This window comes from Maylandia zebra, linkage group LG18 (assembly GCF_041146795.1).
Source record: "Maylandia zebra isolate NMK-2024a linkage group LG18, Mzebra_GT3a, whole genome shotgun sequence".
In the NCBI taxonomy this organism is placed as follows: domain Eukaryota; kingdom Metazoa; phylum Chordata; class Actinopteri; order Cichliformes; family Cichlidae; genus Maylandia; species Maylandia zebra.
In genome coordinates, this window is record NC_135184.1 from 22,702,495 (window position 1) to 22,819,376 (window position 116,882).

The following is a 116,882-nucleotide window of genomic DNA, read 5'->3' on the forward strand; positions in this document are numbered from 1 at the left end:
AATCAAATGCTGACTGACATTATCCAGCAGGACAGCAACACAGTCACTATTTTTTTTACCTCTATTATTATGCAACGTCTTTAGTGCAGGCATTTTGTAGCATTCATTCAGTCAAGTGGAAAACAGCGGTGTAAATAAGCATATAATGAAAAACAAGTTGGCCATGCAGCCCCTTAAGGGTCGGGCCTTTCCTTCTGCTGAGTTTTAAGCCTTTGTTTTAAGCGTATTGTCTGCTGCAGTTCCCCAGCAGCCACTTTCCTCCACCTCCATGAAAGACTGACACGGTAGAAACTGCCTGAGTTGCACAAAATCTCTGGGGTTGCTGAGATCAGTGGGTTCCTTTGAGCTTTCCTCCATTTCGAGAAGCACAACAACCAGACAGGGAGGGGATCCCAGATTACCATAGCATTAATAAAACAAACTGTAATCTGAAACAAGAGCAAAAACAAAAGGCTGTATCCTTGTTTTCCCCCAGGAAGACTCTCTGCGACTGTGTGTGCGCCGTTTGTCATGTACACACAAGCTTACCCAACGACACGCGTTTGCAGACGCACATACACATGCATAGTGGGATGCACCCATGCTTGTAATGGCATTGTTCCTCAGAAAGGTTAATTCATCACAGTTCAGCATGCTGTGATGGAGAGAGGGAGGAAAAGAGGTGAAGGAAAGGGCAGAAAAAATGCCCCAAGGAAGTACAGGAATATATACGTTGGGAAGGAAATATATACAGTGCACTATTTGGAAATAAGGTGAAAATAAGGGATAAAGAACACGGAAAGGCAAAACAATACATATAATACAATATATATCACTGGATCACTGCTACACGCCATACAAGCAGGGGTACAAAGCTGTCTCACTCCCGGCTTTTGGGAAGTCTGACCACAATGCCATCTTCCTCATCCCCCAGTATAAACAAAGCATACGGAGGGAAGACGTGACCACGAGAGAGGTAAAACGGTGGACTGCCCAATCAGAAGCTACGCTACACACACATTTCGAGGAGCGTGTCAGGCTACATTTCACTGTGTGTTATACTTGTATAACTATGCATGTGACAAATAAAGAACCTTGAACCTATAGAATGGGATTAGACACATTTTTTATATTCAAGACAACAAAGAACAGAGCACACAAGATGTGATCAGAATCAAGTTATGTTTTCTGGTACTCAAATATCCATTATTAAGAATAGATATAGGAATGCATTGCCATGGTGAAACAGCACTGTTTGAGTGAAGACTTTCTGAAGAACTGAAGAGTCGCCCACCTCCACCCCCACGCCAGCGTACCTTGTACAATCACGGATCTGCAAGTGCACCCACTAAAAAAAAAAAAAATCTCATTTTTAAGTTTTAGTCCATTTTTCCCTTCCAGATAATCTCTTTGGGCACTTCTGCAATGGTTCCAGCAAAGCTGCTATTTTTAGATCGCTCCCTGGATGTCTCATTCGGACCACTTGTGCTTTTGCGACTATGACGCCTCCTGGATTTCATACAGAGTCGAAACAGTGACCTTTCAAAGGTCGCTGAGAGAGAAATCTGGTGAGCAGGGCAGAGTGGGGCTGATGAGAGAAAACTGTGTTGGTGTGTCTAAAAAACATGTGCAATGTGGCCACCACCACGGGGTTAGGTGGTGCGTGCCACCTCTTCACCAGTGATGATCCTTGACGTACACTCAACAAAAATATAAACGCAACACCTTTGTTACTGCTCCCATTCCCCATGGGATGGACGTAGAGACCTAAAATTCATTCCAGATACACAATATAACCATCCCTCCCAAACAGTGGTCACAAATCAGTCCAAATGTGTGGTAGTGGGCACATCTGCTATATTGAGATAATCCATCCCACCTCACAGGTGTGCCACATCAGGATGCTGATCTGACATCATGAGTAGTGCACAGGTGTACCTCAGACTGCCCACAACAAAAGGCCACCCTGGAATGTGCAGTTTTGTCTCACAGCAAAATGCCACAGATGCCACAAGCAATGAGGGAGCGTGCAATTGGCATGCTGACAGCAGGAATGTCAACCAGATCTGTCGCCCGTGCATTGAATGTTCATTTCTCAACCATAAGCCGTCTCCACAGGCGTTTCAGAGAATATGGCAGCACATTCAACCGGCCTCACAACCGCAGACCTCGTGTAACCACACCAGCCCAGGACCTCCACATCCAGCAGGTTCACCTCCAAGATCGTCTGAGACCAGCCACCCAGACAGCTGCTGGAACAATTGGTTTGCACAACCAAACAATTTCTGCACAAACTGTCAGAAACCGTCTCAGGGACGCTCAACTGCATGCCCGTCGTCGTCATCGGGGTCTTGACCTGACTCCAGCTCGTCGCCGTAACAGACTTGTGTGGGCAAATGCTCACATTCGATGGCGTCTGGCACGTTGGAGAGGTGTGCGCTTCACGGATGAATCATGGTTCACATTGTTCAGGGCAGATGGCAGCTGAGAATGTCCCAGTTCTTGCATGGCCAGCATACTCACCGGACATGTCACCCATTGAGCATGTTCGGGATGTGCTTGACCGGCGTATACGACAGCGTGTACCAGTTCCCATGAATATCCAACAACCTCGCACAGCCATTGAAGTGGAGTGGACCAACATTCCACAGGCCACAATTGACAATCTGATAGACTCCATGCGACGATGTGTTGCACTGCATGAGGCAAATGGTGGTCACACCAGATACTGACCGGTTCTGGGTCCCCAGACCCCCAATAACGCAAAAAACTGCACATTCCAGGGTGGCCTTTTGTTGTGGGCAGTCTGAGGTACACCTGTGCACTACTCATGATGTCAGATCAGCATCCTGATGTGGCACACCTGTGAGGTGGGATGGATTATCTCAATATAGCAGATGTGCCCACTACCACACATTTGGACTGATTTGTGACCACTGTTTGGGAGGGATGGTTATATTGTGTATCTGGAATGAATTTTAGGTCTCTACGTCCATCCCATGGGGAATTGGAGCAGTAACAAAGGTGTTGCGTTTATATTTTTGTTGAGTGTATAATAAGGTCACTATGATGCAGTGAAATCGGAGATGACTATGCACTAAGAGGACTTCCAAGGAGTAATCCAAAAAATAGTGTGGGGGGGGCTGGAAGAGGTCAAGAGGGAAATTATCCATATTTGCATCATTAGGAAAGGTTTTTGGTTTTCTATGGGCTGTGTAACAGAACGTTATTATCCTACTTTGTGCCTGCCTTCTTTTGAATCATATCATAGTAGGTGGCTTTTTTGTAAGCAGTGCATAATGACTCGAAATATAGTGATTTGCAAAAATCGCTTGCGTCATTCTTGGCTGGTTTTAATAAGGTTTATTATCTCTCACAAAATCTGACAACAATAGTTTGAATTAATTTGGTTTCGTAATAAAATTCCTCTCACGTTATACGATCCCACACTTCAGCGATACCTTCCATAAACAAATCGACATATTCATTAAAACATTACTCAAGTTCGTGGCACAACACGTAACATAATTGCACTTGATCAGCCTTGTTGACCTCCTTGCTGATCAGCACAAGCCCTGATCTACCTTGACAATGACACTGCAGAGGGACTCTCCGCAAACAGCTTCTTCCAATTTGCTGTTCAACAGTGAGTCACTAAAATATGAAAAGAGCACAAATAAAGGCATGTATTGCCTTGCCTCAGGAAAATACTTACTTTTCTGTCATAAAGCTGCATCTTAAGCTACACGCCAGAACGCAAAGTGCCTACGGAGACAGAAGGCAACAAATCTTGTGTGGTCCTGTGCATCCTATGTGAGCAGAAGGCAAATGAGTGCGTCTTCATTGTGATTCAGGGCTGTTGTTGTTTTGTGTAGTTTTCTGGGTTCTTCGCTGTGACTGAAGCATATGTCCCAGCTTAATCAAGCTAACAATTTACCTCTGCCCTTCTCGGTAAACATCACAGATAGAGGCCTCCCATACATCAACATACTAGACAATACAACCGTATTAATAATCGCCCATCCATTCTAAACACAGAAGCAGAGGGTCGGTGGCATTTATTTAACAAACTTGGCAGATATTTACTTCGATCACATAGGGGACTGGTGGAAGGCGAGACAGATGGCGTGTCTAATTGTCTGAGCTGGATTCCTTTTCTTAGTTGACTGTGACTTAATTTTATTTAAGATTTGCATGTGTAACAGTCATAAGTGGGTTTTCCAGAGGAACAGGCATGTGACAGAAATGAAAAAATATTCCAAAGAGACCCTGAAAACATGTAAATTACAGAAGCTCAAACCACTGCGTAGCCACCATCTAAGTCTTTGTCTTCCGCTTTAAAATGGAAATGATGTGCAAATGGGTTTCTGCAAAGTGAATACAACCAATTGGTTTCCAAACAATTGCAGCCTCCTTTCCATTTTTTCTCTCAATTTCTGCTTTTTCTTTTTCTCTTTCTTTCCCTTCTCCGTTTGTCTTTGTGGGTGAGGCGTATGTCCAGCAGACGTTAGATACTCAATGTAGACACATCTCAGTAAGGCATAGCAACCTCTTAGGAGGTATAAATGAATAAAACGGCGTGGAAAACTGGCTTTTCCTTGCGTTGTAAGACACAGAGGAAAAGGGAGAACGAAAAAAAAAGAAAGTGGATGAGCGCAAATGCCAGAAAAATGCGTTGGTCAGGGTGGTGATGGCAGACGGAGAGAGATTTGAGCAGGGGGGATGAGCGCTTGGAAAGGAGGGGGAAATTAATTTAGTCAGGAGTGGGCTGTCAGAAGTGGTAATAATAGCAGGAGGTGAGATGATGATAGCCTGGATGTGGGAGTGCTCACTGTGGCCTGCTATGGCATGCTCCCATGCACAAACACTCCCTGGGACACACACACACGCCCACATATACACGTAGACGAGGTATCTTTGGCTTGAAATATTATAGAACTTACCCAGACAGACTCACACAAGCACACAAATGCACACCTTCAAACGCATTCGCTATATCAGTCCTCACAGATAAGTGAGCCCTGCTGTGATGTCTTTTAGAAAATAGGCTTTTCCACCATTTTACCCATTTCCCAGATGTTATATCTAGTGGCAGATCTAGCAGGCAGCCAGTTTACTTCCAGATGCAGAGGAGCTCACAAAGCCACCGTGGAAGGCTACCTGTGTGTGATGTGCTATGATTAGGAAAGAAGGAGAAGACTGTTACATATGGGTTTTTGCAAAAAATACACCTGAAAGGCTGAAGACAATATGGGTTTTCTTTATTTTCTTCTATTTTCATATGCACTTTACACACGTTTAAACACACAAATAAAGACATAAACCCAAGACTTATGTCGAAGGCACATCTCTCTCTCTCTTCTGCCTACAGTTTTCCACTTCTTTCTTTTTTTTGGTTCAAAAGGATTCGGTGAGTGAAGGATGGCAAGTGAAGATATGGTATCTAGTTTTCCACATCATTAGCACCAGGCATGGTGTGGTGTAATGTTGCGTCTCTAATGCCCACAGCCAGTCGTGTTCACTAATGATGTTGAATCACCACCTCGGGGTGCCTGCTACTCACCCTGGTGATGGCAGTGTCAGTGGTCTGTCATGATGTTTGTCATGGGCACATTTAAGGAGAAACACTTAGGTGGTAATTATTGCACTGTCATTGAAGAGTTATACCATCCATGGACAACACAACTGTCACCAGGCACTCTGTGAACATTTCTCTCCCATTCAGCTATTTAGTTTCATTTTTTTCTATATATTTTTTACTTTTAGGGCTAGTGGATGTTTTCTTTTCTGCTGTATATGTTTTTTGTCAGCCTTTGCAACTCTTGCACTTCTTTTTGTCGTGTCTGTTCTGTTCACCGAAGCTTAACAAGTTTGCTATTATCTTATCTGCCTCTCTCTATGTCTCATTTGACCTCACTCCATTTTCTTTGATGCCTGATGTCTGTATGTTTCTCTGTGTTGTCTGTTTCCTCTATGACTCAGTGCTCTTTAAGAGTTCAGGTGCCTTAAAGCTCTCTGACTAATTCCATTAATTCCTCTATCTATCCTGTCCTGCACTTCAGGTTTCAGGCCATCACCATCCCTGGTTCCAGTCTCATATCACTCTATTTTTATTCCTCTTTTACGAGTAACCATTTCTAAGGCTTGTGAGCACAAGAGGCTTTGAAGTGACAATGGTCCGGGTACTGAGAGTAATCTATATTCCAAAACGCCGCTGTTCAAAGTTGGACTTTCATGCTAGCTGAATAGAGGGCACCTTTTAACTCAGAGCCAGTAAAAGTGTCATAAGTTTTTTTACTTAAATCTCTCATTCCCTTTTTAGCACTCTGAAAAAGTGGATATTAAGCTTTGAAGAAACAGCCTTTTAACAACCTGAGACCTTTCAAGGGTTAACTTTTACAAAATGCAGCAACCTCTGCTATTAATAAGAACATTGCACATTACAACGTACAGGAGGAAGACTTTATATGATTGAAATATTTAAGAGCTAAAGGTGAGGGGACAGAGAAAGAAATAAAAAAGCTGCAGTTTTCACTTTGATTTCCTTTAAGAGCCATTCCCCCAATAACTTGTCCCATGTTTTTATGGAGAAACATACATTTATTGTTTGGGGTTATTGTTTCCTGTAAAATGGGTTTGCTTCCTTTCAGCCTCACAGAATCTTTATTAGTTTTTAAAAGTGGCAATTACCCTTTAAAGGTCAAACAACCAATCAGGCCACTTCCTTTCACTGGCACTTTTTAATGACCTTGCTGTGGCACACATTAATGCCCCAGGAATCTGTAGAACCCCTGTGAGAGATACTTAATGCTGCATTTACATTCAACCTTTGTACTTCCACGTGAACTACACCCTGCACATTTCTTCTTCCATTTCTTTAGTAATAAATCACATATGCGCAGGTGTGGCATAGCTGGTCTACAACATACTACCTGAGACAACATTACTCGACAGTACGGCAAATGAATTTTCTAAATTATAATTGGTGGTAATCTGTTATTATCTTTAATTAGCTGCACAAAAGAACACATTTACCAATTAAACACGAATTTTTTATCATTTAAACACTGAATACTGATACGAAAGACCTGGAACATAAAACCTGACCACACGGTGCAAGTTTTCAGTTTGCTTTTAGAACAAAAGATTGACTTCCTCCTCTTTCCCCTTCTCTTGCTGAGCACCACCTCACACTCACACTGCAATCATAATCAGAGTAAGGGATAGTTGCACACATATACCCATCACAGGTGCCCACACAGATGGGTGAAGGCACATGCATAGACTGAGGAAAGTGTGCTCGCACAAAGGGCATTACACACGGGTAGATGCAAGGCACACGAGTGAGCACACACGCCCACACTCATTCCAATCAGCAAGCTTGTCAGGAATGACAGCTCTGTAATCAGCAGGTAATGATGGGACGCCCATGGTGAGGAGAGGAGAGGAGAGGAGAGGAGAGGAGAGGAGAGGAGAGGAGAGGAGAGGAGAGGAGAGGAGAGGAAATGAGCTGTCACAAGGCCCTTCAAAGCTGCATCAGGGGCTGAACCTGAATCGGATCGCAGAGTCTCAATAGAGCCTGTCAGCACCAGGTGCTTGCTGAATGCCACCCCCACTCCACCTCATACACACTCACGGACGCACGCACAGTTTTGACTCATCTCCCTTAGCACTCACTCACACCACCTGGCCCATGCCATCTAAAGACTGTGGGGTCTCTCCCTCTTCATTTCTCTCTTCCTGAGGATGAGGCAGATTTACAGTTCATCAGGCTCTTTTTCACTTGCATGTGTTCAAGATCTGTCTACAGTGAAATCTCACACTGATTGGAGCGAGGGCCCACGCTGAGCGCACTCGCAGACCAATATAGATATGCAAACACATAGTCTACAATTATGGGCAGGAAACACGAAATGTGGTAATCATAAAATCAGAGGGCCGATGCTGCAGCTGCCTCACTGTACTCTCACGAACTCAGATGAACAAACACTAGAATCAAATGCTAACTGTGGTGCTGGATCGTAACTGTGTATCTAATCCCATTTCTAACTTTCATGCATACTTGTAAGGTATACTTTTAAGTATTCAAATAGTCAGATTACAGATTTGCTAAAATGACACTGATACGTAAAATAAATTTAAAGTCTTTGAGACTGACCTGCCAAAGTATGACATATTTTTCCTGATCGCCATAAAACTTTGGACACATTTTCAGTTCCACACTACATACTTGGACTACCAAAATTCTTTAAATGCATAAGAGTTGATTTTTTTGCTTTGGGACATCTTCACTTAAAGATCTGTTTTCTCATGCACTGTGGGACCTTCAGAAATATCACACATTAGTCATCGATAGGAGCCGTACCTGAAAAGTAACTACTTGACAAAAACTTTTTTTTATCAAACTAGATCAAACAACAGCATTAATGCCGCCATGTCAGCATTAAATGATTCACTATGAACAAAGTTAATAATTTGATTCCTAGCAGCTCATCCCTACAGGTGTAATTCACATTATATCCTGATACTCTAATGGAAATGCTTCAGAAATACATTCATAGAATTGGGTGACAGTAGTTTTAATGCTGTTGCACTGATAGAATATGTCCACAGAGAGACATTTAAACACCTGCTCTTTTTGGTAGTTTGTGCTCTAGCAGGTCTTACCAGGACCAGATTCTGCCATGACACACCCACAGAGACATTCACATATAAGATTTAAACAATCAGCCTCGCTGTTATATCTGGTAATATTGTTATCTGATAGCACTGATCAAATCAGGCCATTTTGTTACATTTTAACAGTGTTTTGCTCCGGTGTTTTATATACTCGTATAAAACACAAAATTTGTCCTTAAAACTGTTTCATTAAAACTGCTCTCTATTTATGTGTGTGTGTGTGTGTGTGTGTGTGCGTGCGTGCGTGCGTGCGTGCGTGCGTGCGTGCGTGCGTGTGTGTGTGTGTATCTTCGAGTGTGCACACGCGCTTGGGATTGTGAAATTGATTGTGGCTAGATAGGAGGCAGGCAGGCAGGCGTGTGGTAGTGCCCAAGGGGCAGGACAGTGCTGAGTGAGCAATACTTTACCTGCACTAGACACGCACACAGACACACACAGACAAAACATCTAAACTTTGTCACATATACCAGACCACTGATCTGAGGTAGGACAGTGAGATAGAGAAAGACAGACAGCCTGAGAGACAATTAGAAAAGCAGAGACAGAAAGGTGTTGACATAAAGTCTAACCTTGAAGAAAGAGTTCAAATGGGAGACAGCGAGGTTGAAGTCACCTCAGGGTTTATATTTCCTGCTCAGAAACTGCTCAGAAAATGTCCAGTGTAGGTGATAAGGAATTCTTTCATTCAGAACCCTGATGGTCTACTTTAGCCTATGCTAAATGAGATAAGACATGAAGCACTTAAGTCTCCTTCCTTACCATTTAGAGAATTAAACAGCTCTGATACGGTTAGATACAGTTCATTTCACTTACTAAGAAACATTTCTTGGGAAAATAGTCTACAACTGTAACTACCGTGTGGGGGACTCAGAGTGTAACTGCTACTATGACTCACGAAGGCGCAGAAAGAGGAACACAGCCATGTAAAGTACAAAGTACTGTAAATGTATTGTAAAGAATTCTCTCTCTATCTGTTGTGACAACACATGAAACAAGAGCTCATCAAATGGAAAGAGGCTTCTGTAAATGATATTGCTGTTTGAATGGTAAAGAGCTGCATAAACACACTACACTAGTTTAGAAGTTGCTTGCTTCAGAGATAAAAAGCTTTTTTTTTTCTTGTGGTTTTGGATGTGCTTTATCCAAATGTGAAGAAAATTAAGCTGATTGGCTCCATTTCCATAATAAAAGACATCTATATGGTGAGTATTAATAATAGATTGCAAGCTTATGGCTTCTCAGCTGTATACTGTATACGGTCACTTCTCCTTTGTGACCATATACAGCTTTTCTTCTTTATGCACTTGAAACTGGAGAACTACAGAAGGCTTACTATGACAGAATACTGTATATAAGGAAGCATAGCAGGTTCTTCCACCACACTTCATAACAAAAGACCCGTGATGAATTTAGAGCCCCTTCTGCCAGGTCAGGATGTCTAGGTGGGATGTTGTGACATGGAGAAATATCCGTTTCAACAATTACCCAGGATATCATGGCATGTAGATATATTGGTTTCATCACTTTGGGTTTTTCCACAGCCAAACATATTTAAGTATTTAACAATGTAGACACAGGAAATGCAGTTGTTCATATCACTAGTGGAAGTTCCGTGAGTTCGAGCATGTTCAATGGCACGCTGTGAAAGAAAATGTAAAATCTTAACTGTGGCGTATTTTAACATGTTTAAAAACTGTCATTTGTAGCATTAAAGGTCAAATCCAATGTCAGATTAGAGGTCAAGGGGTCAAATAGAAATAAGACTAACTAACTGCAAAATTAGTGCCTGTCCCCATCTGGGCATTTTTGACAAAATTCAGGGTTTAAATTTTGTATTTTGAGCTTCGAGTAACAACCTTTGGTCTTCATTCATGAAAACTAGAGCCAACCAACAATTTAAAGCATCAGTTTCAGTCCCACTGACTGCATTTATTCCAGAAGCATTCTGGCTGTAGATCAGTGCCAGTTAAATCTTCAGCCAAAGGTGTGGGTTTTTTCTTCTTCGGTGATTGGCCTCATCAGTGACAACGATGAGGCCGCCTACAGGGAGGAGGTGGATCGTCTGGCTGAGTGGTGCGACAGAAACAACCTGCTGCTTAACACCGAGAAGACCAAGGAGCTCATCGTGGACTACAGGAGGAATGCTGACCCACATCCACCCATCCACATTAAGGGGACGGCTGTGGAGCGTGTGAGCAGCTTCAAGTTCCTGGGAGTCCACATCTCCGAGGATCTCACCTGGACGACCAACTGCTCCAAGCTGGTCAAGAAGGCTCACCAGCGCCTCTTCTTCTTGAGGACTCTGAGGAAGAACCACCTGTCCTCAGACATCCTGGTGAACTTCTATCGTTGCACCATCGAGAGCATCCTGACCAACTGTATAACAGTCTGGTACGGGAACTGCTCTGCCTCGGACCGGAAGGCGTTGCAGAGGGTCGTGAAAACTGCCCAGCGCATCGCCGGAGCACCACTTCCTGCCATAAAAGACATCTACAGGAAGCGGTGTCTGAAAAGGGCTGGGAAAATCATCAAAGACCCCAGTCACCCATCACATGGACTCTTCACCCTCCTGCCCTCTGGGAGGCGCCACAGGAGCCTCCGGACTAAGACCACCAGGTACCGGAACAGCTTCTTCCCCACAGCTGTCAGACTCCTGAACTCTGCCTCCTGACATCTGACCCACGTTAACTCATGGACTGAACATACACACACCCACAATGGACAACTGTACCCTCAAACACAATAATAACATGGACTGAACCACCACTCACAACCACTAGCACTTTATATAGCCTCTGTAGAAACTATCTACACCCTCACTTATCTTAACTGCACTACTGTATAGCTCTGTGTAAATAATCATTCTGTACATTCGATAATCTTTAATCCTACAACTGTTTACAACTTGCATAGTTCCCATTTCTGTATAGCTGTATATCCCAGATTCTGTAAAGTTATTTATTTCATATTCTGTATAGTTTTTCATATTTATATCCTGTTCATATCCTGTACATAGCTTGTACTCACTACAGCCTGTACATACTTATAGTTATAGAATATTCACAACATACTTCATACCGTGTACATTATAACATACCATAATAGACCCATTTCTGTAATATACTCACATATCTATATTATTGCTAATATATATTGTAATATATCTATATCACTAAAGCACTTCTGGATGGATGCAAACTGCATTTCGTTGCCCTGTACCTGTGCATGTGCAATGACAATAAAGTTGAATTCTATTCTATTCTATTCTATTCTTGTTCGGTGATTACAAAAATAAGCCTTCCACCTCCACTTTCTGCTTTTCCTCCTACCTGTGCAATGTTCTCTGCACCAAAACAGCAGACAGATGAGCAAAGCGAATGCCAAGATTAGGGAAGGACCACTGCTTGTGCAGATTGTTGAGGTGACATGAAAACAGCATGACTTTGTTTTCCCGAATTGAACAAGTAGGGGATGTGAGCCCGCATTTTCAGACAAGCTTTTCTTGACACAAAAGTAGTTTCATGTGTAGAAAGAAAAAACCCTACGCATCTAGTCAATCACTGCATGAAGTGTGCACGTCAGGTTTTTCTTTCCTGAAAGCTGAAAAAATGAAAAATCGTCATCTGACACAGTGTGGGGTGCAGTTCTGCTGTCAGGAAGGTGTAGCGGGAGGAGGTATCAGCTGCTGTTAGACAATCAAACATGCACCGCAACCCTTTCATTTAGGAAGAGTTTTAATATTCTGCAGTCTTTTGGTTAGTTTGAATAGTTACCAAGCTGGCCAAATCAGAAATCAGATATATTTGGAATCAATAACATACAGATAACATAGTGTTAATGAGTTTAATAAATTTAAAGACCAAATATACACAAAAGCAACTTGTAGTACCCGAAGCATTATTAGCACTTTTATGGTACTAAGAGCTCTTGGTCAAGGTTAGAGAAAGGCTGTGGTTTAATTCAGAAAAACTCCACAGTGTCTGGAGTGATTGAACCCACAAACAGAAATGTGATGCCTGTGCAGCACTGCTATCCACCACCACCATACTGTTTTGACTCTGATGCAGTTCAAAAATACAACGCCTCACTCATTTAAATAAAATTTCAAACACCTTTGAGCATAATCCTACCAGGGATTATGCTGCACCCGTGTGTCTGGGAAAATAATTTGGATGTGTAGAAACATGATTTCCGGGAGACAGGGTTGCCCAGCACTATTGCAATGTCACACTGAATCGTATCTAAAGATGCATGTCCTTCACGTAAAATGTACAAGGAGGAGGAAAATATGTTTCTATCCCTTTATGTCAATTAAATATGCATTTTCATATTAGGACTTTGCACTTTTTTTTCAATCTCAGGAGACAAGGCTGTAAAACAGAGTGACAGATTGCCCCTTTTTGCCTCGTAGATGGGTTTTGGCAAAAGGAGCCCTCTAACAGAAAAGCTCATAGTAATAATAATAACCACAATGAAGAGAAGTATTGATAGTTATTTATGGGACAGCTGTCGCATTAAACACTCTCATAGATTAGGTGTAAATGTATCAGGCCTAAATGGTGTAATACTGCATTTCCGCTGTATTGCCTTTTCACAGACTCACTTCGGCCTATAAGGGACAGTAACTCACAGGGAGGGAGGGCTTGTGGGTACAGCTCCTTGTTAAGTAGTTGAGCTCTTTATAAATGTCATATGCATCCTCTTTTAATTAACAACAGGGGTTAAATCCAGTGCACGTGCAACAAACAGTGTGATCCATCGATATTCTATACTGTTACAATAAATATGCATAGAAATAGAGCACCGTGCCGCTTTATGTAACTCTGTGTTGGTAATTTCAGTGAGGAAGAGACTCAACAAGTGTTCTATTGTTGCTCTTGTTTGTTCCCGGAAGGCTTAACAAGAGAGTCTAATACTCGCTTATTGTTCTCTCCAAACGCCACACAGCATGATGAACTTCAAAGCACTTAGCTCCTGACAGTTATGTACACAGTCACACTGCAGCCCACACAGCCACACGCACACACTCACAGTGCCTGACGCAGCCACAAAGGGAACTGCCAACATGTTTAAATCTACTGGTAAAAAAAAGGGGGACAGACTTTGTGTGTAAAAATCCAACTAATGAATCAATATTCTAAGTGAACAGTGGTTCTCCAATACAGCTCAAGGAGAGACTTTTAATGTGATGCTGCCGGGGCATATTTAAAATAAAGTAATATGTTCCTCTCACAAACACACGTTACGGGGGCAGAATGAGGAACTGAGTTAATTATGAAGATGAAAGCTTCTGAGGCCTCTGTCACACCTTGTGAATATTGACTGATCCGCAATAACAGTCTCACAAAGGACGCGGGGGGGGGGAAAGAACACAAGAAGAAGGCAGGGGAAGAGCGAGAAAGGGAAAAATGATGAAATTAGGTAATAAAGAAGAAAATCCGAGGTTTCACGATGCCAACGAACCTGAGAGAGGAGTCAAAAGAAACAAATGGGAAACGAACGGATGCAGATGAGATGCAGAGAAGCATGACATCAGAGAAGGCGATGCAATGGGGAGACAAAGGCATCAAAGGATGAATAATGCTAAATTTATTCCCATCCTTCATCTAGTCCATCTTACCTCTACCCATTCTGCCAGAGTGCAAACAGCACTCCATCAACATGAGATAAGGTATTTGCATTTTCCCCAGGTCACTTAAAACAGATATACTGTTATAGCTTTGTCAATAGAAAAAAGGTGTTTAGATCAAACAAAGCCAAGGCTTGAGTGAGCTTACTCTACCTGAAACTCTCACTAGCTGCTTTATACAAGAACTCATGCATCTGTCTTTCTTCCTTCAATCCTTAATACCAGAGTATCCTTGTTCAGCTCGTAGTGATTGACAAAGATAGGAGTTATTTATTTTACACAAGCCCAAGCCTCCCAGTTAGTCTATCCAGAATAACAACAATAAAGCCATCCATTCTCCCAGCCCTCCCATACAGATGTAAGGATACAATACAGCAGCTTTATGTGCCTAATGATAATGTGACACAACAGTCTTTTCTGTTCCTTGCCATTACATATCCATTCCTATTGCATAGATCCTGATGCATACTTTTTTTCATCCCATATCCAGACATCACAGTCAAAACTATTGTAAATCTTTGTGCATGAAAGAGTTTTGCACTACTCTGAGCTCAAGCCCGATCCTTCTCATTAACGGCACAATGACGCATGGGTTTTGCGTCACAGGGGTGTGGTGGCGGTCAGACCAGCTCACACTTTGCAAATGAAACTATTACAATGAAATAAGAGCTCGGTTTGGGGGGAAAAAAAGCTCGAATTGAAATTCCGCCTCTTTCTGCCTCTGCTTTAGACTGTACCAATCATTCTTCTAGTTGAATAACGTTTTGAAAGAAAGAAGACAATGTTCCCGTCTTTTTCCAGAAGAAGATCTGCACATGGAAGAATGGAAGAAAATGTACAAAAGAAAGAACAGGGCTAAATAGCGGGAACAACAAATAACCTACAAGATGAAATGAGCGCAGCACAAAGAAACTTTGAGGAGATGAAGGTAACGAAGAGAAAAAAATAATAGTTCACAGGAAGATCTATCCATATGGTGAAGTATTGGTTTTTTGGATGCCATATAAGTAAATGTTATTAAAAAAATGAACATAATGGAAAATCCCAAAAATGGTGACATGAATGAACAGAGCAAAGCCATGCATGCAGCAATGCAACATGTTTATTAAATCTGCGCTGCGTTCATGTGATGATTTTTTTCTCTACTTTTTTGTAGGGAGAATAGCTTCTTCACAGTTGATTCTAGCATAGTGAATTCACAGAGTATTTACAGCGTGTATACACTGCATATACAGAGATAGACTAACATAAACGGAGGGGGGTAGTAAGTGAGAGAGAAGAAGCGAGAGTACCATGCTTCTACAGTAAATCAAGACTGACGGAGTGACCTTTGATAGCCCTAGGCAGAAAAGGTTACATGAGCGGAGGAGAAAATGGGTCTATCTGTCACTTACCTGCTACAGTAGCCGTAAATGATTGTGTATCTCTGGGTGTGTCTGGGTGAATGTGTGTGAAAATCAGGTGGTATGTTTCTTTATTTCTTTCATATTAACAAACGGTTCTTAGCAACAAAAGAAAGGCAGAAAAAGAAGAATTTATTATACCTTTTTAATGCTTTTTGGGTTGGTGCCCATTAGAATAGCTAGCTCTATTACAAAGCTTGTTACCGTATATATTAAAACATTTTTATGCCAGGAGCCCTGGGAGTGGGCGAGGTAATATCTTAGGAACACCTGGAGGGGATTTCTGTAGCATTGGTTTAAATGTTCACTTAGACTCAACGATGAACTGATTTCAATGGTCAAAGTTCAAGGTCGCTGTGACCTCACATCCATTGAAATTCTTGTGAAGAAGCTATAACAGGAATACCTCGAGTGGCTTAAATTACATTAAAAGTTGATAGTGTAACAGAAACAATATTTCACGCATCTATTTAAAAGGATACAACAATAAATGTGACATTTTGAATCAGGGTCTTTATCTCAGAGTATAAAGCACATTGAGTCGACTTGTTGTGATTTGGCGCTGTACAGATAAAACTGAACTGAATTGAGCTAAAGGTCTAAAGATCAAGGCTGCATTAGGCACAGATTTAAGCTGGGGCTTGCAAAACTGTAGTTTTGCGATGTTAAATTGACATATGATCTGCTTTGGAATCTGTCAGACTGCGTCATTAAATAAACAAATGAATCGCACTGCTACCCAGACTTCCCTACACCACACATGAACTACGCAAAAGCAGGATTCATTGTGCCAAAATTAGCCTCTCGCCCTTTGACAGCTGGGATAGGCGCGAGCCACCCCACCCACCTCCACCGCCCCGGGGCCTTGAATTTGATAAGCTGCTGCGAAAATGGATGGCTGGATGGCAATTATAGAGCATTGCTCACTGGACACAGCATGCATTATGGAGGTGTAACTTTTGGTAAACAAGACAGTGTTGCAGCAAGTGAGCCAACTTATAAGAAGCATCAGTGCCCTGGAGATATAAATAAATAAAATATAAATAAATATATATAATTAATCACGTCTGTTTGGATGCTTCAGAATAAAATCAGAGTAAAAAACATTATTCGGAGCTGTATTTGTTGTGCCTAGCCTTGTATTACATGTATTACATTTAAAAAATTCATTGTATAACATTTCGGCCACATGTGCCAAAAACTGTGTGCAAAAAACATACATTGCATTGTGTAAGCATGTTATATGCTAATTAAATGGCAAGATATAGTGCACTGTATGTTACTTACAAATATATAACCACCCACCTTGCCTTTGTGCCTCTCTAAAACATCACTCTGAAAAGAACTACAACCTTTAACCAAATCATCAAAGCCTCTGCAGCATTTTCTGTTTAAACATCCAGTGTCAGGTAGGTCCTTTCCTGAGAGCAGTATACCGAGAAGGTGAATAATTCAACACATTAGCAACGGCAGCAACAGCTGTTTGTTTAGAATAAAAGACTACCATCTGCACAAAGTCTGCTCCCTTAATAGAATAAGTAAGCAAAAAAACTAAAAAAATGTCAGCATTGGTGAGTCTCTTTGATTGCAGTGTGACCTCTGGGAGGTTCAGCACGACCACAGTAGCCACTGACAAGAATTAAAAATAACACAGATCAGCAGCTTTTAAAGCAGTAACAAAAATATGTAGCATTCACAGGGTGGTTCGAGTCGTGGTTACACAATTATATTCACAGTCATCAGCACCTCTCAGGCAGTTTAAAAAGTAAATGCTTATCTGAAGGACAGGATGGCTATGGTCAACTAATTTACATCCCAAGCTATGTCAGTTATTCATGGCCCTGATACTTCCTTAAGTCCCCTATGCCCCTCTAGTGCCAAATGTGCTAAATTAAGCTTACTGTATTTTACAAACCTCAGCGACCCATGCTATCTAATAAACTACTAATGGAGGGAAACATAGGCATCTCATTAGCTGGCTGCCAAAAGGCATGCATGCACACACACACACACAACTTGAGGTAACTTTCCTCTGGCACAGAGCCGGACATTAATGATGTTCCAGCTGGTTTTAACAACTATTTATTTATTGAGGGAGTAATTTTGCAGTGTAGGGAACCTAATGAAGGTGTTTGGGGAATTCTTATGTATTAATCAACCTGCAGTGTTTGTCTTTTTCCAGAGAAAGTGAGAGAGAGAAGATGAGGGGAGAGTCTGGGAAAGCAGAGGAGATCACAGCACGGGAGGGAAAGGGGAGTACTATTCACTTTTGTATGCATGCATGCATGTGCGGACACCTCGCACATTTAGTTGAGTAAATAGAGGAGAAAAGGGCTATTTAAATGGTGACTTGGTGACAATATACTGTGACTGACAGAAGAAGGAGGGAGTAGATGGGAGGATGCTGTCAGCGCCTGATAACAGCTGTCTGCTCCACTTACAGGAGGGTAGACAGAAAGTGAGAGACAGAGAGAGGGAGAGCAGGAGAGACCCATACACACATAAACAGATGCACAGTAATGCACTCTTGCATATATTTCCATTAAAGTTGTTGGTAGCGTCATTCATAAGTTACGTAATGCATATGGGAAAAAGCAGATTACAGAGTCCAACATGTAAATTTCCATGGGCACAAACAATCCACTGGCACTCTAGATGTCAACTGAGATGCAAAGTCACAAATCCACAACTCATACACACACACAGACACACACTCTTATTAAACATTCACTGGAGTGGGGTAATGAATGGGAGTCAACAATGAATTATGGATCATATTCTAATGGTTGACTTACCCCTCTCATTACTGGCATGCTAATGTGATTGGGAAACAAATGATTATCAGCTTTATTAGAATGGGGAAAAGAGCAGAAGCGCAGGAACTCCCAATACAACCCCGAGTCTTTCACCTGGAGAAAGGTGATGAGGAGGAAAACTGAGAAAACAAGAGAGCAGTGATCATTTCAGTTTGGAAACTGTCCAATGTCCTGGAATAATTCTTTTAATTATCATTTGCATCATTAACATTATTCTCACATCATTAAATCCAGCTAGGACACAAGGACAACAACACATCACTTAACAATATCACTCCTAATTACCATATTTTAATCATTTCTTCGTGGATTGAGTTCGCTTTAAAGGAAGACGTGTCTTTCTTTGTTGAAACAAAAATTATCGCATAATGAATTCCTCTCTGTACAGAGCCTAAACTTCCAAATGTGATACATTGAAGTGCATGCGTATTCACCTTCGGGCATTTATCATAGCGCTGGTCAAGGTGGAGACATCGCCTACAATTCATCTCTCGGCGTATTGGCACCAAAATACCTGCTTTTATGCTTTGCCCAGAGATTTATGAGCAACTAAAGGCATGAGTGGGTGCGTGTGAGTGTGTTAGGGTATGAATGCATACATTAGCAGTATATGCACACCTCACAGTCTGAAAGGGATCACGCTGATGTGCTTATTGACACATCACCTCCCGCTCACTTTTTCCTGTCCGCATGTCCCTTCTCCCCTCCCTCCATCCATCTATCCCTCAATCCATCACCTTCCTTTAAAAGCCTGTTAGGAAACCCAATACCTTTCATTAGCACAAAAAGATTAGCTTTTTAGCAGGAGGTGTGTGTGTGATTGTGTAGGTGGGGGTGTGTGTGAGCAGAGGAACAGTTGGTGGGAGAATAAATAAATAAAGATAATCAAGGGATGCCTGTGCCAGACAGCCACTTAGTTTAACCTAGGCTGGGATGGTGCAAGTTCAAACACAAGCACATAGTTATAGGCACAGATACAAGACATTAAAAACTTCACAACAGTGATATTGAAAGAATTGGAGCTATCTGAAAAGTTTCATAAAGAAGCTGAGAGAATACAGACTACTCCGAAAGAGAAGCACTTTATGCAATATAATTAAATTTATGACTCACTGTAATCTGTTTGCGAGTCATTTTAATGATACAATCATTTGAAATGTTAACTGATGAAGCTTAAATAGTATGAAATTGTGACAGAGCAGCATGTAAAAGATTTTTAAAGCCAGTGGTTTAGAAAGAAATCATGTTGCAACCTCCCCCCCCCCAAAAAAAAAATTGGATCTTTATAAAATGTAAATGAAAGGGAAATGAAGTGGAAATCACCTGAACATTGTATCTAAACAAAGGCAAGACCTCAAATGCTGAAACTTTTTCATACATATGCTAATCTGAAATTTCTAAATTTTCACATTTCAAAACAACAATAAAAAAAAACACCTCGTGGAACATTTCACAGCTAATAAGTGGCAACTTCACAATGACAGAAATGGTTTTGTAAAGAGCCTTTTATAAATAAAAATAGGAAGTGTTTACTGGGCCATGACAACTGGGCCATGACAACTACATCCTTTCATCCATCCTTTAATTTTTTTAAACACTTTTTAAATTCAGGCTCATGGGGGGAACTTGGGCTTATCTCAGCTGTCATAGGGTCAGAAGTGAGCTATACTCTGGACAGGTCTCCAGTCCATCACATGGCTAACACAGAGAGATAGACAAACATTCACACTCATATTCAGACCTACAGCCAGTTTAGGATAAGTAATTAACCTAACATGAGTTGGCATGTTGTCAGTGAATGCCTTGGTTGTTTTACAGTGGGCTACAAGCAGCCTGCCTGTACATCAGGAGATCTTGCTTTTTGCTGAATTACTGGTTGTTTAAAGTAAAATTTAATGCATTGTTTTTCCATTTTGTTGTAAGATGCTCATCAAAGTTATCTGAGTAATCAAAGCTGGCTTTTTGTATGTACAAAAACAGCATATACAGTATGTCAGTATATAATATGTCTGATTCAGTTTGTGTACAAAATGTTTAAAAGGCCACTGTAAGAAATTCAATTCTGCTGGAGGCACACTTTTTTTTTCATGCATAATAAAGTACTAAGCACACAAGAACAAATGCTGTATACACAGATATCCTCTCATTAGGAAGATTTTGAATAATCTTAGGGTCCTTGCAATCAGTAAAAAATGTCCATGTATTTCCCATAGGATAATATAACAGTCCTATTATTCTATAAGACAAACACACACACAGGCAGAAAAAAAATCAGTTATTTAGCCAACTGTTCCCTGGAGAGAGGGTCTTTAACAGTAACAAAGCAGCATCCAATCACTTACATGCTTTTCCCTCGTGCCTCCTTTTTCCATACAACACAATCTGAAGAACAAGATTACACACGAGTGAACGTACACACACAAACCTTCAGCTAATACCCATCAGCTTTTGGGACAGGAGAAAATCTATATTTCATCTGAGGAGCTGAAGTGTTTGTGCACACGCTGAGTTTGTTTGTCATTAGGCCTAACCCCTGCAGGTCACCTAATCAGGCTGATGTGTATGTGTGTTTAATTCTGTAAGGGTTGAGAAAAGCAAGAATACAACTGTGTGTCTGCATGCATGCAAATAGTCATGCTACAGTGAGAGATGTGGGAGACAGAATCATGCAAACACACACTTGAGGCTGAATTAAAGTTATCGATTGGACGTGGCATGCTCTCACACAGAGATCAAAGCTTAACCCTGATCAATGCCTAATCTATTTGCTTGTTTGTGTGCGCACATGTTTTCATGCATCATCTCAATTTCTATCTTTCTGGAAAGACACATTCAACATTGTGAGACTTTCAGTGTTTTGTAACCAGGCTTCATCATCCCCACTGATGTAAGGCTAAGTCCACTAGAATGGTAATGGAATAATTTAAACATTATGTGGCTGGTAGAACTGTCAGATTTTTCCCATAAACCAGAATAATGGACCTTTTTTACTTGGCACTGTAGAAAAAGTGAAGAAATCACCCAAATTAAGTTCAGGACACTCATTTATATACCGAAAAACACTGAAAATATCAGAATCAGAATCAGAATCAGAATCAGAAAGGGTTTTATTGCCAAATGTTGAGCAGGTTTACAACATTAGGAAATTGCTGCGGTGCTTCAGTGCAAACATACTGTCATAAATTGCGCTTAAATAGACATGAAAAAATAAAAGTAAGAATAAGAATTAAAAGTGCTACGTAGAAAGATATATACATGAGTGCAGGTGGTGATCAGTGCCAAAACATGGAATGATGCAGTGAACACAGCGTAGGGTCATGTGTTAGTGGTGGGAACAGTCGTACGTTTATATCAGATAATACTCAACATATTATTTCACTGCAAGTCTTCTCACACTTACCAAGCTGCTGGACTGTATAGCCGACCCCCCCAGTTTCCAGTTCCCCACTCCGAATAAAAGTGAGATACCCGGAAAGGTCTCTTGAGTGGAGAAAGAAACTTCCACTCAGAAGGGATGTTACAAAATCCATCATGCAGATTTGTCCTTGAGTAAAATTTGCTTTATTGTCAAACGAGTCCCTCTCAGGTAGTTCAACACAAAAAAATCTTTTTAAAAATGTAATCGAGCAGCAAACCAAACACACCGCAAGCTAGCTGCTGAAGCCCTGGTCTTCTGGCTCTAAGAATAAATCAGTTTCCCGAAGCATTTCAGCACAATGACATCCACTTTGCATACGATAACACTGGAAGAACAAGGTCTGTTTGATAATAATGACAATGGATACCACCACAGTTAACTTACATGCAACATTAAACTGGCCACTGTAACAATTATGAATGAATGGCACCAAAATGACAGACAATCAGACTTGATGGCCCACGATTTTATTCATCAGAGTGAGACCTCACTCTATCATTTCCTCTCCATCTACCGTCATTAGTACATCTACACATGCAACAGCCAAGTACTGTGGCAGCCAATCACACAAAGTAGTATAGTCATTTGGAAGGAGGATAGCTGCAGTTAGTGCATCAGTATGTTCAACTCCCTGCTTTGTCCTCAGATATATTTTAATGGAACCATGGAAACGCTCTTCTCCTTTCACCTCATTTGGCTAAACCACTGAGCATGAAAAAGATATAGGCTACATTATGCCATTACTCTTTATTTAATCGCACAGCAGGACAGTTTTTTAAATAAAGCACATGTCTTAACGTAGAACAACTGCGCTTAAAAGCTTTACTATTGTCATCCTGGTAAACATTAAAGTAACTGTAAGAAATAGAAATTTTACTTCTCCTTCTTTCATCATCTTTCCAGAATTTGTACTCTTAAATGTAATTCTACTGCAGTCTGGAGTCTTGTCATTTGTATTTGCCGAGAGGTTACCCAGGTGTATTTCATTCTTCTTTTATTGTTTTATGGTCTTAATATCTCTGAGGTGAGCAGATGATGATAAATCAATACAAACAATACTTTTTCTCCAAGGCAAATACCAAGGGAACGGTCAGTGTGTGTGTCATAGCTCGAATCTGTGCTGGATATAGGCATGCAGTGCACTTGCCAAATGTAAATCAGCTATTGATATGAAGCATAGGATTATATGCTTCGTATCAATAGCATTATATGAGTAGCCACAAGCAACAAGAAGATAAGACATGGTGGATATTTAGCTTAGACAATCCCGGGGAATTTCTGCCGCACCTCATAGGGAAACAGCCCCATCTGCAGGATTTTAGCATGCGTGGAACCCAACGCCATCCCCTCCCACTTGGCGAAGTTACCATAACTTTAAATTCAAGTGCATCTCTTTGTTTCAGCAAAGCTTAATGAGTCTCCTGAGAGTACCCCCAGGTGAAATCGCTCTAAAATAAAACTCCCCTTCTCTAACACAGAACAATGCTGTTTGGGTTTTGCTGTTTTGTTTTTTTAAATACAGAAAATACTGTATGTGCAGATTTTAGATGGGACACTGCAGCACTTTGCCAGCAAAATAAAGGTGTTCTCTTTCATAGTGTTGACTTGGTGAACAATATCCTGGAAGTGGTCAGCATGGACTCAGCGTTTCTGGACACAAGGTGCTGGGTTCCCCCAGAACTAAAAGCAAAAAAAACACGAGCATCTGCACATGCTCACACTTGATATACTCAGAGGAGCGCAAGCTCAGGGCTTAAATACACACACACACACACACACACAATGGGAGATTGGCCATGCTCTCTAACCCCTTTCTGTGTACACGGACCTGCCTCTCAAATATCACTGAGTCCAGACAGAGGAGAAAGACCTTTGCAGAACAAAGAAAGGTTCTGATAAGGAAGCGCTTGCTGGTGACACTCTGCCTTTTCTTCTAACTACAAAGAGACCATCTGCCCCTGCTGGCTCGTCCGAATTGTCCTCTTCTCTTGACTCATTTCAGATATGACGAAAACACCAAAGACATTTGGAAAAAAAAACACAGGCGCGAAAGAGGGGGCAGTTTTTGAAGTGGGTTGCATTGGAGTGATGAAAGGGACAATATTGAAGTTGCAGAGTTGAGCGAGCTTGTAACATAGGGTTAGGCTGAAGAGCTCAGAAGGAGTAAGCAAAGTAACCTTGACAAGAGCAGCTACATTTCACCCAGACTTACTCTCTTTTTAGGGTCCCTGAGGTGTCAAAAGGCTGCTTAAATTAATAAAAGAAAAGGAAAAACAAAACTCTACAGTATAACAGTATACATCATTATAGAGTTTGCTGATTCTCGTAAGTAGTGCTTTTGTGTGTCTTCGCTTGTGCGTGCATGTGTGTGTGTCGAAAAGAGCTGGAAGCCATGCAGAGGTATGAGACAGATGTGTGTGCCGGTCATTACTGTAATAGCTCCATTTACTTCATCTACCCTGGGAGGGACATCTGGTCAGCACCATCTGGACACACACAAACCATACATGGCAACCGCCATCCGTGATGGGGTTTCATGGGTAGCCAGCCAGCAACAGGAGGAAAGCTTCAAAATGGTCATTACATATGTGTGTATGTCTGACAGTGCACGCATTAGCCATCTCTGTCACTCTCTCAGTTTCTCTCCCAGTGACTTCCTTCTCACTGAGTTCACGTCTTCCTTTTTTCTCATCTCGAGCCTCCTCTTTCATACATTTCTCAGCCTCCCCTGAGTCCGACTGCTTCTGAAATGAATCCGTCGATTTTGCCCAGAGACTAAAATGCAAAATGAAAAAAGCCACGGTGAGTAGTACCAAAGTGCAATTGTCTGAGACTCCTACAGTGCCGAGGAGATGATGGTCATCATTTTCTAAGTGCGTGTGTTTGTGTGTATGCGCACGTGTGTGTGTGTGTGTGTGTGTGTGTGTGTGTGTGTGTGCGTGTGCGTGTATGCGCGTGACTGAAAGATACACAAACCTCGAGCTCATCTACGTGTAATTTCCTCCTGGGTGAGGACAGGGAAAAGCGTGATGAGGACAGGAGTAGAAGGAGCGGTTGAGAAGCGAGGCAGAGAGTGAGCCCAGCTGAAGCTCAAGAACGGCAGCCTGATTGTCAAGCAACACGTAGCCATGGCAACGACAAATGGGGAGAGCAATGAAAAGAGGTACAGAAACAGTGGAGGGGAAAAAAGAAATGGGGGAGATGCTTCAGGTTAAAACTACATTGCTCAGAGATTTAAAAAGAAAAGAATTTAGCTGCTTTCTTACGCTACACTGGAGACTAATGTTACATCCACTCACAGGTGATATTTCAGTTACAGTCAAGAGCACGGAGATTAAATATTGCCTGGGGATACTTCTTCCATGTGGTCTCACCCTTCCAGTTTAGATTGCTCAGCAGTGTTCAGTAGTACACTTTAATATTTATCCCTAAGTGCGTATCTCTTTTCTGCTGTTGTGCTCTTCTACTTCTTCATCACTCCATTCTCGCTTTCATTTGTATTCTGTGTGCATACTGCCTCTCCTCATTCTCCAGCCCGCCATACACTCTTTTTTCCTCCTTTGTCTCTCCGTTGGTTCCCTCTCCCTTATTGCCCAAAGATCTCTTTTTCTGGCCTCCATCCCCTCCAACCCTGCAGAGAAGAGCTGACATTGGGCATGAGGTCAGAGAGATGGGCAGTCATGCTCCTGCTGTCAGCCAGCTCAAATGGGCTTAGATACAGTGTGTGGAGAGACCTAAGGGACACCCTCACTAGCCTTCGGCGCTGGCTTGGCATATACAGACACACACACACACACAAAACCCCTACACATTCAATCACACATACATACGTTAAAACCAACAAAAATGTCACCTTCACTTGTAACAAGGACATTCATTCAAGCTGCACATATAAAATGAGCGTGTGAAAGCCCATACATGAAAGCACACACATGGTTTTACTCACACAAACACAGTGAGACGTGGAATAACAGATTACAGAAAGGACAAATTCCTTTGGAGAGCAGTGGATTATTGGCTGTTAAAAACAGACTTTTGAAAAATAGAGATATAAACCTCCATGTGTCATATGCATGGACTGGATATATGGAATAGGCATATACCAGGAAAAAAATAAAGTAATTAAAGTAAAATATTAATTAAACTTCATTAGATCTTTTCAACTAGCCTTCTGTTCAAAGAACGCTTGTGTCATCTATTGGTGGATATTACATTGCCATAAGTAACTATAAGGTTAGCACCGCACTGAAATGTCAGACTCTCCAGTCAGCTCATTTGAAATTGGGATATGATTACATCTTTGTATTAATGTTAAACTCAGAAATTGCAGGATCTTTAAAAGGGTAATCATTGCTGTGGTATTTTAAGTAACACAGTTAGAGAAATGTCCCATTTTTCCACATTTTTACACAAATGGCATAACATATATAATAGGATGTCATGGCTAGGGTCACTTTGGATTACAGAAAGAAGGATGCTGTCAGAAGCACTGTACCAAACTGCCCCCAGGTGGCAATGATACACATTGCAAAGGTTAGATAAAGAGGACGTAAACAAAGCTGTGTACTTTGATAAATTAGTCGAATGGATATTTTTTCTCTGTATTTTGCTTTATTATTAGAATAAGAAACTCTTTAGGGAAACCTGTACAGTATGTTTTGTTTCCCTAAGACACACCTATAATATAAATTACATCATTTGAGTTTCTTAATAATATTAAGCTCATCACACATCAATATATATGCATATTTAAGGTGAAACATTACCTGCACTGGAGTAGTTGTTGCAGTTGGGCCTCCTCTGAAGGCTCAGGTTACAGGATAGGATTGCAGGGCACACAGGCTACATAAATGGCCACCTCCATTCAGGGTAATGAAGGCAGTCCGTAGTGCTTCGTCACCTGCCCATCAAGAAGTGTATCACTTTTCATACCTGGAGAAGAGAGAAGGAAAAGTTTGTTGAGTAGAAAGAGCTCATCCATGTTATGTGCTGGGAAATACCAGTTTATAGCTTCATAGGTTGTTATAGATATTTGACAAGAAGGACTGGTAAGTACATACCTGTTAGCTCACTGTTGGTGATACTCTTTTCTTATTTCACATTCCTCTACACATTGTTGTGTCCTTCCTGCCCGCTAAGAGCTTCATGGCTGAAGCCACCAGCATGAGAAGCAGCAGTGGAGGTTTAGGCAGCGGAGGGGCTGGGGGAGTGCGTGCCTCCCAGGAGCCCACTCTCAAAGCCGGGGTGGTTTTGTCAGATGAGAGAGTGGACTTCCTCCGGGAGCAGGCCTTCTATGTGCTGAGAGTGAAGACAGATAAGTGGAACCGCTTCATTGGTGCTGATGAGAACCAGAAGATTATACTGGATTTTCTGGACCACATCTGGACTAACAGGCTGCTGCTTTTCACCGGACCTGGAGGGACACTGCATGCAGGGGATGCTCAAGTAAGATAAATGCACAGAAGGACAATGATAAATGTATATGTATACAGATAAAAGTGATGAAAAATTCAGGCAACTGCTTTTATAAATGTTGTTTTCATCTCCCCACCCAGTCTTGAATAAATATTTAATAGAGCATAAACTGTTTATACTAACATCTCTGAGGTAAACATAAGAGGAACAGTTATGATACACATATTTAGTGAATTTAGTTCCTATAAGTGACAAAAGCTGGCATACAGGTACACAGGTGTTTAACAGAAACTCCTGGGTTTGTAATCTGCACTCCATCTAATATACACATTTTTCTGAAATAAGTCGCTACTTATTTCTAGTGCTTTCAATGTTCTTGAAAGCATTCCCACTGTTTTTTCATCTGTGAAGACATCCCCGCCATGGAAGACCAAGCTGCTGTGTGTCCTAAAGAAGGGCGTGAAGAGAATTTCCCGAGAAGGATTCAGACACCAGTTCAGGCTGGGAGAAGTACCTGGATACCCAATGGAGCACCTGCCTGTTGTCATATCTGAGGTTGGGTAGTGTGTTCAGGTGTAGGATGTCTACAAGTGCACATTTTCATATATGTTGACTGTGGATGCAAAATTTTCTGGTTTACAGTTTTTCTGGTAAGTTCTGTGTACGTGTCCTTGTGTAATTTGTGTGCGTGTATAGCTACCTTATGAACACCTCTTCATACAGGTGCTGGTGTGTGTGCTATCCAACGGTCTCAACCACGAGTCCTGGCCGAGGGTGGTGTCTGATGACATCCACAGGCACCTGGAGAAGCTGAGGAGCAAGGTGGTCACTCTGAGAGGCCGAGCCGAGGGGCGAACACTGCTGCCCCTACCCCTGTACGTGGAGAGGGCACGACCTCAGGACATTGTGCTAAGGTCGGTGGTGTCACAATACACAGACAGCCAAATTATAGCTGAGAATGTTGGGAATTTTTAAAGTGTTGCGATGGCTTTGAATGGTGTCTCCGAATTAATCGGTTATTTTTAATTATAATTTATAATTGTAAAAGTTTCATTTGCCGCCCTTTTTTCAGGATGGAAAGGGGCAGGGCATGGGGAGCATTTACCTGGTAAACAGGCTGTTTTCTGGTCAAGTTTGTCGATGAAAATGTTCCGTTTGTCAGACATATTACAAGAAAAGTGGGCGTCCTTGTGTTTTACAAGAAACAAGACAAAAGACGGGATTCAGAAAGTGAAAAAGCAGGGTCAGCTGTCATATTTGTTTTCTCCTTGAGTCAAGTTTAGACAAATTGCTGCACAGTGGCGGAATGTTTTTCTTTCATGTTAGCTAAAGTTTACCTTGAGACCTTGAGGAACTTGGAAAACGCCTTCAACACAGCATCGTCAGTTAAACAGCTAAGTCTGACAAAGTTTAAGCAGTGGAGTTAAGTCATTAGCGCAAAAGTCCTACAGTAACTCGTTTTATTTCTGATATTAGCTTAATAGTGAAGAGTGAGGGTTTACATACTTGGCTATTGTCAGACTTTTGAAGAATGTATGGAGTAAGAGGTAATTGAATAATGTAACAAGAAGTTACATTAGTACTACGCACTAGTTCTTTAAAAAGAACTAGTGCGTAAAGGCACTGGTAAACGCTGGTTGGCATTAACAATGTCCTAGAGAAATAATATACAGTACCTCATTTGTAGCGTTCGTATTGTACGTATAGCTTCAGTAGCTCACTTCTATTTTTATCCAGACTGATTGCTCTCACTCTGTCCCTCTCAGCCACACTGGATGGCCACTGGACCGTGGCTTGTTATACTCTATAGAAACTCTGATTGTGCAGTGGTCCGGACAGATATGGAGTGTGCTGAAGAAAGACTCTGGTATGATGCTGCTTCAGGGAAACCACCCAGGCCCCAGCGTGGAGCTTCAGTTCTGGGCAGCTCAAAGGGAAAACCTGCTGGGCATCCAGTCACAAGTATGACGTTATAAAATAAGTATAAGACTCGTGTTATTCATTAGTTTAAAAAGAACAAAAAAAATGTATGTAATGTATGTTAAATGTATGTTAAATGTTTATTAAATGCGTCCAAAGTTAAATAACAGTAGAGGTATATAAAAGTCGTCCCCGTGAGCCAAAGCTCAGCCTCCAGATTGCTCTGAATAGTGAGTTTCCACTTGTTATTTTCTATTGCTGCAAGGAGCTGACATCAGCTCCTCCTGGATTTCTTTATATAGTCATCTGCTACAGGTACAGCCACCTTTAAAGTACTGACAGCACAGCTCACAAGCAATGGCAGACTTCTGGAGAATGATCATCCAGAAGGGACGTTTAAAGGGAAGGTTAAAGAGTCAGCTTGTTTCAGTCCATTTAAAGAGCTGTGAATGCTGGGGTGCTCTAGTGGAATCACAATATACAGGAAGGAAACCTGACAACTAATGAAATTTTACTTTATATTCATTGTATGCGATGCTTAATGTTGAGATGTGTCCCTGTGTCAAATGGTAAATGGCCTGTATTTATGTAGCGCTTTACTAGTCCCTAAGGACCCCAAAGCGCTTTACATATCCAGTCATCCACCCATTCACACACACATTCACACACTGGTGATGGCAAGCTACATTGTAGCCACAGCCACCCTGGGGCGCACTGACACCAATACAGATGAACAGAGAGGGCAGCAATGACGAAAGTTGTCAGTGTAGTACAAAACCTGTACATTTATTATACTCTTGAAATAATAAGTCAGTGCATGTTAATATGAGATCCTTGGTTCCAGATCCGCAGCTCCAAAGTGGAGCAGATCGTGGAGATCCTGAGAAGAGTCAAGAGCAGTTACTACTCCGCCTTCAAGGACGTCTGCGTCAAAGTCAATGAGGGTAGATCAGCATTACTTCTCATTCATCAAGGCTTTAATTTGTTTTGTCATCATGACATGAGTATGACAGCTCCAGCTCCCATTTAGTTTAATTTAAGAAACAGATCAAGCATTAATTTTTCTTTATGCTTACTGAACCCAGAATTTTACAGCATTGTTACCCTAACAGAACCTTTTTTTTCTATACTTTGCCTTTTCATTGCATTTTCTGTGTCATCATGCTCACTTAACAATCATGGGAAGTGCAGATATCATGTTTACACTGGTGCTAAATAAATGTAATCAGAGATCACACCTTTTAGAGCACCATAAATGCCCCATTATGTTCACGTTATCGACTGATACTTGTGGATGTAATTATCACAGCCGTGCTGGAAGCAGAAGACATAGATCTGTATCTACGCCCTCTAAGGAGACTGATTACAAACTTGGAGGAGAAGAGTTTTCCACAGGTGGATGCGCTATTACCTCCTCTTTTTCACACGCTCTGCCTCATCTGGAGTCATTCCCAGTATTACTGCACTCCTCAGCGAATGGTGGTGCTTCTGCAGGAGTTCTGCAACCTGATCATTGAAAAGGTACAGGTGATGCATGTCTGTGCACATGTGATGAAAAGGAGACGAAGGAAGAGGAATTAAAAATTTATCTCTGTAACGACTTTGTGTCTGAATACAGGCCTTTGCCTATTTAATCCCTGAAGAGTTGTTTAAGATGGAGCTTGAGGAAGGGATGGAGAGAGTACAGATAAGCATCTCAGTTCTGCGCACCTTCAAGAAATTGTTTCACACTTACCGCGAGCAGATCCCGAAGTATTACAAACACTCACAGAGCATCAAGCTCTGGGACTTTCCAGCGAAACTTGTGTTTCAACGCTCAGATTGCATCATGGAAAGGCTTCTTATGATCGAGGTCTGTATCTTGGTTTTCCAGGAAAATTGAAAAATCAACATCTCTCACTCCTATAAAGGAGGGAGTATTTTTTTAATCAAGTAAATCTGCATGAAAATGCATATTTTTGAACTTCAGCTCCACGATATTATGCTGATCCATCACTGTCTTTTCTCATTTCACTCGTAGGAACTTTTTGCAACAGCACTGGACTTTCTGAAGCTGGAGAAAATTGAATTAGGTGGATCCAGAGGGAAAATCTTAAGTGAGATGGTCTTCAGCATGAGTGAGGAGTTTCATGACCGCTGGCGGACCCTTAGAGAGAGCAAATATGACCCCTTGGACTGCACTAATGACGTGAGAGCTACTGAGAGAGTTGCCGTTGTTTTTAATATCACGCTGCTCTTTAATTGTGGCATTGGCTGGCACAGGCAAATAATAAAAAATAACAATTATATTTTATTTTTCTGCCCAGCAGTACAATAATTGAAAGGTAGAAAAGCAGAGTAGTTGCTAAGCAACACACAAGAACAAGTGGCAGGAGTCATTATTAGTCAGCGCATCAATATTTAATTTACTGGATATTTTACAATAGTTTTCAGCGTGGCTCAGAACAGGAACTCGATCAGAAATTGATCTGTGTTATAATATATTTCTCTCAAGTATGTGTTAATCCAGTCAATACTGATTAAATGAGCTAAGGAGGAATTTTATGGAATGAAATTGTCTAATAATTTAAATTGAATCAAAGCTTTTTAATCACAAAGGCTTCTCAAAATACCCATCATTTCCCCTCTAATGCCTTCTCAGGATTTTGTGAACCACTATAGGTGTTTCTTGGAGCAGAACAAAGATTTTGACCAAAGGCTGGGAACTGTCCTCAATTTGGCCTTTCAGCACTCCAAAAACCTGAAGTCAGCCTTTAAGGTAGGCCGGTTACTCCTTTAAAAATCATTTAGTAGTTTACTTAAAGTAGCAAGTGTACGACATTTAGCAAGTTAACATAATAGCATCATTTGGTTGTTTTGGGGGATTTCAACTAGTGGTGTGTACATGTTTTGTGCCTTGAATGTACAAAATGTCACAAAGCTGCTGTTGTTCCATCTAGCTGTTGAAGATTTTTGGCACCCTGCTTGAGAGACCCAGAATCCACCAGCTGTTTTCACCTAATTACAGTGTGCTGTTGGACATGTTTAGCCAGGAAGTAGGCCACTGCCAGTTTATACTTGATCAACACAAAGATGGGGTGAGACAGATTGAAATTATGTTCCTAATTACTCGCACACATTTGCTTCACAATACGCCACGATTCAGCTGCCGTATTTTACGCGTGTGTCTGTGTGTGTTGTGAGTGTTTTATGTGTGTATTAATTAACGGTTTGATCAAGTTTAGCAATTTAAAACACTTCATTTTTGTCTTAGCAGTGAGTTTTATAATGTCTCTGGGTACCTGGGTTTTTCCTGCATACATAATTTGATTTTCAGTTGCCCCAAAGAGATTTTAGACTGAATTTCTTTTTAAAAAAATTACAAGGGTTGTAATTAAGATTACAATGCTTGGCTATTATTTTTAATTACTGAAGCACATTAGGCATTTTTTTTAATCAAATAACCAGACATCTTTGTTTAAGCACATGTGCACTTATTACATGTTTTCATTTACAGTTATTGTATGTTTATATGTTTACAATGTAGGTTGTCTGACACACAGGAAAAACAAAATGATGAGATTTCATTTGGGATTGTTCTGTGTCTTCAGTTTTTGGACCCAGCACAGTGCTGTGACACACAGGACACTGTGAGAGACATAAAGTTAACACCAGCTGGTATTCACAAAATAAATGGCACTGCTAAGAAATACATTGTGTGTGAGTGTGAGAGTGAATGAATAGTGGCATTGTAAAGCGCTTTGGGTGCCTTGAAAAGCGCTATATAAATCCAATCCATTATTATTATTATTTCCTGTATACTGGGAGCTTAATTTAAATAATATGAATATTATTAAAAATATGTAAACAGAGCCTTTGCACACTTGCATAGAAATGTAAACATCCACAGCTCACTGCTCTTACACCCAGCGAGAACAGTGTCGTTAATTACAGCGGAAACATAGTGCTGTAACAGCTGCTTCATAAATAGTTTGCATGCATTACATGTTAATTGTAGCCACAGCAGAAGATTTGAGATGACACAAATGGCACTGAGGTCCACATACTTCCGCGTGAGAGTGTTAACTCAAAGTGATTTGAAAGATTAAGCTGTCAGCCAAATGGCATGAAACCTTGTGTTTCAGCTGCAGTCAGGTTTTGCGATCCTGGGAAAGAATATGCCTCAAGTGGCCGGTAACCTCAAATGGTCGCAGGAGCTCCGAAGCCGGATTCTGACTCACAGGAGTAACCTCTGCCAGCTGCCCCACATGTAAGAACCTACCTAATAAACACAATAAGGATGATTTTAGAGTATTTTTTGGTGCAAAGCACTTGGTTATTAATCACTAAGGGTATTAAATCAATAAAATGTTACCTTCCTCAGTTGACATACATGGGTTTTGAAACCCAGCAGATCCATTGATGTTATTATTATAATTTGCAGTAACTGAAAAAAGTTTAAAAAATATATATCTTGTGTCCATTGATTATTTAAAGATTTAAAAAGAACATCAAACATTCAAGGCTTTAAGCAGTCAGCTGTAACTAATATTTCAGATTCATGTACCCTGTATTTAATCATCTGACCAACAATGTGCACCTAAAATATGTATTTTGGTTATAAACACTTTTTTTTTTGCATTTAGCATATTCATTACAAGAATTTATTTATTTTACTGTTTCTGCCAAATGTTTACAGTATACACATGACTTATACTTCACTTGCTATATAATTCTTTTCCTGCATTATCTCTTTCTTTCTCCGTCTCTCTTTCAGGCCCCTGGATTGTGCAGAGGCACAAGATGTCCTCCAGAGGTGTGAACGCGTTCTTGAGGTTTTGGACCAGCATGATGAGGAGATGTTCTTAGAGTGGACCGAGGGGCTTGAAGAAATCTGTGAAACACACCTCAAGGAGCCACTGTTGGCACTGGATAGTGAAACTGGCTTCTTCCAGGTCAACTTCAGTCCTGGTGTAAGCCCAAAGACGATTGATTTTTGAACAGACTTTAAAAACAGATAAAAGATATTCCATAGAGGCAAGTAAAGGTGAAAATCTAAAAGTCACAGTCATTTTGACTGTATGAGTTCAGAACTGAAATGACTTGTCAGACTGCTTCTTTAAGCTCTGCAGGAGAGAGATCGAGAGAAATTCAAGGTTTTGTGAAGAAAACCTGCTAGTATCAAATTGAGCTCATAGAGTGTTTTTCTCTGCTAAGTCATTATTCAAACTAGTGCCTCTGTCTGCATTTCTTTCAACTCAAGGTTAATAAAGCCACATTTTTGTCCACTAAACTCACTTTGTGAAACATTCCCCAGAAGTAGCAACAGCAGTTTGATACACAGATGAAGCATATTTTACTAGTATAATTAATCACCATGGGAGGAAACAATGGATACACATAAATATAAAATATGAGAAGGTGTTTGGTAACTGATATCTATTCCAAAATCATGTACTATAATCTATGGAAATCAGATTGTACTTTCTTTTGTTGTTACTCTCCACAGTTAGCATCTGTGCTAAGAGAAGTGAAATATCTGGGCATGCTGAAGACCCAAAACATTCCCCAAGCAGCTCTTCATCTCTATTCTAAACGAGAGAGACTACACATGGTAGGTCATTAACCCTCAAGCAGTTTTCTGGACTTGACAGCTTTCTTTAGAAAGCGTGTTTTTTAGAAATATGTTGGGGGTTTTAATGCTGCATTTTATTATGCAGTACACACAAACACTGACTTTGGTGACCCAGTGGTACAACCAGCTCCACAGCACCATCCTAGCTGTAGAGCTGGGACTGGTCAAAGATGAGATGGATGGGATGAGACGACAGCTGAATCCGGCCCTCCGGGAAGTGACATGGGCTCAGGATGACCTATGGGACTACATTCAGAGTACACGAGACCTGGCACAGGTACTGTAAATATGCAGGAAATGTTGTACTGAACTTAAAGCAAACAAAAAGATGCAAGGCAGTGCCTGCATTAATGGGTGAGTTTCCTGTACATGTGTTGGTTGACACTATTTTGCAGCATATTTAAATGATTTTGCTTTTTTAAGTAGAATAAACACTGTCTCTATCAACATTTGGGCTGATTTATTTTAAAAAAGCCAGCGGTCGCCTGTCTGCATGAAACCCCAGAATCCTCTGTGTGTGGGCCAAGCTAGTTTTCTTAATTATAGCCCTATCTCAGAGCGCTTCAACTCTACAGCAAGCACTTGAAAAACAAAAAGCAACATGATGCCGGAAACATAATTATTGCCTGTAATTGTTGCTCCTTTTTTTTTTTTTTGCCATCGCCAGAGCATTTCTAGTCGTGTCCAGAAGAGCAAAGCTAATGTGGAAGCAATCCAGGCCTTGATGGGTAAATTCAGCAGCCGGGCTTTCATTACCAGAAAGAGTCGTGATTCTACTCTCCTCGTTTTCGCTGACATTGAAGAGAGTGTTTCCAAACAGCATGCTCTCATTACTAGTACAGGGGAGCAGATACACAAACTACTGCAGGTATATTCATCGTATAATCTCCATGCTGGAGAGATGCTGTGCACACATTGCAAATGTTAACACAACCGATATTCATGTGTATGTTTATTTGGTGTTTAAACTTTTCATTCAACACATAATTTTCAGGAGAACCAGTCTCTCCTCAGTGTGACGGATCTTGACAGCAGTGAGTGGCATGCCTATACTGAGTATGTTGACAGGATGATCCTGGCAGGCTTCACCAGCGCAGTACGCTGCTCTCTGCAGTACCTCATGGACAATACAGATGCAGCTCAGCGTATTACACCTCTGTTTGAAGTCCAGTTGGTTCTCAACAGCAATGAGATGACCTTTGACCCTTCATTAGACTTGAGCCACACTGGTAACTTCTATGATATTGTGGATAAGATGGTGGGCAACATTACAAGCATGGCTTCCCTCATTCCTAGAGTGGCAAGTCACAAACAGCTGAGTAACTACCAGGTACCACACAGATTAGATTATAAATGCATATACATATACATACATATATTTCCATGTAAACAGACCCTTATCATAAGCAATCTTGATTTTCCATCTTGCAGGGTGACATTAATGAAATGGAGGATTTGTCAGACATGTGCCACATAATCCGCTCACGGGCACGTGCATCTGTCGCTAAGGTTAGTGACATTTTTTTATGGTCACATGTGGAAGATTATTTTATGAAGTTTACAGGCGAATAGTTGTGAAAGTGTTTATTTACAGGTCAGGGAGTACCAGGCATCATTTTCTAGCTACCGCTACCTCTGGACTGATGACAGGTCAGCTGTGTGTGGCTGTTTCTGATTTGTTTTGATTGTTAGCAAGTACAGAAATAATTTGTCTCATATGTTCACAGGTCTGAATTTATGAGACAGTTCCTACTTTATGGACATGCATTAAGTACAGAGGAAGCTGAGCTGTATGCCGACTACGAACTAAAGAAGAACCCACCCACCCTGGACAACTTTAAAGAACAAGTGTGTTCAACATTTGTGATCCATTTATGCTGTAACCTTGGTTTATTTCACTCACATTTGGAAAGCAATGCAACAATAATAACTGAATTATTCATTATTTCAGATCAATCTGTTTGAGTCACTGTATGTGCGAGTGAGCAAAATGGAGGACCGAAGGGTGTTTTGTGGTTGGCTACAGCTAGATATCAGACCCTTCAAGCACACACTGATGAATGTCATTAAAAAGTGGAGCTGGATGTTCAAAGAGCACCTTCTTAACCACGTGAACCAGAGGTCAGACACATAAAAGTCAAAATAAATAAAACTTTTTTATCATTTAAAAGACATTTTTTAAAGCCAGTCCTCTGAAACCTCACTTCATCTCCCTTCTTCTCTATTTAACAGTGTGAGGGAATTGTCCCAGTTTGTCCAGGACACAGCATGTGGCCTTTCCACCAAGGTGTCAGATGGCGATTATGCAGGCCTTGTGAAAATCATGGGGCACCTCATGGCCATACGAGACAGACAGATCAGCGACGAACAGCACTTCAAACCGCTCAAGTCTACCGCTGAACTTCTAAAGACCTACGGACAGCAGCTTCCAGAGAGTGTCTGCACACAGCTAGACGTGTGAACCAATTCAAAAACACACATTTTTTCATTTATCATAGGCGATATGTACAGTTATCAGTGCTTCTTTCCCACACAACACAGGAGCTGCCGGAAAAGTGGAAAAGTGTCCGAAAAATTGCCTTCACGGTCAAACATGAGGTGGCACCACTACAGTCAAATGAGGTTTCAGTTATCCGCAGGAAATGTGTTCGGTTTGAGGTGAGGCTTTGTGTGATTGGGGTAGGATGTCAGTCTGGCAAAGAGCTCAATATCTGACACATAAAACCTCTTTCCTGCATTATATATATGAAACCCACACAGTGTCTGCAAAATGATAGACAGAAAGGTAGAGGCAGATATGCATTAATCCTTAATTTGCTATGATTTCATACTTTAGGTCAAACAGCATGAGTTCAGAGAACAATTTCGTTCAGAGTCAATCTTTAAAATCAGTGTGGAGGAGCCATATAAGCTTATTGATAAGGTGAGCAGGGGGCACATTTCTTTTAGTGTCTGTTAAAAGAGAAATCTTAACAGTACTTCTTTCAAATGTAGTACACAGTGTGTGATTAAAGAAAATTTAAATAACATATCAAAATTGCCTGCAGTGTAATCGAGGCGTAGCTACGATGGAGATGGAAATGAAGAAGTTGCAGGACACAGCTGATCTGTTTGAGGTCAGCTTCCCAGAATACAAGCAGCTGCGGCAGTGTCGCTCTGACATCATACTTGTCAAAGCAGTATGGGATATGGTCGTCTTTGTAAAGGTACGGTTGAACTCCAGAAAGTTGGGATGGTGTGTAATATGTAAATAAAAACAGGCAGTGATTTACAAATTTACAAATATCATTTTATTCTCTGTTGGACACAGAAAACATTTCATGTCATGAACTGAGGTGTGTGGCAGGCAGAGAGTGGACAGCTTTCTTAAATATCACAGCTTTTATTGTGCTGGCAAAAAAACAGAAATCAAAAGCTAAATAATGTGGACAGTGATGGGGTTGTAACAAACTAACTAAAGCGACTGACAGAGACTACACACACCATGAGGGTAGACACGACAAAGAACAGAGAGAGATGCAGAGAGTATATAGACAGAAGGGAATTAAGGCAGATTGAACACACCTGTGAACACAGCTGAACAGAATCTAAATAAAGAGACACAAGAAGCAAAACTGAGACAGAGACAGGAGCTCGATGCAGGGACCAGCGCTAAACATACATGGAAACATAACTGACTGGGGAGACAAAAGGATAAAACAGAAGATTATGGGCAGAGGAAAGCATAAACATGAGGAATAGGAAGGAAGACATATTAACTTGGAACGGAGATTGGGAAACCAGGTAGAACCCAGGAAGACCAGAGAGACATGACCAGGGAGACGGAAAGCGTTGAAAACACTGAGATACTGATGACACGACATGTAGATGAGACTAGGGCAGACCAGGCACAGAAAAGGGTACTCACGTAATCAAGAACCACGAAGTAGAAATATAAATAATGACAACTCATAGGCACTAGGAAATACTGAAGTCAGGACTAATACAGAACTAAAACCCTGAAAATCTTTTAATTCAAAAAGAATGAATCGCAAAACAAAACTCAAAATAGATCACAGCAGCATTTCTGGATCATGCTCACATGTGGCCTCTTCTTTGCATGACAGAGCTTTAACCTGTGTTGGTAGATGGCACAGTGAACTACACTCACAGAAAGGGATTTCCGTGTAATAAACATTATTTCAAGTTGAGGAACATTATTCTGAAAGTGTTGCATAATTTCTAAACACTTTATTTACATTTTACACACCATCCTGCCTTTTTGGAATTGAGGCTGTAAATACAAATATGCTATTTTTTTTAATACAAGGCAGGGTCTCCATAGTGAGTCACTGCATGCAAAATAATCAAATGATGCACTTAATCTCCTGCAAATCCTAGACCAGTATAGAGGATTGGACAAAGACTCCATGGAAAGAGATCAACGTTGAGCAGATGGACATGGAACTCCGGCGGTTTGCTAAAGTACAGTACAGCACTCTTCTCTGGATAGATACTTGAACTTTGATTCAGTTTAACTGTTTCATGTTTGAAACAAGAGTACCTTTTCAATAACTGTGAGTATGTCTGTTGTCTGTTGAAGGAGATGAAAATGCTGGATAAGGAGGTGCGTGTGTGGGATGTCTATATGGGTCTGGAATCAACAGTGAAAAACCTATTGACCTCTCTGAGAGCTGTCAACGAGCTGCAAAACTCAGCTGTCAGGGAGAGACACTGGCAACAGCTTATGAACACCACTGGGGTAGGGTATCTGTGCTGCTGCTGCTACACAGTCTCTCATACCATCCGCTGTGCCATTTTTCATTTTGTTTGTTTGTCTGTGTGTCAATGAGATTATCCAAAAGTTACAAGTCCAAATTTCATTAAACTTGGTGGCGGAGTGGAGAATGTGTATGAGAACAGCCCATTAAATTTTGGTCCTCATACAGTTTTTTTCTTTAAATTTGTTAGCGCTTTGGTCTTGGCAGAGGACTGCCCCAAGTGCTCTTCTTGTTCAGTAACTTTTCATCAGTTTTACTCATGGTATATTATACTTGCCACTCTGTGGGGGTTAATCCATTCGTTTGGCTGTAGTTTTCATGCAGTGAATTGTTCATTGTTCTGCAGACACTTCTCTGGATTTGATGAACCCAGTTATCTGAAATTTGATCACACCCATAGTCTGCTTTTGTTTTTAAATCTTCAGGTTAGGTTTGTGATGGGTGAGGGCACCACCTTGGGGGACCTGCTGGAATTGCAACTTCATCGTGTGGAGGATGAGGTTAAAAACATAGTAGACAAGGCCGTGAAAGAAATGGCCATTGAGAAGGTAAGACACCAGACCAACCAGTTACTGTGTGATATATCTTGTAGTGGTGGATTATTGATGGATGGAATATTTAATTACTTAAGCACTCACTAGACTTTCATCATATTCTTAGAACAGATATTTATGAGCAGATTCAGAAAGCTGAACTCACAAATAATGACACACAAATAGGAATGAGCCAATGTTAACGAACGCGTTAGCTTGTTTTTTGGTTGTCTTTAAATGACAGGCGTCTTTGTGAAGTATCTGTCTTTGGGGTTTTTTAGGTTTTGGCAGAGATAACCCAGACATGGAGCATTATGTCGCTGTCCTATGAGACTCATGCCAGCACAGGAACCCCTCTGCTCAAAGCAGATGAGAATCTGATAGAGACGCTGGAGGACAACCAGGTGTGCCTGCCTGCTGCAGAATGTGATATGCAGTTTGCTTTATTCTTTCAAATTGCAATATTAACACCCCAGCGATCCATAATATAGTTTTAGTATGAACGGCTCGGGTTTATTACTGACTCCTCAAAGACTAGTTATATAAATGCATAGGCAATGGGGAAAATGTTCATGCAATTTCAAGAGCAGCTCATCAGGGCTTCTTTGTACAAATTGCCATTTAAAGTTACTGCTTCATTTCTTTTCAGGTGCAGCTGCAGAATATCCTGATGAGTAAGTACATAGAGTATTTCCAGGCAGAAGTAAGTGGATGGCAGAGGAAGCTGATGGTGGCAGACCTTGTCATCTCATCTTGGATGTCTGTCCAGAGGACCTGGGCCCATCTTAACAGCATCTTCACCAACAGCCATGATATCCGCTGCCAGCTGGCCAATGATGCTGAACGCTTTCAGGGAATACACACTGACTTTCAGGTAAATCATACCTCTGCCTACATATAGTGCCATGCTTGGCTACATATTTTTAGCATGTCTTTTTGCATTTCTCCCTTTATTTCCTTTGATTTGTTTGTTTGTTTGTTTTAATCAGAGTTTAATGACTGAGGTGGTCCAGAACAGTAATGTAGTAGATGTGACCAACAAGCCTGGCTTCCTGGAGAGCCTTGAGACCTTACAGCAGAGGCTGTCTCTGTGTGAGAAGGCCCTTGCTGAGTACCTGGAGACCAAGAGACTGACATTCCCCAGATTTTATTTTGTCTCTGCCTCCGATCTACTGGAGATTGTGTCTAAGGGAACACAGCCCAGACAGGTGATAGATTACATTTTAATCATGTTTTTCTAGAAAGAATCTATAAAGAGATTGTTAGCACGTTGTGGTTATCTGTACTTTATATACCAACTATATTTCAGTGTTATGGAGTGGAAAAAGTGAAAATGGAAAAACACAATAATGAAAGGCAAAAGAAATCTTTTTTTCCTTTTGATTTGTTATCAGAGATCAGGGTCTGTTAACGTCAGAGCTTTGTTAACATCATAGCCTATAAAACCAAACTCAAAAATAGTCTGTGTGTCTTTTGAATACACATATATATTTTTTTCCAGGTGACCCGACACTTGCTGAAGCTGTTTGACAATATAGCAGATCTTCGCTTCAAGGACTCAGACCGGGCCGAAGGACGGGGGGAGGAGGGGGAGGCAGTTGCGATAGGGATGTACAGTCGAGAGGGAGAATATGTTTCGTTCTCTGAGCCCTGTGTCTGCGAAGGACAGGTACTGTGAAAACAAAATGCGGTTTCTGTTTGTGGAAGTACATCAGCACCGTTTTATTTGAAAAATATGATATTGCATGCAATTCATTTTAGAGTTTTTTTCAAACATTTTTATTTTTTTTAATCAGGCAGAGTGTTGGTTAAGTGCTTTAGAAACCACCATGCGCTGTACAGTTCGAAAGGAGATACAGGAAGCTGTAGCTGCCTATGAGGACAAACCCCGAGACCAGTGGCTGTTTGACTACCCAGCCCAGGTCTGTTCATGCAAAGTCTGTAGATTTACAATTTTAACTTTATAAACATGCAAGCTATCTGCTGTACACCTCTGTTTCCCTTCCATCAACAGGTGGGGTTGACTGGTAGTCAGGTGTGGTGGGCGACAGATGTGGGCATTGCTTTTGAGAGGGTGGAGGAAGGATTTGAGACAGCTCTCAAGGACTACAACAAGAAACAGGTACTTCCATAATGTAAGATTTTATTAGGCTGGTAAGTGATCGTAGCATCATTGTATTTGTCAGTGATGTCTGCTGAATTCTGGTTTTCTAGATCACACAGCTCAACTTGCTAATCCACATGCTGCTTGGCGATTTAACCCCTGGAGACAGACAGAAAATTATGACTGTCTGCACTATTGATGTCCATGCTCGAGATGTGGTCGCCAATCTCATTACTCAAAAGGTACTGCGACTATTAGATATTATTTCAAATGAGTTTTGCATTAGTTAGCAGACCATCCTGATGCTGTTGTATGTCTCTAAGGTGACATCAGGACAGGCATTTGCGTGGCTGTCCCAGTTACGGCATCGCTGGGATGAAGAAATGAGACACTGTTACATTAATATCTGTGACGCTCAGTTCCAGTTTAGCTATGAATACCTGGGGAATACAAACAGACTGGTTATCACTCCACTCACTGACAGGTATGTGCACATACATGTTCTCCCATAAGCCAAACCTTTGCAAAAGTATACAGAATGCATACATTAGTAATGATTTGTATTCTAAAGGGAGAGACTTACAGTAAGGGCACGCATAATTACTAGACTTGCTTTGCAACTAAAAACAAGGCCGCTTTACTTTAGCACTAAACATCTTAATGCTACAGTCAAGCTGTGCAGAACGTGATAGTAGGCACCCATGCAAAATGTAAGTGCAAAGATTGAGATAGTTGTTATTTTAGAATAAAGCACAAATACTAAAATCTTGCATATTTGCTTTTTCTATTCACAATATCCACTATACTCAAATACATTACATTGTTGCTTTAAATCTACATTATTTTCAAATGCACAACTTCATTGAATCGAAATTATCTATTACTTTCTTTCTCCTGTGATTTAAATCTCAACCGTACCATGACAGGTGTTACATAACCCTGACCCAGTCCCTCCATCTGACTATGAGTGGTGCTCCATCAGGCCCAGCTGGCACTGGCAAAACAGAGACTACTAAGGACCTTGGACGCTCCCTGGGTATCATGGTATATGTGTTCAACTGCTCTGAACAGATGGACTACAAGGTAACCTGGACTGCACAGATGTTTCTTCTAGTGCCCGTTAATGTCACATTTATTCTTTTTTTTTTATGTCGTTATTGATATTTATTCCACCATTCAGCCATAGCATCTCATCCTCCAGTCTATAGGTAACATCTATAAGGGCCTGGCTCAGACAGGAGTGTGGGGTTGCTTTGATGAATTCAACCGGATCTCGGTGGACGTTCTGTCTGTGGTAGCTGTGCAAGTCAAGACTATACAGGATGCTGTACGCAACAAAAAACAGAGGTATTATGAGGAAATAATGACATGTATGTTGTAGCATCTATACATTTGTCTACTAATCCATTCTATATATTTTCTAAGCATCCATTTAGCAGCATGCATTTGTTGCTGTGTATGTAGGTTTCATTTTCTGGGGGAGGAGATTGAGCTGAAGCCAACAGTAGGAATCTTCATCACTTTGAACCCAGGTTATGCTGGAAGAGCAGAGCTCCCAGAGAACCTCAAGGCTCTATTCAGGTCTGATATGAGACAAAGAGGAGACTTTAGCGTGCAATGAATAGCAGCTATTATATGATTATTTATTGGTTAATTTTCTAAATGCTCAGGCCCTGTGCGATGGTGATCCCCGATTTTGAACTGATCTGTGAGATCATGTTGGTGGCCGAAGGATTCATAGATGCACGGCTACTGGCACGCAAATTCATCAGTCTCTACACTCTTTGTAAAGAGCTGCTATCCAAACAAGTGCGTACATACAAACAATTTGTCTGACTATTTCTTCAGGGGGTTTTCTGATGAGCGGAGGGAAGAAGAGGAATTTAATTTCGCTGTCAATGTTCTTATACGCATCAGAAGTGTGGTCCAGCTTTTATTAAAATGCAAAGTAGTGGTGGTGCTATTCATCAGATTATGGTTTTGTGTTTAGGTGTGAAGATTAGTCACCATAATCTTCCTATTTATATTCCAGTTCCTCTGTGTGTGATGTAGTGAATATAGTAAATAATAAAAATATCAACTATTTTTGCTTATACTGTGTAGAGTACTAGCTCTCAGCTGAAACTGGCTGTTTGTGTCCTTCTATTATAACATCAACAAACACTTAAATGCTTATTTTGTCAGGATCATTATGATTGGGGTTTGCGGGCTATCAAATCAGTGCTGGTTGTGGCTGGATCTCTGAAGAGAGAGGAGCGTAGCAGACCTGAAGAACAGGTGTGTATCTCTTCGCGATCACTAATGAGGGCTGTTCTTTACACTGAAGTGTTTCAGCTCTCATGGTTGTTTCCAGAAATTTGAGGTTGTCAGAAATTGCCTCATCAAAACTGTGCGTCCAATATTGTCTCACCAGGTGTTGATGCGGGCTCTTAGAGACTTCAACCTTCCTAAGATCGTGACGAGTGATGTTCCCATCTTCCTTGGGTTGATCAGTGACCTCTTTCCACAGCTGGATGTGCCCAGGAAGAGAGACCCAAAGCTAGAAAATGCTGTTCGCCAGTCAGTCAGTGAGCTGCGTCTGCAACCAGAGGAAAATTTCATACTTAAGGTTCATCTGTGTTTTTATTATATAGTATAGTTTATTTGGCAACACCTTTCGTTAGTGGTGGTAACGGTGAACAAACGTTAATTTTAGATTTCTCAGAATTGTGGGAAAAAGAAAAACAGTTGTTATGATAAAAATGTCAAAGGATTATTTTCCTTTTTTCCATCATTCTGTGAGCAACCGTGATGTGGTTTTCATACCGTGCATGGCCTGAGTCTGCAGACAGAGCACAGTGAAGGGATCTGTTACCCCGCTGTGAAGCTGGAGGTGTGGAGTCTGTCACCTGCAGCTCTTCATCTGACAGTTCACTGTGGCTGCTCCTCGTTCCATTTTTCCCTGCAGTATTTCCGTTTTTTGCAGGGAATAAGGAAATACAGACACACAGTTCATAAAGCTTCCAATATATAAACACTAATCAGTTGCCTCCTATTGTGTTCATTCAATTAGTGATTTAATAGACAAAAATCTGTAAAATCTAATAGAAGTATTAAATTAAGTGTTAAACTGCTTCTTTTTCAGTGGCATATGAGCAATGATAGTTAAGGATGATCTGAAATCAACATGCCAGATCACTTTACAAACACATTCATAAAGTTCTGAGCTAATTTTAACTTGGGGGAAATGCATAATTCCCACAGGTCAATAGAGGAACAATATATAAAGCTTTGTGGTTTGTAACATAAACTAATTGTTAATCATTTTGGTTGTATTTTTTTATTGTAAGGTGAGACAGCTCTCTGATTGAACTTGCAGTATTTTAGAGTATTTTTTTTTCAGAAATCCCACTATTAATGTGATTCCATGTTTGCAGGTGACCCAGCTGGAGGAGCTGCTGGCTGTTAGACATTCTGTATTTGTAGTTGGTGGCCCGGGTACTGGAAAAAGTCAGGTTAACTTAACTAATGAACATTTTTAAAACTGTTTATGTGTTTTTGTTTTTTTTTAAATATCTGTGTGATCCAACTTCTTATACCCAAAATATGCCCAAACATATTAACTAAAACTACTTATATAAATGATCTTGTTTACTTATCAGATCTTGAAGACCCTTCATAGGACTTATGCAAACATGAAGATGAAGCCCTTATGGAATGATATTAACCCTAAAGCTGTTACCACAGATGAGCTGTTTGGATACCTGCACCCTGCTACCAGAGAGTGGAAGGATGGTGAGAAGCAGGAGGATTATACAAAGGATTTAATGTGCAATAAATGATGATCAAGAGAACCAGTTTTTCCTCCAGAATTTGGGTCGCTGTCAAGTCTGATTTATTTTGGTGCCAAGACCATAATTTATTCCAAAGCCTCCTCTCAGAAATAATTAGAAAGTTAATGTACTTTTTCTATTTCACAGCCCACTCCTGTTTAAATAGGTTTCGTGTGCAATATTTTCATTACCAGTTCATTTCACAATTTTGCATTCAATACCTTTTTTGCTGCAGTGATGGTTTAGTATGTAAAAATGGATTTACCATATGTCACTGTTTCCTTTTACAGGTCTGTTCTCCTCTACCATGAGAGAGCTGGCCTCGGTGGGCCATGATGGACCCAAATGGATTGTTCTGGATGGGGATATTGACCCTATGTGGATTGAGTCACTCAACACAGTTATGGATGACAACAAGGTAAAAGATCATCACATGTTTTTTTGTCTTTCATCCAGGAGTTTGAATATGTCTCCAAATAAGTAATCAATTTCTGCCAATGCCAGTCATTAAGTTAGTGCATACTTTATATTTTTGAACCAGTGCTTGAGCTCCACTCCTTCTGCTTTTCCCTCCACATCCAGGTTCTGACACTTGCCAGTAACGAGAGGATCGGCTTGTCCTCGTCCATGCGTCTTCTCTTTGAGATCTCTCATCTGAAGGCTGCTACTCCAGCTACAGTGTCAAGGGCAGGAATACTCTATGTCAACCCACAGGACTTGGGTTGGAGCTCGTAAGACACACACAATGCTTAAATGCACGCATAAAATCACAGTCTTCTGTTTCTTTGATTTTCTTAAGGTTATCTTGGTTAGCAGAGCTGCCTTTACTGTGTTTTCAGTTATGTGACAAGTTGGATCGACACACGGCAAGCCCAGTCAGAGCGAGCCAACCTCACTATTTTGTTTGATAAGTACGTGCCATACTGTCTGGAACAAGTTCGCTGCAACCTGAAAACCATCACACCCATTCCAGAAAACAGCATGGTGCAGGTACATGTAGGGTTTTATGGATATCAAATGCAGCCTGCAGAGCCATAATATTATATTTTTCTGTTGTTATTATTCAGTCACATGCAGCATTTCTGTGTTTTGCTCAATCAGACATTGTGCTCGTTGTTGGACTGCTTGCTGATTGAGGACAACACTCCAGCCGATTCTCCCAGAGAACTCTATGAGATCTACTTTGTCTTTGCCTGCGTCTGGGCTTTTGGAGGCGCTCTCTTTCAAGATCATGTGTGCAGTGACTAACTGTTCCTTCTAATCGTATCAGATAATTCACATTATTATACCATATAATGACAGTGTTTTTACCTTTATAGCTCAATGACTACCGTGCTGAATTTAGCCGCTGGTGGTCCAAAGAGATGAGAGCCGTAAAGTTTCCCTCACAAGGGACAGTCTTTGACTATTTCATTGACCCTGAGACTAAAAAGTTTACTCCGTGGAGTGAGAAGATGGTGCCATTTGAGCTGGAGCCTGATATTCCGTTACAGGTATGTTATTAGACTAATGAATGCGTGTGGTTGTCTACAGCAGGCCAGAGTGTCCTGTATAATTATAACATGTTGATTTAGATCTCTCAGCACGCTCATCCACTGTCTGTTTCAGACGGTGCTTGTCCACACTCCAGAGACCATCTGTCTCACCTACTTCATGGACCTTCTGCTTCAGAGAGGCAAACCTATCATGTTAGTGGGCAATGCAGGAGTGGGAAAAACTATTCTGGTGTCTGATAAAGTCGCTAAGCTGAAGGAGGATTACATAGTAGCAAAAGTTCCCTTCAATTACTACACTACATCTGCTATGCTGCAGCGTAAGAGTCTCTGAAATGAGCATACACAAACAGATTTTTTCACATGTGTATTTTTTATTAATTTAACAAATTGTATAATACATATAATAATCTAATAATTAGGGAAATATAATAAGACAAATTGAATAATCTGAAAAAAGGCTTCTAATGAGATATGTGTGCTTCCTGTCTATGCATTATGTTATTGTGGTAGTACTGTATCTAATTGTGTTTGCCTATTCATACTGATTGAATGGCACAGGCTTCATTAAAAAAAAATTCTGAGTTTCCCTGTATCTTCAATTCTTTTTTCCTTCAAATTTCAGTTCAGATTTTCAGTCAGTGAGTTTCTGTGAAGACTGTTGTCACTTTGTCATTTTCCTAAACTTGTGTATTAAATGTACTCCAGGCATCTTGGAGAAACCTCTAGAGAAGAAAGCTGGTCGTAAATTTGGCCCTCCCACCGCCAAGAGACTTATCTACTTCATAGATGACCTCAACATGCCTGAGGTGGATGTTTATGGGACTGTCCAGCCACACACCCTCATCCGCCAGCACCTTGATTACAGCCACTGGTAGGATAAGACGCACGTGATGGACTCGCATATTTATACTGCTTTCATACTGCCAAAGTGTACAAATACACATATATACCCTGTACACAACTGTTACACAGAGTTTAGTGCTTAGTGTGAATTTTAACCAACAGGTCTTTGTACTGTAGGTATGACAGACAGCGGCTGGTTTTGAAAGAAATCCATAACTGCCAGTATATCACCTGTATGAACCCAACAGCTGGAAGCTTCTCTATCAACCCCAGACTGCAGGTACTGCCACACATTTGCAAGTTCTTTATGCGTAAATTTTATTTGTTCATAAATGTTATTATCAAAATTCTCCTATCTACTGAAACTATACTCGATCACTATGGCTTTGTACATAATTTCATTGAATACTTATTTAGAAAAATTTGTTTCAAAGAAAAACAGCCAAAGACAGGCAGAAACCTTTTTTTGGCTAATAAGAAAAATTTAAAGGTAGTTCAGAATGCAGCTTTCTGTCAGGGTCTGCGGAGGCAGACCGTGCGGAAACGTGTGTGGTGGACCCAGGTGCGAACACAGGCGAGGATGCAGGAGTGGATTTAAACAAAAGCGAGCCGTTTATTATGGCTGATGAAAAGGAACAGAACAGAGTGAAGGCAGCATAAGAGTAACCGTTCAAACGAAAACCTAAACTGGAAATAAACTAAGGAAAAGCTATGGCTTGGAATACGGAACACAGAGGTGGTAACACAGACGACGCGACACAGACTGTATGAAACACAGAGACTAAATACACATGAGGGATGATCAGGGGAAGTGGATGCACACGGGGAACACAGGTGACACTGATAATCATAACAAGACACGGCAGGAGTGAACGTAACACTGATGGGAGATGGGCAAAGTAAAACAGGAAGTACACAGAGGTTCAAACAGGAGGGGAGAGAGCACGGGGAGAACGCAGACATAACGGGCTGGGGAAAACATAGAATAAAACAAAGAGAGACGAGGGCTCATAAATACACAGAGGGGCACACAGGGGGTGAGAGTCACGAAGGGAAAACACATAAGGAACAACGTAACAGATCAACCCAGGAAGCATAGCCTAAATAAAGAACAAAATACAAAAATACATGAAAACTAAGAATACTGGGCCCACATGGCCCAGGACCATGACACTTTCTCAGTTTAAGTGGGTCCAGCCACAGATTACTGTTGGTAAAATCTTTACTGCCTCCATTTCAGAGGCATTTCTCAGTGTTTGCAGTGCATTTCCCCGGTGCTGATGCATTAGCTACCATCTTCTCCAGCATCTTGTCAGCTCACTTTCTTCAGGGAGGGTTTAGCTACGGGGTCTCTCGCTCAGTTGGAACTCTCATTCAGGTACTGTACACTTACACTGCCAGTGCAGCATTCATTTCTATTAAAACTTGACTTGAGACAACATTTATCTGTTTCTGTGTCACTATCTTTTGATTCTCCTCAAACAGGCAGCTATCTGCCTGCACCAGAAAATTAGCCAGAACTTTCTTCCTACAGCCATACGCTTCCACTATATCTTCAATCTGCGAGACCTTTCCAACATATTTCAGGTAACACACTTTGCTCAGTCATCCAGAAAAAAATAAAAACATAAAAATATAACTGAAATAATACTTACTTCTGTTGAAGATCTTTTCCTTGAACTGCTTAAAAGGATGCTGTTGACTCCTTTTTTTCACTCATGGTAGCAAATACGAAAACGTCATATGAATCCATTTGCAAAACTGTCATTGGTGGCAACTTGCTTTAGATTTGACTTTTGTAGGAATGTTAATCCTGAAAAACTGAAAATTCTGGTGTCAAAAGTTCTCTCGTGGAATAGTTATGTGTTTATTAATACGATTTCTGTATAGGGCATCCTGTTTGCCTTGCCAGAAAGCATCCGTTACCCCATGGACCTGGTCCACCTGTGGCTGCATGAGAGCTCCAGGGTCTACTCAGACAAACTGATGGAAGAAAAAGATGTAGAACTCTTTGATAAAATCCTGTTGGACACTGGAAAGAGATATTTTGAAGTAAGACATGGGCGATTCAAATTGCAACCTTAATCTTAAAAATCTTTCAAAATGTAAGAGGTATCGCAGAAGTGATGCTTTTGGTATTTAGTATTAAAGCCAGCTATGGCATGTTCAGTATTTTCTTGTTTGTTTGTCCTGCCAAACTCTCCAGGGAATAGATGAGTCCATCTTTATCCACCAGCCTTTGGTGTACTGCCACTTTGCCCAGGGAGTGGGAGAGCCTCGCTATCACCAGGTCTGACACATTCACACACACACAAGCTAGTCTGCACTCCAAGTTCTTTATGGAGATTAAAATAAGAATTAAGAGTGTAGTCAAATACGTTATGGGAGTTTAATTGTTTATTACTTGAATCTGTACTGTAGCATACTTATTTAGTGGCCTCCAGATGTGTCGTATCTGCTCTGACAGAAACCAGAAATGAGGATAACTGTATTGTCGCTAGCAAAAAGATTGCCTGTCTTTGATATGTGTGTGGCAACTTAGTTTCATTGTATATGGAATTTACCACGTAGACACGGGTTAGTGCTGGCTTTCCTCAAGAGAGACAAGTTTATTTGTTTTATTTCTCCTTTCTTGTCAGGCTTCAGACTGGGAGAAGCTCCAGAAGACATTGGCTGATGCTCTAGAGCACTATAATGAGTTGCACGCTGTCATGGACTTGGTACTGTTTGAAGAAGCGATCCAGCATGTGTAAGAGACACACACAGACACAAACTAACATGCACAAAGAAGAATTTACAAAGCAAATGTAAACCACAGGCAAGAAACACACCATCAGTTCTGTGTTTGTACCCAGGTGTCGCATCAGTCGTATACTGGAGGCCCCCTATGGTAATGCCCTGCTGGTTGGAGTTGGTGGGAGTGGGAAGCAGAGCCTGTGTCGACTGGCTGCTTTCCTCAGCATGCTGGAGGTTTTCCAGATCACGCTGCGTAAAGGTTATGGAATCAATGACCTCAAAGTAAATATGCACTTCCACATGCAAAACACGGTTGTATATCATAACACATCTGTTTTGAATGATTTGGGATGTTTTTTTTCCCTGCTTTGTGTTTGCTGCAACCCTTGTCTGCAGAGTGACATAGCTGCATTGTATATAAAGGTGGGGGTGAAGAATATTGGGACAGTGTTTCTTCACACAGATGCCCAGATTCCAGATGAGCGCTTCCTGGTGCTGATCAACGACATGCTGGCCTCAGGTTTGGATACACAGACCGGAACTGAGATAACTGAGATTTCTGCTTTAATAGCTGTCAGATCTAAGAAATGAATGTCATTTCTGCAAAAACTATTTTTGGATGGTGTCAGTGGCTTTGAGAGCATAGAGTTGTGCATTTGAATAGATAGCAAAGAAGGCTCATTTGGTCACATAGACCTGCTCCAAGTAAGAGTGACTATATAAGAAAGAACAAATACACAGTGAGCTCGCATTCTTTGCATTTGTAGGGGATATTCCTGACCTTTTTAGTGATGAAGAAGCAGATATGATTGTTTCATCAATCCGTATGGAGCTGAGGGGATTAGGACTCATAGATACCAGAGACAACTGCTGGAGCTTTTTCATCGAAAGGATACGAAGACAGCTCAAGGTCTATAATGCAAACCATGTAGAAACCATGATGTAATGATTAGTGTTGATAGTCATCTCACCTTCTCCTTTTGTCACCCTTTCTGCCCTCCAGGTCGTCTTATGTTTCTCTCCAGTTGGATTCACGTTAAGGACACGTGCACGGAAGTTTCCAGCCCTAGTAAACTGCACAGCCATAAACTGGTTCCACTCTTGGCCTCAGCTTGCTCTGCAGTCCGTCAGCTCTACTTTCATAGAGAAAATACCTGGACTGGAGGTGCTTCTTGTTTAAATTCTGTGATACAATCTAAAGCTGCTTTTAAAAGTACTAACTCTGATGCTGATTATGCAAGTGTTTCAAATAGTAGATACCTAATAAGCATAAATAGGAACTAAAATAACTATTAACGTAGACACATGTCTATAGCTACTTTTATGTGAATTAATCAAATAAGAAGGTTCTTCTTACTCTCTCAGTGAAGTGAGTCAATGTGTGTGTTCATACTGTGCAGCCAAATGTGAGAGCATCTATCAGTGAGTTCATCTCCTACGCTCACACGAGTGTCAATGAGGTAAGAGCTGCTGCACAGCACTGCGAGCGATGACCTCTCTTGATGTCTTCTTTGATACGATTTCTTGGTTTCCTTGTTGTGAATTCACCTCACAGGTGAGTGTCAAATACCAGCAGAATGAGAAGCACTTCAACTATACCACGCCAAAGAGTTTCCTAGAGTTTATGAAGTTGTACGACAACCTGTTGAGAAAGAAACGCACAGAGCTGACTCAGAAGATGGAAAGATTAGAGAATGGACTTCAAAAACTGCTGACTACCGCGTCACAGGTCAGGGGGGGAAAAACACCACATTGCACCAGTGTATACAAAAGTTTGTGTTTCTTGTTCTTACTTATTTTTTCTTTAGGTGGAGGACCTCAAAGCCAAGTTAGCAGTGCAGGAGGTAGAGCTGTGGCAGAGAAACACAGATATCGAAGCCCTCATTGCTAAAATAGGACAACAGACAGACAAGCTCAACCAAGAGAGAGCTGTAGCTGATGCTGAGGAGCAGAGGGTAAGAGTGTGATTCTAGGGCCTCTCGAGCAGCAAAATGACAGACTTAACGCCATGTATTTTCAGAATTACTGCACATTTTGAGGTTCATTTTAAACCACTTTGTCAATGAGAGGGCCATTAGAGAAGAGAGGGCAGAGAAGTAATAACATAGGTCTGAAACAAGCCAAACTTTCAGCAATCCATTCACAGCATACACACACACGCGTGTTGTATTTTTGTGATTCAGGTGGCAGCAATCCAAGCTAAAGTGACCAAACAGCAACAGGAGACTGAAGAGGACTTGGCGAAGGCTGAACCTGCCCTACAGGCAGCCAACACAGCTCTCAATACACTCAACAGAGTAAAACACTTGCACACACATAAAGTTTTACTTCATTTCATTCGATTTATTTTATGAGTCCATTGCAAGCATAAAAGAAATCTAATAAAGTTGTCCTGAGCTCAGGCCCCTGATTAAAAATGTGGGCGTTTGTGCATTCGTGTGCATCTGTTTGATCTAGTTAAACCTGACAGAGCTCAGGACGTTTCCCAACCCTCCAGCCATTGTCACCAACGTCTCAGCAGCTGTTCTAGTGCTACTGGCTCCTCAAGGCCGAATCCCCAAAGATCGCAGCTGGAAAGCTTCCAAGGTGGTCATGAGCAAGGTGATACGATTTTTAGGTTTTAGTTTTCCTTCATTTAATGGCTTGAGACCGCCAAAGTAAATCCATTTTAGGTTAATGTTATGGTAGATCTGGCGACCTTTCCGTGTACTGTATGTAACCTTTCATATGAAAGTTAGGATAGGCTCCAGTCCCCCTGCAAACCCGAACTGGATACACTATTAGAAAAATAAATGGATGAATGAAAACCAAAAAACGAATACAGAACCAAAAAAAAATCTCTCTAATCATCTGAGATAAAAAATATTTAACATTTAAAACACGACCTTCTCTTTTAGTCTTCATCCTTGCACAACTCTAATTTAATATTGATTGCGACTGCAGTTATTTTGTTGTGTGACTGTTGGCACTTTTCAATCTGATATACTTTATACTTTGATGAACCCATTCATATTTAATTTTTGTAATATAGGTTCTTTCATATTGTTAATATCTCCTGTGTTGTTGATACCGCCTTGCCTCAAAAACTCTTTTTTTTAAAGAGAGGTTTAACCTGTGAGGAACTATGCTGGTTGAAAAAAGTAACAACTAAAGCAATGTTCACACTCTGTAGATCAGATATGGTTTTTTTTAGTTAATTCTACTTTTTGACTCAGGATTTAGAATTCAAAAATGTTGAAAAATATTTTGTTAATTTGAAACCCTTTGATCTAACGCGCACCCGTTTGCACACAAATGCTTGTGCAGGTGGATGACTTCCTGCAGGCTCTGGTAAACTTTGACAAAGAGAACATCCCTGAGGCCACGGTGAGGTGTGTGAGAGATGAGTACCTCAGTGACCCAGAGTTCAACCCTGACTTTGTAAAACAGAAATCCTCTGCTGCTGCGGGCCTTTGTGCATGGGTGATCAACATCATCCGCTTCCACGAGGTACACATCTAAACCATCTGCCACATATATTTAGTGTCATCCAAGCTAATCCATTTGCTATATTTTTTTCTGTGTAAAACACTTTGAGTTTGTTGTTTGATTTGTTTTTTTGCCTTTTTCCCCAAAACTTGTGCTGCCTTGGATAGATTTTTGTAAGTTCATCTCTTCTCTTATTTCTTTATTATAGGATGTTCCTTATAACAAAGGTTATACTGTACTTTAGTTTCAGCTGTAAGGATGTTCTTGTTTCCAGGTGCTCTGCGAGGTAGAGATGAAGAGAATGTGTCTGACTCAGGCTAACGCTGATTTGGCTGAGGCTGCTGAGAAGCTAGACGCCCTGCGGAAAAAACTAGCTGTACGTCTGTTTAAATTGGACAGATTGGATTATTTGGTGCTTGACAACAAAATTAATTAGTTATTTGCAAATGCCAGCATTCATAATATTTTCATCTGTTCCTTTTTCTCCTTTCTCAGGAGCTGGATAGCAGTCTGGAAACTCTGAAAATAGCTTTTGAGAAGGCAACATCAGAGAAACTTCGCTTTCAGGAAGAGGTCAACCGCACAAACAAGACAATAGAGCTAGCTAATCGGCTGGTCAAAGGACTAGAGGTAAGTATACAATGCTGTGCAAAAGACTTAACCCACCTCTCATTTCTTTATATTCTGCTGGGGAAAAAGGGAAATGGATTCAGTGATTTACTTAAAAATGTTCTGACCTACATGGAAATACAGTATAGGCAAAAACAGACTTTGCCTGCTATGACTACCTTTATTGTGCAACACAGCCTAAACTCTCTCAAGAAGCTCCAGTAGTCTTCAGGAAAAGCTCTCCAGGCAGCTTGAAGGACATTGAAAGCTCTTCTTTGGATGTTGGCTGACTATTGTTCTGTTGTGTCCAGATGATCCCACACTGCTTCAATAATGTTGATGTCCAGGCTCTGATAGTGTTAATTGTGCGTTTTTCTATCCATTTATGCTTTTACTGCATATGAAGTGCATTGAGGATTCTTGTCACGCTGAGGAATTAAGTAATCATTTGAACCACAAATGTGACATTTGTATTCATGACTCCATCAGACCTGTTGTCACTGATTTTCAGTCCAGTTCTTGTGTATTTGTCATACAAATACACAAGTATTTGTATGTCTTTTCAGTCTTTTCCCCCAGTTTCCCCTCTTTAATAAGGGGAACCTCTTAGTCTCAGCGACCCCTCCACTGAGACTATTTCTGAATACGCTTCAAGGAACAGTTCATTTAAGGGCTAGATGCATCTCTCGGATCCTGTGTCATTGTTTCTGTGTTTTGTGTCTTTATTAAATTTTTTCTTATTTCTTGAGGACACTGTTCAGATACTGTTCATGTGCTTTAGATTGTTTTTTTTAATGCCTGCCACTTCTTTTGCCCTCCACTTGCCAGGTTTCCCTCAATTTTTTTAGGGACACACTACACACCATGCTGCTGCCAGTTTTTGGGGCTAATAGCTCTAATACTATTTTATTCCTGTCAAACTGTGTTATCTTTGCATTTTTGGTAGATTTAACTGAAGAGATAAAAACAAATTATGTGTTTTTGTAGGCTGCTAGTAACAATAAACCTAAGGATTCAAAAGCAGCCAATATCCAAAGAAAAAATATGAAAGACCTTCAGAAATCTTGGGTTACTATTGCTCAAGACCATTTTAAAAAGCTGTCTGAGTGTTACACAGAGCAGCTGTGTCTGTGTGTGTTTTTCAGAGTGAGAACGTGCGCTGGGCTCACTCAGTGGCTCAGTACCATGAGCAGGAGGAAACACTTTGTGGGGACGTCCTTCTAACCGCAGCCTTCATCTCTTATGCCGGATCCTTCTCAAAGAAGTACAGGAAAGAGCTGCTGGACAACCTCTGGATGCCGTTCCTACACAGCCAGAAGGTTTAAAATCTTAAAACACTGAGATATTTCTTTTAGTTTTCTTCTGCAAATGCAGTTATTCCCTCCAGTATCTTTGCCGTTCCACAACAGATTGTGTCTTATTTCTCTATGAACACACACCACTGTTTCTATCAGATGTCCATTCCCATGACGGAGGGCTTAGATCCAGTGTTGATGTTGACTGATGATGCAATGGTTGCCCAGTGGAACAATGAAGGCTTACCAGGAGACAAAATGTCTACCCAGAATGCCACCATACTTACTAACTGTGAGTGGAGTTTTTCACTTAGTGTAACTGGCTTTTTATAACAAACATTACAAACGCTACGGTACTAGGTTTTCTTCTTAGCACATCTCTGTGTATAAATAAGGAGTTTATTGTTGCAGGTGAGCGCTGGCCTCTCCTTATCGACCCTCAGCTGCAGGGCATCAAATGGATTAAGAGTCGCTATGGTAACAGCCTCAAGGTTGTCAGTCTGGGGCAGAGAGGGTGAGCGTTTCCTTTGTTGATGCTTGCTTGAGGCCTCGAGGATGTGTAAATTTGTTTAGTAGCAATTCAGAAATAATAACAGTGCTACAATTTCTACAGTTTTTATAAATTAATCTTAAATGTTGTTCCAGATATGTAGATGTTATTGAACAGGCTGTAGTGGCAGGGGACACTGTCCTCATCGAGAACCTCGAGGAGACCATTGACCCCGTTATTGACCCACTTCTGGGTCGACACACAATCAAGAAGGGCAGGTAACACACAGAATTGCTGTGATCGAGTTTTTCTCCTTTCTGCAGATGCTTTAAGAACTGGACTAAATTTGTAGATGCAGTTATTTTGGGTTCAGGGTAACAACATTTCCACACAGATATTAGTGAATGAAGCCCAATTTAAGGGAAAGCTTTTTCCTTGAAGAATTACTGCATTACTTGGTTAAGTACTCACCTAGCCATCAGGGCAGATAGTAGCAGATAAGGACACAGAAAAACAAAAGCCCCGTAAAAACAAAATCTGCCAGTAAAGTACAAAAAAAGATGTTATTATAGATTAAACGTGACCTAGAAAAGAAACTGTAAGACTCCAGGAGAATTCAATCAATTTTCACATATTTATTAAAAAATGAACACATGAACAGAGCTGATGTGTTTCATCAGAAATATATTGATCTATGTTCAGTCCTGTCTGTAGGGTTTTCTGAACCTTTCAATACATGTTTACACGTTGAAAGCAGACAAGGTGGTATAAGGGTTATGGATCAGAAGGAAGAAGTGGTGGGTAAATTCAGAAGGAGAAAATGGTTAGGAGGCTGGTGGGGGTGGGATGGTAGAGAGTGGGTAAAGAGAGAGGATAATTGGAAGGGTGGGTGGGGGGGTCTAAGGAGGTATGGGGAAAAGTGGGTAAGGTAGAAAGGAGGGAAAGGGGTAGGGGTGGGGTATAAGGAAGTAAGGATCTTATCACTTATCCACAACTTGCTCATCAATGCCACTTTTCCATGTATCGAAGATCATTCATATTACACTGGGTTCATTCATTTTATCATGCTCTACTCTCTTCTTCTTCCTTGCTACTACGCTGCTACAGTTGTATAAAGGTTGGAGACAAAGAGTGTTTCTTCCACCCAGCCTTCAGACTGATTCTCCACACTAAGCTGGCTAGTCCTCACTATAAGCCTGAGATTCAAGCCCAGACCACCCTCATTAATTTCACAGTGACCAGAGATGGATTGGAGGACCAGCTCCTGGCCCAGGTGGTGAATCAAGAGAGGCCAGACCTTGAGCAGCTTAAGGTAGAGTGGAACAGTTGATGGAGTTCTCTGTTGATCAGTCTGTCCTTTTTGTACTGCCTGTCCGGGTCCGGCAGTCTAAGAGTTTAAGAAACGTTAAGGCCTTCCTCTCGCCAACCACTGCCTTTTGCTTCACATGGGGGCAGCATGCAATCTCCCACTTAATGCCTTCCTCTCTTGTGTACAAGACCCGGGTTACCTGAACTCGATTTGCTGTTTGGTATTTAGCTGTCCCAGTGCATGTTGGAGTTCATCGTTTAATGAGGCCAGCTGGCATTATTTCATCTCTGTTGCAGGTTTTGGTTTTCATCATTCTGGTTCCATTTATGCTTCTTTTTATATATTTGCATCGTCTTCCTACAGAGTGAACTGACAAAGCAGCAGAACATGTTTAAGATTGAGCTGAAGCTTCTGGAGGACGAGCTGCTAACCCGGCTGTCTGCTGCAGAGAGTAACTTCCTTGGTGACAATGTGCTGGTGGAGAAGCTTGAGACGACAAAGCACACTGCTGCTGAGATTGAGATGAAGGTATCAGGTTACATGTCTGCGTTGTTGCAGTAAAATGAATGGTTAACCTACTTTTTACTCCCTTTCATATTTTTTCTTTTTTCTGTCATCTCTCATTCGCAGGTTCTGGAAGCAAAAGTTAACGAAGTAAAGATAAACGAGGCCAGAGAGCACTATCGCCCTGTTGCTGTCAGAGCTTCTCTGCTCTACTTTATCATGAATGATCTTAACAAGATCAACCCCATGTACCAGTTCAGCCTCAAGGTAACCAGAAGCAAATATAGGACCTGACCACAACCTAGGAACCAACAACTGAATTTAACATAAGATGTAAAATATCCAAATTTATGTGAAATTATGCAGCAAACAAATACATCCTACGAATTGATTTGTCCTTTTGTTCTCAGGCCTTTAACGTTGTTTTCCACAAAGCAGTGGAGCTGGCAGAAGCCTGTGACGACGTAAACAGCAGAGTAAACACTCTCATAGACTGTGTTACATACTCCACCTTCAACTACATCAGCAGGGGACTATTTGAGAGAGACAAGCTCACCTTTACGGCACAGCTGGCCTTCCAGGTGTGTGTGTGTTTGTGGAAGGGTTAGACAAAGACTGTGTTTGTCCCTGACTGTGTTCTCCCTATTTCAGTTGCTCCTGATGAGTAAGGAGATAGTTGTGAGAGAGTTGGACTTCTTGCTGCGTTTTAACATTGACCACAGCTACATCAGCCCCCTTGACTTTCTTTCCAACTCGGCCTGGAGCGCCATCAAGGTTCACAGGCACATACACGCAGCATTTATTTTTGTTGGCATTTGAATTGCAATGCAAATCAAAAACTGCTCTCTCTCTTGTATCGGTCCAGGTTATGAGTTTCACTGATGAGTTTCGTGGTCTGGATCGGGATATTGAAGGTTCACCCAAGCGCTGGAAGAAGCTGGTGGAGTCAGAGTGTCCTGAGAAGGAGAAGTTTCCTCAGGAGTGGAAGGGAAAAAGCTCGCTGCAGAAACTGATCATGATGAGAGCCCTGAGGCCTGACCGAATGACCTATGCTCTAAGGTGATGAGGATTTGTTTTCCTGCTTGTTTAACTGTGTTTTTGTCTTTTCTATTTTTTAAGTGTATTTCCATATAAGGACTATTAAAAGCAGTGTTTGTTCATTCGTTTATGTCAATATAACCCGACTCTAGGAACTTTGTTGAAGAGAAGCTCGGTGTGAAGTATACAGAGGGACGAAAGACTGAATTTGCAAAGTCCTTTAGAGAAAGTGGTCCTTCCTCCCCTATTTTCTTCATCCTCTCCCCAGGAGTGGACCCACTTAAAGATGTCGAATCGCTGGGTACTGTTCAGAAAGCTGCATGCATCCAAACACAACTGCCTGATCGCACACTGTAATGTGTTGATTTATTAATAATTTAAGTGTCCAGCCATTTCTTTACAATTCAGTGACAACCTAAAAGAGTGTTAAGGTTAGCACATAAAAAATCAGTCCTTTGTTTTCCCAGGAAGGAAGCTGGGTTTCACTATTGACCTTGGGAAGCTTCACAATGTCTCCCTGGGTCAAGGACAGGAAACTGTGGCTGAACTCGCCATGGAAAAGGCCGCTAAGGAGGGTCACTGGGTTATATTGCAGGTCCAGTTAAAAGAAACACATTTTCTTATGTTAGAATGGGGAGAATCTGAAAAAGAAATCAGCATGACAGTGCCTGTGGAGTATGCTACAGTTATTGAGCTTTGATTATGTGTTTCCATTTCCCTGCAGAACATCCATCTGGTTGCTCGCTGGCTGGGTGCGCTTGAGAAGCTCCTGGAGCGCTGCTGTGAAGACAGCCATCCGGACTACAGAGTGTTTATGAGCGCTGAGCCGGCATCTACGGCCCAAGAACACATTATCCCACAGGTAAAGATTCAGCAAGCATGCAAGAAAAGTCACACTTTGTCTCACTTTAACACTTTAATGTAACATCTACATAAGGAATTTATTCTCCCAGCTGTCTTAACCTATACCAGCATTGCATTCATTGAATTACAGTTGAACACTTTAATAGTGACATGAAATTTTTATTTTTTTATTTTTTTTACTCAGGGAATTCTGGAAAATGCTATAAAGATCACCAATGAACCTCCTACAGGCATGCATGCTAATCTACATGCTGCTCTGGATAACTTTGACCAGGTGATTTTTTTTTTTCTTTCCTTGTGTTCTTTGTGCATTTGTTTTGATTTATTTGTCAATTCACTTATTGCTTTGCCCTCTCTCCAGGACATCCTGGATCAGTGCAGCCGTGAGCAGGAGTTTAAGACCATCCTGTTTTCTCTCTGTTACTTTCACGCCTGTGTGGCGGAGAGGAGGAAGTTTGGGCCCCAGGGTTGGAACAGAAAGTATCCATTCAGCACTGGAGATCTGACTATATCAGTTAATGTCCTTTACAATTACCTGGAGGCTAATGCACAGGTGGGTTTTGTTGTTGTTGTGGATAGGAAGCATGGTGTATAACTGGATGACCGAAACACTGATGTATGAGGTTGTCAGTGGTGCTGCGAGTGACGGTGCCACAGGCGAATTAGGGTTGTGATTGCCTTGGCAGTGATTTTTATAATTATGATGACACAGGTGCCATGGGAGGACCTGAGGTATTTGTTTGGGGAAATCATGTATGGAGGACACATCACTGATGACTGGGACAGACGCCTCTGCAGAACTTATCTGGAAGAATACATGCAGCCCAATCAGGTTTGTGTGTGTGACAGTAAAAGAAAACATGGACGTAGTGTGCCAGCAAACCTGGCTGTGTTCTGCAGAAAAAGAACAGGCTTCTCCGCAGGCATTATATGGTAGCCAAATGTAACTGCTCTTCTTGTGCAGACTTGGGCCATTTTGGGTTGAAAATCAGCTCCAGTTAGAGCAGATTGACTACTTTTTTACTATAGACTGTCCATAAAAGCTAAAAAAAATACTGGCATGAGTTCCTGGCAACCAGTTGCACCAGACCGAGGGAATTTTGCCGTCTGGGTTTGGAATAATTTTATGTTTTGTACAGTATGTGAGTCCCACAGCTAACAATACTTCTCTCTGTTTTGTGTCTCCTAGTTTGACCGGAAGCTTGCATTGGCACCGGGATTTGTCATTCCCTCCAACCTGGATTATCAGGTAAATTAAATCCAGTAGTTTTTTATTAAAGTTTACTTTACACTATTGTACCTTAAACCCTGAAAAAATATTGTCATGTAAATGAATATTAAAGGCCAGTTTTCATACTAAATAATTCTGACTGTACAGCTCATTAAATGAAAATGTTACTCTGCATCTCCAGGGCTACCATGATTTCATAGATGAGATGCTGCCCCATGAGAGCCCAGTGCACTATGGGTTGCATCCCAATGCAGAAATTGAGTTCCTGACAGTGACATCAGATAACCTTTTTCACACTCTGCTGGAGCTGCAGTCCCCTGATGTTGTGATTGGAGAGGGAGCCTCACAAACACTAGAAGAGAAGGTACAGTAGATGTACAGGTTTTTTTTTTTCTTGGAAGGTATAAAAAGACAATTATAGATCAAAACCAGTGACCAGTGAAGTCATAAAACAGATAAAAAGTACAGAAACAGATACATTCACTCCTCTAATGTTTAAATTATTCACAGTAGGAACACAGTTAGCCCGCTTCTCTAATTCTAGGAGAACCAAGATAGAAATGAGCAAACCAGTAAATCCAACATCTTGGACTGACTATATACTTGCTCTACACACATCCAGGTGAAATCAATTTTAGATGAAGTTCTGGAAAAGCTGCCAGAGGTGTACAACATGACCGACATCACTTCCAAGACAGCTGAACGATCGCCATACATCCTGGTGTGCTTCCAGGAATGTGAGCGCATGAACACACTCATTTATGAGATACGCCGCTCGCTGAAGGAGCTTGACCTTGGACTCAAGGTATGCTTGACACCTTTGTGTGTTTGAATGGGTATTTACAGTAGAAGTAGAAAACTAGTCTGGATAATATATAAACACAGAAGCCATCACAGCACAGACTGTCATCACAGCAGAGTGTGTGTCAAACAAATGATGTAAGGATGAAAAGAAGCCTGCATCAGGAGAAATCAGAGAAGCTTTTGCTCTTTATGCAAAAATGTGTTCAGCTGAGTTTCTGACAGTATTTACACTGCTGCTTTAGAGGTCACGTGTTAATGTCTCACTGATGTTAAATTACTACATGCATAAATTCTGATCTGTGCGGTTATACTGTTGCTCTCTCAAAGGGTGAACTGGCCATGTCCTCTGAGATGGAGAAGCTACAGGCAGCCTTGTTCTTTGACAACGTCCCAGATAGCTGGACCAAGCTTGCCTACCCCTCAACTTACAGCCTGGCAATATGGTGTGTTTTTCTTTCTCCAGGGGATGGATTTCCCAAATCTTATATAAGACTCTGCATTTAATTTCAGCTGATGCAATTTTGCATAATGTGCAAGGGAATCAAATAAGCCAAAGTATTGTACTGTTATACATTTCATATAGTGAAGAGTTGAGTTACAGTGCCCTATATAGTTTCCACATGACTGACATCATCCAAACAGCTGTCTCGGTCTATTTCCTTTCATTTGATGTCAGGTATAACGACGTGATGCAGCGTTGCAAAGAACTTGACAGCTGGACTCAGGACCTGTCTCTGCCCAGTGTTGTCTGGCTGTCTGGGCTGTTCAACCCACAGTCCTTTCTCACTGGTAAAATTCATTTACAGCATATAGAAAATTTGTACTAATACATTGACTTCTAACCAATTCTTAGTTATTTCATCGTGTCCTTGCATTCCAGCTGTGATGCAGTCTCTGGCACGTAAGAATGAGTGGCCTCTTGATAAAGTGAATCTGACAGTGGATGTGACCAAGAAGTTTAAAGAAGAGTTCAACCAACCGGCCAGGGAGGGTGCATATGTGTATGGACTTTATATGGAAGGTAGAAACACTGCCACTTATTTTCTGCTTATTGTGGTGCAGCTTGCAGAACCACAGGCCACTTCTTTGTGCATAATTCTCCTTGTCTGTGTTTTAGTTCAAATAAAATCATACATTTAACTGTGTATATGTACCTTTGCACTGGGGACAGTTTTCCAGTTGTCTGTCTGTCCTGTTGTCACAATATCTCAAAGTAGCTTGAGGGAATTTCATTAAGTTTAGCGTAAACCTATGAGGTGCCGTAAGGGACATTATTACTGAAACGCTCTCACACACACTACTGAAACGCTCTCACACACACTACTGAAATTTTAGCTCTCACACACACTACTGAAACGCTCTCACACACACTACTGAAACGCTCTCACACACACTACTGAAATTTTAGCTCTCACACACACAACTGAAACGCTCTCACACACACTACTGAAACGCTCTCACACACACTACTGAAACGCTCTCTCACACACTACTGAAATTTTAGCTCTCACACACACTACTGAAACGCTCTCACACACACTACTGAAACGCTCTCACACACACTACTGAAACGCTCTCACACACACTACTGAAATTTTAGTTCTCACACACACAACTGAAACGCTCTCACACACACAACTGAAACGCTCTCACACACACTACTGAAACGCTCTCACACACACCACTGAAACGCTCTCACACACACTACTGAAATTTTAGTTCTCTCACACACAACTGAAACGCTCTCACACACACTACTGAAATTTTAGCTCTCACACACACTACTGAAACGCTCTCACACACACTACTGAAAAACCAAGGCATTTCAGTTGAACAGGAAGGCATTTCAGTTGAACAGGAAGGCATTTCAGTTAAACAGGAAGGCATTTCAGTTAAACAGGAAGGTGTTTCAGTCGAACAGGAAGGCGTTTCAGTCGAACAGGAAGGCGTTTCAGTCGAACAGGAAGGCATTTCAGTTGAACAGGAAGGTGTTTCAGTTAAACAGGAAGGCATTTCAGTTAAACAGGAAGGTGTTTCAGTCGAACAGGAAGGCGTTTCAGTTGAACAGGAAGGCATTTCAGTTGAACAGGAAGGTGTTTCAGTTGAACAGGAAGGCATTTCAGTTAAACAGGAAGGTGTTTCAGTCGAACAGGAAGGCGTTTCAGTTGAACAGGAAGGCATTTTAGTTAAACAGGACGTTAATTCTTGACAAGGAAACTGAAGGAAAAAGTGTTAGATTTCAAACAAACCACTACACAGATGTCTAATCAGCAACCTGTTAGTTAGGGGTGGGTTTTTATAATCGATTTATTGATTAAAATCGATTCTGGCTTGGATAACGTGAAATCGATTCATTAAAATCCTGAATCGATTTTTTAATATAAATTTATTTTACCCGAAATCCCAGAATCTCTGGTGAAACCTCACAAAATTTCAACAACCACCAAACAGCTAAGACAGTAAATGAGAGCAGGTACACGCTTCTGCACAAAGACGTAAACACACAGCGCGGACCCGCGGATCAGAATCAGTGAGATGTCGCCTTTCTCACCCGACAGCATGGACACGGTCGGGGCTGAAAGCCGACAGCTCGCTGACTCTGATCTGTCGGCAGGTCCGCGCTTTGTTTTCACCCCGTTTTTGCGCCGATTCTAAAGCTGTTAGTTTTATCTCTCTCCAAACAATATTGACTGAACCAGCAGCAAAAGATCCAAACTGCGCTTCACATAAACATCGTCATGAATTCCCTCACTGTTTTGCTTCCACCACGATAAAATCGCACGTCATGCACAGCCCTCTCTCTCTCTTTCTCTCTCTCTGTACTTCAAGAACAGTTTTCTATGGAAGCCCGTTTCCGCCACTAAAAAAAAAAAAAAAAGGATCCATAACTCAAAATTTCGAGTTATTTTCTCGAAATTTTGAGTTTTTTTTCTCGAAATTTCGAGTTATTTTCTCGAAATTTCGACATATTAACTCAAAATTTTGAGAAAAGCAACTCGAAATTTCGAGTTAGCGCTGCCAATCAGTAATCTACGTGAATGACGTCATTTCCATGTTACCCGGAAGCTGAAGCCCTCAGCTACAAATGCTACAGCTAAGCTACCGGTATTACATCCAGTCGTGAATGCACAGATTGCTGAGTGTTTTCAGCCTGGCTTCACAAATGATGAAATCCCTGTGTTATTAGCTGAATCACATGGTGTTACTATCAGCAAACATACTTTAATTTGTTGGGATCCGTTTTTGAGTGCGCGGTCCTGCGCCATATGCTTCCGGGTAACAAGAAAGCGACCTCATTCACGTATATTTTTGATTGGCAGAGCTAACTCGAAATTTCGAGTTATATTTCTCGAAATTTCGAGATAATAACTCGAAATTTCGAGAAAATAACTCGAAATTTCGAGAAAATAACTCGAAATTTCGAGTTATGGATACTAGCTTTTTTTTTTTTTTTAGTGGCGGAAACGGGCTTCCATAGTTTCCCGTCTAAAAATCTGTTTTCTGTATTATTCGCTTGCTTGTTATGCACAAGTCTACTGTTGTTTACAGCGCAGTCGGCCGCTGTTTTTGTTTTTTTTTTCATTTTACATACTTCCGAAAAGAAAACCTAATTTCTGCCGTTCAATACTGAATAAATTTAAACTTTTTAAAATTATGCAAAATGCAAAACGTTAGCCGTGTCTCTAATAAAACCGCTGTAACGTCAGAGGTAACGTTCATATGTTAATGGTTTTCTTTCGTTTTTGATGTACTGCAGAATATTTTTATAAAATCCCAGGCCAGGAAAACCACCTTCATGTTTTTATGTGTTTTATCTTCAGCTACTTTGACACAAAGGCATCTGCTGTGATGCTCACACCTTTGATAAAGTCTTGCGTGTGTCAGCTTCCTTTTTTTAAATACAAAAATATGTAAATGTACTGATCTGAATTATAATATTTCTGACTGTCAAAATTCCCCATAATCAAATCGAATTGAATTGAATCGAATCGTGGAACAAATCGATTCTGGACCTTAGTGAGACAGCTGCATTACTTAACAATATATTAGCCTCAGCATAAGTCAAAATTTAGAATAGCGGGGGACGTGCATTATCCTGGTTATTTTTTTGGCATATGTGCTTTTTGTCTTTTTTTAGCAAAGAAAAATATCTTAAAATCATCAATAAAACCAGGGAGAGAAGGCTTAGCGTTCCTCCATTTAGCACAATGGATATGATATTTACTCAAAAGTATTGTTAAGATATTCATTGTGTGTACTCATGTTGTACAGTGTTTAACTGCATTATGGTTACTGTGGTTTAACAGAGACAGTATTTTAGTTGCCACCACAAGGAGGCACTGTTTCATTGTAAGAGCACGGATGCTGCGTCATCACGCCCCTAAGGAAAAAAAAAAGTATACCACAACGAAAATGGCACCCATGAGAAAAGTTTTGCCGCATGTTGATGAGGAATAAAGTTCCCAAAAATATTAAGGACATTTTTGCCTCCGTCATCATTTTCCTTCGAGTTGATCGCTGTCGATGCTGCAATACTCAACAAGTATGATGATGTTAATAATGTCTGAGACATCCAATGCTAGATGATCCATATAAAAAAAATTATGATGTAATTCAAACAGTGGCACATCATTAATATTTAGGGAAATCCAATTTTTTAAGTTGCACCAAATACATTGTGTGATAGGGCATAGGAAAAAAAAAAGATGTTCTAGGGTTTCATTTTCATCAGTACAAAAAGAACACTGATCCACCTCAAAGCCAAATCTCTTTTTTTAGAAATTCTGCCACAGTATTAGTTTTGTTTAAAGTGTGTTTCTTTAACTTTAGGTAGAATAGGCTATTTCATAAATTTTTAGTATGCTTTATCCAGTGTATATGAAATAACTAAATTAGAACCATGCCATGTAACCATTCTGTTGTAACTATGAAATATTTTGTCTTTGAAGAAACTACTAACAAATTTCTTATTGCATTTTTATCAAACAGCTGACATTGCCCTAGCAATAAATTTGGGAGCACTGATGAGAAATTATTGTATATCATAAAAATTTTAATCAAATGAAGCAGAGGCAGTGGGACCAGTTCACAAAATTTGTTATATTCTCTTTGAGAACAGTTTAGACAATATTTTTCTGAAAAGTCTGTGTAACTTAGAATGACACCGTTATCATCCAACAAATCTGTTATGAATATAATATTTTTGTTCAAACCAGTCACTCTTGAAAATTGATTTTTGATTAAGTGTTATTACCCTATTATTCCATAAGGTTGAATTATGGGGAGAAGTTGTGGGTAAATCTCATTTTCCCAAAAATGCAACGTCTGTTTTGGAAAGTTTGATATCTTTATGGGGATTTTATTTACCGCAAAATCACATTTCAAAATAAAGTCTAATCCTGTATACTATTTTATTAAACAAGAATCATGGGATGTGGAGCTAAGTAGAGTCTGGCTGTGACAGACAAGATTTTAACCATTTAATTCTAAGGGTGCCAACCATAAATTCCAATTCTGGAGTTTTGATACCACCTTTATTGTATCCCTTCACAAGCTGAGATCTTTCTATGTAATGGGTTTTATTCCTCCACAAAAATTCGAACACATTTCTATTTATGGTTTTCATGGTATTTATCGTTTTTTTATTTTTATATCATTTACGTGGCGCAAAAAAGGTTGGGGACTGCTGTACTAGCAGGTTGCTGAGTAGAAATCCTTGTAGTGTTTTGAAATATACCACTTTTTCCATCAGTTTCCTTGTCAGGAAACAACTTCCTGTTCAGCAGAAATGCCTCTGGTTTCAGTGGTGTGTGTGAGAGCGTTTCAGTAGTGTGTGTGAGAGCGTTTCGGTAGTGTGTGTGAGAGCTAAAATTTCAGTAGTGTGTGTGAGAGCGTTTCAGTAGTGTGTGTGAGAGCGTTTCAGTAGTGTGTGTGAGAGCTAAAATTTCAGTAGTGTGTGTGAGAGCGTTTCAGTAGTGTGTGTGAGAGCGTTTCAGTAGTGTGTGTGAGAGCGTTTCAGTTGTGTGTGTGAGAGCGTTTCAGTAGTGTGTGTGAGAGCGTTTCGGTAGTGTGTGTGAGAGCTAAAATTTCAGTAGTGTGTGTGAGAGCGTTTCAGTAGTGTGTGTGAGAGCGTTTCAGTAGTGTGTGTGAGAGCTAAAATTTCAGTAGTGTGTGTGAGAGCGTTTCAGTAGTGTGTGTGAGAGCGTTTCAGTTGTGTGTGTGAGAGCGTTTCAGTAGTGTGTGTGAGAGCGTTTCAGTTGTGTGTGTGAGAGCGTTTCAGCAGTGTGTGTGAGAGCGTTTCAGTAGTGTGTGTGAGAGCTAAAATTTCAGTAGTGTGTGTGAGAGCGTTTCAGTAGTGTGTGTGAGAGCTAAAATTTCAGTTGTGTGTGTGAGAGCTAAAATTTCAGTAGTGTGTGTGAGAGCGTTTCAGTAGTGTGTGTGAGAGCGTTTCAGTAGTGTGTGTGAGAGCGTTTCAGCAGTGTGTGTGAGAGCGTTTCAGTAGTGTGTGTGAGAGCTAAAATTTCAGTAGTGTGTGTGAGAGCGTTTCAGTAGTGTGTGTGAGAGCGTTTCAGTAGTGTGTGTGAGAGCGTTTCAGTAGTGTGTGTGAGAGCTAAAATTTCAGTAGTGTGTGTGAGAGCGTTTCAGTAGTGTGTGTGAGAGCTAAAATTTCAGTAGTGTGTGTGAGAGCGTTTCAGTTGTGTGTGTGTGAGAGCTAAAATTTCAGTAGTGTGTGTGAGAGCGTTTCAGTAGTGTGTGTGAGAGCGTTTCAGTGGTGTGTGTGAGAGCTAAAATTTCAGTAGTGTGTGTGAGAGCGTTTCAGTGGTGTGTGTGAGAGCTAAAATTTCAGTAGTGTGTGTGAGAGCGTTTCAGTGGTGTGTGTGAGAGCTAAAATTTCAGTAGTGTGTGTGTGAGAGCGTTTCAGTTGTGTGTGTGAGAGCTAAAATTTCAGTAGTGTGTGTGAGAGCGTTTCAGTTGTGTGTGTGAGAGCGTTTCAGTAATAATGTCCCTTACGGCACCTCATATAAACCGTTCACTTGGGCTCAAGATTTAATGATTGGAATTTGATGATCAGAGATCACTGGGACTCTATAAAGCAATTTTGTGCTTATAACTTCTAGATAGAATAAGCATATAATGATTAATTGACACATTTAAGTGAAAACTTCACTGCAACATCATGATACTCTGCAAAAAACAGACTTACTTCTCAGGATGAGCAGCAGATATGGCCTTGAACAGCAGCTAGGAGAGTTAATGGGGCATAAAAATCCCCAAAAGTGCTTTAAGTCTTCTCTCTTCTTCACCTACGCCCGACTACAGGTGCAAGATGGGACACTCAGACCGGAGTGATAACTGAGGCTCGTTTAAAGGAACTGACCCCAACCATGCCTGTTATCTCAGTTCGAGCTGTACCCAGTGACCGTCAGGAAACCAGGAATATCTACGAGTGTCCCCTCTACAAGACCAAGATCAGAGGACCCACGTATGTTTGGACTTTCAGTCTAAAAACCAGGGAGCGACCTGCCAAATGGGTCCTGGCCGGAGTGGCTCTTCTACTCAGTGTGTGAAAAGTGTAAGAGTTCTCAGTGAAGATGCAGTGTGTCCTCAGTGCTCCTGATGTCCCTTTTGAACTTATTAGTAGCGCAAAGTGACTGGAATATAATAAGATTTCTTTTCTTTTTATTGAAAAATGATAAAATGTACAGAGAAAAATGCCAATACTTCACACACTAGATCACAGTTAGAACTGAAAGTCAAAGCATGTTTGGAACAAATCAAATCTATAAACTACAAGATATAAGCAGGAGAAGAAAAAAAAAAAGAAAACAAAGACAGTGCTGCCTCGTTAGAGCGGCGTTCAAGTGTCTTATTTTGTTACACTTGTACCTCTTACAGTATGTTATGCATCAGTTTTAATAGCACATTAAATTACACAGGTGAAGCCAATCTGACAACATGACAGTACAACCTCAAACTGCCTTTTCCTTCCTTCCCTCTTCACAGTACACATGGGTGTAGTATTCGTCCATTTAATTAAAAAACAAATTAACAAAAAATGTGTGTATACCAGCTCTTTTTTTTAACAGGAGATCGCACATACTGTAGCTCAGATACTGCATGTGCTTACAAGTCAAAATCTTTCTAGTTTGGCCTCGGTGTGTATTTCTGTGTGTGTATTTCTGTGCATGTTTCTGCTAAGGTGTCATCTAATCACTGTCAGACCAGTCGAGCTCCATCATGTCCATGGCTGCTGTTGCCATGTTGATCTTGGTTCCGTGCCGCATGCTGCAGCTCTTAACAGAGTTCTGATTAGACGATGCCCGCATGCTCACCTGCACCCCAGAGTGACCGACGACACCCACTTCACCCCTGATCTTTTGGCTGATGGCCTCGCTGACGTCTCCTCTAACATCCTGGACTACAACTCCCATGTCACTCCTGCGACCCCTGACCCCCAGCTCACTTCTGACGCCGTGACCAATGACTTTCATCACTCCCAGGTCGCCCATGTTCATGTCCATGTCACCCAGTCTCTCCATCTCCCCCATCTCATCCATATCTAAAGACAGCATGTCCCCAAAGCCCCCCATGCTCCCATGGAGACCTTTGAACATCGTTGGGAGCCTCCCTCCTTCGAGACCACCCTCCATCCCTCTCTCTTCCAGCGTGTCGCCGAGTTTTTCTATCTCCCATCCTCCCTCTCTATCCCTCTCTCCTTCCGCCTCCCCAAATCCCCCCGAGTACCCTCGGACAATAGTAGTCACCCTGCTTCTTTGCATTCCTCCTCTCTCCCTGTCCCCTTCCTCCCATGTCCTCTCCTCCCTTTCCACTACGCCACCGGGGAAACTCCTGAGTGTCACCTGCACCCTTCCTCCCTCCAGACTCCCACTGTCATCTCTGTCTCTCTGTCCCCAGCTTTTCTCCTCTAGGGTACCCTCCTCTTCCTCGTCCTCCTCCCCTAACCTCCCCTGCAACCCTCGGAACATGGCGTGCAGCCTCGTGCTGTCGAGCGAGCCCATCCCTCTCTCCAGCACCACACTGCTCCCCCTCTCTGTGTCTCCGTTGCTTAGTGTGCGAAGGAGAGAGCTGACACCAGCACTGCTGACCCCAGCGCTATTGGAGTCCTGAGAGTGTGAGCGGAAGAACGAGCCCGAGGAGCTGATGGACATCGGTGTGAAGAACTGGTAGAGACAAGGGCAAGATTAAGAAAAAGGTATCAGTTAATTTTGTTTATGGCAGTTTGAGATAAATTATATACAGGCAAGTTTTGCGTACCGGTGAGATGTTTGAGCGCTCCATGAGTAGGGAGGTGGGGCTAGGAGTCATGTTGGACCTCTCCATTAGCCTCTCTTCCCACAGTCTGAGCCTCCTCTCTCTCTCCTCTAGCTCCTTCTCCTTGGAGTAAAGTTCCCTCTCTAGCTTCCGGAGGCGCTCTAATGTTGACTCAATTTCACACCTAAAGTATTTGTACACATGAAAACATTAGTGGTCAGTGATTAACTCCAGGTTTTAAAGGAGAAATGACTATATTCAGAATGAGAATATAATAATTAATATGTAGTCTGCTAAAAACAGCTACCAGTGCATCTAAAAAAACTGTATATAATGAAAAGGTTTTATTTTTAATTTATGTCATATATCATATATTCAATACACATAATGTGAATTATTTGAAATCTTTTTGTTTTAACATTGATGCTAATGACCAGGGGTCCCCAATTGCAGTCCACGAGGGCCGGTGTCCCTGCAGGTTTTAGATCTCACCCTGGGTCAACACACCTGAATCACATGATTAGTTCATTACCAGGCCTCTGTTGAACTTCAAGACACGTTGAGAAGGTAATTTATCCATTTACATCAGCTGTGGTGGATCAAGGACATATCTAAAACCTGCAGGGACACCGGCCCTCGTGGACTGGGATTGGGGACCCCTGCTAATGATTTACAGGTCATGAAAATCAGAAATCCAGTACCCCAGATTATTTGAAAGCTTTCATTTTAAGTAAATTGCTATGCCAACTCTCGATCTAGTTCAGTACACACAACTACAATCATGGAGATGACTGCTGACTTGGCAGTCATTTCTATGATGGTCACTGACACTTTCCACAAAGAGGGTAAGAAGGCGTTTGATGAAAAGCCTGGCCTTTCAGAGTGTTGTATCAAAGCTTATTAATGGGATTAACTGAAAGGGAACACTGTAGTAGGAAAAGGTGCACATGCAACACGAATGATCGCACCCTTTAAAAAATTGTCAAAAACTTAAGAAAGATTCAGAGTGGACTGATCCTGGTTTCTGTGCATCCAAAGCCACCACAGAGGTCTCCAGGAAAGGAGAGACAACACCAAAAGAGTCTTAACTGGGCTAAGAACAAAAAGAACTCAGTGAAAGTCCTCTTTTCAGATGAAACTCAATTTTGCATTTTAGTTGGACATCATGTTCCTAGAGTCTGTCAGAAGAGTGGAGAGGAGCCAAGAATCCAAGGTGTTTGAAGTAGTCTGTGACGATTTGGGGCGCCATGTCATCTGCTGGTGTCGGTGACATTGTTTGGTCCACCATGTTAATCCAAAGTCAACATGAGACAATCAGAAAGAGATTTTAGAGCACTTCATGCGTCCACCTGCTGACAAACTTTATGGAGAGAGCGGTTCGTTTCCAGAAGGACCTCTAGCAGCACCCAGCCATAGTGCCAAAACTACGACTGAATGGTATGCTGACCGTGTTATTACAGTGTTATTATTACTGTTATTGTTTGTAACCGGCCAACTTGTCTGGCCTGAACCTCATCAAGCACCTGGAATATTGAAAAAAGGAAGTCAAGAAACACCAGACCCAAAAATACAAACAGCAACCTGGGCCTCAATAACACCACAGCAGAGCCAACACTTGATTGAATCCGTGCTAAGACACTGATGCAAAATATTGAGGGCCTAAATAAGCATATTATTCAAAAGCTGGTCATTTCTGTATCGTAAACGTCATTATAATTAATATTTTAATGATTTAAGATACTGGATTTGTGATTTTCATAAGCTGCAAGACATTTTTCACTTTATGTATATTGAATATGCAAAATGTGAAAGTTTACATTTTTTGAATTTTGCAGTGACCTCTGAGGCATACTCACTGGAAACTACAATTCATTTTCATTTCTTTCATGAATTTTATTTCACATTCACTTGATACTTTCATTTTTTATAACATTAAAATATTTTATGTTCATGAGGAAGTAGTTTGCAGTTGTGAGTAGTTAACTTTTTACAGCAGAACACAACATTGTTTTATAGTCGTCTTTTGATGCAGTACTCTCCTTTGCCACAAGAGGTCACTATTGGATTGGCTGTCGATGAGCCTGCATTCACAAACACAATCATCTCTCACGGCAACTAAATATAGACATGTGCAGAGTCATACCTCCTCCTGTATTCCTTCCATACTTCCCCTTTCATTCATCCCACCCCTTCACCTCTCCTCCCAGCTTGTCCAAGTTTTTCCACCCATACCTAAAACGTCACTCAGAATTGATTGCCTTCCTGTACTCATGTTAAATATGCACAGAATTTTGCACCTTCTCTCCTCCTGCTGTTCCATTGGCCACCTCTCTCTCCCTTTTTCCCTGCACCCCCCAACCTCCCCTCATCTGTCCACTCTTGTTTTTCTCTATCCTTGCTGTTTGTGTCTCGCTCAGTGTTTTAGATTTCACACTCACACAATACATTTCTGTTCCTCCCTGAACCTCTCCTCCTCCTCCTCCTCCTCTTCAACTCTTCAGTTTGATTTCTCCTCAACCACCCCACACCACCTCCAACCCCACCCCTTGTCTCTTTCTCCCCATGTCGGAGTGAGGGCAGAGTGGAGGAGTAGAGGAATCTCTTCCATGGCTACTTTCCAGTGAGCTTAATATAGACTGAAGTAGAGTACAGGGTCACACATTCAGCTTCTCCCTTGAGCTTCAGTGTCCACAGAGTTGTGTATGTATACATGTATGTGAGCGAGGGTACATGCTGATGCGTGTGTGGATTTGTGATCTACCGTGTGCACACGCATTCAAGAGGGTGGATTTGTCAGCCTCATAAGAGAACAACACTTTATAGCATGCACTTAAAAACGTCAGGAGATCCCTCTGACACAGTGCAGTTACACTCTTATTTTGGATGTCTACAAGACTGTGTTTTTTGTGTGTGTACCTCCACTGGTCCTTGTTGTGTAGGAAGGAGTTACACTGGTCCGGTAGCCTGCTATCGTTAGCCATGGTCTCCAGGGTTGCCAGCACCTGCTTAAACTGTGGACGCTCCTGTAAATACATTTGTACACACAGGATATGATCGTGTATCTTTGAAAGCATTCGGTGCGCTATATGAAACTTTTTTCCGCACATTAATCACTGTGTCCTGAGTCAGTTTAGCTTACCTTTGGGTCTGCTTGCCAACATTTTCTCATCAGCTCTGCAAAACTTGCTGGACAGCTGGTGGGAATGGTCAGCCTCTGGATAGCCAAACACAATAACACAGACACATATAAAAATAATTACTATACAAATGAAACCACCCCGTTTTTTTTTTTCTTAACTCACCAGAGTGTTTTCATTTAGTCAACCATCCATTCATGCAAATAGCTATCTGGTGATCAGGTCAAAGTGACCGCAAAACACACACTTTTGGCCCAAACTCAAGATTTTTTACACTAATTAACATGAAACTTTACACAGTTGTATAATAGAGGAAAATAATGAAGTGATCACATTTTTTATCATAATGTTGTGCAAAAACACTTTTTGGATATAAACTGCACCTTGAATTTTTTAAAACTAGGCAAACAAAATTGAATAAGTTTCCTGCGCAGCCAACCCGTTTGACTACTTCAGCGTCAACAACTTCAGAATGAGAGTCTGCAGTCTTATATTTGGCTCTGTGAGCATGTACAAAAGGATGGAGCTTTGCAATTTGATGCCTTCCCCATAATGACAATGCATGGTAATAACAGCATGTTAGGATGCTTCCATTTGCTAAGTAGAAATGCACAGCATTTAACCAAAAGCTGATCTGATCTGAGGTGATATCAGAATTGGCATTACATTTCATTCTAAATCAAGTCAGAAAAATAGCTTTCAAACACCAGAGACTTTGCAGATCTTGTCTCGGTTCCAAATTCTTTTTACTCCAACACTCTGCGAAAACTTTACTGTATTATTCCTCTTTAAAGACCTCCACCTGCTCCTTTGACATAGTAAAGTAAACTCTGGGGACCATTAGCCCTCACCTTTAACCAGCATTGTTCACCCTTCCTTCAAATGTGCAATAGTCCTGCCTCTTCTGAAAACCAGAAAACGGCATTTTAGAAAAATCTAACTAGGTAACAGATTAAAGTGTAACCTTTTCCACTTTAGCTCTCTTTATACATTTGTCCAGCTCTTCATCATCCTCAACCTCTTATATACTTTTACTGCTCCAGTGTTCTGCAGTTTCCTGTTGAGTAGCATTATTCAGAAAACGCAGAAAATGTTTCCTTTAACTTTTATGTGGATGACACAGATTTGGAGTAACTTTAACAAACTTGGCTCTGGTGGCTGTAGAATTAAATTTAGAATCCTGTCATTTGGCTACTATGTGTTAAAATGTGTCGCTCGTTTCTCCATATTATACGCTGAGAGATTAGAAATCGTTTAAATAAAGAATATACCAAGATCCAGGACTAAGTGCTCGGGGGAAGAGACTGTGCCAAAACCTTCACCCTTATACTGAAATTTTTAACACAGCTGAAATGAGTAATGAGTGAACAGAGATGTCTTAACTTTAGCAGAAATCTGTGTGTATTATGTTGAAAAAGCTAAAAAGCTGACCAAGGAAAAACATGTTCATGTCCTTTGAAATTAGGACTAATCTCAGAAGAAACTAGTTTATAGGTTCACAATATTAGGTTTATAATTCCAAGTTTCAGCAAATTACAATCCATCACAGTGTTTATGAGCTAAATGGTGGGGAGGGGGGTTCATGTATATCTTTCTTTTGTACTGTGTAAACTGCAGTTACAAAACCAATCCCTTTGAACATCATAGGCCCAGACATCTCCATAGTACAATGCGGTAAATGGAAACGGTTTCCCTGGGGATTAATCCTAAAATATCACCAACTCAGAGTGGAGAGAGGGCGAACTGAAGGGTCAGGAAGAGAGGTGTAGCAATGGAAAGGGAAAATCAGACGGAGACTGGGAAAGAGGAAGAGAGAGAGAGTTATTTAGGGAGAGTATTTGGAGACGAGCCAGCAGCTCCGAAGGAATCATGTTCTCTGTGTTGTTTTGTTGTGTGTGTGTGTGTGTGTGTGTGTGTGTGTGCGCGCGTGCGTGCGTGCGTGCGTGCGTGCGTGTGTGTGTGTGTGTGTGTTTCTCTTACAGGGGCTTCGGTCACTTTAGTAACTGAAACACAGATGCAGCATAACCATCATCCCCTACCACTCATAAACCCAAAGAATCGACCCTCCCACCGCTGCAATCTTCTCTTCTTTCCCCCCCTCTCTCTCTTTTACTCTGTCTGCCTCTCTCACTCGTAAAGGCTTTAACCAGGGGGAGTCTGGCCAAGCTCCACTGCTGTGTATCCAGGCCTTACAAGAGCAGAGAACTGACATCAGGCCTAAAAATACTCTGCCTTAGCCTCACCAGCTCACAGTGGAAACCATGAGAGCATCACATTGTGCCTCCAGTTGCTTCAAACTCTGGTGGGTCTAAATGCTTTCAGTATGTTCAAAAAAGTGCACATGTATGTACGTGTAGGTTACCTCTTGCTTTTCCACCACCAGCCATGCGACCTGCAGCCCTTCGAAACCTTTGAATGGAACCTCCCGAGTCAGCATCTCCCATAGCACCTGGCCACAGAACAGACGGTGTTGGTTCGCTTAATGCAGTGAAACAGCGTACAGTTACTAGTGACAACTACATGGCCTCAGTACTGTTGATACGTGAGGTGAGAAACTATTGGAATGAGTATAAAAACTGTTAGCGTTCAGGCCAGTATGCTCTACTTAAGTTTTACAGTTTTTTCTGCATTATTTTAATCTGACCTTTGCATTTGCCAGAAATTTTTATGTTATCACCGGATTACTTGCAACTTTATCATGTTACCATTTACCCAAACTTCTTAGCTACTCCATTTAGCCGTGACTCATTGTTTAAGAGGAGATCCCAATCTTTTATCCATACTACTAGCTACAGCTGCAAATGGTATAACTTAATAACCATGCTTTAAGTTAGTACTGTGCAAAAGTCTCGAAAGTCCATAAAGTCAGGCTTTCATGTAATTTTGGAGCAGTAGTTTTTCAGGCTGTCTAAAGAGTTTTTCTTTGGCTACTTTTCCCTTTTCATTAATTTTCAGTCCATTCCTTGTACCTGATCGTTCTCAGATACATTTTTTTTTTGGTTGGTTGGTTAAGCCTCTTAATGCTGACCTATGAATCATTCGTAAAAAAGGTATCAAACTCAAGGGATGAACCAGTACACATAACAACAGGGCAAAGAACCAATTTTAAATAGTATCTTCAGCGTCTTTGTTACTAGCGCCCTGTCACAAAAAAACACATAACTAAAGAAATTAGAAGAAATTGAGTCTATCAAAAATAGCAAAGAAAATACAGTTTGACAGACATGAAATGTTTGACTCCCAGAGAGCTATTAGCCAAAAACTTGCCACGTCTCGGTATAGTGTACATGTATCCTTTAAAAAAAACAAAAAAACATGTTGCAATACTGGACAAGTGGTGGACAAAGGAAGTAGTAGGCCTAAAAACTATCTACAGCAGATGAACAGTAACTAAAAGTCATGTCCTTAAAAAAAAAAAAAGTTAAATCCAGCAAAGCCCTAAAACAGGATTTGAGAGGTATATCTGGCCCCTTCAATTGATCCATCTGCTGTTCCTCCTCAGAAATGGACTCCGTGGAAGAGTGGCTGTCAAAAAGACATTGTAAAGGAAAGGAAGCAGTGAAAAAAGGCCAAGGTATGCCAAATTACACAAGAACTGGGATAAAAAACATGGGAATTGGGTCTTATGGACTGATTAATCCACATTTGATATTTTGGGTTCCAACTGTATGTAGAGATTCGGTCAGCATAGAGGTACAACAGTGAGCATAAACATGTTTAACACACAGTGAAGTCTCTGTCATGGTTTGGGCATTTTAGCCAGTGGGATCTTGTAAAAACTGATGGAATTATAACTGCAGAAAAGCACAGTCAGATTTTCACCCACCACACAATACCATCTGGAAAGTGTCTGCTTAGCAACGGTTTCATTTTTCAGTATGACAATGATCCCAAATATACTGCCAATGCAATAAAAGCATACCTGGTGGATAGAAAAACACAGTGAAACACTATCAGTCATGGTTTGTCCTCCCAAGAGCCCGGACCTCAACATTATTCAAGCTTTGTGGGATCATGTTGACAGGGAACAGAACAAAAGGCAGAAACAACCAAAGAAGAGCTTTGAATGTCCTTGAAGAAGCCTGGAGAACTATTCCTGAAGACTACTTAAAGAAATGACAAAAGAGCTGCCTAACAGAGTTCAGGCTGTGTTGAAGAATAAATGTGGCCATACCAAACATTGACTTTCAAGCTCATCATAACTCAGTTTCTGCCGGTACATACTCTATCAATAAATCACTGCACCCATTTCTCATTTTCCAAGAAAAAACAAAGAAAGAAAGAAATGAACTGGTTTGAGGCTTTTGCACAGTACTGCATTTCAGTTATTTATTCTCTTATTTATACTTATTTAACCACTTATCTAGTTTAATCATTTATGAGTCCCTCTCGGTGGTTTATTACTATCAATTAACTATTAACTTTACTGCTTAAACCTGCTCTGGTCTGCACATTTCTTTAATTAAATTGTAATTTCTGTTTCTTAGGATTAGTAGCACTCATCCGTCAATATGCCCCGTGACTACCGCAAAAGTACCCCCTGGGGTACTTCTACTCCTACTTGTAATTCACTAAATTACAGCACTAGCACTGACTGCTACTTCTTAGACTTATTCCTGATCTTAAAATACTGATATTCCTACAGTACTGCCAACTCACCACACCATAGGAGTAGGTGTCACAGGTCTCAGAGACAGGCAGGCTCTGAATGACCTCTGGAGCCATCCAGGGAAAAGTGCCCACTACTGTCATATGGGTGGTATGGGAAAGAAACTTAGACGCTCCAAAGTCACAAATCTGAAATATCAAAGGAAAAACGCTATTAAAAAGATGCGCAAAAATGCACAAGATGTATGTCTTTTTTGTTTTGTTTATAAATACATTATAGGTACAAACCTTAAGCACTTTATCTGCTGTCATTACCACTGAAAAAGAGACCACATTATACAGTCCAGTTAATGGTGCACAACACTGAAAATACCTGACATTCAGGACTCGTGATTGGGCACATCTACCAAAAGCAAGTTAGAAAAACTAATCAGAATGGGGTTTAAATTATGTGTTACCATTTCGGGACTTGAGGTCTCTGTGAATCACTTTGACTGGAGCTTCTGCATGCAGGTAATGCATCCCTATGAGGAAACCAATCATTAATAACGTTGTATCAAAAACAAACAACCAACTACAGCACTTTGATTGGTTTTTGTGGAATTATCTAACAATACTCAATGTTTGGCTTTCAATTCCATTTGTTTTTGATCAGTTTCAGTTAATGCAGAAATCTATTATGAACTGACGTTAAAACGTTAAGTGAGACAAGAACTTCAGCAAAAAATCAGCTAAAATAAGGGCAAAATACTAAAATGGTTTATAAAATTAAATAAAAATTAATGTTTAAAGTTTTTTTTCTCTAAAAATGTGTGACAGACTTTATTACATCATTGGGTGTGTTAGAGACTGTAGATTCTCTCTTATATAACCTGTTATATCCATATCCAGTTTTTAATCATCTTTATTTTTCCTTATTACCCTTGGCTATCTGGATGGCCCATGTCATGATCTGGTTCATGTCCATCTCTTCACTCTGCTCACTGGCGAGGTACTCATACAGAGACCCTGCGCTAGCATATTCTGCAAGTACAGCACAGACAGACACAAACAATTTTCATTATGACAAACAAGAAAAATCATGCGCACCAATGCATCGTGTAAAATGAGTCAACAAGTATACTGATTAACAGGAAAAATTATATAAAAAAGGACCGTTTTTATATTAGTCTGTCACTCTGAGTTTGACCTTTGACCTGAAAAACAATTATATAACACACATGTATACTTTTTTTTTTTCATAAAGCAATAAAAAATCCTATTTTATTATTGGATGAATTAGTTTCTCTTTTTGTCACCCTAATAAAGCCAAACATTCAATCTAATAGTTACATTGCCAGTACCACGTTGGATCTCAGAGCTGCCTTGCATAAAACATATAAAAATTCCTTAGAGATTCTGGGCCATATTGACATGATGGCTTCATGCAGCTGCTAAGGATTAGCCGCAGAGTTATTCTGTGTTAAATCTATGCCGTAGGTACTTTGTAACTACAAATCCCTCTGAAACCCAACAATGTAACCTATGCTGTAAACTGATGTGCGCCTCTGTAGAAGTGTAGCTACACATCACATCGAGAGCCCGCAACCTTCCGCCTCTTAAGTCAGAAGTCATTAACTATTTCCAGATCCAAACACTTCTTCACTTCCCAAACTCAAACAAACACCGTGGTATCACTGAGAGTTCAAAATGACCCAGATTATCTCATCTTCAATAAAATGAAACTTCAGATCAAACACAACACAAAAGCATGAATGTTGGTAACGGCAACATTTATTTATCTTCGTTATATTTGTAGACTGGACAAAGATTCACCACAGAAATATAAATCCAGTTCATCCTATAACCGTGTGCCTCATTCACAGTGTGTCGTGGAGTTTAACTCAAATGTCTAATATAATAATATTAATATATAAATGTATTTAAAAATTAATTAATACCTAAATACCTACCACACACTATGCTTGGCTTATATTTACTGAGGTCTTTATTTGTTAAATAATCAATTATTTCCTTATTTTTGTTAAAGTATCTTGAAAAGAGCCACAAGAGTTATTAGTAAGAAAGATTATAGCTCTGCACCAGTGTAAAACAGAGCCTCCATTAATCTCATCAGCAACAACCACTATTTTAAATAATAAAGTCTACAGTAGTGTATATTACAGCATCTTCAAAACCATCCACTGCTATTTAAACAAGTGAAACAAACTTGGTACTTGAAGTTTTACGTTACAATGTGTGAGAGCTACAGCCCACTGTTAAGCAGTGCACAAATCATACACAGTGAGAAGCTGCCTCAAATCATCGGTAACGCCTTCAACCTTCACATCCTGCCCTGACTTTTAAATCCAAAATATGTGAGAATTTTTCCATTTTGCTACTTAATGTCAGATCAAAGACAGAAAGTAGAGCACAAGCCTTTGTAGCCTTGTGAAAATAGAAATGAATGCCTGAATGTTTTCATCTGCACACAGAGACCAAAATGTGCTGATACCTGCTTTACTTTTGATATATCAGTAAGCATTAGGCATCAAGAAACATTGCTGGTGGTGTTTCAGTGCTTTATCTATACCATATAAACCCAGCCGGGATTACAACCACATCCAAACATGCTGGTCTCAGTTACAAATGTCCTGCCAGGAATCACCGCAAGAACCAGTGTTCAAAGTATGTTCTGATATTTCACCATACACACATAAACACTTGCCGGCCATCAGAGCATGTGTTAACGCGCGTGTAACTTTCTCCGCCTCGGATCAAATACGCACCAATTAAACCAATATACACACACACGCATACACGTGCAGGTTTAGATGGCACCACAGTGTGCCCTGACTGTATTCTGTAGCTTTTACGACTTACCTCAGACCTTGACCTGATAATGACTTCATACTTATATTACACCTGAACCCCAAGGATAGTCACACACATTTCATTTTGTGCATCTCGTCTAAATTTAAGCATTAAACTACACTGACAAAAACATCTGAAAGTGTATATTTCAAAAACACACTCATACACACACTCCGAGTCTGACCTGTGACAATGCCATAGTTGGGAGATTCCAGCACGGCTCCATAAAACTGAATGATGTTCTTATGACTCAGTACACTGAGAATCTCAGCCTGGATGAGGGGTCAAGAAAAAGAGAAGCAGAGAAGTATGATCACCTTCATTAACTTAAGTTTTACAGTAGAGGACTCTTTTAATCTTTTAATAACTCTTTTAATAATCATTAATCACAGAATGTTAGGCTAACTTAAATGTTAAAACCAATTTTAAAGTTAATCCTGATTGCGTCTCCGGGATTCCTGAGCTTATTCCATTCCACAAGTTATCCAAACAAAAACTCTCCACCCTGCAGCAGTAAACAGGCCATAAATCTGAAATAACATCTCAATCATCATCTTTGCATGTGTGGAATATGTAACTTTTGCCAAGCAACATAATAAACTAACAGTGAAATGGATTTACACATAAACTCCAATCGAGCATTGAGCAAAATATTTTCTCTCTAAATATTTTTTTTTCCAAAGAGAAATTCATCATTCTGGGTTTACTCTCATCTATTGTTGTAAGGCTATCAGTTTGTGCAGGAAAACGATGCATGAAGGCTCCACATGAAGCTGCACTTCTCACATTATCCATCAACTTGTATTTACACATGAACTATGCAGACAGCTTTATGCATGCATGCCCACCCTCTGTGTATTTTTGTGTGTCAGAGAAGTCGCTCAACCGACAAAATTTCTTCCCTGTGTAATCTTATGAAGTTGGCCCACTTGTGACACCACCTTTTATTTCTCTATAATGCATGTGTGCACTTGCTTTTGTATTATATAAAATCTGACACTGTGAATGAATACACCCACAGGCCCCAACTTCAGCTTCCTGACACAGACCCATTAGCCTTTACCAGCCCGGGATCATTAACATGGAAGGAAATCATGCAGCCCGCCTCATACTCATGGAGACTCACACCCAGGCCTGAACTGAAGTGAATTAAGCCTCGAGGTACTACTCACCTCACCCTAACATACAATGGGAGGAACAGGGGAGTCCAGGCATAAATAAAACTGCTATATCTACAAAGAGTGGGAGGAGGAGGAGGGGGCATGAGAAGCGGTATGTTTAAGATAAACACATGTACAATGGCAGACAACAAGGGAGGGGGAGGTGGGGGAATGAGGGGGCTTTGGATCCAAATCTGGGTATTGAGTGGAAAGTAACCGTTTTTGAAGTTTTGAGCAGTAACGTCCCACGAAGGAGAGGAAATACCTAATGACTACTGTACATTATGTGTGATTGGTCTACGTCTGTGCGTGTCTCCACTTTACCTCTTTGTCGATCTTCAGAAGCTTCTTCACAGCCACTTCCTTGTCCTGGGATATCCAGAGAGCTCTGTAGACGCTCCCAAAGCTGCCTCCACCACAGTTCTCGTAGAAGAGCAAGTCCTCATGCTTTATCTGCACAAACGACGAGCCAGGGGACGACATGGCATACTGACTGACTCCCGCGCACTCAAACACACACACACACACGCGCAGCAATAAAGTGTGACTGCCCAACTACCTAACCGCTATCCCGAAGGTATACAAGTCACGGATGAGCTGAGAGCAAGTGAAGGAGAACAACACAAAAGAGAAGGGAAGTAGTTTCCTCCACAGGGCCAGAGTGGATGTTGTCGGTCAGCAGAGCAGATTGTCAGGGAGAAGAAACCAGAAAGTGCTGGAAAGAGAGAGCGAGAGAGAGAGAAGTTTGCTCCCTGTGAGTGAGGAAAAGTCAACTGTCACTACCAGACAAGGTATTACATTGCCTGATAGTGGTGATCCAGTGTAACTACAACACAGAGCACACAAACACACACACACACACACACACATACACAAGCTTGAAGATGAGGGAGAAGTGAGCGTTGACTGTGTGCAAGTTACGGTTTGCAGTCAGTGTGTGCCGTCTGTCTGCAGCAGACACACAGTTCAAATATGGTCATTGGCATCCCGGGCATTCCTTCTTCCTGGATAACTGTGGCTATATAAAGCGCTGAATGCACACACACATACAGCTCTGGCTTATAAGCGCGTCTGACATAGTGTAAATCATTTAGCAACAAGGTTGTTGCTGCCACATATGCACCTAAATCTATCCGCTCACACTCTCTGCAGTTAAAAACACACACTCACCAGAGAAGCCAGGCAAGGCCGGCGTGTTACTCAACCAGACAGGAATGACCCACTGACATCAACAAGCAGGATAGCTGTGCTGACATCACCGTGCAGGGACAGGTGAGATCAGCCATGGGAAGTTAGGGACACTTGTCACTTGTTGACTGTAATCGAGTACAAATGTGGACTTCGTGGTGATTCACTGAATAAATAAAACACGACAAACACTGCCAGCGGCTCTTAGAAGCCGTAGTGAATCATGACAACATGTAGTACAAATGCACTGTATAAAATAAACAACATCCCGAGAGACCGGCTGCTTAAAGAGATACAAATTTACAGCTAAAAATGAGTTTACAAATACAGATGGCGAATGGAAATTGTGATGCAAACGTTATTCGCCGCCATGCAGTTTCAGTGTAGAAACTTAAAGACACAGTATTTCATTGGAGTTCATTTTTGGATGAAAGGTTGGTGAATATAAAAAGTCTGGGATCCATAAGAATCCCTGTTACTGCTCATTCAATACTGTGCTCAGCGCTGCTTGTTTTCTGTTTCTAATATTCAGAAATGACCCATTCAAGGGGAAACGTTTAAAGCTATAACCCACTGTACACAGGCCTCAACAGAATTTACAGCAATGACATTCAAAAAGACAAAGTCCTGCAACATCCCGGTGTCAGAGTACCCTCCTGTCTGGCAACTCAGTTTGCAGTTTTAGTGTAGAGAAAAGCTCAGTGGTACAAATCAAAATGCACTGGCCTGGCAATAACATTGTCCTCTATCCTACAAGTGTTGCAAGTGTTTTGACCTCTTCACCTTTTCCTCTCCTCTATCATTCCTAGGAAGTGGATGAAATCTCCACTCTTTACACTACAGTTTATCTCATTTGTAGTATTCCTAGGATCAGCTCTTTTCAAGTCCAGACAACACTGAGCAGTTCCCACTCTAGTGCCTCCCACTTCCTGTCTTTCACAGAGGTCACATGTAAGCAAATGCCAGTCTTTGTCACATTTTAGTTTTTCAGGCCTCATGTGTTGCCGTACCTGCCTTCAGACGTCAACTGAAGTCAAAAAGCTCGGCGGCGGGCTTCTCCAGTGGCGGCTGAAATATTTTTGATTTTTCCTGGATATTCTTTGCACAACAGATTTTCCAACGTCATCCCTTCAGCTCCACCACACGCACTGAAATATCACAGTCTCAAGAAGGTTACCAAACCATTAGAACTGTTAAATTAGCTATTTTTATTTACAAGGCAGACTACACAGAGTACAGTTAGAGGCTGCTTTGGGAAAAGGCAGCCTCGCTGCAGTTCTCAACACACACCAGCACAGCAAAAGCTCCTGAGATCAAAGCAAAATTAATGACACTTGTAAAGAACGCACTCAAAATCTACACGCACATATACAAAAATAAAATTACATGGATTGAACACAACTGGTAGAGATGACAAGATTTTCCCCTCAAAGTGTAAGTTAGACTCTGTAGCGGCAGTCAGTCCAAATCTAAGACATTGCAACTGACAGCAGAACATATCCGGGATGGTTTATACGCTTGGCTGCACCCTAATTCCAAATAAAACTCACAATAAATACTACAGTGACCCATTTGAACACTGCCGGTAATACCATTAAGGATTTAATCTGACTAATACTCTGTTAAGTAGGTTTAAAGTGTCTAACTAATTAATGGACACTGATATTTACCTAAAGGACATCAAATCCTACAGATTTTCAAAGGTCCTTATAGACTTATTTAGATTATAAAGTAAGTATGCTCTTTGAGATTTAATATTGACCAGGGTAAACAAAGAGTCTCGATCACTACAATTTGTGGGGTTTCCTGTTTTGCGTCTATGAGTGGGATCATCAGGATAGAACGATTTGCTCTACAGGCAGGTACAGTACTTTATTGTAAACTAGGGCTCATTTGGGGTAGCACGACATTACAGGACACTCTGATAGAAATCCACTGTATAGAACACAAGGTCTACGAATTTCAGTCATGCAGGATATTGATTCAAGTTCTATACATTACAGTTCTATCTAACAGGTCCCAAACAGTAATAATTAGTACGATATGAACCCTCAGCCTGTTGACTGAGACACAGCGACAAGAGAGCAGCTGAACAGCTTCTGTTTGTCCAGGGAGAAGAGGCTTTTCACGGCACAGTCCTTAATAGTCCATAATAACACTAAAGTCACTGAATGCTGCGATTTGCTACTGTTGTGTTGATTTATTTTATATCGTTTTTTTTATGCTAACATCACAGAGAAGGCGTCGTGGTGGAGGATCTGGAGCTCATGTCCGCCGAGGCTCCAGCCGGTAGGAGAGCTGCGTCAGCGCCCTCTGGTTGTCAATCACGCAGAGCTTCCTAACGTAAGCCCGGACCTCCGCTTGATTCTTGTTCGGCTGGCAAATGTCAGGATCTAACATTAGGCAGAGATAAAGCAGACAAAAAAAATTTGACGGGAAAGATTGTTTACAGTCTGTCTGCAAGGCCAACAGATTAGAGGATAAAAGTGTGCTCATGAATAATAAGCAGACTTACTGAATGGCTGGCTTCTACAGTGTCTCACTTGTCGAATTGTGTTTGCTATAATACGCTGATGGAACAAACAGAAAACGGCTTTAGATACTGTGCAAACATGAATGAAGAACAACAAGGCACTGAGAAAACTGCATGCATAAAACATGCTCTCTCTTCTTTCTGTGAAAAGGAACTCACCATTTTCTCAAAATTGACCATGTTGTCAATGAATGTCTTGTTGCCCTCATGTGTAAATGTCATATCTGTAAAGAAATAGGTTAAAATGAAGCACAACCCAAATCGTCCATCTTCAAGTACTTCCTAAAGCCCTGTAAAGCCCTGTACTGAGTCATACCTTTTAGAAGAAGTGGCACAAAGGGGATAATCGGTGGTTCCAGTTTGGTAACAGTAAGTCGGTAGGACCGGTGGTTCCTTGATGGGTCCTATTGCCAAACAAGTTTCTGGTGTTAGATACATTTATAGATCAAGTTTTTTTCTTTAAAACACATACTGTTATGCCACCAGCCACTTATTAGGTATGCCTTTTAACTGCCCATTGAAGCAAATATCTGATTGGTCAATCACATGGCAGCAACTTCATGCATTTAGGCATGATAACATGGTCAAGACCACTTGCTGAAATTGAAACCACGAATCAGAATGAGGAAGAAGGGTTATTTAAGTGATATAGTACTATAGTTGATGGTGCCATACAGGCTGAGTATTTCACAAACTGCACAAACTTCCTTCTAGGACTTCTAGGATGCTAGTCAGAATTCAGCATAAAAAACATAAAATCATGAATCCTTCCTACTTTATATCAGCGGTTCGGGCTGTTGGTGGTGATGTAAGGTGTGCAAGATATTTACTTTGGGCTCCGTAACACCAACTGAGCATCATTTAAATGTCACAGCATACATGAATACTGTTTCTGACAATGTATATCCTTTTATGACCACTTAAAGGGACGACTGCTTCCAGCAGGGATACCAAATCACATCAGAAAGGTCAAATGATGAAACTGGAAAAATGATTTCCAGATTCCCCAGATCTCAGTGCAATGGAGCACCTTTGGGATGTGGTGGATGGGGAGATTCACAACATGGATGTGAAGCGTACAAATCTTCTGTGTGTTGCTGTCATATCAACATGGACCCAAATCTCTGAGGAATGTTTTCAGCATCTTGTTGAATCTGTGGCAAAAAGAATGAAAGCCTTTCTGAAGGCAAAAGGTTGTCCAACCTGGTATTAGTAAGGTGTACCTAATGAAATGGCTGGTGAGTGAACAGCCATGCAGTTGATTTTCCCTCCATTATTTTGTGCATCTGTCACCAAGACAACAGGTTTGAACCTAATTTTGTTTGTAATACTCATCACTGAAAACCAGATACATTTACAAAGAAAAAAAATATTTCCAGAAGAAGGATCTGTTTTACTCTGAGGAGACAGCAGACTTATACAACCAAAGCGGCAGTATTAGCATGGTTGAATACAACTAAAAGTTTATCCATAATGAATTTCAAAAGACTTGAAAATGAAACTCACCATCATGTTCTCAAACTCAGCATAGAACTTCTTAAACTTGGTGGGAAGTTTCTGTCAGGAAAAGCAGATGGCATCTCAGTGAATCGAGGATTTAAGCAACAGCAACATGCAGATCTGGTTCACAGCATAACTGTCCACGGATTATTAAAAAAAATAAAGTTTACCTCCCACGTCTGGCTCAGTCTGCTCACAGCAGGGTTGCTCATCCCCATGATGATGGCAAAGAATGAATTGAGGTTCTTAAATTCTCGACAGCTGCAGACAGACACACACAAGCAGAAACCAAAGTGAAAACCAACAACACACAGCTCAGCTTCCTCTACTGTTAGCTAGAAATACTTCACTTAGTGATGTGCGTCCCATTAACAGTCACATCCTACTCACTGTGCCGCTATCTTGATGAACTTCTTGAGGAGCTGGACTCTCTTGCTGAGCTGTCCGCAGAGGCAGACTTCAGTGACGACCCACAGCTGGACCTGGTTGAACCTCCTCAGGAACAAGTCTAGATTAGCCGTAGTTCGTTTAAAACTTTGGCAGCCAAACGTGTGGTAGAGCAGCTCGTGCTGTGGAAGAAGACCGGGGAAACAAGAAGAAGAGCAGGTTGAGAGGTGAGAGATCCTGCCGGTTTAACAACAGTCTGTGAAAAAACAAAACTGCTGAAAATGAATTGACTCTGACTCTAAAACAAAAGTCTTTGCAACACTTAATGTGGACAAAGGTGAGCAGGATACCTCATGAACACAGCTGAAGAGCTCCCAGTCAAACATCGTCATTTGATAAGCCAAGTCCTTGGAGCTCATCAGCTCAAAAGTTGACATGGAGCCTGCAGTGGGCCCTTCCTGGTCTGGAAGAGGAGTCTTGAAGTGCACAAAAACAAAAACCAACACAGTTTCTTTGTTTTCCCTCAGCATATAAAACGAATATCTTCTTGCTTCGAGGCCACTTTTTACTAAATACTAAGTGTATTTCTCGTATCTTCTATATATATTTGCAAAAAGATTTAATTCTAGGTGGTAATGCAGTTTAATAACAGCATAGTTCATAACATTACTCTCTTACTAGACTGTTGAGCTGCTCTCGAGGACAGGCAAATAATCTCCCATTGATGCTCAAAGTAGAAAACACCGATACATCATTTGGCTTCAAGATTTGTTTTTCTGTAACAAAAATCGGGACAGATTCGCTTTCACAGCCACATAAGACACTATCATGTGCAAATTCTTAAAAAGGTACACAAGATAATCTACGAGTAGATGATGCTGCAAGTTAATGCCTCTCCACGTTTAAGATGATCTGTTTTCTTACCACCCGCAGAGCTGAGGTGGACCAGCAGGAGCTCATCGGTAGTGCCGAGCTTGTCCATCACGGCACTGATCACTTCTCGTCCCGTCGCCGCCACGGGAATCCTGATTGTAGTGTAGGTGTGATCGCTGCAGTACACCTTCAATAGGACTGCACACGCACACGTGAAATTAATACAGTGATATGGTATGTGACAGCTCCTGATCTGTGATGACAAAGAGCTGCTTCCAACATGAAGAAGCAGGAAGCTCACAAAGCTCACTGAAGGTTTTGCCTTTTTGTAGTCACAGACTGAATCATTCAAATATGAAAGCCGGCTCATTTCAATCAAATCAAAAGTTTATATTTTTTTAAAGTTAGCCCTTGGATCTCTGTTAGAGTGATGACTGGGGTCTTTCTCTGCCTCAGCCAGCTGTCACACACATGAATGACCGGAAAATAATCGTGTTGTGGATCTATGTTGCCAACCTATCCGTAAGATTTTGTCACACCTTTTGTGCAAACACAAGTGACAGGATGACAGGCAGGGTAAGGGAACATTCTTATCCAATCTGTCTTATGAAAATGGGAAAATCCACTTTAAATAGCACATTCCAAGGCAAACTGCTGTCAAAATGTCTTTTTCCTTCAGGTTCAATATGAGTAAGAAGAAAAATACATAAATCACACAAATGCACAGAACTTACTGTCATCTTGATTTCTAATTGGCTGTTTCTTCTGCAGCCTTTCCTCTCCGTTGCTGAACTGTCGTATTAGGGTCTTCTGTTGAATAAATTATATGACAGCATCCAGATAACTACAGATGAAGCCGACATGTGAAGTGGACTGTAAAATTTTATCGAAAGTTATATAACAGATGTACCTTTTTTGTTGCTTTGGCCTCTTCGGAGCTAAAGAAAAAAAATTAAAGTGATACAACGAATTTGTCGTGTGCATAAAGCAATGACAATAAATGTTCAGCCCACAGAAACATACTGCAATTTGACGACTTTCTCCAGGTCAGGTACCAAATCTTTCAAAGCTCTCAGCATACGGGAGTCATTGGATAGACTTCCATACAACTCCTACAGAGACAAAGAGGAAGAACCACTCAGACTATGCAGAGGATCTGTGTGATTTCCTACATTTAAAAGGCTCAATGTGCTCACCTCCAGGAAAAAGATCGCAGCAGGTTCCTCTTGTAGCAGGTAGGTATGTGCGTTTGCCCAGCGCAGGGTCATAATCAGGGCCCTCCTTTTACTGTTGAGTGCATACTCCAACCTCTCCTGTTCAGAGCCAGGCGGCGATGTCACATGGTACGTGCGCACAAGGTTAAAGGTAAATAGAAAAGCGTTGACCCATTAAAGTAAATAAACACAGGTATATGGATACCTACATCTATGTCTCTATTTATCCTCAATTAAAAATGTACCTTTCAAGCAGCTTTAGTTAAAATAAAGTGAGTTTTGAGATCATTCATTATGTTAAAAAAATAGAATAAAGCATGGGATGTATTGCGTTAACTGCACAGTGCTAAACTTACATTACAACAGCTTAGGGAAGAAATACCTGTGCAACTGGGATTACAACTTGTTACTAAGGTGTGAAGGGAACAGCTGCTCAACTGCTGCTTCAGCACTTCCACAAGCAGAAACTGATGTTTCACAATCTAAAAATGGCACCGGAAGTGTTGTTACATTACGCAGCAAACCGTGAAGAAAACCAGGGTTATGCACCCGACATGAGACCTGTTTGTTTTTATTTTTTTGAAACGCAGTTTAGATACAGCAGGAAGGAAATAAGGAATTTAAAGACAAAAAGGATATTGTGACAGGAGCAGAGGGCACAGCTGGCTGTTGGGCATGAAGACACAGTGCATGAGGACAAAATCATCCACTGCTGGGTCTGACACACGAGAAGAAGCAGAGTCAGTAGCAAGAAACGAGCAGATATTTCATCTTTAATGCATTCATCCTGTCAAGAGATAGTACTAATCCAGAGTCTAACCCAGACTCATGTAAACCCCTGAAATTTGTTTTAATGCTGTTTTTCTGCAGCAAACCTTTTCAAACCACAGCAGAATATCCTATTTAATATCGTGTTTTACAGTAAAGAAAATACTGAATTATCAATTTCTTGTTTTAAAGTTCACATTAGTAACATTTTTTAATAAAAGACACTCTTCAATAATTCATAATTTATGCTATAGCTTATGAGTATCCTGCAATTTACTATCCTGACAGCATACGATCCCAAATTAATCTGATGATTCAGCTCTGCTACCTGGGTCACTGTGATGTATGTCCATCCTCATCGTCTCCAAGAAGTGCTCAAGAATCTTCTCTGGAGTTCCTGATATCACAGTGTACCTGCCAAGGTCACCAAGGATCACATAAAAACCCAAACATTTTTAATAAAATAGAGAGAAATACACATATACTGCAAACACAGTTTTAAAGTACTTTTAGGTACAGTGTGCATACACCCAAACACATACTTTATGTTTCCCAGTGTGGAGGCTCGAGGACTCTTTTCTAACACCAGCACAGGGTGATCGTGCTCTTTCAAACGCACCGTGTTAGCTTCCACATCCTGCGGAATAGAATAGTTCAAAATGAGTGCAGTACCATTCATCTGTCAGAGGAGGGAGACAAACATCACAGGGGCGGCGGCGTCATGAGCGATTAAAGCATTATGTGACATTATTGCTTTACACAGCTTCAGAGGATGATGCATATTTTCCCTCCCCTATTTTCAGATCCTGATAATACAGACACAGTTTTAAACAAAGGGTTACTATGTGAAATAAGTACACATGTGTACCACTGCCTTGCATCAGTTCTTTATTCATAGTCATTGGGAAGGAGGAAAGCAGATGCTGGCTTTAAAAACTAAATGTTTCCACCATTTTTTCTTCACTGATCTTCGATCAGATCAGGGATAACTGTCTGCCTACCCTGAGTATCCTGTTGAAGTCTTCCTTATCCACACGCAGGAAGTGACAGTTGTCCTCTCTCAGGACGATGGATGCAGCCCGAGGTGAATCTGTAACCAGGGCCAACTTTCCAAAGTCATCACCCTCGTGAAGTGTACACACCACACCCTGACACACACAGATGAACACACAACTTGCTCAGACACATGTTCAGTTTACAAGCTTAAGATCTGAAGAAAAATATCAGGAAGGACGAGTAACTTTCTGAATCATCTTTGTATTCTGTACATGCGTGATCAATCCACGTGCAGCGTATTTGCCTGTACACTGGTTGTGTGGTGTATGAGTACAATCCCCTAAGCCAGTTAATCACAGTGATGAGTCACGATGAGCTATGCACAGTTTGCCAAACTCACTGCTGGTGTTTCCCCAGACCTACAGGGAGCACAAAACGGCTCGGCTCTTTGCAGATCTGATGAGCTACATATTTTGCTCCATTACATTCAGACTGAATATCATCAAATGAAGCAGAAAACTAGAACAACGCTAAAGTATCAAACTAAAGAACATAAGCAGGTAGATGGATGGAAGCCTTTCAAGCGCACCCACACACCTTTCCATAGATAACCACATTAACGGAGCCCTTCAGGATGATGTACCATGATGTGCCTTCTTCTCCTTGGTTAAACACTGAAAGGTAATGAAAACAAACACATATTAGTCCTAGCACACACATTCTGTACACCTGAAGTTTTTCAAATTGTGAGGCATGTTTCTCCTCTTAGAGTCAGAACTCAAGTCACAAACACAATTGTTAAATCTAGACGTCCCTTTTAGAATATATAATTTTCTCTACATGGGTGTAGCACAGGGTGATGCTAATGGGTTAGCTATCATGAAGGTAGCTCTCTTTTTATGTGGTTAGATCACCGTGGTAACATCTGCTGAACACATAACCTGGTCAGGAGTAGGTTATATTTAGCTTCAGTTTAAAATTGGCTGCAAGCACCACATTATCACTGACTCTTTATTCACAATAAAAAGAAAAGAAAAAAATCTCTGTGTTCTCTATACATGCAAACTGTCGAGCAGTACCTTATTAACACCGCAGAACAAAACAGCAAGATAGCTGTAAATTACTGTAAGTAATATTAACACAATTTTAAGAACAACTACTCATGCACTACATAAAGTTACTTATACATTACTTAAATTTAATTACAGTATATTTATTTCTCACCTCCTTAGTAAACCTACCTTTAAGTATCTGTAAGTAAATTTAATTATATTGTGATTTCAAATAAAATGCATCGAAATTCCATTTAATTACAGGACAATTAGTCACAGGCCGAATTATAAAGTGTTACTGAGTAATCCACTGATGGCTGTTTCTATAAGCATGCTCCAGCTGCTAAAAGATAGATACACATTAAGACTGCACTGCAATCAATAGCACTAATGGAAATTTAAAAACTGATCTATGCAACTTTTTCTGCGCTGTTCTATAAATACTTTGTCTGGAGTAATCTTAGATCTCCTTTTTAAAATGGATGGTTCAGTTCAGTTGCCTCAACTTGTCCTCACAGGGGACCAGCACTGTCTGACAGGCTGAAAGACCTTTTTACAGAAGGAAAAATGTATTCTGTGACAGAAGAAGACTCACACACAGTTCCAGCTTTTGCATGTGACTCAAAGATCACCACACTCGCCAGTTCCCTCTTCACCTGCAAACCAAAACAAACTGCTTCAAAACTCTTGGATTTTGCTGCCCTGCAGACAAAAATGGAAACTAAACAAGAAGATGCCCAGATCAAGGTTTTTAAAGGTTATAAAAAGTGACCTGAAAGTAGGTAAATTACTGTTGCCAATATAATCTCTGTAGTTATTACAGACCTATTAATGCTATAATACACATTTCCACATGGCAGTAATGTGATTGCATAAACGAAAAAAAAGAACAACAAAAGTACTTCTGGAGCCTGTACACATTTAATTAATTCTGCGCATGGAAAACGCCTGCAAGCACAGGACAGACTGAGCACCACACTGTCGAGATAAATAGTATAACAGCTTCTTCTTCTTCCATTTTTAAACATAAAAAGATTGTGATCTGGGGTTCTGATGTATTAACAATGTTCTTGGCATCTTGTACTGTATGTAAAAGAGTGGCACACCAGCTAACTCACAGTGTTGGAGAGGTGAGCTAAGGCCTTGATGTGAAGCAACTCGTCATAGATGATCTCTAGGTCATCGCCTGTTCTCTGACCAGGCCTGCAGACACAAAGGAGCGAGTCACAATGCAGTCACCATAAACACTTCATGCATGCACATCAATAAAGTTACTTATGACAGATGATCTCTGCCTATTCTTTCACATGCTTAGTACTTTATATGAAGAATGTTGGTATGACTGGATATGACTGGGTTCAATTAGCGAACACTTCAGCACTCTGGTATCGGAGGGGAATGTTAATTATTGGATAAAAAGCAACAATATATTGCCAGATATTGTTGCTTTTAATGTATTTTGAATCTGTATTTCAAGAGTAAATGATAATACTGACGATTTCCTGAGGATCATGCGCAGCAGTGCATCGGGGCCAATCTGGGCAAGAAAGAGGATGGTCTCCGGCAACTCTTCCTCACTTTCCCTCTTCTCCTCCTCACTAGGTAACGGTGTGTCCTCCTCCTCATCGTCAAGAAAACGGTAGAAGAGGTATTTGTCATAGAAACCGAGCTCCTGGTCCACTGGAGAGCAGAGAAGCACACACAGTCAAAGCATCAGTATAAACGAGCGTGCATGCAGATGAACTGTTTTCTCATCTCAGAACATTTCAGCCTTGTTCTTTGAAGTGAAGGACTTTGAGATTGGATTCAATTTATATGTTATATTCATGCTTGGAAACTCATTAATTCTTACTCTAGCATTCAAAGAGAAAGCCTCCCTGATGATTGATGTTTAGATTCAAAACTCACATTCCAGCGCAGAGCCAAATGGAGACACACTGGCTCTAGTCTAAAACTAATTTGCAATTCAAAGTTTCAATAACACTTTATTCAAATTTACGCTCTAAACGATAAGTTACGCATGGAGTGTGAATAACGTCTCCCAGCTTTTCAGCTGCTTTGAGGTTTGGGAATTGACTTAGTAGGTTAAGATGACTCACGGAAAGAAATGAACTCAAAGATATGCATGATGAGAAACATCAGACTTAAGTATTACCATGATTTAGCACCCCTTCTTCTAGTAGTGCCTGCCACATCCCGACAGCATGGGAGCGAGTGAGCACACAGGCGCTCTGCAGCACCAGCCAGTCCACCAGCTCTGTGCCTACACAGCACTGTCTGCAATACACATGTAAACACACTGTTTACTGTATATTTACTGTGGGGAGGTTTAAAAATACTTAATGTAATTTTCTGTAAATCAACACCACATCCACAGAAAGCTTCCCCAAGCACTTGCAAGCACATAATTTTTCAGAAATACAAACAGAACTGCAGACCCACATACCTGTATGTCTTCAGGTGATACTTCCTGTCTCGAATCATGTGAGGGGCTCTGGACAGGATGGCGTTGCGGAGAACCTTTCCAGCTCTCTGCAGCTTCTCTGAGGGGATCTGCAGAACACAGGGACATCGGCTTAGGTGACTTCATCTAGTCCATCTAAATCTCTGACTGACTAGATTGAGATTTTTTTGTAAAATAGGCTGTGATAGAATCCATCATTTGATTGTTAATTTGGTTGGTCAAGCTTTAAGTGGTGTGTGTTGGCAAGAAGAAGTTTGGGAACCATTATTTATCCAGGATTGTGGTCCGATCGCAATCTGACTCAAGTAAGAATCCACAGTTGTTTCTTTATTGGATAAACTGAGTAGTCACTCACAGTGCACGCCAGGAAATGAAATGAATTTAGTAACTTGTTTAGCAGCAACAATAACCATCTGATGTTTCCTGTAGCTTCTGCACGGTGATGAAGAGTCATTTTGGAGCCTCGCGCCCATAAACTGCTCTTGCTCATCGATATTTATGGGACATTTTGGTTAAACAGCCACAAAATCTCAGTTTGCTTAAGATCAGAACACAAGCATTCCAACAGATAAATTCTCCTCTTGTTAAAGCACTCTGATGTTGACTTACCTTTGTATTTTGGTACATTGTATTGATGCAGTACTCAACCTTAAAGTTAGAGTGTTTAAAATATCACCAATAGATGTCCACAGATTTCTGTTAACTGACTTCTGGTTTCTTACCCCTCCCTATTTAAATACATAATCATACACAACTCTATGACACAACACCTACGACTTCTCTTTTCCTCTACCTTTGTTGTGCTACATATGTATATGTATATGTATATGTGTATAAAATGCAATTATTCAGGATGGCGATGTCCATCCTGGCCACTGTATTCAGGACAGCTGGGCAACATGGCGGCTTCCACAAACCATTGCCCACCTTTATGTATTTTTAATGATTTAATTCTAATTTTATGACAATGCATCTGTTTTTTGGACATAATCACACACTGATCAAATATATTTATGAGTACAATGTTCTTTTTTCTATTAAATAAAAGAAATTTAAAAATGGTTGACTGCACATTGTAGTGTCATGTCATGGCCTACCGCCCTCACATTCTCGTGTAAAACTTTTAGTAATAACATTTTTAATTCCTTCTTGTTCCCCTCAATGCTGGCAAGCCGACCAAGCGTTCAGCTAGCAAATTAGGCCCTAACATGATGCTCCCTCCGCCATGCTTCACAGTTAAAATCTCATTAATTGAGAATGTGATTTTGAGTAGCACAGAACAAGTAGCACTTAGAATTCAGTAGCCTTGTTGTGTGTGCAAAAAATGCCTGACATCAGTTTGCTTATATTGCGTGTCTATAATCATGATTTAGACAAAGATCAGCTCAGGTTTTATGTTTAATCAATGCAAAAAATTCCAAATAATTCACAATTTTTTTCTTACAGCGATATGTGAATGTGTACATGGGCAGATCCTGAATGCTGCTCATGTAAACTATGGATCACTCAAACAGTAAAACTGTATCAAAACACACAGGACATACAAGCAGACACATCCTTTATAGGCCGCACCTGCATAGACAGCAGGGGAAATGACAGATGTGTGTACACACACACATACACATACACATCTGCTTCTGAAAACAACAAAGGAAGGCATTTTAATTGGGCAGATGGGATCTTTCTTCTGTGTGCATGCATTATCTAACATTAGCATAACTACAGAGCATCACAGCTGTGAGTCATCATCGGTCTCTTCTCAGAAAATACACGCACTTCCAAAATTCATTCTGGCACTCTGGTTCATTCACAAACATGAAAGTATGCAGCGTTAAAAACAGCTCGATTTTATGACCCCCGTGGCCCGGTTTACCACACGTTTCCAAGAAATATTCAAGTTACTTTCAGTTTCGGATGTTAACAAAAACAAAACATTGAGCTGATGTAATGATTACTTATTTTTACTTATTTTACTTACGTATTTGAATTAACTGCATCTTTTTAATTTCAATTATGATCACTATCAGGTTTTTATGTATCTACCCTTCAAGTTGCAAACAGTGGCTCGAAAACTGGGAAAATGGAAAAACAAGAGTCTTAACTGCACATTTAAATGTATAAAGGTTTTAACCTGAAAAATATTTAAGTTCAAAATGCATTAATAGCATTGCTTCAAACATTAAAAAATACACAACTACTGCTCAGCTGTTCTAAATTTGTCTAGAAACTTCTGCTTAGAGATATTTTGACAAGCAGTGACAAAAGTGGGTTTTTTAGTCAGGTTATGATGGTCTAGAGTTTTGTTAAGTCATGCTTTCTGTAACTTAAGGCCGGGTCTGTTTCTCATTATTTAGTTACAGTAAACTAATCTAAGAACTTCATTTAGGTTGAAAATGTAATCCAGAGGAAACATTTACCTTGTTGTGAGCTTTGTTTGCAGAGTCTGAATTCATGTTGTCTTTGTCTGTGAGTCCTGAGGAGAAAAACACATTAATGCTAAAGCACAACAGGATGCTCTGCTTCCCAAAAGCAAAAAAGCACTGTATATCAACTAGAAAAAAAGAAACATAACAATTTTATATTTACATATACACAATATAGACTCATCCATCCTTTTAACAGGCTGGGAAGGAAAAGACCTGCTTCCTGTTTTTAGTCATCATACAGAAGTCTCCATCTTTTTTTGTGCATCTCCTGCACATTTCCAATTTATTACTTGCAATATGTTTGTACGCGTAAAAACGTTCATTGAATAAACATTTAAGCAACACCCAGAGTGTCTTTTTCTATTCCCGTGTCTCCACTTGTGCATCTACTCACTGTCATTGTTGGATCCACTCTCCATGGCTCCATAAGGAGGGGCCAACAGTGCAGCCAGGCTCTGACGATACTTCTAAAAAGCAACACACATCAGAGGCCACATCAGCCTTGGAAACACCTCTAGCAGGGTATCATCTTTAAAGCACCAACATCTTTTAAACATCAAAACCCATTCCTGTTCCATCTCTCTCTCGCTAAAGCGCACAATGTTGCTTGAACACAAAAGCGCCCCTCAAAACAAAGCCCTTTGTACAACCAAGATCATTTACATGCAGAACAACATTATATAATACACACACACACACACACACACACACACACACACACACACACACACAGCATGTAAACAAGGGTTAGACTGCTTTGATGTGTGCAGATGCTGTTCTTACAGTTGTACATTTCTGTAGCAAAGACTATGAAACACACAGAGCCAGAGCTTTTGTGTCTGAATGTGCCACTGCTCTTCTGCAAGGTCATTATCAAGCAACCCATGCTTTCTGACAACTGCCAGGAATACACACACACACTGGAAGAGAAACAGAGACAGCATCTGTTTGACCTAAAGACACAAACGCTCCCCTATCCGTGTTTTTCTTGCACACACTCGATCCAGAAGCTAGTGAAGCTAGAACACTTCATGTCAATACTAAAAAATGCACAAACGTGATTCCAGAGAGTTTCATTCTGTAAAAAGACAACAACAGAAAAAAAAAACATACAAGCAAAGATTATGCACACTACATACTAGACACAGTTAAAGTCAAGGAGTCCGACTCACCTGAGTTAACACACTCAGCTGCTTAAGACTGAAGGGACTGAAACCCCAGAGAGCTGCCCTCTGCTCCTTTACAACTCACGCACACGCCACCGGATAGCATCCTGCTCAAAACAAGCTGCTCTTTTCCTTTTTTTCTCCCCTCTCTCTTCCTCCCTTCCACTCACACAGTCGCCCCACTGTCTGCCTCCGTCTCACTCACCCTCTCTCACTGCGATCACGCCAGGAACCAAGCCACTTTCTCTCACAGGTTACCAGGGTGATTCGAGTCTCTGTATTACTGAGCTACTCTAGTGTAGGAAAAGGGGTTAGTAGTCAGAAAAGGGAAAGGCAGAAGTAGTGTTGAAGAGGAGGAGGAAAGGAAGGAGGCTAACAAAAGAAACGTGGCCAATAGAAGAGAGGGGAAGCTGGCATTAGAAATGTAGAGCAGGTGAAAAGGGGCACAGGAATAAATCAGAAAAGAGAAATGAAGTAACCACAGTCCAGACAAACTAATTATTAGCAGTAATTGTTACATATAAAAACATGTCTGTAGGCTATTTCCCATTCAAACACTTTTTTGATCTCGATTTTACTAGAATTATGGAGCAGCGCTTTTTTTCTTTCATCCTTTCATCAAACACATCCTGTAGCTTTTTAGTCTCCACCACAAGCACACGTACACAAATTAGTCCTTGCACACGGGCACACACATAAAACACAGAGAGCCATATTTTGGAGATAAGATTAGGAAAAAAACAAAACAAACAAAAGACAACAACCTCAGGCCATGTTTTCTGTTTTATGTCCACTGTCCTTAAAATAGACAGTCGAGAGGGAGACAGAGTGCACTTAGTCAAAAACACACGCACACACACTCTACGAGCTGAATAATACGATGGCACACATCACTTTAATAACCAATTATTGTCTTATCTAGGTCTCATGTGTTCCTGTAGCACAAAATGGAGGAATCACATTTGAGTAAATTGAATTTCAATTCATCCACGGTCACACGGGGAAAAGTCTTTTTTATTTTTTTAGACCAGATAAATCAAAACAATGTGATCGATAAAATTGTTTGTGAGAGGGGTCATAAAATCTGATTTAAAAGCCAAAAAACACCAGACAGAAAATAGTTATTTTTTATAACCAAACTGTCAATTACCTGCAATTTCATTAAAAATAAGAACCATCAAAAAAAACTACTGTTTTCTCACAATCACTGTATGGAGATGAGAACCATAGTGTGGGTCGGAAAGATTCTGGATTCTGCAATACAAAATAACCACCTGTCAGACCAAACAGCAGCTCAGACCACACAGCCTTTCATTGTGAGGTTACAGTGAAGTGCTGCCCAGCTCTGCCACGACTTCCTCTCTGAGAGAGAAACAGTGAATGGAGCTTGTAACTCCAACAAGGAGGCCCACGGAGAGGCATCTACTACAAAGCCAAATCTCTCGGGGCAAGGCTGTGTGAGTGTTCGTACTAGTAGGTTGTGCGATATAGTAACTCTTTGCAACTGACTGTGAGCTTTTACATCATTTGTTATCAAATCATATTTTTATTTTATTTATAAAGCACACAAAGCTGACGCAGGAGGGTCACACAATAAAATGCCACACACACACACACACATCAAACAACAAACCATCACTTTCAGTACTTTTTGTTCATCTTTACGCTAAAGATACTTGATAATGACTTCGGCTGTCTGTTTGGGGTCGTCGTTCTGCTGCAGAATACATTTGGGGCCAATAAACAACCATTCATATTTCTGAAAGCATTCTTTGTTTACAGCTTTTTTTTTCCACACTTGCCTAAAACTTTCGCACAGTACTATAATGAGATCAAAGCTCAATATCTGGTATTACCAAATCTATTACTTGCTATTGCTGTTGCATTGAAATCTGATGATTCTTTTCAGTTTTAATAATTCCATCAGTGCTGACAAGATCCCCACACCACTGGCTGAAATGCAGCCCCAAAACAATGCCAGAGCCTCCACCATGTTCTTCTGTAAGTTGGCATACTTCAGCTTAATTTTCCTGTTTCCCTTCCTGAAGAATAACTTCTTGACTTACCTTCTCCTTCTCTTAGATCATTTCTGATGAAGCTGCAGATAACTCAGCTGAAGGGTCTGAAGCATCTCTCTGGTCCTGCGCCAAGTTTTTGACATATTTGTTCTTAAGGACATGACTTTCCTATAATATAACATATCTATAGTTTAAGCCTTCCACTTCTTCTTTAGTCCTCCACTTGTCCAGTTTCCTCAAAATTTCTTAAGGACAAATTTCCCACCAGGCTAAGATCTACCAAGATTTCAGCTAATACCTCATGGGAGTCACTTTATTGGTGCAAAAATGCTAATGCTAATTTTTGCTATTTGCCCAAACATAGCATTTAAAATAGATTCTTTGCTAAGTTGTATTTTGACACAACACTGATTCATTCATTGAGTTCGCTGCTTTTTTAATACTTCATGTATTTGATTCTTATTCTTAACAAACAAAGAAAAAAACATGGAAATAGTAAAAGGACTGGACTGAGAGTGAATTTAAAAAAAAAAGCAGCCAATAGCCAAAGAAAAAACATTGAAAGAACTTCAGAAAGTCTCAATTTAACAACTGGAAAATAATCTGGCTCCTTACATAACTAAATAAATAAGGGGTGGCTCAAGACTTTTGCACAGTAATATCAATATTATTTCCCTTGCCTAGTGTATAGCCTCTTGTGTATGATCTTTTCATGTTTAAATATCTTTATGAATACTCAGCTTAGATGAGAGTGTAAAATAAGATTGCATATATTATCACATTACCACTCATTATTTAGTTACTGAATATACAGTATATGGTATTATGGCTACAGCCTATCCTAGCTGTCACTTTGCAAAAGAAGGAGAAACACCCTGGACCAAGACACAAAGACAGACAACCACACTCACATTCACATCCCTCGACCTCCTGTGCATGTAATGTGCTGTGGTAGGAAGCCAGCATGTCAGGAGAGAATCCATGCAGTACACAAGGAGAGCATGCAAACTCCACACAAGCTGCGTAAATCACTTTTTAAGGGAAAACATACTCTGAAAACTTCGTAAGCATCTTCTGGTTTCTTAAAAGAATTGTCCTTGGGCTTTTTGTTTTGATGGCTGCCTCACTGGAGAAATGTGACAGTTCATCCAAGGCAGAAAACTGTATTTCAGACATGCAGATACAGATCACTGAATTACAGTACGTCCTTTTGTTTGTGGCCTTGTTATTGCAGGAATCTGTGTAACCTGCCTAAACAGAAAATGTAATGGCATTTTTGGGACTTTATAGTTAGTTTTACATAGTTTTATAGTTTTTTAGTTTAAGAAACCAAAACTATTATGCATATACATTAAAAAATTGTACCAATTCAAACAGATTAACCTCTCTACAGCAGCTTAACAACATTTAAAATGTCCTTAAAATCATCGTTTTAATAATTCTCAGAATTAAAATATTTTGTTATTAATTTATAGGCTAAAGGAAATCTGAGAATACCTTTATTTTTCCAAGTAGGAAATGTGAATCCAATTAAAAGAAATAAAAAAGGAATCATTTAACTAATCGTGTTTAGATTTTTCTCACTGTTCTCACTTTAAATAAATCACTGTCAAGTTACCCGAAGTGTGCAATAGATGTGCAAAAAGGCACCGTAATGGTGGACAGCCCTCTTGTGGTTAAAAGCACAATTACAATAAAAGTCTCAAAAGCAAAGCTCTTTCCACAATGGAGTTCATGCAGAATCATGAAGTTTCATCTCATGTCACACCTCCCAGAGAGTCTTAAACTCCCTCTGTTCGATCCGGAGCAGCTCGCTGGTCTCTCTGCTGACAATGGTAGCGTGGCGCGGCGTGTTGTCCAGGATCGACTCCCCAAAGGCTGTCCCAATCCCCAGCGTGCAGATTGTGACTGCATCCTGCACACAGACATGACAACTTTTAGTTACTGTGTTTCTATAACAGACGAGCATTTGTTATTGAGCAAACATGCTTTGTAGCAGCATTCACTATGCTGCTACAAAGCAGTGAAATTATACAGCAGTAGCTACAAGCAATGTGTATTAGGTTATTTTAATGAACTCGGACAGACATGGAAAGCAGACGGATTAATATGTGCAAATGAATGCAAATAAATCCAAATATGAGCAACTGCTGTTTACTGTAAGACAAACGTCTCTTGGTGCTGTATATAATTGGGTAGGCTAGAGGGAAGCAATGGACGCATATTCACTGCTTAGTGGTTCAAACAAATACACTGCTTGCTATGGAAACCTTTTCAGCTGTCCAAGCTGACATTTCAAATATAGCCACAGAAAGTAGGCCACCAATTTCACTTTAGGGCTACATACATGAAAAGGACGTCTCACAATAGAGGAGCTTCTTATCGCCGTCTTTCTTTCGAAGCAAATCCTCTCTCCTTCTCCTCCCACGTGTCATTCTTCCCCACTACATGTATAGTATAACTCTATTTCCACGCTCTCACAGCGAGGGTTTAAAGTAAGGAGGAAGCCAAATTTCTCAGTGGCAATTTCTCTCTGGTATATTTAGGAAGGGAGGCACAAATGGAGGCTAAAGAGTCAAACAAATTCAGCTCTCAAACATACAGGACAGAGTAGAAGCCCCTTAAAAAGGATCTTGTTTGATAGAAAATATATGAGAGCACTAGGAAATATCAACCATGAAAGTAACATCACCAATCCAAAAGCATCCAAGTCATTATTCATGTATGTTTCTCAATGTGACTCTCACCTGGTGGTTAGCGGTTTCTGACACTTTGACATCCAGGGAGCCAGAAAGGACTGCATACCAGCTGGTGCCAATGTCTCCCTGTCGAAACACTGTGTGCAGTAAAATACATTAAACCACATTAAGAGCTGATGAAAAACGTCACTAAGACAAAAGCACTCATAAAAACATGCCCTGCCATCTGATGATAAACCACAATCACTGCTGAAAGAGACATCAGCCAAAAAGGTTTTGATACAATGATAAATTGATAATAAATATATTTGCAATAAACTGAAATGTGATTGAAAAGGTTATAAATGCACCTAAAAAGGAAAGCGTTTTAAATATTTTTATCTTTAACTGAAAATCAATTGACTTGAGCTCAAATAAGCAAAACGCTGACAAAACGCTGGTGTTAAAGTAGCTACATTAAATATTGTCTTGATTTTGTGATCATTAAATTACACTACTATAAGTAGTATACTGGATATAGGTCCACAATTTGTTGGACAAAGACATAATTTTTGCAGTTTTGCTTCTCTACGTCACTGCAGTGAATCTTAAATCAATCAATCGTGGTATGACTGAAGTGCAGACTCTCAGCTTTAATTTGCATTAATGGTAAAAAGACAGTTTTATTTATAATCCCCCAATTTCATAGACTTATATAGAATTAATTGGACAAACTAACAGGATTTTAAACCCAAGGATTGTTTTTAACACTTGGATGAAAATCCTTTGCAGTCAGTGACTGTGTGGAGTCTACAATCCATAGATGTCCCTTCAATGCTCTGCTTAGGTCTTTGCTGCAACCACCTTCTGTTGCTGCTTGTTTGTGGCTCTCTCTATGACTTAAAAGTCTCCAGCAACTGTAAAGCATGCGCTGTTGTGTTGAGATCATGTGACTAACCTGGCCCGTGAAGAATATCCAGTTTCTTTGCATTGAGAAACTCTTGGGTTGCTTCTGCAGTATGCTTTGTTTCATTATCTATTTGCACTGTCGGGTCAGTTTTGCAGCATTTTTCTAAATCTGAGCAGAGAGTACAGCCATGTACACTTCACAGGTCATCCTCCATCCATCATCATCTATCATCTATCAGCAGTCTCACCATCAATAAACACTATAATGACCCAGTTCCACTGTCAGCCTTATGTACCCATGCCCTAACATTTTTTAGATGATACACCTATTCCTCAGGAGTGTCCTTGACTTGGCTAGAAGTTGTTTTTCATAAGCCTTGATTGTAATCCATTGTGAATACAGACACAGGCAGCTGGAGACCCAGTCACAAAAAACAGGCAGGATGCATACACGGACCCTTGCGCTCATCTTCTGATGATGAAATTTGCTTAAATCACTTGGACTCTCTCAGACTCATGGATGCAGGAAGTATAACAGAAGCTTTAACCATAGAAATACTTCTATCATAATCCATTTTAATTGCCCTCTGTGGTCTTTTAGGCCTCTCGGTGTCCTGAGCTGGTCGTTGCAGTCCTCCTTTTTAAGAATACACCACATTAATACTTTGGCTACCCCTAAAGTTTTTTCTATCACTCTGACAGACAAAGCAAAACAAAATAAAGCTAATGATGGCCTCCCTCACTGGCACTGACATCTCTTTGGGCTTCATATTTAAAATGAATGTGAAAAGCTATAAAATGCAAATTCAAGACTTTTAATCAAATCCAGATATTATGTCTGTTTAATTTGTCATGAAATTACATGAACAGGCCCTACTTGGCCATGAAACTGCTTTTCGGTGAACTGTCCAATTAATTTTGAGCCTCTGAAAACGGGGGACTGTGAATAAAAAACGTCTGTAATTCCTAAACAGCTGACATAATATTTTTGTTAAACCCACTGAATTAAAGCAGTGCTTCAATCACATATTGGCTGATTGATTTAAAATCCACTGCTTGCAGAAAAATCAAAAAGACAAAGCATGAAGTCCAAAAGGAAAACATATAAAACAGACTGGATCCAGGAAACAGTAGGGCAAGAGGAACAGAGTATTGGGAGGATGCCACTGTATATACTTACTCCTGTAAGTATATCGTATACTTATAGTATACTTATACTTATATAGTGGTATCAGGGAAGTGGAGAGAGCTAGGGAAAATGATACACAGTTGAACTAAATCACAGAGGATGAGGCAACATAAGCAAAAGTAAAAGCAAATACAAGGAACAATTAATAATATTAATATTAGTATTGCACAAATTAGTTAAAAACAGGCATTGAAGAAGGTTAGGCACATTTTTGCATTCCAGTGCATCGTAAGTCTTACTGCGCTCTCTCCTTAGGAGACAAAAAGGTATATTATATACTGTATGATGATTTCCTCCAATCCTTTAGAGCCTGACTAAACTCAACAGCATCAAAGACATCCTTTTACATTCCTGTCAGTATTGTGGGTTTGTGAGCGTGCGTGTACGTACACGTGATGCCTTTCTCCAGGCATTCATAAAAGGCACAGGCACAGATCTGCAGTAGGAGCGGAGGTGGGAACCTCTGGAAGGCTTTGACCTCTCTTAGTCGGGTCAGAATAATATCCACGTCCTCTCCCGAGCGCTCCGCAGGCCTGCGCAGAGGGAGAGCCACCATTAAACCCACACGAGGCATTAAAAAGGTGTATAAGGGGTTATGCAAGAAACAATTGGCATGATGCAACTTGTTCAGTGTGATGGATTATCTATCTTATTCAGGTCTATTTCAGCCTGAACTATAGCAAATCAATCAAAACCCTGCAGTATGCTTTCACTAGCAGTCATGTTAGACAGTTGCAATTATCAGTCAATGGACTAAACTGTGAGAAAGCAGCGATATTGCCCTTTAAGTAAGAAGGCTGCTCTATTGTTATAATATTATCTATGAATATTTGTGCGAGAGCACGCTGTCATTGTTCTGCCTGGTGTCTTAGTGATAACAGTGAAGAGCTGCAGGCACAGTTTCTCTCAGCTCAGGCCCCCCACAGGCTGTTGATGTAAGATCTCATTTGTACTGCTGCTTTTTCTAATGCGCTTAAATCTGAGCACACACACACACAACTAAGTCATTGTTGGACATCTAAGCAAGCACACACAAGAGACTGCACGCACGCACACACACAGAAGTTTGATCTGCGAGCTTAAACAGTCTGTTCTGAGACGTGGTGGTGCAAAAATACCAAGCCAAAATGTCTCAGAGTAACACACTGCACTTAGCACCATTCATTCACTTATTTTCCCCTTCTTTCCTGATAGTGACTCATCTTTGCACGTGTGTGTGTAAGTGTCTGTGTGTGCATATATGTGTGTGTTCATACAGAATAGCTAATGCACTGTGGGCTCTTCCTTCACAGATGAGAGCCTCTCAGTCCCCTCTTCTGCTTCATCTCCTTCCTCTTCCCTCACTCCCAGCCCTCGCTCCTTTCTGTCTGCTTCTTCTAAACCTTTCTCTAATCTCCATCTACTTTTCTCTTCTTCCTCTTTCAAGACTTGCCAGTTTTTAGAACATGATAGCCAAGACTGAAAGGGACAAATGCAACCCATTTTTCTCCTTTTCACTAGAAGCACAGATTCCTGGTGCATTTAGTGCCACCACTTACACATACCAAACGCCCTATTTATCCCTTTACGTCTGCTCCGCAAGCTCAAAGGCAAGAGTGACTCCCACTTTACTCACATGTAGGTACGTATGGTAATAAACGCCGAGCACGTGTGTCACGAAGCAATGAAATGTACCTGTACCGTGTACCTTGAAGGGTTTGCCACAATAAAAACAGATCAAAGGCTGCGTTGCACAGCCCATCTTCTATTCCCATATCAGCCACGAGCTCAGAGCTTTGAAAGGTGGGTCTTTTTTTCCCTCTCACATTCTTTCTTTCTTTTTTTTTGGTCTCTGACTCATCCACCTAAAGCTCATGTATTGGCCCTTGGTGCTTCAACAGGGTGTCATATCCCAGAGTAGGCTGGGTTAATGGTTGAGACAGGTGGGCTCCCACACACTACGACAGACAGGGAGAGACAGGGAGGTGAACTCTGCAGGGTTGAATGGGTAATACAAACACCACCCTTCACATATGCGTCTATAGTAAAACTGTTGGGCTGTGTCAGTTATCGTCCCCTGGTTAAGTCTTCGCCCTTTCCCTTTTGTCCATTAACCTGTGCTTGCTCACTCACTTCCTGTCGGGAGGAATCTGCCTCCCCCGCTGGTGAGAGAAGAATATGACCTGAGAGTTGTTCACCTTCTATCACTGTCCCTTCATGTCTCCTCTCTTCCTCGACCTCTTCCTTTTGTCAGCCTTCCCCTCTCCCTCCCCCACTATTCGTGTCAGCAGAGATCTCAGCTTTCAAGCACAAATTATGGCGTGTGCGAATACGCACACACACAAACAAAGGATTAACAAATCGACCAGCGTGACACACTGAAGACAAAAACCAAGAGACAGCAGAAGGTCATGCAGATTGTTTCTTGAAACAACCATCTGGAAAAATTCACTGTTCACAGACAAATAAATCAGAGGTTGATTTGTGGCCGCCTGTCAAAGTGCCACACAGATTCAAAACAAACAGATTTATTCGCCTGGTGGATTAATACATTACTGCAACACAGATTATGTGATTGTATGCAAGAACCTCTTCTGACACTCATCTGCATCACCACTAACAACCAGAGATGGTGTTAAATCACTGAGCAGCATAAACCCTGCTCACTTTGCATTCAAATGACCAATTAGAGTTAGAAATGACTCATCAAGTTTTGCAAGATTTGCAAATTAACCTACATAATACGCACACTTATACTTTTCACCTATGAGGAATTGCTTTTGCTAAGACTTACTACTTTGATATGTCACCCTAGTACTAGACAAAAATATTTTCCTGCAATAAAAAAGGCATTAAATATAAACTTGGATCTGGCTTGGTGCTGTGTGTACGTTGAGTGCACCATCTATTTAACTCCTGGTACAACAGAAAACAAAGCAAATAAGATCTTATCCCACATACTTCACAGCCACTGGCAATAAATGTCTTCGGACAGATATATTACAGACAGTCGTATCTTAACCTCTGTCTTTCTTTCACCTTCCTCCCCTCTCTGCCTCTCACTCCTCACTTGCTCACATCAACAGTTAGCATAGATGAAAGCTCCCAAACACACATACACACACTCCTGGATATTGATTGAATAAGAGGTGGATAGCTTAAAAGCACTGAGTGCTCTACAGTAAGATCCTGCACAGTCTTTATGAACATCCAGCTAATACTGCATACTGGTGACTTTAAGTTTCCAACATAATTATTCTAGCCTTAATTTCAGTAGATGTTTTCAGCACTGACTTAAACAGAAAAAAACAACAACATTTTGCACGTTTATTTTATGAGATATGTGAGCAGGAGAAGGACACACTCAATCAAAACTGCAAACAGAACACAATCGTTAAACTTGGGAAACCAAATTTATTTGCAGTGTTTCTGTGCTAGACCACCAAGCTAATGGCTTATGCCAAAGAGAAGCCCTCTTAAATAGGGAGTGGCTGTAAGTCTGCAACCAATCACATTCCCCATTTGCTCACCAGACCACAGCAAAGATCACAACACCCTTTGAATTTTTACAAAAGCATAAGCTACTTTGAGCAAATTGTTCAAAATATGTGCAACTAAAACTGAAGCAATCTGGAACTTAAACAATTTCTAAATTATTACAGATTGTAAAATATATTTAAAGGCGCCAGCATCTCGAGTTGACTATTGGTGGTAATGTGTCTTTTATGGTAACAACTCATTGATTTTTACACTGTAAATCTGAAGATGCCAACTGGGCTTCTGGAAAGCTACGAGGCCTTTCTCACTAATTTCTGACAATTTATATTCAGATCAATTACTCGCCAAAATAACCCAAGGACTAATTAATAGTTAAACTGGTTAAAAAGTATAATGCCGTGTTGTCAGTACCCTTATCAGTGACTAATAGTTGCATTTATCCACTCAGTTTTATTCCAGGTGAGGATTAGGAGACAAGATGGTTGCTTCAGGTTGCCATTGGTAATGTGAGGATGTGTCAGATAGGTGTGTGTGTGTGTGTGTGTGTGTGTGTGTGTGTGTGTGTGTGTGTGTGTGTGTGTGTGTGTGTGTGTGTGTGTGAGCTGTGCTGTGCATGTCATATATGTCACTGCCTATGATCTAGAGTAATTACTGTAGTGCTGCTCTTCATCATGTTTATTTATTCGAGCCCTCTCCCTGAGCTTTTTCAGCACAGTAAGGGAGCTTTGCTGTTAATTGGGCAGGCACAGTGTGGACTAAACGATTTTCTAATCGCTGCAGCATTTGAATTGTTGAGCTGTTGATAGACAAACTGTGAATTGGATGTTCGGTTATTCTAATCTGTTCAGTCAGCCCAGACTAACGTAGCCTCATGCAGCACTGTGAGATAAACGGGAGGAGGAGAAAAAAATACACTGCCTGCGCTGGCTGGCCTCTAGTATTTTATTCAAATCACGCCACAGTTGTATTTTAAAAATGTATGGCTATTTGATTCAAGCAGGCAGAGATAAACCATGTGCGTCTCGTCATCAGCCATGCAGTGCAGAGACACCACAGTGAACCTCGAAGCCACCAACGCCTTTTTGACCGGAGATACAAAAACAGGAATTGTTTTTAAAAAATCGGTGTGTATTGTTATGCACTGCAGTCTGTACAACTGGGCGGCAAGTGGTGTCAATTTAATAACAGCGATAATATACTAAAACAAAATGAGGCGTATCACGTTATTATTGCACAGTCACACACTGCACACGCAGCGATCACCGGTTCCGATTAATCACGTTGACGCGGATGAATGAAAGAGGGCAGAGACGACACAATCGTTGCTGCGTGGGGATGCGCGGCGTGGCACTGGGTCATGTAGTGCTTTCACCCACCTTTTATCCAGGCAGCAGATCCACTCCGCCGATGGGGACGAATTAGGGGACGTCTGCACCGCGACCATCTTCCCCGGCTGTGTGTGTGCGTGTGTGTGTGTGTGTGTCACTAGACACTGTGATGCTTACCGGAGGAGGGTTCCCGGTTGTCGGTGGTCGTTAATGGTTGTGAGCTCTGACTCCCCCTCCCCGCCCCTCTGCCTCACACAACTACGGGATGTGTGTTCATATATATATACATATTTCTTTTTAAAAACAACACATACACACACACACACACAGATATATATATATATATATATATATATATGTCTTTAATTAGCTCAGGTCTCTTCAAATGTCACTGCGTGTCAGCATGGGGTGGACCCCAATCTGGGAACCCATTTATTAGTCCGGTAGTCTCCTGCAGAAACCTGTGTATGAAGACAGAAAGGTAATATTGATAAGATATGATAAGGTAAGTTAGCCTTTATTGGTACCAGAAATGGAAATTTCAAGTTGTTAAAGCTGCAAAGTATACAGGGCAGGAATAAATAAACAGATGCAGCATATATAACAACAATAATACTATGAAAAAAAATATTTCATAGTGCAGTGGTTGTGTACTGATCAAAACAGATTTTTTTAATTGGGCTGGGGGCATTAACTTTTAATTTTTCCAGCGTAGTGCATGTTTATAGACTTTATACATTGTAGAGCGTTGTTTGTCTCCAAAGCCATTCATAGTTGGTTTTCTTCTTACATCACTGACCTGCTCCAGATTCAAATTTTGCGTGTTTGTCCCCAAACTGTGGAGCAGCAATACCCCCACAATCAGATTTGTTCCTTCTTCTAAGTCTTTTAAAACTACACTTAAAACGAATTTGTATTCATTGGAATTTGTGATTTATGAATACATTCATGTAGTGCTTAGATTTTAAATTAAACATCCAGTAGTGTTAACAGTTGATCTCAGACATTACAGCTATTTTCTTATAACACAGGATAATGCTGGAACAAATATCAAGCATATTCATCAGTTAAACAATCCTCCCAGAAAGCATGATTTAAGAGCAGAGGCTGACATTGTTATTGGGAATTCTTCAGACTCATCATACCCACACAGTGTATCATTTTCATCTCTGATCCCTATTGTGAAAACCCACCCAGGATCATGTATGATTTCATACAAGGAAATCTATGTATTTAGTTTCAAGGGAGTTTGTCATCAAGCAAAGATTTGTGAGACAGCAGGCAGCATGAAATTCACCAGTAATATGAGAAAACGTGATCTTAAAAAAAAGTTATGTTAAAGATTGAAAGCATTTAGAGGAATTTAGGGAATTTCTCCATTTTCACTGACTGCACTGAAAAACCACAGCAGGTCAGACAGAAGGAGGAAGGCGAGAGAGTTACGATCCCATGATGGGCCCTCTTTTATCCCCTCATTCTGGCAACTGATAATATTAACTCTATTGCATCAGGTTAATTACAACGTCTGAATGTGTGCACCTGTTGAAAGTGTGTGTGTGCGAGTGTGCGCATGTGTGTGCGCGCAATTGTTTACGCTTGCCTTAATGCATCTGTTTAAAATGGCACTTCAACACGCATGAGAGTAATACTGGAGGGTGAAGGAAATTTTCACCAGACTGTGTGTGTGTGTGTGTGTGTGTGTGTGTGTGTGTGTGTGTGTGTGTGTGTGTGTGTGTGTGTGTGTGTGTGTGTGCCAGTTGTCTCACAAAGGGTAGTGCTCTTTTTTAAATATTTCTTATTTAAAAAAAATGTCTGGAGATTAAAGTTGAATTACAGCTACATAGAGTACATGGAGACCTATTAAGTATTATAGTAGTAGTGGTATTATAACACCTATCACAACCCTATTAAGCATAAGGTATGCTATTTTATGGACAGAGATGTACAATATAACACATTTTATCATAATATCATCTTTATTGAGATTGATACTTTTAAAATAAAACACTGTTGGCAAACACACAGCTGACAGTTTTGTACTGTAAAGCTTATACTCTGGGAAGCACGGTTCAGGATTATTGTTATTGTAGTTTACAATAAATTGCTGGTACATTGGCGGTATCTTTTATGATCTTTCATGTTTGATCTAATGACATCTAAAGGCTTAACTCTGCCATTTATGCTCTTCATACTCATCAGCACAGGATTAGATCTCTATTACTTGTGTTTTTAAAATGAGACATCTGCAGTGTGCACATGCAATACAACAGTATCACTGTGCATATTTATACGCTCACAAGCTGATCTATAAAAACTGCCACCTGAGGGACACGTGAGACTATGTCCCAGCACGGTGTAAAGGGATTCTGCAGTGCAGCGGCACAGCTACATCGTGCTTTGCTCATTTAAATTGACAACTTGTGCGTTCATCCCAGATATGAGTTGAGTGGAGAGAATGTGTGTGTCTGCATTTAAATGCTCAGAGGATAGAAGGCAATTCCCTCATGAAACTGGGAATCTTTAAATATGGCTGACTGAACAGACAACCATATGGGGCAAGGCTGTGTGCGAAATGCAGCCTACACAACAACACACTCAGTCACATGCACACAAACACACAGTCGATACAGTCAACTATTATAGTAAAACCATCTGCCAGTCACTTCTAATTTGTTTAAATAACGATGACGTTGCTGTTTACTAAAGCAGTACTCAATGCTAGGTGTTTCAGAGATAACCAGGGTTTATAAATTTGCAACCCCAATTCCAAAAGAGCTGGGATGTTGTGTAAAACATAAATAAAATCTCAATGCAAATATTTGCAAATCTAGATCTTGATAAACACATATTTTATTCACAATATACCACAGAAAACTTCCATCTTCTTATCCACATCAGGGTCATGGCTGGGCTGGAGTCGATCCCAGTAGTCATAAGGGAAAGAGCAGACTACACCCTGGAGAGGTTGCCAGTCTATTGCAGGCCTAACACAGAGAGACAGACCACCATTCATGCTCACATTCACAGCTACAAATTTAGAATCATCACGTATGTCTTTGGACCATGGCAGGAAGCCAAAGTACCTGCAGTAAGTAACCCACACAGACACAGTGAAAACATGCAAACTCATCTACATCTGCATACCTCACGTGTCTTCACTTAGTTATTTTTGTACTTAGTTATTTATCTTTCATTAATTTTTATCCTTATTTTTATCTTTATTTATCTTAATATCTTGTCTTATATTTATCCTTATTTACCTTGTTCCTTTAACCCTTACCACACAGAGAAATGCTGTTTCTTTTGTACACATGACAACAAACACTTTGAATCTTGAATCTTGAAACTCCACTGATGGATTTGAATCCAGGACCTTTTTATGGTGAGGGAATGTTGCTAACCATCGCACCACCATGCTGCCCCATTGAAAACATATCAAATGCTTAAACTAAGGGAAAAACATTTAAGAAAAAAAATGATATCAGATTCTAGCTGCTCAATGGTCCTGGGTCTTCTTTGTACTTTTTGTTTCATGATGTTTTGAACTGGGGAAAGGTCTGGACTTTTGGCTCAGAAAAGATGGCGGCATTTCTGGATCCTGCTTACATATGGCTTCTTGTACTACATGTACTGCAGATGATAAGATTTTCTAACGTCTTCACGATTTTACATTACAGAACATTATTCTGAAATTGTTCAACACTTTATATATACATTTGTTTTGCAGATTGGTGAACCTCTGCCAAAATTTACTTCTGAGAAACTCAATGCTCTTTTCATACCCAGTCATGTTACTGACCTGCTCCCAGTTAACCTCCTTAGCTGTAAAATATTCCTCCACCTGTTGTTTTTATTTATATTTTAGTACCACTTGCTTTTCTAGTATTTTTCCCCCATCACAACTTGTTTGTGACATGTTAGTGCCATCATTATGATGTAGTGAAATTTGTCAGTTTAAATATTTAACATGTTTTTTATATTCTAGTGTGAATACAATATAGGAGCATGAGACCTATAAATGATGCATTTTGCTTTTGTTTACATTTTACACAACGTACCAACTTTTCTGGATTTGGGGTAAGTCAGAGGGTTAGGGTTAGTTTAGACTTTTTTTTTTAATAAATTGGCTAATATTTTTTTTAAAAATGGATGAATGGATATATAGTTAAAATATGTGCAATAATCCCTACATGATTTTGAAAGGACTATATTCACTGAGGTCATGAAATAAAGCCGTCAGTGCTCTCTGGTGGACTAACAACAGAACAGCTGTACTAATGGTAAATATATGTCCACATCCAATTTCTGTGCTGCAGTTTCATGCTGCATATCCGCTGAAATGTTGGGATACATACTGAAACATACAATCTGTGATAAAGCAACAAAACAGGTGAAATTGAAATAAAAGCTCAATAAGAACAACAAAGAAAATGTGCTGGTGTGTGACAAATCTGTTCTCCAGGGACACTGACAGCAATTGTTTAGCTCCATTTTCCACACTAGCAGCACACTCGCCGTACAGTAGCACTGTCCACAAACCCACAAACACAATAGTACTGCTGCAAAGAGAACCTATGCGTTGGCACAAGTACTGACGGGTCTATTATTGTGTCTAAATTGTAACCGTCTCTTTTTTATGTCAATCTGAGGAGAGAAAGACAGAAACTCCTGTACAAGTCAAGGTGACCTGAGAGCTATCAGCACAAACAGGGCTCTGTATTTCTCATCTTACTTGCGATCAATCCGAAATACTGCTGAGTAAAACAGAGGGGGCTTGCTGTCACTTCACAGCATTTATCATTCCTACAATTTGCTGTTTTCTCTACTCTTCAGTCCTTTACATTTCTACTGCTTCTCACATTCCAGGTTAGATTTTCTGCCTCCATTCTTTGTCTTCATTTACTCTGCCTCGCTCA

At 40.7% G+C, this 116,882-nt stretch overlaps 3 protein-coding genes across 3 annotated transcripts; 1 reads left to right on the top strand and 2 right to left on the bottom strand.

Annotated features, from left to right (window-relative positions):
- The first annotated feature begins 39,293 nt into the window (after positions 1–39,293).
- dnah9l (dynein, axonemal, heavy polypeptide 9 like) lies at positions 39,294–70,368 on the top strand. The gene is made up of 67 exons (XM_024806098.2): positions 39,294–39,337; positions 39,456–39,614; positions 40,059–40,181; positions 40,448–40,570; positions 40,816–41,040; positions 41,156–41,374; positions 41,668–41,835; positions 41,963–42,088; positions 42,181–42,288; positions 42,381–42,512; positions 42,594–42,754; positions 43,197–43,353; positions 43,472–43,617; positions 43,735–43,851; positions 43,941–44,079; positions 44,455–44,547; positions 44,684–44,878; positions 45,687–45,764; positions 45,912–46,044; positions 46,373–46,500; positions 46,665–46,813; positions 46,922–47,072; positions 47,184–47,315; positions 47,402–47,575; positions 47,691–47,895; positions 48,284–48,449; positions 48,599–48,701; positions 49,662–49,799; positions 49,907–50,008; positions 50,312–50,473; positions 50,628–50,711; positions 51,061–51,170; positions 51,277–51,439; positions 51,554–51,677; positions 51,925–52,067; positions 52,161–52,322; positions 52,558–52,617; positions 52,713–52,886; positions 52,966–53,112; positions 53,341–53,454; positions 53,615–53,758; positions 54,464–54,646; positions 54,900–55,001; positions 55,121–55,255; positions 56,380–56,553; positions 56,689–56,821; positions 56,941–57,043; positions 57,175–57,297; positions 58,127–58,331; positions 58,692–58,856; positions 58,959–59,099; positions 59,243–59,413; positions 59,484–59,606; positions 59,698–59,891; positions 60,023–60,171; positions 60,338–60,465; positions 60,595–60,732; positions 60,919–61,008; positions 61,096–61,287; positions 61,447–61,566; positions 61,924–61,983; positions 62,147–62,329; positions 62,588–62,770; positions 63,097–63,212; positions 63,446–63,558; positions 63,650–63,790; positions 70,090–70,368. Exons 1-67 carry the CDS (start codon positions 39,308–39,310, stop codon positions 70,335–70,337), a joined length of 9,480 nt encoding a protein of 3,159 aa, XP_024661866.2. The 5' UTR covers positions 39,294–39,307; the 3' UTR covers positions 70,338–70,368.
- A 64-nt stretch (positions 70,369–70,432) lies between these two features.
- LOC101472093 (uncharacterized) lies at positions 70,433–84,592 on the bottom strand. The gene is made up of 11 exons (XM_004542454.5): positions 84,125–84,592; positions 82,825–82,912; positions 80,709–80,810; positions 80,246–80,311; positions 80,076–80,104; positions 79,839–79,976; positions 77,542–77,628; positions 75,182–75,256; positions 74,959–75,065; positions 72,046–72,226; positions 70,433–71,951 (listed from the first exon to the last, which is right to left on the bottom strand). Exons 1-11 carry the CDS (start codon positions 84,281–84,283, stop codon positions 70,977–70,979), a joined length of 2,007 nt encoding a protein of 668 aa, XP_004542511.1. The 5' UTR covers positions 84,284–84,592; the 3' UTR covers positions 70,433–70,976.
- A 1,584-nt stretch (positions 84,593–86,176) lies between these two features.
- On the bottom strand, positions 86,177–112,173 carry LOC101472391 (rap guanine nucleotide exchange factor 4). Its single transcript, XM_004542455.4, has 30 exons — positions 112,015–112,173; positions 107,552–107,694; positions 105,133–105,221; positions 104,154–104,300; positions 99,596–99,668; positions 99,193–99,248; positions 96,758–96,864; positions 96,467–96,588; positions 95,808–95,991; positions 95,430–95,514; positions 94,907–94,967; positions 93,857–93,933; positions 93,265–93,411; positions 92,806–92,900; positions 92,592–92,677; positions 92,135–92,213; positions 91,478–91,628; positions 91,305–91,393; positions 91,192–91,219; positions 91,016–91,091; positions 90,333–90,479; positions 90,087–90,184; positions 89,759–89,884; positions 89,412–89,590; positions 89,192–89,282; positions 89,028–89,078; positions 87,838–87,925; positions 87,681–87,745; positions 87,504–87,558; positions 86,177–87,381 (listed from the first exon to the last, which is right to left on the bottom strand). The coding sequence occupies exons 1-30, from the start codon at positions 112,080–112,082 to the stop codon at positions 87,254–87,256; spliced, it is 2,991 nt and encodes a 996-aa protein (XP_004542512.2). The 5' UTR covers positions 112,083–112,173; the 3' UTR covers positions 86,177–87,253.
- Positions 112,174–116,882: the final 4,709 nt, after the last annotated feature.

What these genes read in the sequence shown, in the direction of transcription:
- LOC101472093 (XM_004542454.5), bottom strand. Translation starts at nt 84,283, where the DNA reads ATGTCGTCCCCTGGCTCGTCGTTTGTGCAGATAAAGCATGAGGACTTG. An exon ending in AGACCTCAAGTCCCGAAATG is followed by an intron (nt 80,105 to 80,245) that starts GTAACACATAAT and finishes TCTCTTTTTCAG; the next exon opens with TGGTAATGACAGCAGATAAA. An exon ending in TGGTGGTGGAAAAGCAAGAG is followed by an intron (nt 75,257 to 77,541) that starts GTAACCTACACG and finishes TTGGCTATCCAG; the next exon opens with AGGCTGACCATTCCCACCAG.
- dnah9l (XM_024806098.2), top strand. Translation starts at nt 39,308, where the DNA reads ATGGACATGGAACTCCGGCGGTTTGCTAAA. An exon ending in CTGATGCTGAGGAGCAGAGG is followed by an intron (nt 53,113 to 53,340) that starts GTAAGAGTGTGA and finishes TTTGTGATTCAG; the next exon opens with GTGGCAGCAATCCAAGCTAA. An exon ending in CACAAACACTAGAAGAGAAG is followed by an intron (nt 62,330 to 62,587) that starts GTACAGTAGATG and finishes ACACACATCCAG; the next exon opens with GTGAAATCAATTTTAGATGA.
- LOC101472391 (XM_004542455.4), bottom strand. Translation starts at nt 112,082, where the DNA reads ATGGTCGCGGTGCAGACGTCCCCTAATTCGTCCCCATCGGCGGAGTGG. An exon ending in ATCTGCTGCCTGGATAAAAG is followed by an intron (nt 107,695 to 112,014) that starts GTGGGTGAAAGC and finishes CCCTCTGCGCAG; the next exon opens with GCCTGCGGAGCGCTCGGGAG. An exon ending in AGTTTAAGACTCTCTGGGAG is followed by an intron (nt 99,669 to 104,153) that starts GTGTGACATGAG and finishes GTTGCTTTTTAG; the next exon opens with AAGTATCGTCAGAGCCTGGC.